The 117,500-nt window shown below is 41.7% G+C and overlaps 2 protein-coding genes across 4 annotated transcripts in view; one reads left to right on the top strand and one right to left on the bottom strand.

Moving 5' to 3' along the window:
• Positions 1–44,366: 44,366 nt before the first annotated feature.
• On the bottom strand, positions 44,367–110,532 carry NDUFAF6 (NADH:ubiquinone oxidoreductase complex assembly factor 6). 3 transcript variants are annotated; one of them, XM_075213827.1, is made up of 9 exons: positions 110,362–110,532; positions 107,561–107,660; positions 106,532–106,654; positions 105,273–105,329; positions 99,514–99,616; positions 89,432–89,565; positions 71,740–71,841; positions 64,184–64,240; positions 62,249–62,394 (listed from the first exon to the last, which is right to left on the bottom strand). In XM_075213827.1, the coding sequence occupies exons 1-9, from the start codon at positions 110,460–110,462 to the stop codon at positions 62,266–62,268; spliced, it is 906 nt and encodes a 301-aa protein (XP_075069928.1). In that variant the 5' UTR covers positions 110,463–110,532; the 3' UTR covers positions 62,249–62,265. The 3 variants fall into 3 exon arrangements, with proteins under 3 accessions (XP_075069929.1, XP_075069928.1, XP_075069930.1); XM_075213828.1 differs by lacking the exons at positions 62,249–62,394; positions 64,184–64,240 and adding an exon at positions 44,367–44,441 and having other exon boundaries at positions 110,362–110,531; XM_075213829.1 differs by lacking the exon at positions 110,362–110,532 and having other exon boundaries at positions 107,557–107,643.
• A 2,567-nt stretch (positions 110,533–113,099) lies between these two features.
• INTS8 (integrator complex subunit 8) overlaps positions 113,100–117,500 on the top strand; it is a 60,724-nt gene continuing 56,323 nt past the window's right edge. The window contains 2 exon segments of the mRNA XM_075213830.1: positions 113,100–113,286; positions 114,320–114,505. Of these exon segments, the coding sequence (XP_075069931.1) occupies positions 113,112–113,286; positions 114,320–114,505 (361 nt within the window). The 5' untranslated portion in view covers positions 113,100–113,111.

Below are 117,500 nucleotides of genomic sequence, written 5' to 3'. Positions count from 1 at the left end.
ACTCCTGATCTCCTCCCCTCTCATCCCCTGTCCCGTTAGTCACTCCTCTTTCCTCTGACTCCTCATTGTGGCTCCTGTCTGTTTACCCTCTTTTTAGGATCAAAGCTCTTCCCTACTGTCTCTCTACCTTTTCTTCTCCGCCAGCTATGTTTGGAGCTATTGAAGTACTGGTAGTTTTATTCACTGTTCTGTATGTATTACCCTGTATGGTCCACTGTCTGTTTTCTAAACGGCGCTGCGGAAGTTTTGTGGCGCCCTATAAATAAAGATTAATAATAACAATCATGTTTTGTTTGGTTTGAATATGCTTAATAAAACTGATTGCTCTTTCCTAGAAGCCCTTCTGCTGATTGGATATTAGAGGTCATGTGATCACAATCCAGTTATACTTTATGGTAATATACTGGTCACTCTGTAAACAGTCTATATGCTTATTGGAGGAAGGGCGTCACATGATCGCAATTCGCCCATATTAGTTTCTGTACGATAATATATTGACTACTTCTGAAAACAGTCTACTTGTTGATTGGTGGTAGGACGTCATGTGACTACCTGTGTGCTCTATAAACAGTGCTCTGAAGGAGTCTATGTTTTGTACCTCTGATAAAACAGCGCTTTACAGCTGAGAAACGCGTCAGGTGTTGCTGCAATTGGCTTGTCCTATTGGAATTACCTTTTTGGAAACCTATAACTCCGGGCTTTACAGATTACCTTTGGACTAAGGATTTATGCTACATCTTTGTTCCCTCCAATCTTAATTTCCTACCTTTTCTTCTGCCTCTTCCCCTCTTTCCCTTCCCTTATCCTTATCCTCCGTTCCTGCATCTCTCCCCGTGTCTCTCTGTCTGTCTACCCCACCGCTTAGATTGTACGCTCCTTTGAGCAGGGTATTCTCTCCTCCTGTCTTCACCACTGTTAACTCTGCTCTCTAGCTACTTAGCCCTCCTCCTTGAGGACCCTCTTCCCCCCGTCCCCTCTCGCTCCCTCCTCTCCCCTTGGGGGTCTCCCTGTCATGCTTGCCTTCCCTCTTGGACTCACTGAGTTACTGTGCTTATTGTTTACTCTACTGTTCTGTTTCACCTCGTATTGTAATCTCGTTTGTCCCTGTACGGCGCTACGGACACCTAGTGGCACCCTTTAAATAAAAATTATTAATAATAATAATAATAATAATAATAATCTCATATTAAGGACATCAGACTCCAGAGTTGGATAAGAATCATAAGCTGATGATCATTACTGCTATTATTCATTACTGCTATTATTCATATAATTCCTGAGGATTCTGTTCTGTCTCACCTAGTATTGTAATCTCGTTTGTCCCTGTACGGCGCTAAGGACACCTAGTGGCGCCCTATAAATAAAAATTAATAATATTAGTAATAATAATCTCATATTAAGGACATCAGACTCCAGAGTTGGATAAGAATCATAAGCTGATGATCATTACTGCTATTATTCATATAACTCCTGAGGATTCTGTTCAGACACAGCTCAATCTACCATTCAGCGGATTCACCGACTTGACAAATATTGAGGAGTCCTTTAATTTTACTATTACAATGACCCTATGGAGAAATTTAATAGAGGCTTACTGAATCTATGAACTTGACCTGTACTGGTACACTGAGTGTTGCTAACATTACAATATATACTCTTATGAGTTCTTATCATTGTACCTCTTTTTCTGCATAACATTATAGGTTCCAATGGAGTTAGTCATTTAGATTTTTACCGTTAGTCATTTAGATTCCGGGTGATATACTTTTGAGTGTAAGCCGATACAGCATATTTATATACATTTTATATTTTTTATTGCGTGTTATTATTACCAATAAAGTATTAAAACTTTTTAATGTCATAATATCTGGTATCAGCGCTCCGTGTTTTCTTTTCATGACAAAATAATAAAGCATTGTTCAATTTGCCTTAAAAGGGAAAAACTCATTCTTTAATCCATATCTGCAATTGAACAACTCCCTGGGTCACTATGCTATGGTGTGTATTTAAATGCCAGTACCTCTGTATTTTCTGTTTTGCTAAGCTTTCCATTACTTTCTTAAATATATCTACAGTGTCTGCCAATAGGAAGTATTTCAGGAGTGCATTCCATAGTTTCACTACTCTTACTACAAAGCACCCTATTCAGTGGTGCAGATTAAATACTTTTCCAACTATCAGGCATGTCCTTTTTTGTCCACTGTGGGAAACTTAGACTAAACATCTTGGGCCCGATTCATCAAGGAACGTAAATGCCGATGCCAATATATAATGAATTACCAGTTCGAAGCTTTTCTTTAATTTTTCATAGTCACATTTTGAATCATAGTCCACATTTCAAATACACGTATCCAACAATTACATTATTGTGTAACAGCTTATGCTCTAAATTTATGTTGTACTAACATACTAACATCTAAGAAGTTAACCAACTCTTCACTTTTTGAAAAGGTGAATACAATGTTCTGATCATTATTATTAATGTGAGTGCAAAATAAATCTAAAAATTGTGGATATCCCTTTCAGACGAAAAAGACATCGTTGATATATCAATGCCAGGACACCAGGTTTGCCCCAAAGGGGTTGTTCTCCCTTAAGAATAGTTGTTCCCCCCAACTGCCTCCCCTGCTTGCTGCGGGAATGTGGTCATAGAGGCACCCTCTTCCATATCTGGTGGTCTTGCCCTGTTATTTCCTCCTTCTGGGATAGGGTGACTACCCTCCTTTCCTCTCTTCTCCAATACCCCGTTTGGAAAGACCCTTGGTCCTTTCTCCTCTGTTACCCTATACAAAATGCTGATGTCCAATCTGCAAAACTGGGCTCTCATATTCTGGCGGCTGCCAGGTGCTCGATAGCCAAATCCTGGAAAAGCGCAGCACCTCCCCGCGTCTCCTCTCTAAAAACATACGTCTGGTTTATTGCTAGTATGGAAAAAAATCACCCTCCACCTGAAAGATAAAGATGATAAGTTCTACCAAATCTGGGCCCCTTGGTTGCACCAATAATACCCCCAACACTTGCCCTCCCATAAATGGCCTAGTCCACACCGGAAACTTCTGTTTATAATATCCCTGTAGGCTAAGTTATGCTCCCTGATATCTAAGATTCCTCCCGGCCTTGTCTTACTATGGCAGACAACCCCACCCCCTCCAGCCCCTCCCCCTCCCTCCCACTTTCCAACTACCTTTCTAATAATATGGATATTGCTTGTGCCAATTCAATTTTTCATTCATATATTATGTTTTGTTATGCATAGCAATTACTGATATGCTTTGTGCCAGTGCTTGTTTCTCTTTCCTGCTATCTTCTGGATTGTTTGCTGTCACCCATGTGAATTCAATAAACTTTTAGTTATAAAAGAATAGTTGTTCCCAAAAGGCCATAAAAATATTGGCATAATTTGGGGCAAACCTGGTGCCCATTGCAGTTCCGATCCTCTGGAGATAATATTCACCATTATAATAAAAATAATTGTTTTCCAATATAAAACCTATACCTTCCAAAATAAAATTAATCACTGGACATGGAAGATTGGCTTTTCTTAAGAAAAATTCTACTGCCTTTACACCTGCATCGTGCTGTATGATTGTATAATGCGTTCCATTATAATTGAAGGCATCAGATGTTCTTGTGAGTTAGAGAAACATAGGTCCCACTGATTAAAGTGAGTGTTGTATGGTTTTATTGTCCTCTTCGGTATCTGTTTACTTATTTACTCTGATTCCAAACCGGAAGCTACGATATAATCATCGTGACCCACAAACCGTAAGTTTGTGGTGGAACGCAAACAGCATTCAGGATGATTTAAATCTTTATATATAAAAAGGAAGAAAAATATATCTAGTCCCTTATTGGTGATCATTTAAGCACCCAATTGGAGAAACAATATTGAAACAAGTTGGACAATGTTTAACGGAGCATTGAGTAAGATGAATACATATATATATATATATATATATAGTATATAAATAATTGGAATTATGGTGTATGTATTGTATAATATTGTTTTTATGTCTTTCAAAGATGTTAAAATCGATTGATATTTTTGTTTTATATGTATTATTGGATATTTGTCTGTGACCTATGAACTTGGATGTAATGAATTTCCTGTATAAAAAGAGAGTCAGTATAGTGTAACCCTATCCTTGAAAAAGACCTGCTTTTGGATGGTCGAAACGCGTTGGTAGAAAGGGGGATTGAATACCATCAAGATCCCTCAGATACGATCTAGAGTTCCAGTGGAATGATGTGTGTGCTGAACCCTGGGGACTTATAACATACTAAGCCTACATTAATTTCCATCTGGTAGGGATTCAAACACACTGATGTTCCAGTGCTTTTTTAAATTTTATTTATTTATTTTTCTATGTACTAAGATGTGCAATAAAAATTTATTGTAGTAAACGGTAATACACTAGATCCGTTTTTTCTCTCTTGTATACTTCCACTGAGGAATTATCTGTGAAAAGCCATCATTATATCTATGGGGACTGAAAGAAATTTGATATCAAGGCCTCTATCAATTTATATGTCGTAAGTGTTCTCACAGAAGGATTGGTGTGGTGATGGATCCAACACTATAATACACCATTGTGTATAAGCACTACAGGCAAAATTTATTTATGTTCTCTAGTAAGTGTAATCACATAGGAGAGAAATTGTCTAGATTCAATTGGTTGAAAATATTTTAAGAAGAAAATTCAATTTCAAAGTCTATTTATTGTTTTGTTTAAACGGTATTACACAATGTTATATTTATTTGTTTTTCATGTAATACGTTATTTATCTTACAATATGGAGAAAAGAATCTGAAATATATCACTGAAGAACCTTATCATCAAAAAATTTAAGTATATTTTTGTTTATATTTATTGTTGTTTTTTGCACAAGGATTATAATTTTCTATGTGAATACTCCTAGCTGCGCTGTAATACTCTTATCCATCATATATCTATGAGTGAATTAGCCTAGGGCGGCCTGAACCCTTAATCAGTCCCTGGTAATATCATCACATTATTCCCATGCAGCTATAAAATAGAAAATGACACACTTCCTCCCCCTTTCATACTTTTTGGATGCAACTAAGACTTAACAGTCTATATTTGTTCCAGACAATCATGAAGGTTCTTGTCTGACTCCGCCTGGAGAGATTACACATCTTGAACTGATCTGAAATCAAACTTTATCATAGACCATTGTGTTTTAATAGATGCTCCAAAATTGAATACCTGTGAAGCATTGTTCTTTCTTTGATCTTTCATACTTCTTGTATAATCAGGAAAGCATTTCTTATTCGTTTGTTCATGCAGCTTTCTATAGAACTTCTCCAAACCTTGCTGCAAGGACAAATAGCACTATCAATTCTTATCAAACAAATCAGATTTTAATCAGTTTATATTAATATGTACAGTTTGTGGAGCTAATGTCTCCTATTTTTCACTCACTGTACGTACAATGCAGTGCTACTGCTACCTATAGTCTGTAGAATGACAAATGGTCTCTCTGAATTAGTATCCCATTTTCCTGGATCATATTTTGTAGTTCTGTTATTAAGTATCCAATTCATGCATGTCAGAGGCACACAAGGTTTGCAAATTCAAGTCAGTCAGTCTGATATAACACCATCTACAGTGAAGGTGAAGATTATAATGTGGTGCAAGTAGATATGGCCTTTGCTGCTAGTCACGGCCCTCCCTTCGGGTACTAGATGTGACTGACAGGTAAGTGTTACAAAAGTGTATATATAAGTGGAGACACTATCTGGAATAGCTGTGGAAGAGGCAAAGGATGATGCCAGGAATATACCCAGAAGCAGGTGATGGATCAGTACCATGAATACACGGATTACATGAAGATAACAAGAATATGCTGGGTGTATGATTATGCCAGGAATACACCAGATAGGTCATGATACCAGGAATACACCGGATAAACGGTGATACCAGGAATATACCGGATAGACGGTGATACCAGGAATACACTGGATAGACAGTGATACCAGGAATACACCGGATAGATGATGATACCAGGAATACACCAGTTAGATGATGATACCAGGAATACACCGGATAGACGATGATACCAGGAATACACCAGTTAGATGATGATACCAGGAATACACCGGATAGACGATGATACCAGGAATACACCAGTTAGATGATGATACCAGGAATACACCGGATAGACGATGATACCAGGAATACACCAGTTAGATGATGATACCAGGAATACACCGGATAGATGATGATACCAGGAATACACCGGATAGATGATGATACCAGGAATACACCAGATAGATGATGATATCAGGATTACACTGGATAGATGATGATACCAGGAATACACCGAATAGATGATAATATCAGGAATACATCGGATAGATGGTGATATCAGGATTACACTGGATAGATGATGATATCAGGATTACACTGGTTAGATGATGATACCAGGTATACACCGAATAGATGGTGATACCAGGAATACACCAGATAGACGATACCAGGAATACACCGGTTAGATGATGATACCAGGATTACACTGGATAGCTGATGATACCAGAAATACACTGGATAGATGATGATATTAGGAATACACCGGATAGATGATGATACCAGGAATGCATTAGATAGATGATGATACCAATAATACACTAGATGTGTGATAATATCAGGGGGCCCGGGAGATCAACCCGGATTTCAGTAGTCTCCCGGACATTCTGGGAGAGTTGGCAAGTATGTTCTTACTTATGTTTTGGTCCTGTATTTCTGTGAATTTAGGGGAAAAGAAAATGCAGTAAAAGTTTTTTGTCATATTCTGCAGTTTCTTGGGATTCAAACCATATAGTGAAGTGATAGTGATAGTGAAGTGAAGCACTTTGTGAATAGCTGTTACACTAATTGTCATTTTTGTATATTTTAATTTCGATGTGAGGGGTGATTACTTGTGTTGTGTTGTTTTTTAATAGTTTGTTAAGATGGTCAAGATTGAGTTATTTACAGGAGATTAATATTATTGTGGGTTTTATAATGTACAGGTTACTTTACACCTCATTTTTTAATTTAACATGTTATTACTTGTATATATACATTGTATTTTTTCTGATTTTATTATTCTGGCAGCGTGTTTTGTTTTGTACCCTGCAAGGGGTCACTTTTACTCCTCATTGCTATGCCTTGTTTCTCACGAGGAATTGGCAGTAGTCTGATGTAATTTTTACTCTGCTTTCCAGTTATGTATTATACCTATATTATTATTATGTTTTTTTGACAATGGATGTATACATTGTGTTGTTACACAGGGTGATGGTTTGCCAAAATCATCTTATGTAATGTTGGGCTTAGGAGATCATGTGTAAAACATCGCTCCTCAGCTGGGAGTAGGGGGAAGGAATCATCTTGATGACTGAATTCTTTCACACGAGGGGGCCTACTGTGTGTCTATTTTAAATACATGTTACAATGATGAAGTCCTTTGTTAATAACATAATTACAGATTATAGTGTATTTGTTATATTCTATTGTTATATATGGTTTGAATCCCAGTGCTGTCTGCCACCAAATGTGAGGATGCAAAGCTTATATGTTGCTCTCATCTTGACAGTTCTGACGAGGGACTACAATTTCTTGTTTGGCTTATCAGAGGTTCACGAATGCTGCTCTGTTTGTGGAAGTCTCCGTGGACCTTATTACTTTGTTTACCCTCAAAAAGCAAGGAGACACATTGGACTAAATTCCTGTCCTGCCAGAGGAGAAGTGGATACTGTGGCTCAGTGTTCAGGACAGCGCTAAGGGAACCAATGGATAATAGCCCCTTTATGGTAGTGTTAGGTAATAGATTATTCATGCAGTGACTTTTGTTACCTGTACTTATTGTTATCCCTGTGTGTTTGTATATAAATATTTTTTTCATAGAAAATAAATTACACTTGCACTTTTCCAGTTGTTTGCCTAAGTGATTCCAAAGACGTACAGGTACCAGGTACCCTCAGCCACAGATAAGGTTACCTTTGGGCTGACCAGTTTGCAATTAGTCTGCAAAGGAGCTACATATAAGCCAGTATGTTCACATATCTTCAACTAAGTTTACTTTCTTCTGAGACACAGCAACAGCAGAGTATGACAGGAAATTAAATCAGCATGAAGTCAGCATACAAGTTTGTTGATGGAATGAAAAGCAACAATATCATCCTATTAGCTTCTTATACTTTCTAAAATAAATGTGTGTTATGCACTGCTACAAATTATTTTGGTGTGATATTATTAATTAAGCTATCTGTACAATTTATGTTTTTCTATTTTTAAGCAAGAATCTTTCAAATTTATTGTGATATGAATTCAAAACACAAACAATTGGCGCTGACCCTCACACAATGTACATTCCTAAATTCCACATATCAGATGAGACTGCAACAATTCTTTCTAAGTTATAGATATGATGCCATAACATAGATAATCTCAATAAACAATGAACAATAATCTACATTGTGTACAATCAAAAAAAATTGTTTTTTTTGTTGAAACTCCAAAAAAACAAATATAGGCTACAGACCATAAAGGGACGTGGTAGACCTATAAAACATTTTAATATACAATCTTTCAAATGTATTCCTGTATAATTTATCTTCCTGGGTCTCTGTATCTATCAGCTGTCTCCCTTATCTATCTCAAACAATTCCTCAGTATGTCTGTCCCCTAACTTCCTCACATATACATTGTCCCTAAAACCTTCCCCTTAGGTCTTTTGCTGACTTAACATTAACTGACTTAAACATTAACATACTAAAGAGTGCAGGTTAAAGGGCTAATTGTGTAATATTTATTATAAATCTTCAGTTAAAAACATAATATCACAATAAAATAACATAAAAACGCTACGTGTGACCAGCTTTAATCAGAATCCCAGATGTATTATCCAATGCTCAAACACAATTCCTCTGTCGTTTGATGATAATGGTACTTATAATGGTCCTAAGAGGAAATAGTTTGCACAGAACAAACTTCATAAACTCTGAAGAAACCGCCCCCTAAGAGGCAGAGAAACTCATCAGTGATGCTAGTGTGTGCAGGCTCATCGAAACCATCTATGCTTGAATTTTGAACTCTCAGCAATTAATGCTTATCCAGAACCAGTGCCACTAGCGAAGTTCCAGCCTTCATTTTATTTGGCAATGTTTCATTAGGAATCAAAGGTACAGTGTTTATTATATATTTTTACTACCAAGTTTATGGACCTTCCAAATGGAAAGTTGTTGCGTAAAACTGACTGGATCAAGAGTGCCTGCATTATAATGGAGTTTGTTTTGTGCGGACATATGATTGCCGAGGATATATGACTGAACTGGTTGTTATTTATATACACAGGAAAAATTTGTTTGGAACATTTTGTAATGATTCACAGGTAGTAATTGTTAGGGCAATATCTGTCATCTGTGTAAACTTGGAGCTCCCACAAAACATGGGTGGAATACTTCTTCAAGTAGAATTTTTCAGTTTTTATTTTTTAAAAAATTCTGCAGACAAATAATGAATTATGAGTTTGAAAATTCACTTAAAGATCCTATTGGTTTGCAATAAAAAAATACTGTCTGGAGAACTTCGGGACTTCGCCTCACAGCTACTGCAGCTTGACATCCCGTTTTCTCCCAGGTTTTTCCTTCTCCCTCTCGGGATCCCATCGGCCACCAAACATCAAATGAAAATGTTTCGCCATGTAGTCTCTGCTGCCCTATGCCAGATTGCTACGGACTGGAAGCAGCCCAATGCTCCAACTCTACAGACGATTATCGGCAAGATTTGGTATGTTTATCAAATGGAATACATGACATGCATAATCCGTAATACCTCTAAATCATTCATTAAGGTTTGGGCGCCGTGGACCTCATACTTCCAAATCCAAACCCCTTTAGTCATTTGATTCTACAGCATCACTCCATCTGGATCCTTTTTTCCCTTCCCTATTCCATCCCTCCCATCTCTTCATTTTCTTTTTCTTTTTCCATATTCTACTACACTCCTTCCTCTTTCTTATACTTAGGCGGCCCGCCACGCCGCCCCCCCCCCCTCCTTACTCTCCTCAGTCTTACTTCTCTTTCTAAAATTATTGCTTCCCTTGAAAAATTGGGTCAACATCCTTACTAATGCTCTCTTCTAATAAGACGCTGTATATTTTATTACATATGTATTCTTCAGATGTTTATAACACAGTGCTGTACAGAATGTTACTTTTGGTTGACCCTTGCAAAAAATAAAATCTTTAAAAAATACTGTCTGGAACAATCTGTGCAAGTGTCATTTGTAATACAGACAAATCTGTTGACCTTATTATGGGGTTGAGTACGTTTGCAAGCCACTGTGTACATATAACCTGTATACTTAATTCATATTCATATACATCCCTTATAAGTATTACAAATACTGGTTCTATGCTTCTTTGAAATTTTATGAAATTATTCAGGTTAGTTGGGGGACTACCACCATTGTAGAGCATACAGAGGTTGTGGGGCCAGAAACTGAGAGGGGCCCAGTGATTCTTTTGCTGCTGAGGCCCTGCTCTGCTTTTCTGAGCCTGCAATGGGGTCAGTACAAGTGCCATGAAGACTTTATTCTGAAACTGTAGCCCAAACGGGGCTTCACTGCGCGTTTGCTAGCCACCTGGATATTTAGAAGCGCAGGCGCTTTTGGAGGATGGATCGACATCGCTGCACTCTTGCTGTGGAACCTATCAATGGAATGGTACACTCCTGGTTCAGGTTTTATATCACAGTTGGAATGGTGGAATTACTGTATAGTCCAATGCAATTCAGTTCTGAGTTCCAAAGCCAGAAAAAGTTTTGATTTTGACAAAAAAAAAAAACAGAAAAAAAATATTTTGTTTAGACTGATTGCTACAATCTGGTATTTTAATGTCTTGAACATAATTTTTAAAGCTGGACTTGGCTCAATGTGTGACAGAATAATCATCATAGATTTGGGAATCCTAGGTTTGAAAGTGAACTCTTAAATATGAAAAAAAAATAAAAAATCACAAAGCACAATTTGTGTTTGCAAATTTGACTGCAAATGTACTGCTTATTAGAGGCTATTATCATGCAGTTTACTCGACACTTTCATTTTGAAGGCACAAAGCATAGTGTGACAGACCCGGGCCTTATATTGAGAATATCGTGCCAACCCGGTCTGTCCTCAGTGGGCCAATTGAACAACCATGGCCCACTCTGTTATTAAATGCCGCCCGGTGGCCAGATCTGTTATTACTGTGGTGTCCAGAGAGGGAGGGGAGAGGCAGCTCACAGGAAGTGTGAATCAGCTGTGGACCCTGTGACATCAAAAAGTAGTGGAACGGGTTAAAAAAAGGAGGGTCAGGACCTTATCTAAAATCAGTAGGGGATCTCTCCCTGTTTGCTAACTATTGTTCTAGCAAGTCTGCAACACAGTCTGAATGGCACCATCACAGCAAGGGGTGACCACTGATGTCATGCACTATTTCCACCCCGGTTACCACCCAAACTCTTCACACCACCAATCACAAGAGGACAGTGAGTGGGGGGGGTGGTGAGAAGGGACCAAAAAGGAGCTGTCTGGGGGATGGGGGTTGTTGTTGGAGAATCTGGAGACAGCAAGGACCTGTTAGAGAGTAACCGTATTCTCGCAGGGCCTTAAAGGAATGCTTGAGGCAGGAGCTTCTTGACAGAGATCGGACAGTGTACCTCTAGGACTGATTCTGTTACCACTCCATCGGGAGACACTCGCAGATTCTGGGGAATTGGTGAGCCTACATCCGTAGGGAGACTGATACCCAGGGTCCCACCAAGCTGGTGGAGAGTTGGCCGAGCGGCTGGGATCAGCAAGATACACAGACCCACCTTAAGGATCAGAAACCCTGGCCCACTTGGATTGTCAGCTGTGGATTTTATTACCAGGAGTTTGGGCCTGCTAGGACTCTGTGCTTGGAGGTAACCTGCTGGGGATTTTGTTGGGGAGTTTTACTTGCACTGGTGATTTTCTGACACTTGATATATTTGGCGGGGGGAACAAGTTTCTCCTTGGGGAGCACTGTTGTATTTTACTAAGTGTGTGCACTTTGTTTAATAAAAGGGATTATTATTTCTTTCCTGTCTCCTTACCTGTGTGACCTGTGAACCTAGAGGACCGGGTATCTAGAGAGCTTTGGTAATAACCCCGGTGTCCTCACAATTTTGGTGGCAAGCAGTGGGGTCACACAGTCCCAACGTTTGGGTAGAGCGCAGGGACTCGTATCCAGATACGGTCAGGCTCTGTAAGGACACAAGGCAACAGTCTGTCAGCACCAGTGTTAGTAAAAAAAAAAAAAAAAAAACCCTAGCTAGGAAGTCAGCAGGAATGGCCACAGAAGCAGAGCAGATCAGCTTAAAAGCCACAGAGAGATTCTATATGAAAGCAAGGAAACAACACTTGCAGGGGTTCTGCAGAACCAAAGGGGTGGACTTTGATGACACAGACGTGCGTGAAGTTCTGGTGGCCAAACTAATGGAATGGGAAAAGGCCCACCCTGAGGAGATGGAAGAGTCAGAGGTGGAAGAGGAGGAGGCCAAAGACCAGCCACAGAGACCCCCTAGTGGGACACAACCCAGACCACCGTCCGGCACTCCAGCAGTGCTGCAAGATTGGCTGACAGCACTGGGGGAAAGGGCAACCCTGCATGAAAGGGCAGCCGTACTCCAAGCAATGTTGGGGGTAGCATATGAGGTACCCCAGATTCAGAGAGTAGAAGGTCGGGGAGAGGCCCGGTTGAGACCTCAGCTGGGATATAGTGGAGTCCCAATTTTTAAAGAGGCAGACACAGACATTGATACCCATCTCCAGGTTTTTGAAAACTTGATGGGAGTCCATGGGATTGAGGAGGAAGAGTGGTCCAAATATCTGGGACCCAGCCTGACTGGGAGAGCGCTGGAAGCTTACCAGGCTCTAAGCCCTCACGAATGTGGGGATTATGGTACAGTGAAAAAGGCACTGATGGTAAAATTCCAGTTAAATGCAGAGACCTACAGATACAAGTTCAGGACTTTGAATAAAGGAGGGTCACAGTCGCACCAGGAATTTGCCAGCCAGCTACAGAGGGCCTGCGAGAAATGGATGGAAGGGAAAGGGGCCCGCTCCGCTAAGCAAATTAAAGAGCTCATTATGCTGGAGCAGCTGACTCTAAAAATGGCCCCAGAGATCCGGGAATGGCTGGCGGACAGAAAACCTGAGACCCTGGAGGAGGCAGCAGGGCTAGCTGATGAGTATGTGGTGAGTCGACCAAGATGGAGAGCCCCTAGTATGCCTAGTCAAGCAGCTGCAGGGAGGGGGAGCCGAACAATTCCAGCAGGTCTAGTGACACCGGGAGCCCCCTTTATTAGAGAGAACTCTGCCCGGAATCCAAGAGATGAACCAGCCCGATCCAGACCCTGGGACCTGAATCCAAAGAGGTGCTTTCGGTGCAACCAGGTGGGGCACTTCCAGAGAGATTGCCCCCGTACCAGAAGTCCGATCCCAGGAGCCAGAGCTGCACCAGTGGCCACTGTACAGTATGCCCCAGGAGATTTTGAAATCGGCATTGAGGCCGAGCCACCCTGTCCTGATGTGCCAGAGGCAAGGGACGGGGTGTATGTGGTGAACCTGATTTTGGGGAAGGGGAGGCAGAGCCCTAGGAATATGCAGGGTCATCTACAGGACGTGTGGGTGGGGGACTGCAAGGTCCAGGGGTTGAGAGACTCAGGAGCATCCCTGACCCTGGTGGAGCCTGATATAATTAAAAGATCCCAAGTTATGGAGGGACAGCAGGTCCGGATTTCCACGGTGGGGGGCCATCTTGCAGATATTCAGGTGGCCCGGGTACATTTGGATTGGGGGGCGGGATTTGGAATGGTGGAGGTGGGCATTCTGGATGGACTACCAGCAAAAGTGATTTTGGGGAATGATTTGGGCCAGGGATTGGTCACTCACTTTGTGCAAGCTGTGACCCGCAGCCAGAGCCGAGCACAAGCCACAGCAGCACAAGAAGCCGCAACGCCAAGGAGACCACCAAGATTAACCCCGGCAACCAGAACCAAGGAGCCAGAGGCAGCACCGTTGGTGAGTAACCCAGAAATATCTGATGTTGTACCAGAAATTGATTTGGGGGAGGAGGACAGAAGGGAATTTAGGAAGGCCCAACAGACTGACCCATCCCTAGCCAAACTGAGGAGTGCAGCAGACGCTGGGGGAGGGGAAGTGGCAGGCAGTAAAGTAGTGTGGGACAAAGGACTGTTATATAGGGTAGTCACCCCCACCCTAGATCAAGACCCAGGGACAGAAGTGAAGCAGTTGGTAGTACCATGGGCTTACCGGACCCATTTATTAGCGCTGGCCCATGACATTCCAGCAGCGGGGCACTTTGGGACCAGAAAAACGTTGGCCCGGTTGTTGCGGACTTTTTTCTGGCCTCAAGTCACCCAGGATGTGAAACGTTACAAAGCCTTCTGTGACACCTGTCAGAGAATAGGGAGAGCCCCTAAGAAAGTTCCACTACAATCCCTGCCTATAATTGAGGAGCCCTTTGCCCGGGTGGCTATAGATATCGTAGGTCCATTAGCCATCCCCAGTTACACCGGAAAAAGATTCATCCTCACCCTGGTGGACTTTGCCACCAGATACCCAGAGGCAGTAGCCCTGTCGTCCATAGACGCAGAGCATGTGGCCCAGGCTCTGGTGGACATTTTCAGCCGGGTAGGATATCCCAGGGAAGTGGTTACTGACCAGGGGACCCAATTCCAAGGGGACCTAGTCCAGACCCTATGGGAAAAGTGGGGCATTAAGCCCCTACGAACCACCCCGTACCATCCCCAGACCAATGGGTTATGTGAGCGTTTCAATGGAACGCTGAAACACCTCCTGAAGGCATATGTACAGTCTGAAGGGAGAGACTGGGACAGGGCCCTGCAGCAGCTCCTGTTTGCATACAGGGAAGTACCCCAGGAGTCCACCGGATACTCTCCTTTCGAACTTCTGTATGGCCGGAGGGTACGAGGCCCCCTAGACCTGGTTAGAGAGAGCTGGGAAGGAACATTCCAGGCCAATGAGCAGCCTATCCTTAAATATGTAGAGAAGATGAGGGAGAGGATGAAGAGAGTAGCGCAGCTGGCGCAAGGCCATTTAAAAGGAGCCCAGGCAAGACAAAAAGAGTGGTACGATGCCCACGCTCAGGATAGGAAGCTGAACGCAGGACAGAAGGTGATGGTGCTAATCCCAATGAGACGGAATAAACTTCAAGCCACCTGGGATGGCCCATACAAAGTGGTGAGGCAGGTAGGGCCGGTTAACTATGTAGTAGCGCTGGATGATGAGGAAACCTGGCTGAAAACCTTCCACATCAATCGACTAAAAGGTTATGTGGAACGGCAAGTGGCAGCAATGGTGGTGTGTTGTCCCCCCATGGGTCCCACAGAGGTAGACCCCCTACTGGAGATGATAGGGGAGGTGAGAGAGGAAAAGGGGGTGGAGACAGTGACAGTGGGGACGCAGCTAGGAGAGGGACAGAGGCAGGAAATGAGGGAGGTACTGGAGAAGGAGCAGGCCCAATTTACCTGTAAGCCCGGTCGTACCCACCTAGCCACCCACCATGTAGACACGGGGGAGGAGAAGCCCATAAGGCAGGTAGCATACCGCATGACCCCCGCTGTACTGGCCCAAGTACGGAAGGAGATAGAGGAAATGCTGGCCTTAGGAGTAATTAAGAAGTCAAATAGTCCATGGGCTGCAGGGGTGGTATTGGTCCCGAAGAAGGATGGGACCACCCGCTTCTGCGTGGACTACCGTAAACTAAATGAGGTCACCACCACTGATGCTTATCCCATGGCCCGAATAGATGAGCTACTAGACAGGCTAGGGGCAGCCAAGTTTGTGTCAACTTTGGATCTGAGTAAGGGCTATTGGCAAATTCCCCTCACCCCCGAGGCTCAGGAGCGGTCAGCCTTTATAACCCCACTGGGATTGTTTGAATGTACGACAATGCCGTTTGGGATGAAAAATGCTCCAGCCACATTCCAACGGATGGTTGATGACCTGTTGGGGGGGTGTCAGGAATTTGCCCAGGCTTACTTAGATGACATTGCCATCTTCAGCCAGACGTGGGAGGATCACTTAGTGCAGGTGTCAGAGGTCCTGAGGAGAATCAGGCAGGCAGGGTTGACCATTCGCCCAGACAAATGCTTCATGGGCATGGCAGAAGTGCAATACTTGGGGCACCGTGTTGGTGGGGGAATCATACGACCTGAACCGGCAAAAGTAGAAGCCATTGTTCAGTGGCCCCGACCCACCAACCAAAAGCAAGTACGAGTGTTCCTCGGGATCGCAGGGTACTACAGAAAATTTGTGCCGCAGTATAGCACTGTTGCCAGGCCCCTGACTGACTTGACAAAGAAAAAATACTCTAGACGTATAGAATGGACCCCAGAGTGCGAGGGAGCCTTTGACGCTCTGAAGGCAGCATTGACCCAGTCCCCAGTGTTAGCAGCCCCAGACTTCAAGAAACGATTTCTGGTACAGACAGATGCTTCAGGGTGTGGACTCGGTGCTGTGCTCAGCCAAGTGGGGGAGGATGGGCATGAGCACCCAGTAGTTTATTTATCCCGAAAGCTGGTGGATAGAGAGGTAGCCTATGCCACCATTGAAAAAGAATGCCTGGCCATAGTGTGGGCCCTAAAGAAATTACAACCCTACATTTATGGGCAAGAGTTCACAGTAATTACAGACCACAACCCCCTTTACTGGTTACAAAGATCTGCTGGGGAAAATGGGAGGTTATTACGGTGGAGTTTAGCATTACAAGGTTATAACTTTACTATCTCGCACAAAAAGGGAAAAGACCACTCAAATGCGGACGGACTCTCCAGAAGAGAGGAGGAGAACCCTTCATTAAGGAACCCACCGTGCCAAGGAGAACATCTGGAGCCCGACCACCAGACTCCAACTGTCCCCTTGATTTAATAAGGGGGAGGTATGTGACAGACCCGGGCCTTATATTGAGAATATCGTGCCAACCCGGTCTGTCCTCAGTGGGCCAATTGAACAACCATGGCCCACTCTGTTATTAAATGCCGCCCGGTGGCCAGATCTGTTATTACTGTGGTGTCCAGAGAGGGAGGGGAGAGGCAGCTCACAGGAAGTGTGAATCAGCTGTGGACCCTGTGACATCAAAAAGTAGTGGAACGGGTTAAAAAAAGGAGGGTCAGGACCTTATCTAAAATCAGTAGGGGGTCTCTCCCTGTTTGCTAACTATTGTTCTAGCAAGTCTGCAACACAGTCTGAATGGCACCATCACAGCAAGGGGTGACCACTGATGTCATGCACTATTTCCACCCCGGTTACCACCCAAACTCTTCACACCACCAATCACAAGAGGACAGTGAGTGGGGGGGGTGGTGAGAAGGGACCAAAAAGGAGCTGTCTGGGGGATGGGGGTTGTTGTTGGAGAATCTGGAGACAGCAAGGACCTGTTAGAGAGTAACCGTATTCTCGCAGGGCCTTAAAGGAATGCTTGAGGCAGGAGCTTCTTGACAGAGATCGGACAGTGTACCTCTAGGACTGATTCTGTTACCACTCCATCGGGAGACACTCGCAGATTCTGGGGAATTGGTGAGCCTACATCCATAGGGAGACTGATACCCAGGGTCCCACCAAGCTGGTGGAGAGTTGGCCGAGCGGCTGGGATCAGCAAGATACACAGACCCACCTTAAGGATCAGAAACCCTGGCCCACTTGGATTGTCAGCTGTGGATTTTATTACCAGGAGTTTGGGCCTGCTAGGACTCTGTGCTTGGAGGTAACCTGCTGGGGATTTTGTTGGGGAGTTTTACTTGCACTGGTGATTTTCTGACACTTGATATATTTGGCGGGGGGAACAAGTTTCTCCTTGGGGAGCACTGTTGTATTTTACTAAGTGTGTGCACTTTGTTTAATAAAATGGATTATTATTTCTTTCCTGTCTCCTTACCTGTGTGACCTGTGAACCTAGAGGACCGGGTATCTAGAGAGCTTTGGTAATAACCCCGGTGTCCTCACACATAGGTACTATTTTGCTCTAAATTAAGAAGATTTCAAAAGACATTTCTGAGCATCACCAGCATCCCTTAATATGAAAGTTCTTAAAGGACTAACAGTAGCATTTCCTAGTGCAGTTTATCCATTATTTTCTGCCTTATATCTACAATATATAAATATAAGCGTTTCCTTCTCTGTATTCCAAGCATTCAACAGTTACAAGCCTGCATTATTAGATGAAATTAACATGCCTCATTTACATCAATTAACCAAACACCAGCTTCAGCCATATATGCAGGGCTATTCCATTAACCTTAATGGCAGAACTCTTCCCTTTTAATCCGATTCTGTCAGAAGAGGATTACAAGGAACTCTCTACATGTAATTGCACTTGAGAAGGAAAGATAACTATATCAATGATTAGACCTCTATTATATTTAATGCTGCTTCCTCCACAGCATTGTGGTCACAATACAACAGGTATTGTGCTTCAGTGTGCTGCTTCAGTGTTTTTAGACCTTTATTGTCAGATGTCACTATGGTATACTGAAGTAAAATTACAAGCATTTCATAAGTGTCAAAGGCTTTTATTGACAATTACATTAAGTTTATGCAAATAATCAATATTTGCAGAGCTGACCCTTCTTTTTGAAAACCTCTGCAATTCACCCCGGCATGCTGTTAATCAACTTCTGGGCCACATACTGACTGATGGCCGCCCATTCTTCCCTAATCAATGCTTGATGTTTGTCAGAATTTGTGGGTTTTTGTTTGTCCACCCTCCTCTTGAGGATTGACCACAAGTTCTCAATGGGATTAAGGTCTGGGGAGTTTCCTGGCCATAGACCCAAAATTTTGATGTTTTGATCCCCGAGCCACTTAGTTATCACTTTTTCCTCATGGCAAGGTGCTCCATCATGCTGGAAAAGGCATTGTTCATCACTAAACTGTTCTTGGCTGGTTGGGAGAAGTTGCTCATAGAGGATGTTTTGGTAACATTCTTTATTCATGGCTGTGTTCTTAGGCAAAATTGTGAGTGAGCCCACTCCCTTGGCTGAGAAGCAACCCCACACATGAATGGTCTCAAGATGCTTTACTGTTGGCATGACACAGGACTGATGGTAATGCTCACCTTTCCTTCTCCGGACAAATGTTTTCCCAGATGTCCGAAAAAATCTGAAAGGGGATTCATCAGAGAAAATGACTTTACCCCAGTCCTCAGCAGTCCAATCCATGTACCTTTTGCAGAATATCAGTCTGTCCCTGATGTTTTTCCTGGAGAGAAGTGGCTTCTTTGCTGGTCTTCTTGACACCAGGCCATTCTCCAAAAGTCTTCGCCTCACTGTGCGTACAGATGCACTCACACCTGCCTGCTGCCATTCTTGTGCAAGCTCTGCACTGGCGCAGCACCGATCCCGCAGCTGAATCAACTTTAGGAGACAGTCCTGGCGCTTGCTGGACGTTCTCTGGTGCCCTGATGCCTTCTTCCCAACTATTGAACCTCTCTCCTTGAAGTTCTTGATGATCCAATAAATGGTTGATTTAGGTGCAATCTTACTAGCAGCAATATCCTTGCCTGTGAAGCCCTTTTTGTGCAAAGCAATGATAACTGCACATGTTTCCTTTACATAAACTCTAGTGGGTATGAATTTAAGGGGGGGTTCACATATAATCAATTCGGCCCTGATCTTGAAATCAAACATCTTTTCACAGTACGTCATTACCAGATTCTCAAAAGGCCAGGGATATTGACCTACCAAAAAATGAAAGACATTTGTAAATACTTGCACTATATGTGCACACACATCATAAAGAGTGTAAGTTTGACAGATAAACTATTGTCATTTTAATAATTATAGTGTGAAATTCATTGTGATGTATAGTAATGTTGTTCCTGTCCAACTACACAGGTACAGTTCAGATTTTTTTATGCCCACTCAAATTCAAAGCCAAATTTAAGACTAAACATTTTTATCTGATGTCTGATGCTTCTGGACATAGGTCATAGGACATAGGCATCAGACTCTTGTAAGTTGATATATCTCTCTATGGAGGCAGGTAGCGGGCAGCTGCTGCGCCCCCTTGTCCTTGCGCCCTGGGCGACGGCACTGCCCACACCACCCTTGTTACGACCCTGGTGGGCAGAACACGCCCCCAAAAACGTTGAGGAAGTGGTAACAGGAAAAAGAGCCTTGCACACTGCTTTCCTTGCATTTCTTGTTGTCTTTAAATAAACTGTGTTTACGCCAACACCATCCTGTGCGTTTTTATTTCAGAAAAAGGATTTGTTTCGTCCTGCTGGATGCCAACAGGTAGGCATATCCTCCCTTATAGCACATGAGTTAGGCAAAATGGAAGATAGCATGAACTTGTATGCAGCTTCCCTCATACACATAGCCCCTTCCCCCCCCACACACATAACACACACAGACACACTTAAACACAATAAGTAACAGTGATTCTGATACTCACACATATACAATACATATATGTATTTATAAAACAGTCAATGAACATAATGTAATTTATTAACATTTATGTCAACATCTATGATACTGTCTATGCTAAGAGCAAATTAAACTTGATGTTGCATATTATACTTACTACACTGTTTTATATTATGTATACGAATGTTACAATTACAATGTTAATAAAAAATAAGTTAAATGAAGCTACATCTTACATGCAATTTTTCTTGATATAAGAATAAGTTTATTGTATTCCTTGGGTTAAACCAGAAACTGCCTTTGCAAGGAGTTTATTAATGATATCAGTCATGCTTCAGTTAATAAATTGTTATTAGCATATTTTCCACACTATTAGACCCTTAGTGCTATTAGAGACTATTTATGCATTCAAAATAATAAAAAGTACTTTGTTTGAATGACAAGATATATGCGGGGTATAAAAATACGCAGCTAGGACATAAATCCAGGATAAGCTGTAAATATTCCCCAATCAGGTACAGAAGTCGTTACTGGTTAACTGGGGCTACACTCTGTAGTGCAGGTAAGAACGGTTCAGTCCCCATTGTCGTGACAAAGGGTCATTTATTATTCAATTATTCGCCAGAGAATATTCAAATATTTATAATTATACACCAACGTCCTGTTTTGGGAAGGACACCCATGTAAAAGCTCTTAGCTCCCATTTGTGGGATTACTGAAAATGAGCAAGAGCAGATTTTCACCACAAAGCACTTGTGAATAAATCAGTTTGTTTTCTGAAAAAAAAAAAAACGGTCTGTGCCATCTCCTGCTTAGCCCAGGAAGGCCCTTATAAATGTACAACCTTAATCCTTTGAATCAAATTGACCCCGTAAACTGGGGACAGTTCCCAACTATTCCTAAAACCAGAAGGCCTCAAAGCGTATTTTTATATTGTGGCCTCTCAAGTCTTATTCCCATATAACCCAATAAGCTTCACACTCAGCAGTTCACGTTTCTTGGTAATGTATTTTTCACTTTGCAGAATGATGAATGTATACCTAGACTGTAATGGAAATATTAATTTACACTGTCATATATCTGAAGTGGAGATGTACAGTATATCTGTAGGAGAAGTTGGGGTCTAGTGACAGCCGGTCAGGATGGCTTAATATAAGGGTAACAGAAAAGTAGGACCGCACCAAAATAATGTTTTTAAATATGAGAGAGGCTGATTTTACCTGAAAGAAAAATGATTTATGTGAATCTCTGACAGGTTGGAAATTGATAGATGTAGAGAAAGCACAATGGAATCAACTAGAAATGCATCATTACATCTTACAGAGTGTTGTGCCAGTTTTGTTAGTAAAAGCAAAAGTAAGAGAAATACAATTATCCAAGAGAATGTTGTAAGTGCTAAGACTGCATTTAAGACATATATACAGTCCCTATCAGAGAAGGATAAAAAAAGGAATGAAAAGCTAATTTAAAAGAGGCTAAATACACAATAAATTGCAATAAAGTGCAAACAGAAGAAAAGATCACAATCAGTAGAAAATGGTAAAAAACATGATATACATTAGTGAAAATTAAAAACAAAGGAAATAATAGGTATGATTTATATAGCACCAATATATTGTGTAGACCTTCAAAGAGACATTTAATCATTCACATCAGTCCCTGCGGAACTTACAGCCTAAATTTTCTGCCAGACAAACATACACTAGTATTAACCTATCAGTATGTTTTTGTTGGACTGTGGGAGGAGACAAAACAGGAGGAGAATGGGCAACGTCGCAGAGTGCCCAGAAACCATCTTTGAGTCACAAAAGATGGCCATTATACCACCGTACCGCAACTAAGTAAGGCTAAAAACTGAAGGGGTGGAAATGTTGAAGGAGCCAGAGACTGTCTAAATAACTGTTCTTCCTGTATTTACTGTTGAAAATGCAAACCATTCAACTACACTAGAGGCAAAGATACATACTACTATACTGTAGACACAAATATAATTAAAATAAAATTAAAATGTTAATCGTTGTTAATATACATTAAAAATGCTAGATATATAATGCCCCTGTCTGGGTGTGCCTCTTTATAACAGAGAGTCTTTTAGTTTTTTTAGTTTTTTTAAATCTAATAGTGAAATAATAAAAATTGATAAGTGGAAATGAACTGAAAATATTGTTATCCCAATTAAAATGGCAGAAAAAATTGCCAACCACACCGCTGTTGATATATTCAATATCTTTCTCTCAAAATTATGATCCACAAGTCTGTGACTGAGAAATTGTCCCAAGTTACATGAAAGAGTGCGTGAATGTAGCTCTTCCATTTCTGTGTTTTATTTCTGTTTAATTTTAAGAAACCGTTTTGCATTTATTTATGTATGTCAATTTGTTCCATTTTATTCAATAAGCATTGTGAATTTTTAGCATACTAAATCTGTATTAATAACGTTCTGTCTTTGTGTACTTAATTAATTTACACATCAGATTGGCTTGGTTTTTATAGCATCAAACTGATGCAGGGAATTGTTTAGCATAGAGGTCTCGGTGCGTTCTGCTCTGACAAACAATACGTGATACATCCAATACTTGTGTAGACTATAGATTTCCAGCTGAACACAAAGAAAAAAAATAGTATTCAATTATTGTCACCTGTTAAGTGTTAATATTATAGTAATTAATGAAAAAACATAAAAAAGTTAATTTATCATGATGATATTTATGTCTATTGTACATAAAATGCATTTTTACAGTTGCTCCAGATCGCAAACACATGCTATAGCATGCATACACATCCGTCATCACCACCAATCAGCACTTACACCTGCCCTGTAGCTGGTGCAAGTGATATGTACCTTAGAGGCGGCCAAAGCTTGAATCAGACATTGGTGCGTGGGCTTCTGCTTGGCACGCCCCTACTGTACATTGCCTACGTGCATACGCCCCTTCCCCTCATCATTCAGCCCAAGAAATTGTAGGCTGTCGTCAGTGTCCATTGCGTTCACTGGTGGTTGATGTGTTTATGGGCATGTGCAGAGCGATTTTACATAAAATACGGCACATATCAGCATTTAAATTCCTTAATGTTTCAGGCCCATTATATACATATATTATATATGTACGAACACAGACACCTATAGATATATATATTGTACATGTATAAACTGTTATCTGGACTGAAAAGTTGTGTGACCACACCTATCTGGAGCTCAGAAGGCTCAACAAAGAGCAGAGTAGGGGGCCTAGTATGAGGCCATTGTGTGTCCTGCAAGAGGCATGAGGTATTAGAAGACAGCTGAGAGAGGAGCTGAGGAGACAGTTTGGTGGAGAACTTACAAGACAGACAAGTGAGGGGCTGTTGTGTGACCTGGAGGAGACAAGTGAGAGAAACTGCAGATGAGAGAAACTGCAGGTGAGAGACACTGCAGGCGAGAGACACTGCAGGCCAGAGACACTGCAGGTAAGAGACACTGCTGGTGAGAGACACTGCAGGCCAGAAACACTGCAGGTGAGAGAAACTGCAGGCGAGAGACACTGCAGACGAGAGACACTGCGGGTGAGAGAAGCTGCAGACGAGAGACACTGCAGGTGAGAGACACTGCGGGTGAGAGAAGCTGCAGACGAGAGACACTGCAGGTGAAAGACACTGCTGGTGAGAGACACTGCGGGTGAGAGACACTGCAGGTGTGAGAAACTGCAGGTGAGAGACACTGCAGGTGAGAGACACTGCGGGTGAGAGACACTGCAGGTGAGAGAAACTGCGGGTGAGAGAAACTGCGGGTGAGAGGAAATGCGGGTGAGAGAAACTGCAGACGAGAGACACTGCAGGTGACAGACACTGCAGGTGACAGACACTGCAGGCGAGAGACACTGCAGGCGAGAGACACTGCAGCTGAGAGACACTGCAGGAGAGAGACACTGCAGCTGAAATACACTGCAGGCCCAGACAAGCAGGTTCACCAAGAATGGTCTGTGCAAAGCAGGAGCTCAGAAGAGTTCTGTACTACAGACCACAGTGACTGGCTGAGGAGATAGACCAGCTATAAAGGGACAATGGTTCGGATGTGCTGATAACTGGCTTTCATATTTATATATATTCTTATTCAGCCTATTCTTATTTGCTGGTCCTGAGCTGCTTTTTAGATGAAGATGAAGCTTGGCCAATCACAAAAATATCCCTGCAATAACAATATTAGAAAATTTCATCTCGGTAATGACATATATCACAATAAATATCCATTTGGTAGAAGACAATGTATATATGTTTTGTAAGGACCCGATGTATTGCCCAAGGGGCTTTGTAAGGGTGGTCAGGGCTCACCCATCTGCGGGCATCATAACACTGAATAAGACTGAAGGGCCCACAGTTGAAATCAATGGTAGAAAAACATGAGTCATGAAAATGTAAACGGACTATAGAGATTAATTAGGTACTAAACAATAAGCAACCTTTATTTCAACAGATAATACACATGTGACTGAACACAAAAATACATTATATAACATATACAAATAATTATAAATACTTTAATTATAAAGAACAGTTTGAAATTGCAGCTCTTGAATAAAAGCATACAAGTTAGCAGTCACTTTGCTCATGGCTATAAGCATTTTTTAATTGACTTTAGTGCTGAGAACATTTGCTGTAAATGACATAAAATTAATAAATAAACAAAGTTTCTTGATTCTAAAATGCAGCTTTTCATTCTGTACACTCTGTGCATCCAGGGTTAAGCTGTCCTTGATAATTCTCCTTGTCAACTTTCTTTCAAAATAACCACATACATTACCTCCTTAATTTCCCGGAGAGGTATCGATATATATATATATATATATATATATGGGACAGCAGTGGCTCAGTGGTTAGCACTTCTGCCTCTAAGCACTGGGGTCATGAGTTCAATTCCCGACCATGTTCTTATCTGTGAGGAGTTTGTATGTTCTCCCTGTGTTTGCGACGGTCTCCTCCGGGTGCTCCGGTTTCCTCCCACACTCCAAAAACATACTAGTAGATTAATTGGCTGCTATCAAAATTGACCATAGTCTCTCTCTGTCTCTGTGTGTTTAGGGAATTTAGACTGTAAGTTCCAATGGGGCAGGGACTGATGTGAGTGAGTTCTCTATACAGCGCTGTGGAATCAGTGGCGCTATATAAATAGGTGGTGATGAGGATGATATATATATATATATATATATATATATATATATATATATATATAAAGGAAATGTTATACGTATACCAAGCGCTGTATCTGTGACACATCTGGTACTGTAAGGTTCTCATATGTGGCTCAAATGGGATTCATATACTTTACAGATGAATATTCCAATTTGATGAAAAAAACATATGACATATATAAAAAAAGGGAAGTTTATACATTCAGCACTGAATAATCTAAAAGTCCATATATAATCCAACACCAATGCAGGACCAGAGGCTTATTAAACCGTAATGATAATCCAACACCATGAAAACCTTCACTCCTGTTCTGTCCCTTAGGACCTATGCTTACAGTGTATTAGAGATGGTCCGGCCTTCTAATCACAATCTCCTGCTAGCTCCTGGGTCCTTTATACAGCCTTGGACTCCATAATGATATTAAAAGCAGGAAAAGAAATCTAGTGCATGCTAAATTTCATAAAACAAGGTATGTTAAAACAAACATTGAGACTTGTACGGACGAACAAAAAGCCAGGCACGGAAACAAGATGTTACTGCAATTGCCAACCAGAATGTCTATTCTTCAGTCGCAGAAACAACTTAAAGATCCGGTAAGTCCAACGATAGCCAATACCCAACGCGTTTCAACTCCTCCTAACCGAGTCTTTAGCAAGACTAATATCATACAAAATCAAACTAAGATATATAGTCCTTTTCCATGTAACTGAACCAATCATGTGATGCCACACTTTCAAAATGAGGCTTGATGCGCTCCTGATTCATGCTTCCAGTATGGCGCTCCAAAATACTTACTACTATCAGACCAAGGCTTGATTCATATGAAGGTGTGCATCATAATGGAACACTTCTGTCAGGTTGAGCACGAAGGATGAGTGAGATCCTGCTGTCTCAGCTGGTATTGACTAGACTTCACCCAGAGGCACGGAGTCTTAACAGAGCGGAACATATTCACCAGGGATCCCCATAAGGAGATTTGGGCTTAGCGGCTTCCACCCTGCAGGTCGCGGCCACCTAGGGAAGTTCCCTGTGCGACAGAACAGAGAGGTAATTTTGAAAGGCAACTTGACACAGAGGAATAGGTCCCAATGAAGGGCAGGTACATGAGTCTCTAGTACAGGGATAGGCAACCTGCAGCTCTCCAGGTGTTGTGAAACTACAAATCGCAGCATGACTTGCCACCTATCTGCTGGTTATCTACTGGCAAAGCATGCTGGGTCTTGTAGTTTCACAACACCTGGAGAGCCGCAGGTTGCCTACCCCTGCTCTAAAAGAGCATTGGAGAGGAAGAGATGATGACCCCGGACAGGGCAATCCACGGAGAGGTAGCAGGCAGAGGTCAGCTGTACTCAGGATATGCAGCACACGATGAACCACAGCTATTACCACTTGGGAGTGGAACGGATCAGCGGAGGTCAGCGGTGCGTGCAGGATGGGTAGCAGGCATTGATCACAGTGATTACCACTAACGAGTGGAACAGGTAAGCAGAGATCAGCGGTATACAGGATATGCAGCAGATGGTGAACCACGGTTCTTACCACTTGGAGGGGGAACGGATCAACGGAGGTCAACGGTGCATGCGGGGTAGGTAGCGGGCGTTGAACACAACAGGGAGAAGGGAGCTGCTTCAGGCCAGGTGAAGACTCGAAAAACCAGCAATGAAAGGCAGAGCCGTAACTAGGGTGGTGCGGGCGGTGCCATCGCCCAGGGCGCAAGCCCAAAGGGGCGCAGCAGCCGCCCGTTACCTAGCTCTATATGTACAGCCTTTGACTTCCGCAGTGGAACGCATGTGCGTTCCACAGACAGGAAGTTCGGCATTTGGAACGCACATGCGTTCCACTGCGGAAGTCAAAGGCACATTCTGTATTGACTGAAAGGCTCCGCTGCATCGTGTGTGCACTCTCCTCTCCTCTAACATTCCCAGAAGTGAGGTTTACTGGCTGTTACCAGCGAAGGCTTCCTCATATGTTTGGTAATGTGGCAAAAACTGTTTTAATTGAAACAACAAGCAGCAATAGTAAGTCAGAAGCACACGATGGAGCTATCGATAATAAACAGTGAGAGTATATACTATATATAGTACTAATAATCATTGTCTGTCACCCACACAGCACTGCCCAATATCTGCCCACGTGGGCTCCAGTAAGATGTCAGAGTATGAGGAATGTAACCCAGATATCTGTAGTCATATTGTTACTGTATTCTGAGTCACACACCCACTATATGTTATTGTCACCTTTCAGTATTTGTAGAACTAAATGTAATTATATGATTAGTGGTCGGATAACGTTCTGTGTTTTGTATGTCTGTCAGTTTGGACGTCAGGCAGGTGAATAATGTGTAGCTGTAGTTACACAAATGGCTGCTGTTCTGGTGATCACAGACTACATGGACAATGAATTACTGCAAAACAGGTCTCACTTTATCATAACTATTGACATGTTTGTAAGTGGTGAGTTTGTTTCACTATTGTGGTCTCTGTAATCTGACAATAATTGTACTCTCTTTACCTTCTATATTTTCATTCACATTTCCCTATTTCTCTTTCAGCTTTTGTTTACAACTGTGTAGTATCTCTATTCTCTCTCTCTCTCTCTCTCTCGCTGCCTCTGTCTCTCTCTCGCTGCCTCTGTCTCTCTCTCGCTGCCTCTGTCTCTCTCTCTCCCTCTCTCTCTTGCTGCCTCTCGCTCTTTCTCTCTCTCTCTCTCTCACTTTCTCTCTTGCTGCCTCTGTCTCTCTCTCTCTCTCTCTCGCTGCCTCTGTCTCTCTCTCGCTGCCTCTGTCTCTCTCTCTCACTTTCTCTCTCGCTGCCTCTGTCTCTCTCTCTCTCTCTCGCTGCCTCTGTCTCTCTCTCGCTGCCTCTGTCTCTCTCTCTCTCTCACTTTCTCTCTCGCTGCCTCTGTCTCTCTCTTTCTCTCTCGCTGCCTCTGTCTCTCTCTCTCTTGCTGCCTCTCTCTCTCTCGCTGCCTCTGTCTCTCTCTCGCTGCCTGTCTCTCTCTCGCTGCCTCTGTCTCTCTCTCTCTTTCTCTCTCGCTGCCTCTGTCTCTCTCCCTCTCTCTCTTGCTGCCTCTCGCTCTCTCTCTCGCTGCCTCTGTCTCTCTCTCTCTCACTTTCTCTCTCGCTGCCTCTGTCTCTCTCTCTCTCGCTGCCTCTGTCTCTCTCTCGCTGCCTCTGTCTCTCTCTCTCTCTCTCTCTACAAACTTGCACCCCATATGCACATGCAATTGCTGTTTTGTGTGTTATTTTTTTGTTTGAGATTTTTCACCGGACATGGGTGACCTTCAAAACGAACTGGTGTTTATTGGGACTTTGAGGCACTTCAGCCTGTTTTTAATAAAAAATTATTTGTTATTTAATCTTAATTATATCCTTTATAGGGGCCCTTGAACATAAGCTCTAACAAAGTGTTTTTGTTGTTGGGTTTTGTTTGTTATCCTATAGTAATGCTCCCTGCCCCATTGGGGCTTACAGTCTAAATTCCCTAACAGACAGACACATTTTTATTTGAGTATTAAGTGCATGAGATATTAGAATACCGTTCGTTATATATTTTCTGCATACTTTAAATGGTCATTAGGGCAGAGAGCCGGTTGTTACTTTATTTCAATCCCACCACTGTATATATATATATATATACAAGTTAACCCGTGCATGATACTCATGCATTTTTTTGTCAAATAATGTCAGTATACCAAATTTCAGGTCATTCGGATGAGCCCTTTCTGAGAAAATAGTTTTTTCCACAGACACACACACACACTAACACACGCCGCTACACATGCAGGGGCGGATCTAGAAAATTTTTGTTCCCCGAGGGGATGTTAGGGCGGGGCGATTTAGGTCCCGCCCCCTTTCCGACTTCTGAGGCTGCACAGTATGTGCAGGTCCGCTCGGCAGTGACAGGCAGGGACAGTGTGCTGCCCGGCCACTCTGAAAACACAATCAGAGCAGCCGGGCAGCACACTGTCACTGCCAAACGGACCTGCACATACTGTGCAGCCGTCAGCAGCAAACCCCGATTGCCCCGATCGCACCCCCCTGGATCCGCCACTGTACACATGTGTGTTCATGAGGTAAAATAACCTTACGAAAATGAGTTTGACCCCTCAATTCGTTAATAATGTCAGTATACCAAATTTCAGGCCTTTTTGAGGGTTTTTTTCCACACACACTAAGAATTTAGTAGGTCAGTTAACCCCGTGCATGATACTCATGCATTCTAGTCAAATCAAGCTACTTAAGGTGTTAAAAACTCCCCACTGTCACCCCCGGCAACCACCAACCACTCCCCACTGTCACCCCCGGCAACCACCAACCACTCCCAACTGTCACTTCTCCTTCAAGAAATATATAGGTCAGTGTATAACTCTGCCCAGCAGGTGGCGCTGCAGCTTGTTTTTTTTTTTTTTCACACACAGACAGACTAACACACGCCACTAGACATTTATATTATAGATATATATATATATATATATATATATATATATATGTGTGTGTGTGTGTGTATATACATATATGTGTATATTTGCATTTGCAAATATGTGTAACAGAATTCTTTCAGTAAAGTGCTAGCCACACCCACACATTAGGTTGGTCACACCCACTTGTAAGATGCCACTCCCACATAGATGGGGGGCGCCGGTGCCCTGTCTCGCCCAGGGCACTAAAATGTCTAGTTACGGCACTGCTGAAAGGTGAGGGGAGGAGCCTTATAAAGGAATACTGACCAATGGCCAGATAGGCCAGGTAACACAGGTGAGGCAGTAGCACAGGCGCAGACTGCTGCAGGCAGGACATCATGCACAATGCATAGAATTAAGATTAGGGCAGGTGTGCCGATCCTCGAGTGGAGATACCCGGAGACCTGTGTGGGACAACTTCCTGATATCGTAGCGAGGCTTGACTCCTAATCGAAAATCACTTCCACCCTTCAGTTACGGCTTAGATATTATATATATATATATATATATATATATACACACACACACACTTTTGGGCCCTTGAATGTAAAAAGCTGAGTGACTGTTAAATAGAAAAGTGTTTGTTATCGTTAAATCTTGATATTGCCTCCACCTGAATCTGAATTCTTTCTTCGAGCTGTGACACTCAAACAATATAATACTGTATTAAATTCCCGTTTGGCATAAGATTTATTTAATATAGACTGGTTAAACTAATAAACTATTACCATAGACAGACAATTATACACGCACAATGTGCTTGCATTAAAGATTAAATACACAATAACCTGTTTAATATCCATGTTATTTTCCTTCCTGGAACCTATTATCCTGAACAAAATAAATAACCTTTGTAACACGAATATTTCCATAATTGTTACTATTAAATCTCTACTCAAGGGAAAGATTAGGGCACTCATTTCACTTAACGTTCCGGTGATATTAAGAGTTACTTTAATGATACTTAATATCCAATAATACTAACTTATTACAACTGTCGACAGAAATGATCCCTAATCACTCTCTTCTATGTATGACATCGCCATCTTATTATATACTATTAGGTATCAATCACTGAGTGATATACAACAAGTAGGAAAGATATGGATGGTTACCCAGGATTGTTCCACTATAAATTAACTGTACAAAGCAGATTACTGTCTCTACTTCATCACAATACATATTCCTCAATAGAGCACATAAATATTTATTTATAACTCTCTAGGAATTATAGCAAAATCTACATTTCTAGCAACTAATAAATACATGAAAACTAAGTTTTAAAACATTATTATAAAATACTCATAAGTCATTAATTACACTGCATCGCAAAATCTATTTTTTTTTAATTAATTGTAAACCTATATATACATGGCCAATGACATTGTGCACATGAGAAGATAATGAATTATTTATAAAACATTGGCAGTTAGTAGAAACCACTGTTCCTGAATGGGAGGCAGCGGTAATAGTGACAGGTCAAAATGAGTTGTCATTTTGTCAGATTTTCAGGCAAGTGACGACTGTGTGAATATTGTATAATTTTGTTAGCCTGCTAGAAGATTTAAGCTGGGTACACACTACAAGTCTTTCCCCTGATTATCATGCCATTCACACGATAAACTACTGTTAGGTCTGATATTATTTCATACTTGCCAACTTTTCCTCGCTGGCTTCAGGTATATCCCGAGGGAGGGGTGGGGGGCGGGGCTTGATGAATCACATCATTTTTGGCCCCGCTGCCTAAACAATTGTCACAATTTTAGCCAATTACAGCAGGGGGCTAAGATGACGTGATATATGCGTCATTAACAGTTTCTGTTCTCACTGAAACTGTCCATCAAATATGAACTGACAACAACTGACTTCTGCATACTCAATAACTGTCCTGGCTCATGCCATCTCCTTCCTCCTCTTCTTCCCCAAATCATGTTGGGAAGTGTAGTTCTTCAGTGCCTGGCTGTGCCTTCACTGCCGTTGTGTCACACATACATATACTGTATATAGCGATAGATAGATAGATAGATAGATAGATAGATAGATAGATAGATAGATAGATAGATAGATAGATAAATAGATATAGATACAGATATATAAGAGGCGAATCTGGAGGGTGTATGTTAAGGGCCAATAAAATCTGCCCCTATTTGATAAAAGAATTGGGCATGCAGAAACATTCCATGATGGCATCCATTGGCGGGGCCTGGAGAACAAGAAAGAGCGCATTGGATCTCGGACAGCAAGGTAAGAAGTCCAGCGCGTGACACAGTATTTGGTCTCCACAATTCATTCTGTGTTAATATACAGAACCTTTCATTTTGATTCTGAATATAGTTCTGTATATCATTTTAAATTAGAAATTGAAAATCAATGTCAATGACAACATTATTGACACCCTCTGCTTCTTATTTGATAGTACAGCTTTTGGTCCTAATAACTGCAATCAACTGCTTCCTACAGCGATGGATGAGCTCCCTGCACCCCTCTCCTGGCAGGTTGGTCCACTCTTCTCGTGCAAACCGATCCAGTTCTCCCAGATTTGAAGGTTTCCTCTCCCAACTGCTGTTTCCAGAGCTCTCTACATGTTTCCTATGGGATTAAGATCTTGTCTCATTGCTGGACACTTCAGAACAGTCCAGTGTCTCGTGTTGTCCTTTTCTGGATGCTTTTTCAAGTGTGTTTGGGATCATTGTCCTGCTGGAAGATCCATCACCTTCGGCAGAGAACCAGCATTCACATACTGGGTTCAGCAATGTGCTCCAGCCTGGTAATCTCCAGATTTCATGATGCCATGAACACGTTCAAGTCACCCAGTGCCGGATGTAGCACAGCAACCCCAAAATATCAATGAACCTCCTCCATGTTTGACTGTAGGGAAGGTGATCTTTTCATTTTGCTTTCTGCAAACATAGGAATGATAAGCTTTACCAAAAATCTTGTATGTGGTCTAATATGTCCACAGGACATTCTCCCAGAAAGAATATGGGTTGTTCAGTTGTGTTTTGGCAAACTCCAGTTGGGTTTTCTTATGGCATTCTCAGCAGTGGGGCCTCCTACCATATAACCCCTATCATTGGAGATAAATGGTGCAAGAAACTGTCGTACCTTGTGTCCGAGTGTCAGCTTGACTCTGTTTGGCAGGTGATTGAGGTGCCTCCTCCACCTTTTGAACAATCCTGCAGTCTTTTATCAAATTTTCACTTTCCAGGGAGGTTGGCTAGATCAAAGCAAGTTGCTGTTAGCCTCCTTATGTTGAAGCATTATCTTTTGGTACCATAAAAGAATCAAGGATGAAACTGGGTTAACGGATCAGCTGAAGGCCTGACTAGTTTTGTGTCCTCAGCGATACCTAGTCGGTTAGTTTGGGAAGATTGTGGTGTTATAGGCACCTCTATAGAACACAAGGTTCACATACATAACTTGCTAGAGCAGCTGTGTATATGCAAATGTATCAGCACCTGCAGAAACAAGAGGTGGTACTGTGCAGATCTTCAATATTCCCAAACAGGGACAATATCAAGGGAAACAAATTCTAGGGATAGATATTTTAAATCTTGAGATCAACAAATCAACAGTAACTAGAGAGATAATATTTATATGCTTATTTTTTCATTCCAGATTGTCGTCTACTTTGAAGACAGCAGATTTTCTTCCTTTCGGCCTTGTTTAATGTTATGTGGCCTTATTACCAAGGTGACCTGTAAAAATCCATAAAGCTTGTCTGCAGGGTGTTCCTGTAGTAAGATAAAACGAATGGCCATGCATAGCCCAAGAAAAAGAGAAGTATGTCACATTGTAATCATACTTCAAAAACCTACAGGGAAGGTCACATGGGGACAGGTGGCAGAGACTACTTTTTGTACATTTATGTTTCTGTTTAACATTATATAATATTTTGAGTAATATTTTTTTAATTTAATATTAAGAGCCAGAAAAGTATAGGTGCTAGGACATCCTTATTAACACAGAAATGGAGTGATTCCAAAATTCCATAGCCCCATATAAAAGGTAGTTTTAGGACATACAATTTTCTTTCACTTACCCAGTGAGTTTCTTGCTTCTGTCTCCAAGCAGTCGGTGTGTGTATTTACAGTGTCCCCTGTGCAGGCTGTAATTGTTATACATTTTCACCAGTACTCAAGTTGTTGAAAAGACTGAACCTGATTGATGTGATACCTCTAAAAACATTCCCCAGCAGTGCACTTGGGACTGGAGGTCTTCTCTGATCGTGGCTGTAGTGAAAAGGGAGGAATTACAGTTCTAAGGATTAACCAGTAACATTACTGTGGGGAATAAAGCATGATCATATGGGACTATATTTTAAATACTGTATATCAAATCAATCTGTTTATAATTGTTTTTCTGTGTAAGCTAGGATGTAAGGCAAAGGACTTCAAAGCAAAGCTCTGCTCTCACAGGGTTAATGATCTAACCCAATGTGGCCCTGCAGACCACAGAACTACAAGATAACAATGTCACCTTTAGGGGGAAGTGCACAGACCTCATGTGGTGATCTATGTCCTGGTACTGGAACCGTTTTTGCACCTGAAGAGACTTTAAGGAACCGACCTAGCAGGGGGTCATACACCAGGAGACATGGGCTCTGTGACCACATGATGGCATGCTATATTTTATATAGGCAAATTTAATTCTATTTCCAAAATATCACTTACAGTCAGTATAATTAGTGATCACCACACATTCATAAAAAGAATGATAAAGAGCTGCCCATACATTGCATAAAGCTGTCTGTCACGTAGGGAATGAGAGGAAATTTGTATCAGCTCAACTAATACATTTGACCTATCTCTGTTTGGTATCTGTAGATTTGTAAATTCGTGACACTCCCCAGAAAAGATATGTTACATTTTATCATTGGGGATTAAACAAGGAAGATGTAAATTGTGGTTGCAAAACTGTCACAGACCTCCCCTGGAGATCAAGCCCTGTAGGTGGGGACAGGTGAAAAATTGTCTTTAAAAATGAGACCACTTACAAGATATTGTCAGACTTTTGAGAAATCAATCAACATTGATGAGCTGTCCATTTTCTAAGCCAATTTCGTTTGGTGTAGACTACACAACACGTATGTAAGTTTACACTCTGAAACTTTGTCCTTTTTATTTTTAGCTGTTTTGCTTATGTTATGTCATATTTTAGTAACTGTTTTTATAATCTAAAAGCATTGTACTTTTTGGTATATTAAACCTAACATTTAATAAGTGTTGTTCTTATTGCTCTAAACAAATACACTGCCTGTTTAGAAGAGTGACTGATTGCTTGGCCGTGTTAACCCTTTAAATACCAGTGTGGGAAGTGTTAACTCTTTTAGCTACCAGAAAGCAGAGTGTGCGCAATTGAGTAAATAAGTCATAGGTTTTCTACGTGCCTTATACGTACATGGTGGCAGATGAGGGGGATGGAAATGTGGGCCTGTGTTGAGGAAGGGACCAGTTAAATCTGTAACCTTAAGGATATGCACGTGCAAGATTGAGTTGCTGGAATCTTGTGTGTTCCCTTACTCAGGTTTGTGACAGGTAAAGGTAGTCAGGAGCGGTTTCCTAACGGGTGCTCCAGTTTCCTCCCACACTCCAAAAACATACTAGTAGGCTAATTGGCTATTATAAAAAAAAATGACCCTATTCTCTCTCTCTTTCTGTCTGTGTGTGTGTTAGGGAATTTAAACTGTAAGTTCCAATGTGGCAGGGACTGATGTGTACAGCGCTGCGGAATCAGTGGCGCTATGTAAATAAATTGTGGTGATGATGATGATGATGATGATGATATTGTTTGACTGTTTGATAAGTTATCAGATCAGGGAGCTGGCAGTGTCTGGTCTCCCTGACAATCACCAAGCGAGCAGAGCAGCCTGTGCAGAGAGAGGGTTAAGGTAACGATTTCTGTTCTGAGGATCTGAGCCGAAATGCTCAGTTGTTGTGGTCTACAGGGAATTGTGTGTACACATGGATTGCCTATGGCAACAATCCATATCTTTGGAGACTTTAGAGGTAGTTTGGTTAATGTAACTAGCGCTAATATAGTTTTTAGAGTACAGGGACTCATACATTGATTACTTTTTTGTACTTTCAGCCTTTGTTTATACACATTTGCACTGATATATGTTTTAGAATCATTATATTTCTGCACATAGGACTATTATCTTATTGGTACTTTATGAACTATTTAATGACTGAAGGTAATATTTTCTTCTGTGAAACAAAACAGTTTTTTAGCCTTGTGCCGGTTAAATGACATTAACTTTTTGATTTGTCAGAATATTCAAGTGCATTTTATATTGTTTTTATAGTGCCAGATAGCTTTCTTTCTGAAGTATTTATAATAAAGAGTTGTTTAAGGTCTAAAGGTTAAATTAGATAAAAATTGTAAAAGAAAATAACACATTTTCATGATTATACTCATTATTTTTAAGCAACTAGTATGCCCCCGGAAATCTGTCCTAAAATATGTCCCTCTTTTTTTAATATTTGTTTTGTTACCTAATATCTGTAGATTTCTTTAGCTCCGGGAATGTAATAGGGGCAGTGATGGCTAACCTGCGACGCTCCAGGTGTTGTGAAACTACAATCCCCAGCATGCTTTGCCAGTAGACAACTAGCTGATAGCTGGCAGGGCATGCTGGGGCTTGTAGTTTCACAACACCTGGAGTGTCACAGGTTAGCCATCACTGTTATAGGGGCTTGGAGAAACAGCGTGTTGTTGTTTTTTTTCTTTTACATTTTATTTTAGATTTACTTGTTATAACTTTAAAACTAAGTGAGTGTCCTTCAGTAGGACAGATTAGAATTTGAGTAAATTACAAATAAATATACATTTTTCAGCACTTTGTAGCTGAAACAAACAGGTACTTTTTATTATATTTCATTATTAAGTATTAATCACTATTATTATTATAATTATTATTATTATTATTATTATTATTATTATCATGCTAGATTTGTAGGACTTGATTTTGCAGGGATATCTAAACGGGTTAAACCCAGTAACTTTTTCTCCTGCAGGGAAATAATGCCATTTCCATCTGCCATAGAAAAATGGCTGGCAGGCATTAACAGGTCAATTATATCATCTTAATGTAAGGTAGGACCTATTTCAATATGAGGGGTACCCCACCTGTGGAGTATTTTTTTGTATGTGTTGTTTTTGTGTGTTTATGTTGCGTATGTGGTTTAATAGGTAATAATGTATAATTGTCACATTTATTTATTGTATTTATTTCTACTGGAGGCATAACTTATTGAATGTATTCATATGGGGGGGCATTAGTTATTGCATTTATTATGGGGGGGGGCTTGCTGTGCACATTTATAGCCCTACAGGTGATGATATGCACTTTTGCACATCTGCATGCTGGTGGTGCGGCTTGTAGTTCCACCCTGCCCTCAGTGTACATGAATGCCCCTCTCCAAGCTCAGGGGGCTTCAAGTGCAAGATATGAGCCACCCGAAACACAGATGCAAGTTGTGTGCATGTACAGCAAATTTTACCCATCACATTTTTATTTGCTGCAAATCAATTTGTGCTCAACTCTAAATCAGGCCCAATGTGTATAGTTCTTCTACTTCCAGCTGCTTCTCTTTGCCTCCTCCTCCTATGCACCTCTAACGACTTGATCCAGATACTGAGGAATAAGGATCTGTCCGTGTTTCCTCCTCTCATCCCACCAACTGTCCTCTTCATCTTCCCATCTTCCCATCTCCCTCTCTCAAACTCTAATCTTAAACTTCTTCTAATCCAGCTTTTTATTCTTCATCCTGCAGGTCTACAGTTATTACACCCATCCTAAAGAATCCATCTGTTCATCTTCCCAATGCTTCAAGCTACCACCCTGCCTGACCTCCGTACACTGCACCTCCTTGAATAACAGGTGTATACTCACCAGCTGCACCCCCGACTGGGCACTGGACGCCCTTCAGTCTGGATTCAGAGCACTGAATTCCACTGAACCTGCTCTTGCTAATGATTATAACGATCTGATGGTTAAATCCGAGACTAGTACTCACTTAACACTTCTGGATTCGAACCAGTGGACCACACTCTTCTTAGAGATCCTTTGGTCTAACACTGTCACCCCACATCTCAGATGCAGAGGGCCAGAGAGCATTGCACACATAAATAAATAGCTCATAAAATATATAGAATTACACTAAACAGACAAGGATTTTAGGGGTCGGCCAAAGAAGACAGATTCCACTTTCAAAAGTTAAGATTTCTCTGTTCTAATGTGTGTTCAGTTTCTACAGAACTGTATATAACAGGGGGCTCAGCTTCTTTCAGGGTGTCGACATAATCCAGAAACAAAAATTAACAGTTATTGCTAATTTTGGTCATTTATTTCATTTACATGTTTTAATATTTCACTGCTCTAAACGTGATGATACTATGTGATATTATTTTTAAAAATTTGGATTTATTTTATTTATTCCATTATCCTCTGAGTGCCCTGAAAACACAAACTTGTTCTCTGTTAATTCTTATATCTAGGAAATTGTGGGGGTGCACCACTTCTAGGCTTATGGATACATAATGGAAAGGATATTAATGAATATATTCCATTGCCTAGAAATTGTAGGATTGCCCTGGTGCGATATAGTTATTTCTTTCTAAATAATCCAGAAACTACATTTCTTTATTTATTTCAATTTTATAGATTTTTCTTAAAATACAGAAGACAAGAACTTAACAAGATCAATATGAAAGTTTTTTCTGCACAATATATTGTTTAATGAAGCATTTTTGCACACCCACACAATCTTGCCTCTACTGAAGTAAAGAAGTTTTCATTTTCTTCCTCACGTCAACAAGATTCAGAGTAAAAGATGTAAGTGGAAACGTACAGTCTGTACCATTCCAATAGTGCTGCTCTCGCAGTTTTCTGACACACCACTAGCTTCTGTAGTCATATCTATGATTTGTTGGGTAAAGCCACTCTGTTTATAATTGCATTGGTTGTACTCTGCTTATAGCTTTCATGACATTTTATAAAACTTTCATAAACGAGTCTCGGACTTACAGATCACATTTCTATATGTTAAATAAAACGATACTTTTACTTCTTTTGAAGAGTGTGCTTATATTCCTGAAATAAAAATATTTTTACTGTGTATGCTTTTATCCAAACAGAAGTAGATTTTGCAAAGACAAATTACTTTTTTACATACATATTTGCTGTAAGTGTCCATATTTTTACTTTAGTGTCACGGATACAACATTTTTTTCAAATAGAAATGCTTGCCTTTCTAAGCGAAATATACTCTATAAAACGCTGTAGAAAGTATCTGGACTATACTGACATATTTTTGTAAAGGCCTCTCTTAGATCCAAAGTCATTCATACCCCTTTCTCACCAAAATGCAGGATAATGAACATGGTTTCAACCCGTTACAACCCTTCACAACTGCACTTTTGTCCCGGGTATATCCCAGGTCGCGCCTTTCAAACTGAACCCGTGTCTGCCATGCATTATCCAGGTGAGTCATTAACAGAGGACAGCAGAGGCTCATATAGATGACGTAGCAGAGCCTGGGTAGAATAACCCCGGGAACACCTTTCATACTGCAGCGTATCTGGCTCCAACATGGGAATAACCCTGGTCGCGACACACTAACTGGAATATTACTGGGTCCATGTTTTGGTGTGAAAGGGGTATAAGGGCCATTTAGAACCTGCAAAAAGGTTGGTTGTCCAACATACTGTAATGTTCATCATGTCGCTACCAATAAATATTGTCCGATGCGATTAATGTGGTACCAAAGCTCAAAGAGATTTAATTGCAAAAGATAGCAGGATAGCAGCAAACCATGATGATGCATAAAAGGTATAACATAATTACAGGAAAGCATATCCAAATATATTGTGCCAGCACTCCCTGGGCCCAGGTCCAGGTTCAGTCTTGTAGTCTGCAGTCAGGAAGAGAGATCTAATACTGTCCAAGGGACTTGCTTATGTATAGTTTGAGTTAACATAAAACAGTGATAATGTCACAATGCACACAAAGATAAACTTAGGTCTTTCTTCATTGGTCCAGGGATCAGGTCAGTCCAGTACACTGCAGATCATAGGTCAGTTCAAAGGATTCCTCTCCAAAGGTGGGGGCAACTCACTCCAACAGCTGAGCACATGTTGTGCCTGAGGGAACGGACTAAATCCAGTTTAAACCAACCTATAAACACGCTGCCTTCAGTATTATAGAGTATGAATCTTATTTTATTCATAACTAGCGATCTCTAAGTGCGATCGCTACACTGATATCACCGTATTTCTACTGGTGAAATGAGGAATGACATAAGACCACCATACATTTCTTAGGACTTCCCAGCACTTGTAATTGCCCCATGAAAATTAATACGTACCTCACTTTGCAGGATTACAGACAAGGGTGTAACACGTAAGCCCTAGGCCACATAGTAAAATCTGGGAGGGGGTGCAGCAAAATGTTTCCTTGTTTTCTGTAGGCCATGTACAGGGTAGACATATGCTTAATGAAGCGCTTCTGTTCTGGAACTGGAAGCCCAAATTCAGCAGTGTGTGGCCGGCAAGTATGTATCATAAAGATTTTTATTTTTTTTGTCTTATATCCATACATCCCAATAGTCCTGATTTTGGTGGGACTATCCTGATTTTCGGATCACGGCAAGGCTATGTCATAACGGATAGTGTTCATGGGTATGTGGGTATATGTGATTAGCTGGATGAATCTAAGAATTCTCTTAGAAAGGATAATCATAGCAGTACCCAGCCAGCAAATACATTGTTTGTAGAACTGGAATAAGTCCCTATATTTTACCCAGCTATACTTTTATGTGTGAATAGATGTACAGTAGTCATTTATTATTTTTTAAATATTACATACTGTTTTCAAAGTAGGGTAAGCAGTCTTAACTATTACTGAGAAACAGGACATATAATTTCAATTTTCTGAAGGTCCAGCGCTTAGCAGGTCCCTGACCCATTGCACATGCCTAGCGCCGCTGTCAGATCCTGCTCGTTCCCGCAGATCCATTGATTTAATTCAGAGAGCCAATGTGTTATTCAACAAGCACAGCCAGCGGGAGTGAGAAGAACATCGGGAGACTTTCCAAACCTTATCCCCAAATAAGTAAACTTTTGAAATGGGGTATAACTTATTTCATCCTTTAAATGTTGTCCCTTTATAGAAACATTTACATGCTATATACCTGGCAAATGTTAAAAGGGCAGTATACAGAGCTATTGCAACACGCTACCATTCCAGGGAACAGATTGTACAATCCTAAAAACAAATCCTACAACTCTAATAGGTGTCAATCCCCAGGACGAGAAGCACTGGTGATTCTCCTGGCACCAATCTGCTGTGGGTACTGGGGTAAAATGGTGGGTAAAATTGGGACCCTGGAGTTGCCATGCCACTTATACCCCCCCACCCCCCACCACCCCCCAGTATACTAAAATAATAATACATTATAAATAAATCACTGAACCAAGGGGTTAAAAGCATTTCAAGTATTGAATGGAACATAATCATTCAGTAGATAAACACTTTTCAAGCATCTGTACAATGCAATCACATGTCTCCTTCTGACTGGTGACCAAGCTGGGTTTGTTTCTAAACAGTTCCTTAGGCACACACAGATATGAATAAAGTTTAGTAGTATGAACACAACTGTACGATTGCATTATTTTTATCGCCTGGCTTTAGCAATCCCGAGCAAAACCATTCGATGTATAGTTAATTGCAACGTTGCCCACCTAACCATTGTAGTTCACTATTTGATTCCAAGCCTTGTCTAATTCAAAAGGTACAAGTTCTTGGCATAATAACAGGACAACCGGTGTGGTTCATTATCAGCAGTTTGCTGGAGAAAATTAAGCTTTGTACAGTCCAGAATATAAAGTGGAATGTTACACTTTGGGGCCCCAACAGCAGGGAGATCTGTTCTGGCAGCTGGTCTTGTGTGTCAGTCTGGTATCATAGCTGTCTCCTGGGTCACTGCTGTGATTCTCAGATACCACCTTGGTGATGCTGGGTCCTAGCTCTGTGGTGCAGCGGGGGTTCATTAATGTTTGGGTGTTTCACATTGTAGTTGATGACTTGAACATCATGAACTGTATACAAGAAAGCACTTGTATGTTAACTGTGCAAAGTGCTTTTCCAACAGCATTTGCTACAATATTTTTGATGCTGCTGGTCAAGGTGGAAGTCATGTCCTTCATGCCTTTTATCTCCTATTTCAATTGTTTCCAAGTCTCTTTCATGCCCCACAGCTGCATGTGTTAAAGCAGCGTGATGGGTTCTGAGATGACCAGGCCATCAACAGAGGTGACAGGTTCTGAGATGACCAGGCCATCAACAGAGGTGACAGGTTCTGAGATGACCAGTCCATCAATAGAGGTGACAGGTTCTGAGATGACCAGTCCATCAACAGAGGTGAAAGGTTCTGAGATGACCAGTCCATCAACAGAGGTGACAGCTTCTGAGATGACCAGTCCATCAACAGAGGTGAAAGGTTCTGAGATGACCAGTCCATCAACAGAGGTGAAAGGTTCTGAGATGACCAGTCCATCAACAGAGGTGAAAGGTTCTGAGATGATCAGTCCATCAACAGAGGTGACAGCTTCTGAGTTGACCAGTCCATCAACAGAGGTGAAAGGTTCTGAGCTGACCAGTCCATCAAAAGAGATGAAATTGTTCTGAGTTGAAGAGTCTGTCTACAGTTGCAATAATAGCAATGTCTTAATTTAGCACTGTCAATGCATGTTAAATGAATTACTATGTTTTAGACTTTGCATGCACTTTCTTTGAGGCATTGGCCGCCTCTTATGTTTTTACCTTGGCCTTCAATTTAGTTATCTTGACAATGGGCACACAATCCAGTAGAGATGATGAACCTTTTCTTATCTTGTAGAATACAGTGGTGCAATTAAAAATTGATGGAAAAATTGCAATTCTGAAGGTAATAGCTTTGTACATAGCTGACACAGTTTTGTGTGAATACTGTGACTGTGGATATCATTTTAGAAGTTCAACAGTATCAAGGTGTTGACATTTTATTTATTTTGTATAATTGGCTTACCGACACTTGGAGGTCTATTTATTATTGGGAGATAACACTCAATTTTGCTGGAGTTAGGGCTTCATTCAATACTTCAATGGATTACCACTGGCTTTCTTTCAGATTCACAACCCAAATAATGATCCCTTAACTGTGGTTTGTTTATACTTACACAGTGTAAATTAAGAGTTTCCATAACACAGCGATTCCAAACTTCATTCAACCTTCTAACATTTTGGCATCAGATAAAGTTGGTTTTAAGCCAGTAAAAATGAGATGACAGGCAGATTAACAATTTGTAGAAAAACAATGCTTTATCTACCCTTTTATTTTATTACAAAAATAATTACAACTTTTATTTACAACCTTTATTAACATCGGTCCTATTTATCGAAATTCAGAAAAGACCATTGTTAGTCTATTGGGCAACACGGTGGCTTATGGGCAGCACAGTGGCTTAGTGGTTAGCACTTCTGCCTCACAAGGGTCATGAGCTCGATTCCCAACCATGCACCTATCTGTGTGGAGTTTGTATGTTCTCCCCATGTTTGCGAGCACCCGGTTTCTTCTGGGTGCTCCGGTTTCCTCCCACACTCCAAATATATACTAGTAGGTTAATTGGCTGCTATCAAATTGACCCTAGTCTGTGTGTGTGTGTGTGTGTGTGTGTGTGTGTGTGTGTGTGTGTCTGTGTTAGGGAATTTAGACTGTAAGCTCCAAGGGGGCAGGGACTGATGTGAGTGAGTTCTCTGTACAGCGGAATTAGTGGTGCTATATAAATAAATGATGATGATAATATTGTTGTTTGTTAATCTCATCCTTATAATTTCTGCAGACTTGTACAAGAATGTGAAGCAACAAAGGTTTTCTTAGCTCCCATTGCTTTAAAATTAATTGAAGAAACGCAGCTGCCAGAACGAACCACACAATAAAGCTACACCCAGGGGACTGTCTTTGCTATTAACCAATCATTTTTCCATGAACTGTGTCTAAAGACCTAATAGCATGTGAAACATTTCACTTGGTGGACATGCCTATTCATCAAATTTGGCTTCATCCTTCACAATTCTACAACCCATCGATTTCAGCTTCGTCTTCTCTCGAAGGGACAGCAAGGCTGGACAAGGTGTGCCTCTGATACCCTGCCCAGTGGTTCTCTCTTGGAGGTAAACAGAACAATGCCACTCAGGAGCCAGACCTTGGGTAGTGGAATCTCCCCCCTACTGACTGGTATTGACTTGCCAAGTTGATGCTCATAGGCACATCTGGGGGTTAATATTAGCCTATAAAAGATAGATAATATTATAAACAGTTTACCAAATTTAAATTTGTTGTTAAAAACTTGACAGAACATGAGTTTCAGTTATCCTTAATAATCCCACCTTGTATTTACAATAATTCTGCAAAATTATTATTCTTCGAGCAATGCTCACACTGTGCAATAATGACAATCATTAAAACCAATGTTTGAGACATCATACAAAGAAAAAACATTTTGTGCTAGAACAAAAGATGAACAATGCACCCACCAGCACTTTCAATTGTAACAGGCTATATTTGATTCTTGTATTCCTTTATTTATCTCACAGTTTAAAAAAGTAAAATACAATAGCATCTGTTTATTATCTATTTATTGTCTAGATATAGTTAATTGCTGTCCTGCGGAGATATTTGGTGCTACAAATCCATTTATGTTGGGTCTTTTATTGCTGAATTTGAGCTATGTGAAACATAATTAAGTTACTCAATTATATATTTCAATGCTTATTAGAGAAAGCACCACTCCAACATTTCAAGGTAAAAAAATATTTTTAGAGAAACATACAGTTTGCTGTGGGTGTGTCTTACAGTTTTTGCTTAAGACCAAAGCTGTCTTAACGCATGAGCACGCTGTGCAGTTGCCCAGGGGCCCCATGAGTTTAGGGGCCCCATAGGCTTGCCAACTTTTCAGTAAATTATGGCAGGAGATTTATTCAGAAACTTCAATCCTTCTTTAGTAAAATATTTAGGTGGACTGACCACCGCAGTAGCAGCTGTTATCTGTACATGCGATCTTGCTATTGCAAATACATATCTGGATCCTGATGAATACAGCCTACACGTATTAATTGTAGACAAGTGGGTGAGTGGTTGTGTAGGTAGAGCCCCAGTGCACTGCTTTGCCCAGGGGCCTATAATACTGAGGGCCTTGACCTTGCCCCTTGTCTGCCTACCTTGTCACCATCTGCCAGAGAAGTCGCACAGAGTCTGGCTCACACAGGAGGCAGCAGCAACTCTGGCAGTTTGTCCTTCAGGATGTCACACGGATGAAATGATCATGCTCTGACAAACATAATAAATAAGTCTGACAGACGTCCTGCAGGCTGCACATCTGTAACCTCTCATAGATGTTCATTCTATCTCACAGATATAAAGGTTATGCACATATACTTATGTAATACCCTGCAAATCACAGGTATATTATTGCATGCACTTACTCAGAAAATTAAAGTTCCCCAGAGTGCCTCTCTCCATTTTGGGATGGGCAAACTGCAGTGAAGGAACTAGGAGGCTCCAGGAGATTCTTGGGGAAAAGGGTAGGATGCAAAAACATATTGGCTAGTGAGAGAAGTGATGTGTGTGACTGCTGGCTGAGCTAATTAAGGATCTTTCAACAAAGACCCACTGAATGCTATAGCTGAATTGTTCTCCTGAGGGATGTCTGCAGCTAGCCCAGAAAGAAGCACCTTTGCAGCACAGGAACTTGCCACTGCCTGTGAAATGTCAGCAAGACTCATATGAAGACAGTAAGTTTCTTTTGCTTAGTTATGTTTAAGTTATTTAAGTGAGACATCAAACTCTCTTTTTAAAACCTCTGACCGGGACTGTAATATTACTATTGAGAGGTGTTATAGGATAATAAGGAGAATAAGGTAGAGTTTGTTCCAGCCAAATCTGCTGTATTTAAAGTATCTGCAAGCTGACTGGGACATAGAGAGCAATCATTTACCACAAGATGCCTATATTGCATCAAAAGTTTGATTCTACTGTGAAGCTGCCTACAATGGTTGCTGATAAGAGAATTGCAAGTTGTTTAACCCTACAGTTGCTGGGAAAGAGCTGCTTATTTTATTAGTAGGATTGCTAAGTGGACACTGTAATTTACACTTGAATTTGTTTATTGTGCAGAATTGCTGTTGTTTACGGAGCTCGGGAGTCACACATGCATCAAGTTGATTACTGACTTCACCTTATACAAGTAAATAAGCTTCATGTGTAAACTGAAACTTCGCTTAAACCTGTGGATTATAATTTACCTCCTTGGGTTTTGCATATTGTAAAGTGACCCTAGTCTACAGTCATTTATTATAAAGCATTTAACCGGATTCAGCTGGATTACTCCTTTTTGCATCTCTACTGATTTTTGTGTGATAAGTATGATCTGTATAATTGCACTAAAAGTATTGTGATTGATTGTTCTATATTATCTGCTGTCGCAGCATTTAGTGTAATGGTCTAATTAACTTGTAGCAACCGGTTGTCTCCTAAAGTATCTATCCAGTGAAATCCATTACACTGAAGACAGTGCCTACATTTAAAGTGGGTGTTAGGCTGACGGTCTGATCACCAACTCACAGAACCAGATGGCAGAAGTCTTCACCTATAGCAGCCGCCTTTCCCTTAGAGCTTTATACGCTCACCGGTACTTAGATGCCCCCAGAACCTAACTCCAGGCGTAGTGTGAGTTGGTAATACAGGCCCATAGCGGCAGGCCAGGAGGCTAAATAGAAGACAGCGGATAGTCAAATGATAGCCGAGGTCAAGGGTCACAAGCAAGCAGATTAGTCAGTAAATACGCCAAGGGTCAAGGTCACAGGCAAAGAAGCGGAGTCCAAGGTACAGGCCAAAGGGTCAGGGTCACGGGCAAACAGACAAGGTCCAAAGTACAGGCAGAAGGTCACAACAGGAGATCCAATAGCAAAGTATCCACAGGAACTGGGTCCAACAGACAAGACAGGAGCAGGTCAGCAAACTGATAAGTAAGGGCTATAACCGACAGGGAGGCTAAGCCCTCCCTGCCTTAAATACTTGAACCAACCAATCAGAGCTTGCCCTGAACCTACACTCAGGGGTAGGCTAATAAATAATATGCACTGCTTAATCAGCCCACAGGTTGTGAGGGGCCCTGCACATGCGCCCGGCTGCTCAGCTTGCCGGAGCACACAGAACTTATTTTCGGCATCCGGACGTTGCCCTGGCAACGGTCGACCCAAAGTATCAGAAGTGACGTCCTGGTCGTCATGGAGACGGCCGGGACGCCAGAGAGAGGGGTGTTGCCCGCGGCTCTCTAACAGTGGGATATATTTATTCAGTGACCTATGTGTTGTGTCGATTTATGCTTGCATATTGTTGAGCCAAGATTCCGAAAATGTAATTTATTTTGTGACATGTTGAATAACATTGCATGTTGATGGTATCGTGGTATTACTTCCGCTTATCTGCTGCTATGGTAAAGTCTTATGCCACAAACCCACGAGTTTATGCAGTTTTAACCCGGTGTTCTTTGTTTTATTACAACATTACTGGGGGAACCTTTTCCTCTTTACTATACCCATCGGGCCTGTAGAATCCTTCCTTACACTACTCTTGGGGTCCCAACCATCCACCCCGTTACACTTACCTAACTGGAAATGGATGTGGCAGTTCTTGCCTACAGCCAGGGATGGATTAGCTATAGCTATATTGGGGGTATGTGGGGCCAATTCAAAACACAACAGTAGGCAAAGTTGCAGCACTGGCAGGCGGAGCCTGTCACAGTAGGTGGCGCTAACCCATAAGTAGGTAGGCAGAGCAAACAAAAGTAGGCAAATTCAGCACACCAGCAGGTGGAGTAGCACTCAATGGTTAGGTCATTGATGCAGCATTAATCATACATGCCAAGTTCAGGAAGCGGGCGTCTGGGAGATGCCAGGAGAGCTGGGCGTGCAGGACTCGGTGAATCACGTAATTTTGGTCCTGCCCCTGCGACGTAGTGACACAAACGCGTCATTTTACAGCGGGGACAAAATGCTGAGATTCCCTGAGAATAGCGTCATTTTGCCTCTAATTCTGCCCATTTCCTAGATGCAGGAGAATGCCATACTCTCCCGGGAGTCCAGGAGACCTACCCAGAGTTTGTGAGTCTCCCGGACATTTCAGGATAGTTGGCAATTATGGAATTAATCCAGCAGCAGGAAGTTCACAGGTTTAGCGTTGAATGGATAGTAGTTCAGTAGTAGTAGTTGAATGACTCAGGGAGCCCTATGACTTTATGTGGGCCACTGGCCTGGCACGAAAACTCGTGTGGTCTGTGGCTTATCTGACTCTGCCTACAGCTCTGGTTCCCACAAGTAGGTGCCCCGACCGTTCTTAGTATAACCCACCACACACTCTTACTCTTGTACTCCAGCTGCAGCATTCCGAACTCCGTACGGTATGAAGTTCCTGTGTACATCTTCCGGAATTCAGAAATCTTTTCATCTAAAGTTATGATTTAGCAATCAGACAAACCACTTAATCTGTACATTTGTTAGGACTCCTTCCCCACTTCATTTATTTGCTCCCGAAGAGTGAGAGACATTTTTAGTGGGCCCAGTATGAGCAGAGTGGGGGGATCAGGTCACAGGGCTGTAGGAAGTGGCTCCTTATGTGAAAGAGATGACTATCCTGGTAAGAAGGTAAAAAGGTATCGGAGAAAAAAAGATAACCTGTACTAAGAAAGACGAACAATTCTACTGCTGGCTCTAAGCAATAGTCACAATTATAACCCTAAAATTAGCCCAAGGCTTACTACAGAAGAAACCTGTCCCAAGTTCAAACCCTGCAACTGGCAAACCCAATAATCAAAACTATACCTAGCCATCAACTCAGATTTTATTCGCAAACTATACAACAATGGGGACACACTTGCATTTAGGAGATCCATTTAAAAATATACCATTAATATTCAATAAAAATCTATGTATTCCTACTTGGAATAAAAAAAAAAAAGTCTTCTTTGCATGGATTTGATATTTTTAAATACCTTTGAAGGACTAGAATTTTAGAATGTTCCTAGAGCAAATGGTAAAATAACAAAATACCTCCAAGGCTATACATAATATTATTTTATGTCAAAACGAATTTTAAATAACTGAAGTGTCTTATTATTTTGCTAAAAGGGTTACATGTTAAAACACTATCTGGGGAAAACTTTTAAAATAAAAGGCCGTTCATGAAGCAGAGTTTCTAGTCTATTATGAATCACGCTAAATGATTAAATAGCAGACATAGAACTTTATAGGTCTCAAATAACATGTAGTGTCCTAGGCAACAGAAATGCTTTATATAACAGAGTATTCAAACACTGGGGTGTAGTTCAAACTTTGATGTAAATGATGGAACATGCAGTGCCTTGTTAGTTTAGCTTTTTGACCCTTCTCAATAGGTATTCATTCATTAACCTCAGGATGGCAATCTGGCATGAGGGGCTTGTGATGAGAGGAAATCATAAGCACACTTTACTTTTAAACAGAGCTATATTACAGTTACTAGGAATGAATATAGAGATCTCTCTTCATTATATATATATATATATATATATATATATATATATATATATATATATATATATATATATATATATATATTGTCAAAGTCAGCAAATTGGATAAAGTCATTTCAATTAATAGCTAGCAAACTTGGTTGTCTTTGTCTGAAATTATGCGTAGAGCACGCTACGGCGTGGATGGGCGTATCCAGCTGCAACACGTGGCAATAACTGGTTTTACACTTTTACACACAGTCACACAACCATACACATTTGTAATTAGTACACATTAATTGTAGTTGCAACACATAGTTATTTATGTCGAAATATAGCAGTATTTATGTTTAGTATTATAAGCTATATACATGTTAGTAAAATTAAAGGCTCAGGTTGCAGAAACTATGTTATGCTTAGTATCATTTTAATCCCCTATTCATCAGCAGTTGTCCAGTTCATTCTCCGAAGAGATCGCACATTGCATACTCTAGTTAGCGATGTTAGGGAATAAATGTTTAAAGTGATACTGACTGTATAATTATTATTATTAATTTTTATTTATAATGTGCCACAAGGCGTCCGCAGCACCGTACAGGGACAAACAAATTACAATACAATGGGAGACAGCACAGTACAGTAAACAGTAAGCACAGTAACTCAGTAAGCTCAATGCACAGCTAGAGAGGGCGGGGAAGGGGGAGGGAGGATCCGCAAACGACGGGGCCCAAGAAGGAGGGAGCGGAAGACAGGGAGACCCCCAGGGGGGAGGAGGGAGCGAGAGTGGATGTGGGGTGGAGGACCCTCGAGGAGGAGGGCTAAGTAGCTGGAGAGCAGAGTTAGAAGTGGTGGAAACAGGAGGAGAGATGGCCCTGCTCAGAGGAGCGTACAATCTTGTTATACACTTCTGGACCATTTCTGACAATCCAGACATTGGCCTGTATTATTAGGAAGTCTTAGGTAATTCCTCATTAGTCAGTATCTTGGGCTGTGACCTTTGGTTTCACCAAATAGACTAGTATAATGCAAATAGACTAGTTGGAACTGGATTCTTGGCGGGAAAATCGGAGAGCATCCCCTGGAGAGCTGACCTCCACCTTTGGATATTTTGCTTTGAACTGGCCTATGACCTGCAGTACACTGTACCTTCCTGAAGCCTGGACCAATAGAAGCAAGCCACATCATCTGCATTGTTTTACTGTATTCACTAACTGTATATAAGCAGGGGCTCTGGACCCAGTGGACAGTCTTCTTAACCACAGCCTTCAGACCTGAATGACTGTACACTGGATCCAGAGCACCTGCGATAAGTAACGACTGTACTTATTTTATTCTGATTTGTTATTCTGCTACTTTTGGCTATTAAATTACTTTGTGCTTTGGAACCACACATCGGCAATCGACAATAGTTATTGGATAGTGACTAGATGTGCATAACAATATATATATATATATATATATATGGCTAAACTAACACTCTGCCTATGCATTATTTGGAGCATTATTGAGGTACACATTTATAGTGAATTAATAGTCTTCATTCTCATAAATATTGGTTTGGACCACCAAACGACTGCCTCCACTGCATATAGAGGACAGGTACACTTTACATTTCTATATTGAGCAGTTTACGTGGTACAAGACGGCCAACCAACAGCCGCGTCCCCAAGTATACACCTATGCTTTTCCAAGACAGTTACTGGGTTCTGTTGGGGTATCGGGGTTCACCAATACTTCTATCAATCACCTGCAATGTCAGTCAGATTTTCATTAATTTCAGTCGACTGGTGAACAGAAAAATACTCAACACCTGTATGATATAATGCTGTGTAATTCTGATTCTGTTCCAACCAGAGCTAACTTCAGGATATTTATACATAAAGATTAGGGGTATAGATGCTTAACAACCAATTATAAGATAGTAGAATATTAGAGGTATAGAAGCTTAACAACCAATTATAAGACAGTAGAATATAAAAACAACATGAAAACAACAAGCTAATTATACATTATGTGTACTCTGTGACTTGTAAGTTAAAACAAATTTTATTTATGCTTTTATCTTCTCAGGCATTTTCCTACCAGTCTTGTTGTTACTTTACATTGAACATTACGTTTAGCTGTGCGTCCTTGGGTTGTTCTCCGAGAACATCCTGTTGTAACATTGTTTCAAGGCTTCAATCTGTTTCTCTTCTCATTCTGAGTAAAATATCCACTAATTTCTTTTTTAAGGTTATAGCGTATTATTTTCTAAAGCATATTAAATCAATAATCATACAATTTTACCCTTACAGTCCCATGTAGTTCTTTTTACTTTGCACAGAGAAAATAATATTGCACTTTCCTGTACTATTGTGTATCTCTCAGTTCTAACTGGGAATGTTTTTTTCTCCAGAAATTACATTCTTGATGATCATAAACATTAATAAGATTAGTGGTAATTTATTTTTGTTATTGTTGTTTTTAATGCAAATTGAACACTATTCCGGGCCCCAAAAGTCTGCTGGGTAGATGTGTGCTAAAGAGGATGACAGCGTAAGGTGTAAAAATGAATAGATAATTAAAAAAATAAAAATAAAAGCACACCCTGTTCCCCCACATACACCAGTATCTGAACTGGTTACCTCTAAAGCAGGGGGACAATGTGTGGGGCACACTCCTTGCAAAAGCAGCAACCAGCACGGTCTATGGCAGCTGGGCACATTATAGCGAGGATACCCGTCGCGTGGAGTCCTTCTGTCAAAATGTGAAACTAGCCTAATCCCAATCAACATGGGGATTAAACCTATAAGTAAATTGGCCTAGCAAAAAAATAAATGCTGCAGCCCTGTGCTGAATAACACCAGAGCAAGAACAGCAAAATCAGATGAAATACTATTGTAGAACTGCAAGACCCAGCATGGTCTGACAGCCATTGTCTGCTTGGACATGCTGGTGCACGTGGGACTACAAGCACAATAGTACCTCATTTTTAAAAGACACACAGAAAACTGATTTTAATTAAAATACAAACTCCCTCAAACCCCTTATCTGTTCTTCTTTCCTGCAGTAGTCTATAGGGTTATAAAATAAAAACTATAATAGAGCAATGCAACTTGCTCCCACTAAAATCTAAATAAGGCCCGATGGGTGCACTCATCATACGTCCAAACTAACTGTGCTCCACAAGATCCACACTTGAGTGTACAAATCGGATATAAATACGGCCATGTAGGTGAAAAGGACAGATTTAAAAAAAAAGTGCTGTAACTCAATAACAACCAATCAGATTCCAGCTGTCATTTTCCCTGTAATGTAGAAAATGAAAGCCATTGTCTGATTGGTTGCTATGGGTCACAGCACCCTTATTGCACAAATAACACAGTAGCAGTATATGTACATTTTCCATTGTATTTTTAGTGGCCACAAAGTTTACTTACAGGTGATGTTTGTCTCCTTACAATACAATTATTCTGGTAATGAAGCATTCAGCGCCTACTCTGTATTGATCATATTTGTCTATATTCCAAGTGGTTGACCAAAAGAATATGTTTAAAAAAATGTGTTGATAGAGTGCTGTGAGAGGCAGTCATTCATTTCATCATCATCATCATCTATTTATATAGCGCCACTAATTCCACAGCGCTGTACAGAGAACTCACTCACATCAGTCCCTGCCCCATTGGGGCTTACAGTCTAAATTCCCTAACACACACACACACACAGACTAGGGTCAATTTTGATAGCAGCCAATTAACCTACCAGTATGTTTTTGAAGTGTGGAAGGAAACCGGAGCACCCGGAGGAAAACCCACGCAAACACGGGGAGAACATACAAACTCCACACAGATAAGGCCATGGTCGGGAATTGAACTCATGACCCCAGTGCTGTGAGGCAGAATTGCTAACCACTTAGCCACCGTGCTGCCCCATTTCTTTATATCCTGTAACTAAAATGCCAATTCTGGCAGCTGAGCAGCTACAGGCTGACTTAGGACATCTAGTGAACAGACTACACCACAACTAGGCTAAAGAAGTAAATATCTGTGCACTACACTTTAAATGCAATTTGCAAAAGAAACCCATTCACTAAATGTGCTAAAAATATATAAAGTAGAAAGGGATGGAGATTATGCGCTCACCTCCTGGTGATTGCAGGAGCTGCAAACAGAGCTAGGGATCCCTCCCTAGTAATACAATAACATGCAGAGATTATCTTATGCGCTCACTGACTAAATAAAAACAATGATTCTATTATAAAATGTATAATGACCTCTATTATGAATCAATAAATACTTATTTTATTGTCCCTATGTAATCAGCTATAGGTAAAAATAGCATGTAATAACAACAGATTGAAACAATGAATATATATATACATTCAAGTATTCCCTTGGATAAGCCAAGGTAGATAAAACAGGCACTGAAATCTATTAACAGTGGATAGATCACAGAATCAAATATACATTTTCTTGAGTTTCTAAAAACAGAAAATCCAAATAATAGTAATATATTGGGTACTGCCGATATGAGGTAATGATAGTGTTCAAATAAGGTCCAATTCCAATAACGGAGGGTGTATTGAAGATAATGTACCTAATAGAGGATGGTATTGATTGATATATATCCCACAATTGGTGGGGCCAATACTTGCGATTGCGTGGCTGGGAGTGATAAAGTCAGTCTCTTGTAGCGGTCCTGCTGCTGGATTGCAGCGTGTAGCGTGCAGATTAGTGTTCCAGATAATCCAGACAGCAGTGGATGATCAGTTCCACTACTGTGAGGGTGAGTGAGAGGTCCACAGGACGTGTGTCGCTCGCTTCCGGTTCTGGCTTGCGCGTCCCTTTCTCAAGGGAGGCTTGAGAAAGTCTTCTAAGACGAAACGCGTTGGGACTCCGCCCACATTTCATCTATTGGCCAATAGTAACCAACCGGAAGTGACCTCAGACGCGCAAGCCAGAACCGGAAGCGTCCTGGGCCTTCAGCTTGCCTTCTGACAGTCCTTCTCTGAGGTCCGTGGAATCCTTTTTTGAAGCCCTAGGCCTTCTGTATGATGACCCGGATCGGGTAGCGTCTGCTGAGGGTCACCTCAGATCCCTAAAACTAGGCCGACGTTCTGCAGAGGAATATGCTGCTGAATTCCGGCGCTGGTCCACTGATAGCGAGTGGAATGACCCAGCTTTACGCAGCCAATTCCGTTTGGGGTTATCGGAACAAATAAAGGATTCCTTGGTACAGTATCCATCACCTACTTCCCTGGAGGGACTCATGCAGCTTACAATCAAAATTGACAGACGCCTCCAGGAAAGAAGAACCGAGAGGGAAACATTTATTCCCAGTACGTTCCTTTCTGCGCCTCCTCCTAACATGGAAGCTGCGGAACCGATGCAGTTAGGCGCCTATCGCCTCTCTCAGGAAGAGAGATCTAGGAGACGCACCTTAGGCCTCTGCCTATATTGTGGAACTAAAAGTCATCTCCTACGCTCTTGCCCCAACAAGTCGGGAAAAGATCAGGCCTAGAGAAGGTGGAAGAGATTCATCTAGGTCTGCAGTTCATTTCTTTCAAAAACGCATTAATAGTTCCCGCTAACCTTTCCTATGGATCACACTCTTCTGATACCTCAGCCTTTATTGATAGTGGTGCTGCAGGCAATTTTTTGGATACAAGTTTTGCCAAGTCCATTGGAATTCCATTCATCAAAATGGATTCCGCTATTACTGTCTGCGGTCTAGACGGGGGTCCTTTACCGGGTGGCAGGATATCCTTCACGACTCCGCCCCTACGTCTTACAGTTGGGTCTCTTCACTCTGAAACCTTGTCTCTTCTCCTCATTGATTGCCCTTCTGTTCCGCTAATTCTCGGTCATCCATGGCTTCACCTCCATAATCCTGTGATCGACTGGAATCTGGGAGAAATTACTCGTTGGAGTACTCACTGTTCTCAAAGTTGTTTGACTATGTCTCTGCGGCTCCTGCAGTCGCGCCCGGATCAACTGCCCTCTGCGTATAGCGAATTCCAGGATGTGTTTTCCAAGAAGGCGGCTGATTCGCTACCTCCACATAGAGACTTCGATTGTGCCATTGATCTGCTTCCAGGTTCCAAGTTGCCCAAGGGAAGGTTGTACTCTCTTTCTGGCCCTGAGACTAAGGCTATGCAAGATTATGTGGAGGAAAACTTGCAAAGAGGTTTCATCAGACCTTCAAAGTCTCCTGCAGGAGCAGGGTGTTTTTTCGCTTCCAAAAAGGATGGTAGTCTACATGTTTTCCGTCTTCATGGCTTACCCATTGATATTGTTTCCAACCGGGGTTCCCAATTTATCGCCCAGGTCTTTCTGCAGTCTCCTGGGAATTAACATAAGTCTCTCTTCAGCCTATCATCCTCAATCTAATGGGCAGACTGAGAGAGTGAACCAGTGTTTGGAGCAATATTTACGTCTCTACATCACAGAATTTCAAGACAATTGGTCATCATTGCTTTCGTGGGCTGAGTTTGCGTACAATAATGCATCTCACTCTTCCACCCAAGTCTCTCCATTTTTCTGTAATTTTGGCTTCCATCCAAGGTCCAATTCATTATCATCACTCAACTATTCCGATCTTCCAGAGATCCGTTCCACAGCTTCATACCTTAAATCTGTTTGGAAGAAGGTGCATTCTGCATTAACTCGGGCTTCTTTCCAGTCTAAAAAATTTGCAGACCATCACCGGAAGGACTGTTCATTTAAGGTGGGGCAAAAAGTCTGGTTGTCCACACGCAATATCAAGCTCAAACAGCCTTGTAAAAAACTAGGGCCTAGATTTATTGGCCCATTCCTGATCATCAAACAGGTCAATCCTGTCGCCTTCAGGCTAAAGCTTCCTCAGTCACTTAGGATGCCGAATACCTTCCACTGTTCTCTCCTGAAGCCGGCTATCCCTGCACGTAATTCTAGGCTTCGTTGCTTACGCAGATCTCAGTCTGTCATCCCAGAGGTCCACAGGGAACTCCTGGTGGAGAAGATTCTGGATTCCAAAAAGGTCCAGGGGCAAATCCACTTCTTAGTCCAGTGGAAAAATCGTGGCCCAGAGGAAAGATCTTGGATTCCGTGGAGACGCTTACATGCCCGCAAACTCATTGAGGATTTCTTCAAACAATTCCCTGGCAAACCTGGATGTCGGGGTGCTTTGACCCCTCCTCAAGGGGGGGGTACTGTTACGAGCCACGGCGGTGCCCAGCCGCCACGACTTTCCTACCTCCATCCCGGCCGTCGCTATGATGACCGGGACGTCACTTCCGGGGGCTCGCCGGCCGCTGCCATAGCAACGGCCAGACGCTCTTCTTTCCAGCGCCGCGTCCCAGCATTACAGGGCAGCCGGGCGCGTGCGCAACAGCGGGGCAAGTCTGCAGGCTGATTAATTCCATCAAGGAACAGCCTGTGGGCAATTAGAGTACTGGGCTCTCATTGGTCTGTTTCACTATTTAAGGCAGGGAGGGCTTAGCCTCCCTGACGGCTATAGCTTCCAGTTCCTGTGTTGCTGCCTGCTGCTGTACTTTGGTGTTAACTTTTGGATTGAATTCTGCCGTGTATGACCCCTGCCTGTTTTCTGGATTTGCCCGTTTGCCTGTGCCCTTGACCTTCTGGCTTGTACCACCGTTTCTGCTGATTTGCCCGTGACCTCGACCCTTGGCTTGTTTCCTGACTATTCTTCCTAGCAAGTGACCCCTGACCTCGGCCCCTCCTTTGGAACTACTGCCTGCCATTATCCTCTGCTCCTGGGTTCCCCGCAGCTGATACATGCCACACGACCCTCTGTAGTCTGCAGCCAAGTCTGTCCCCACCACTAGGGGCTCCAGCGAACACCTGACTATCAGAGTAGACTCCGGGTGGTGTTGTATTGGTTGGAGGGGTTCCTGACACTTATTGTCATAGCAGTTGTCCATCAAGCCTATTTAAGGCACGTTTTGGTGTGGCTCACAAGGCAGCCCTTGCTAGATGTAGACCCCTATACCTGGGAGGTGAGTGCATCTGATTTTACCTGCATTTTAATGGTGTTTAAAGCATATAGATAAGTGTAGGACCTGCATATAATGAGGTGCCTTGACGCTGGGATGCAGGCTTAAATGTTTTGATCAAAATATAAACCGATACCTCATGTTTTCATTTTGCTAGATACACACAGATATGCAAAGGATAAGCGCTGACAACTGTCTTTTTTGCTTAGCAATGTTACATTGCTGTAAGAGGAGTAGCGTTACCTTGGAAGAGCGGGGGGAGGTGCTGAATTGTGCTGCTTTACAAAACGAATAATGATAGAATAAAATGAAAAGTCCAAGATTGCATTTGCTCCTCCAAGTTCTTTTTCAAGCTATGTACACAAGAGCCATATATTGTCCATGGTTTTATAAGACTGAAGCACATTATTTACCTGAAAATAGATAACAGAGTCCTTCTCTGAGCTTTTGTTGTATTCTGTTTATTCAGAAATTGCTTCTAGGAGACATCTCACTCTACAATATAAGTTAATCTGATGAGCGATTCTTCACAATTAACATATTTGAAACTATTGTCCTTTGCAATGCACATATTTAGATTTCAGGAGCAGACCTGTAACTTAAAAATTTAGTGCCTGGGGCGAGAAGAAAACCTGCGACTCCCTAGCCCTCAATTTTAATCGAATGAACCTAAAATATTCATAAACTGGGCCCCCCTTCAGTGTTGCGCCCTGGGCAGTCACCCCTCTTTCACAGCCCTAGTTACGGCCCTGATCACGATGCCTGGACAATAAATATTTAATATTTTATTGAGCAATAATTAACTGTCATGGCAAAAACTATCGATATCCCTTCTCCTTCTGGAGCTCTACTGAGCATTCATGGTGGGCTCGGCGCACGCGTGGAAAGGGAAGCTTGGCTTCTGCAAAAAAAAGTTTAAATAACGCTGGCAAATCGACAAAAATCGGCAGCTTTAGATATACCCACCGATTGGTACATTTACCCCCAAGTCTCTTAATGCAGTTGTAAGTTCTTTAGTACACTTACAGACAGGAAGTCTGGTGTGCATAGAAAACAATGATTAAAGCCGTATCACAATCAAGGATACTAGGCAACTTCCAGAAACCTTTGTAAATCAACTTGGATTGTAGATTTAGTGGTTCTTAAGCCACAGATTAAACCCATTACTTGACAATGGTTCTTACTTTTAATTACTAAAAGTTTAAAGAACTTCTAGTTCTTTTTCATTATTGAATACATCTCAAGTAAATACGCCCCAAATGTTACGTTCTAATTAGTCTTATGGTTTAATTTTACTTTGTGTGAGCCTTGATTTGATGATTCTTTACTATCAATGTTATTTTATGTTTTGTTATACTTTTTCTAATTAATTTGAATGCTTCTAATGTTTTTCAAATTGAAAAGCCTGAGAACTTTGTTTCACTTGAAAACAAATCAGTTCTAAATATGGCAAAGCTGCTATGCAAACTCAATTGCCAGCTGAACAAGAAATGATGAATAAAGCGGATGGCTATTCAATCTAATTTCCAACTTTTAGGTGAGCGTACTGTAGTAGCTAAAGAATAATTTGGTCAGTCATGTGTAATCATGAAGTGTACAACCTTTTTCAAGATAGATTATAGTTAAATCATCAGTGGTCGTACATTCAGTTTAAGAACCTGCAATTATAATTTTGATTATTTAAGAGTTTATTTACCTTTATCTATTGCAAGTACAAGTTTTTTTTTATCAATGAGTTAATGGGCAAGGTCAAAATAAGGTTAACGATGCAACCAGCACCAATAAAAGCTCACTTGATACCTTGTCAGTAGCCTCGCACATCACTTTCCTGATGAACCAGGTGATGACCCTGCAAAACGCGTAGAAATATATATATGTATATATAGATAATATATAATAATAATAATAAAAAAGTATATCACATGGGAAATAATGGATCTTTCCGTTTGTTTCATATCTCACACACATTATTTCACTATGGTCATCCTCCTTTGGGGGCACTTCTTTTCAATGGTTATCATGGGCCAATGAATTGGGAAATTACCAAGTCACTTCACAAGTGAAGTCTGTAAAATTCCAGAGAATATTATTTTGTTTTCTTTATTTCATATACGGTACACTGAAAGAGAAACCTTTACATTTTTACATGTGATTTGAATAACTATCATAGTTGAGCTCTGTAAATTGAAGCAATTTTTGATTTAACCTTGATTGTTACAAATTATATTTCAATGTGGGGTCCACATGCGCTAAATATTTTTAAGCTGATGACTTTCACACTTGCTTTCTAATGGGAATAAATTCATCTTCATTGTTTGGCTCTGGTCTGACCCTGTTCTAGTAGATCACACAGCTTGGTGTTGTATTCTTAGCTTACATACAATTTTTAGGAAAGTTGCAGTGATATGAATATGCCTTTGCTTGCTCAAATTATTCTCTGGTGTCTGAGCAAGAAGTACTTATAGCATGTGTTGTGTGCACAGTCTGATCTCCTAATACTGAAACAGCTAGTAATTGAAACAGATTCGTTGCTTCTGTCCCTGACCTTGGCTTGTTATACGTTTCTGAACCATTTCTGCCTGTCCAGACCTTGGCCTGAGTAACAATTCCTACCCCAGCCCTCTAAAGTCAGTTGTTGGCTAGTGAAGCTAGTTCTAGGTGCCCTGACTATTGTTTCACCAGACCACAACCTCCGCCCCCTCACAGGGCCCATGGCAAAAAACAAAAATGGGGGCTTCCAGTGCCAACCACTAGCAACACACAGGGTTCCCAGCCTAGATAATTTGTTGCAATGTGGTTGTTTGGGGAGTGGCGTAAACTTGACAAAGTGGGGGAGGAATTGTTAAATTGTGCTACATTACTGGATATAAGCTTATCAGCTTTGCAATACTAATAATGATGCAATAAAATGTCCACGCTACATGTACATAAGAGCAAGATATTTTCCAGGATGGAGGCACATTACTGAAAAATAAAAAGTTAAAAATGAAAAATAGTGAAAACAGAGTACCTTTTTTTTGAAAATTTGTTGTAATTTGTTTGTTCAGAAAAGGCTGCCCAGAGATTTCTCACTCTAGAATATAAATTGTGCTGATGAGAGATTCTTGTGGTATTATTTGAAACTATTGTCCTCTGCAACGCTCCAATTTAGGCAACAGGAGGCCTAAAAAAATTACTTAACATTTATTTTTCAGTAAGTAAAAGTAAATTTTGGTGGCCATGACAAAAAGTATCCAGAGAGATAAGGGTTGCTTATATACATGGGGTTTGCCGCATGCGTGGAACTGGAAACTCGGTTAGTAAGTAAAATAAAACTAAAATTTATTTTAAAAAACAAAAAAAAGTTAACAAAAAACCCCAAGGGGCATATTTACTAAACTGTGGGTTTCAAAATGTGGAGATGTTGCTATAGCAACCAATCAGATTATAGTTTATAGTTATCATTTATTTAGTATTCTATAAAATGACGGATCTAGTGTCCATAGAATACAAGGCTTATCCCATGATCAAAAGGCATATCTCAACTATGGTTTCAACTTGAATTATAGATGAAGTGGTCCTTAAAGAAGAGATTGGTATCAACCATTGTCCGGTGGTGGGAGAAAAGAAAGAAAACTGTGCTGAATAGGACCTTAAACAGCTTGCTCTACTCTGGAATGGAGCAAGGAAGGAGGTGAATATACTAGACCATGACATGAACAGAGTAGTTTACTTGTGGTCTTTACAAATACTTTGTACAGATTGTATATTTAAACATAGGATTTAAAAAAACAGAAATATGAAAACAGCCTAGTAAATTTTTCTTTGTAATTTTGAGCTTTTTGATCCATTACTTTTTTTTTTAGTAATCAAAGACTGCAAGATGAAGATCTTTTTTTAAAAGAAAATCTAGCTATTATTATTATTATTATTAACCTTAGCTACATGATGTCCGTAGCATCGTACAGAGGGCAAACAACAAGACAGTACATTGTATAGTAAACAAAAAACACTACAACTCTCAACAAAGCTAATGACAGTCTAGATGGGTAATGGGGTGCAAGGGGTACATTCAGTACAAGCTGGAACCTGTGTCCATTAGCTTTAATGTATGGATAAGCTGGCCAGACATGCTACAATATCTGTAGCTATATGCGATAGGCCCAATATCGCAGCATGTATGATCCCAAAATTAGCTCGTTGCTCGAACATTATCGAATTTAAATCATTGGCATATATGGTTGGGACAGTTACCACTATCAGTCTGTGTATTTGGTAATCTAACAGGTGAAACAGATGCTACGTGTCATCCAAATTGATGTGTGACCATTAAACAACACACAAGGCCGTGTGAGTTATCCCTGGATACAGGCCCTGTAAAGCTCAGGGGATGTAATGCATTGCTGAACAGTATGGCTTATGTCAGACACAATTCCAGGCTGTTTAGTTCTGCAGTTTCACAGCTCAATCTGTGCTCTAATGCAGCAACTTGTAATCCTTTAAAGCAAGGGAGGAAAGCTGTTTCCTACAAATGTTTATCAGAGCATTTAGGCCACACGCACGAGAAAGAAAACAATAAATAGAAGAGGCATATTTTTTTTTTTAGAAAAATATTTTAATAGCTTTTTCTCCAGGATTGAATATATAAAGACCAGGGAAGCCAGGGATTTCGCCTTTGTAGGCTCGGATGAAAGATATTGAAGTCTGCTTTACGAAGCCTTTTTAGATAACTGTCCAAGGGAACCTGAAAAATAAATGTCGCAATTGTGAAGTTTTCATTCCGGAAGGCACGTATACTGTAATCATTTCTGAAAACTGTAGCCAAGGAAAATGCTGCTGTAACCCACTGCAGATAGACAACGGCTTTCACTTGTAAAACAGCCCTTAAAAGACGACAAATCAGAATCAGACAGGTCGCTGTTGGTTACATCACCTTTTTCTTTTGAACAGATTTGTTCCCCAATCAGCAGGTATTAAATAACAATAACATAAGGACTGCAGAGTAAAGAAGATTCATGTAAATTGATATTCTCCAATTGGTAAATGGATTATTTGCAAGCATTGTGTTCTGCTGTATTATTATTATTATTGATTAGTAAGGAGCCACAGTACTCTGTAGCACAGAGCAGTGACAAAAACAAAGCAAACATTAAACAGGGCGAAACGGGTAGGCAAAATAGATACGTAAGTGAAAACAAAGGCTAGGAAGGCCCTGCTTGTGGGGAGCTGTAATCTGTAGCAAAAGTAGGGCATCATGATCATCATCAGCTTTTTATATAGCGCCGTTAATTCTGCAGCGCTGTACAGAGAACTCACATCAGTCCCTGCCCCATTGGGGCTTACAGTCTAAATCCCTAACATACAAACACACACAGACAGGTCAATTTCATAGCAGCCAATTAACCTACCAGTATGTTTTTGGAGTGTGGGAGGAAACGGGAGCACCCGGAGGAAACCCACGCAAATACTGGGAGAACATACAAACTCTACACAGATAAGGCCTTAGTTGGGAATCAAACTCATGACCCCAGTGCTGCGAGGCAGAAGTGCTAACCACTGAACCATAAGAGTTATCAACATTTATGTTGGAACAAAATTAAAAAGGGAACATTCGTTATTGCTACCTGCCATGTTTTATTTCAGTGAATAGGGAAGACAGGGAGATGCTAGAGCCAGGACAGCAGCTAAAGAACGGCGATCCTTCTCTGCCATTCTTCTCTTTTTGCACAGTACAACTTTAAGTAGGCCGCCATTCATAGCTTTTCTCTCCTAATCCCCTTATCTCCTCCCAGAACGCTCTTATTTCTAGTCACTGTGAGAAATGCCACTAACAAATTTAATAAGAAGGGCAATATCAGAGGGATAATTATTAAACGTAATTTAGCATATTTTACGGCAAAACTCCTTCAGGCCACTTACCCACTGGCATTATAGGAATGTCTGTGCACTGCATGTCACACGTTGCTGTGTCACTATCAGCGCTTACACTTGTGGCTGGAAGGGTAATGGTTGATACTCCAACTCGACTGAACAGAGCAGAAGGAGTTGAAAAGGTGCAGATGAGCCACCTCTGCTGCTGACCGCAAGCACAAGGGTTTATAGAACCATTAAAACTAATAACTTCCATCCTCATAGCCATTTACATGCTTTTACTGGCATTATAAACACTAGTAAAACATGCATTTAGTGGCAACTGCCATACATTGTAGGTTTAAAGGGTTAGATATCCACATTCTATGAATGTGCTGCAAGTATATTATGTGAATGTACAGGAAAGAGGCTCTAGGGATGATCATGAACTTGGATTACATATTCTCCATAGACTGCTCTTGATAAAGTTAACCTCTAGTTAGTTTTAATGGTTACAGTGTAATTTCCCAAGTGAGAAAGAAGAAAATGCATCTGAAAACAGGAGAGCCGAGAGGTGATTTATAGGTAATGTGTGATGGATCGGAGATAGACGGGACGTTTTTTATCACTAGACGCTTCCTGACAACACCAGATAACAGACAAGTAGCGATTCAAACACTTACCGTGATATTAAAGGCAGGAAAAGCTTTGGCTTGAACTTTGTTCTGAAAAGATCGAGCCTGAATAACAGAAAGACAAGTGGCGATAGGTTAATTGTCTTCTATTGGGTGTGTTGCTGCGAAGATTACAAGATTATCTCAGGAAGATTATTTACATGGCTGTCATCATCATCACTAAGCACACGCAGATCACCCATACACTTTTATCCATCATAATAGCTGCGGGTTGCTGGTAACTCATTTTGTGTGTCCCCATCTATTGGACTGTGCTATAAAGGTACAGTCCAACATTTGGCTCACGATATATTATACATACAATGCACACATTATAATATTAAATATACACGCATGAAAATATACACAATTGTTTTTGGTTGAAAATTTTATTGACACAACTCAGGTCTGCAGATTGCATACAATTGTATAGGCAGAACACTTTGTGTTGTATCAAAATATACACAACGCCATTAGAGGCAATAAACGTCTTTGGCTAGAAGCTGGGTTGCTATGTAGCAATGTATTTTGAACGCTGGCTTCCAGGGTCATTCTGGATACTGGTTGCTGGGTTAAGCAAGGTAAAAAACAAAGTGAGAACTCAGCAACCAAGCACTATCCATTAAATAATTATTATTATTTTTTGCAAACTCAATTTTTACTTTAACCAGTAAGACAACTTTACAAACACAAGAACATTGTGGTAAATATTGTTAAATTATACAAATCTGCAGCAAATCACAATAATAGAGAAACAAAACAGTGAAAATTATGCACAGTAGATATAGAAATTTTTTTATTCTACCAGTGTAAATAAATTATAATAAAAACTGCGGAAGGGTTAAGGAGGGAGAGGGGAAAGAAAGGGAACAGGTAAGGTATAAGCGGGCAATCAGGAATTAGTGCCAAGAAGCTTAGTCCACAGAAGGTAGATATTGTGGATGTGTTGTGTTGGTAGGTTTATATAGGTATTACTACTTTTAGTTTCTGCTATAGAGTAACACATATTAACATATATTTATCAGAGCTTTTAAACTCTATCCAATCACATCATATTGTGCAGTATTCTTGAACTGTATCTACGGAGGACAGGATCGCCATATTGCACCTTTTATTTTGGGTGTTCTAGAGTACATTTTGGCCAGGAGGCTGAGATACCAGTACCACTTAGATATAATTTCATATTGAGTCTCCAGCACAGTGATGCTGACTAGCCAGTGTTATTCGGAAGATGTTAGAGCAGTTTTGTTCCCCAACTAAGTTCCTTAAGTCTAGCTCCCAGTTTTTTGTGACCGTCGGTAACGAACAGAAAATATTTTCAATTAGGAGTATAGAGATTCACAAGAGCGCGTGCTCAGGCTAGCGGGAGGCCGTGCACATTGTTTCAAATAAAGCGAGCTCCCTTTGTGCTGTCTTCCGCATGTCTGCTGTACTTAGGAAATGTTTCAGCTGTAGGTATGGCCAGATTTCTGAATTAGGCAGGCCCCATTTGACTTGAAAATCACTGAACAAGAGGACCCCGCCACACCCATCAGCTGGCCGGCAAGTAAAATCCCTGTTCAAGTCCAACACATGAACGCGCCCATAGGGGCTCCTGAAGGAAACGCTAGTTTGGTGACGCACTAAATAACTATTATTGTTTAACAATTGCTACTATTCTTTTATAAGCAGCAATAAGTAAATGATGTTCTTTAAAAGATGTAGCAATGAAGATCGTTCAGAAAGAATATTGTAGTGTTGGATTGTGTGGACTTGACTTAATGTCCACTCCAGCAGTCTCGGCAATAATGGGCCGGTATTTGAATGGAGATGGATAAACCTGGGTCCTGAATCCTGTTGAAAGCATTGAAACTCGGGCTGGGTGCACATGGCATTTGTGGACTGCCCAGCCGCATGGAGGAGAACGCAGTAATGAAAGCTGTAGGGACTTGCTAACTGCTGTAGTTCTATTGCAGTCACGGTCCATTAAGCATTCACTATGCATGATGTATTTACTTCCCCATAGAGATCAATGATCAGTATTTGATGTATTGTTAAAGGTGCATTCACCAAGCAGCTGACCAGACCATGACTATGGCTGCAGGTGGGAAGTGAAGAAATGACGTAAAAAACAAACAAACAAAACATAAATAACCTATAAAATAATATAATCTAAATTGGCATAGTTCGTAAATCAAAGGATTGGCTTAGATATAAAGCAACATTAATATTTTAATATTTAAAACAATATCAACTTGTGAGTTATAGAAATCATTAACTACAGGAGAAATAATAATTGAGGACTAATATTACAATTACAGAGGCACTACAGATGATAAACTACTTAATTTATACATGAGCGTGTATTATTTAGGAACTAAGTAGTCGCAGTAAGAGGCTGTAGACTCTATGAATACATATGCTGGTATAAAGTTGTATAAAGTTGTGTTAATTAAAATGAATACCTCCGTTACTCAACTTTGGAACCTTTGTAGTGGTTATCAGGGCTGAATACAAAGGCTCATAAGTGGGGCGAATGACCAGCTCCCCTTACCCATTAGGAGTACTGAATACCACACAGACTACAAAACAATAGTCTTCCGATAACCCACGTGTGAGCTCCAATTGTTAAATGTAAACTTAGAACAACAGTGATGTCCTCTTTCTTCCTGAGTGCAGTCAATACAGACGCGTTTCATCTGGTGTGAATTTATCAAAGGTATCCAATCATCTAAAGTACTCATTTATTTACCATCTGTGAACCCACAGCTTTCCAATGAAGTCTGGGAGCTCAGGATAGAAGCAATTAGCAATAGGGTTATATTTGATATATAAACTTACATAATGAGAGAAAAGAAGAAAACCCCAAATATACAAACCAAGCCTTTGCTAAAATGATTTGTATACAGATAAAAAAGAAGAAGAAAAAAAGAAAGAAAAGAAAAGAAAGAAGAAGGAAGAAAAAGAAGAAGAATATATTAAGTATGTATTGCTAAATGAAAGGATGCCATCAGCATGTACATATTCAGATAGTAATAGTTCACATACTATTTGGTTTATTAGTCTTTAGGAGGACTCAAAGAGATGTGGGGTTATCAAATTAGCCTTGCTGGCAGGCAGCAAGCACATAATGCTGATTAGCTAGATGGACCTCATACTAAGGTCCAAAGCAGTAACTTTAATGAAAGGAGAAGCGTACAAAACTAATGGTCCCAAAGCTGATTGATCCAGTCGGTTAGTCATATCTCACATAATTAATTCATGCAGGGTGGTAGAAAGTATCACATATAGTGCAATAGTATATTGTGTTTCGTCTTTGAGATTTCTTAAGGTGATTTAAAAAGATGTGAAAAGTAGTATGGAACTAGTGCTGCTAACAAGCACAATCCAATAATTATATCTGCCACCTACTAAGCACCTGATCCTGTCTGTGGTCAGAATCTCAAAGAGCATAAAAAGAATTTGTAATGCAGCGTGCAGCCTTTAGTTATAAAAAATAAAAAATAGCCAACTGTTAGTTCAACGATGTTCTTGAATGTGTAAATATCACAAGTCTTCAAATAGATACGTGTATCAAAAACAGATAGTTCTCATAGGCCACCATCAATAAACAATGCCGGACAGATGGTTTTGGTTGCAAAAAATCACCCAGACTCAGAAATAATGCTAGAATTTAAAGCATGTGGGATTATTTTTTTCTGAAAAGGGAAGATATGCAATGTGAATGTTTATATAATAATGGAGGGAACAATGTCCTAGACACCAAACTCCCTGTTGGCCGGCAGACAACCTTTAGCGGCCATTAGATGAGAAGGTTTCTAGAGGGCACAAACTACTTGACTAACATTTACATCTGCCTTCCCTTTCTCATTCTTTACAGAGCCAGTTAGTATCCTACAATGTCATGCATTACATCATTCTGCCAAAAAGGAACTTGCATGTATTACAAATTAAGAAATTACATTTAACAGTCATTCAACAGAGCAAAAGTATAGATGCTAACTAGGACTTTAATACAAATATAGAATAGCTGGCTCCACTACAAATACACAACAAGCAACCATGCTTACAATATAAGTCTATTTTCCTCAATGTAGCAAAAGTATTGGGTATTTTGTGTCAAACAGTAATAAAATCATGAGACAACGCTAAAGGCAACTGCTTCCAGACGCCAATATATTCAATAGTAAACATTTTCTTATTTGTTTAAAGAGCAGGAAAAGCCATTATTTGACCTCAATATATATCAAAGTTGGTATATTACCGATCCTAATAATATGCATGAAATATCTTTAGTTTATAGTGAACTAAATAAGTCCATCACATTCTCTCACCACTCCGCAGTAAGTTCATCATCATCATCAACATTTATTTATATAGCGCCAGCAAATTCCGTAGCGCTTTACAATTGGGAACAAACAAGGTTGCCACGTAAGGACGGAAGGGCACATATCAGGGTCCAGCACAATGTCCTGAGTCCACCCGCTGGTGCCACTGGGCGGATTTCTCTTTAACTTCGCCGGAGCAACTTGTTCCTTATGGGCTCCATGTTGGGTTGCAGGCGTACGTCTGCACTTTTAAGAACTCTGTTACATGGGCACATTGCAGTGGTCCCTGCACCCCAATAAACAGCAGGATATTTAAACCTGCTCAGTGCACCTGTTAGTTGCCAGATCTTTAGTCGGAGTACAGACTAGGCTACTCTGACCAACTGGCTGATGATACTTGGCTCATGATAGTTGTTCCAGCTCCAGAGTTCCCTTCATATTTATCTCTGTTCCAAAGTCACCTCTATACTTACCTTACCCAGCCACTCCGTGCCTTGTACTTACCTGCCGGTCACATCTTGTGCCTGCACAGGGCACCCCCACGCAGGCACAACATATACTAGGGCCCAGCAGCTAAGACGGTATCTCCTTGCGGGGTCACTGGTGAAAACCTACACCACGGTAGACTCCGTTGCGGGTAGCTCCAAACCAGACTGACCACGTCAGATCCACTAAACGCCTGTGTGCTTCTGACAATAACACAGTGTGGGTTGGTTGATTTGTACACAAGGGGAGGTCACAGCAACACAATCTCAACTTTTTAAATATTGTAGTCAGGTTGACACTTAATGTACTTTAATTTAATTGTGCATATCTGAAAATGTCGGTTTTGACCTACAATCAGTCATTCACCTCTAGGGCAGCAGGGTCTGAAGAAAACACATCTCTCCTGGTAGTTTGACACCCGTACAAGCTGCCGGGGGCACATTAAGCTGCACTAGCCCAGGGCTGGGCATTAGGGATCATCCTGCTGTTCACGGCCAGATAACAATACAAACTGTGTGCAGTTTGTTTTATGATAAGTTATTTCATACAACAAAGAAAACTTCAATTTTGCACAAGTTATCTTACCCTACGGCAGCTGCTATATAAACGTTCCAATGCACTTCATGAGCAGCTGAAGATGAGCTTCTAATGCATAAAATACACCGGGCTAGGGAGAAAGTTCAGGGGAAGGTGATGCCATAGAACTATATCACAAAGCAACAATGATTTATTATTGGATTTATTATTGTGTGAAGGATGAATGAGTCACTGAATCTCTCTTCAAATAGAAAATTGAAGAGCAGCCTTGAATATGTTATAGTATGCACAGTGTGTCACAGGTATGATCTCTGATAGTCTGCCCAAGTAGGACAATCTGCACATTGTAACCCATGACAAATTCTCCAAAACTAGGATTTATGCCTACTACGCTAATAGGACTCAAGATCCAGGACACAGACAGTGAGCTACAGGTGAGGAATTAATCATTAGAATCAATAACAATTATACACAATAAAATCATATTCCCAGTCATGACTGACAGCAAAGACTATGAATGGGCTTATTGACAGCAATCCCACCTAAATCTTTCTTAAACAATGAAATACTATTCCCAATCTATAGGTGGCCACACACCTGTCAATCATGCAGCTCTGCTGCACACATGGATAGACATATTGGACAATATATAAGCATTCATCATTCAGGCTGAGTGACAGAATCACTTAAGGAATACTATGACTTGTTACTATACAACTGTGATCTACGCTCATGTAAGATACTGTAGTAGTGGGTGTCTATAATATGACTTTTTATTCTTTATCAAACAATAGCCCTTCAGAACACGTTTTAAACAATGGCACGACCTAGAAATGTGTAGGCTATTGTCTGTGCAGTCACTCCAGTGCATACTGGTGAGAAATGTGATTTTGCTAAGCTTACGCCATCTTGTTGCCTTATAACCATTTTGTTCTCTTATAGCTTAAAGACAGATTAGATACTGCTAGCTTGTAGGAGTTATTCATTGTTTGCAAGAAACTATGCCCATGACCTTGGATGTGGCAGACAGGAGATAAAACAACTCCCCCCTGGGGAGTATTCCCATGTGAAAATGTGAGAATGTAGCAAGATCTGTGTAAATAAAGCATGAGTGGTTAAAGCCTTTTGGGGCGTAGTTTTCTGTAATACGTGATTTTGTGCTACATAGATATGGACTTGTAACTGATAAAGCAGAGGTAATTGTACACGCAGAACCTGCAGTGCCTCTTATTCTCTCCGGCTGATGAGCTCATAACTGATAAACTGACACTTACAGGTGAACAATCTGATTTAGATTCGACACTGGACATGTGGTTGTTTTATTTGCATTAGGGAGGTCCCCTGACCTCAATGCATTTGACATGTGTTAAATGCATTGAATGGAGCCGACAGCATTCTGAAACCCCACCACGTATGAGCTTAACATCGCAGGTGGGTATGAGGCCAATGAAACATTTGCTTCAGACAAATTTTTGCGAAAACAACATAATACAATGCGTAATATTGATGCCAATGGGCGTCACATTACAGTGAAACCTAGCACTTCCTAATGTATAAAGCTACAACATTAATATCCATTTCTAACGCAAGTTACGTGCACACAAAATAGAGAGGGGATTTGGAATTTAAAGAGTTGCGGAGTAGAATTTCCCATTGTTTTTCTTATAATATACGACAGTGAGTAATTTAAGACTTGGAACTGACTGGTGGTAATTTAAATAGCAAAGTCTATGAGACTCCACTATCCTTAAAACTATACACACTTACATATGTATTAAATCTGACCTTTGGCAAGGTAAAATAATCAATGGCTTGTATGCAAGCAAGACTTGCAGATGGTAATAAATTACTGGTGTGTAAAAGTGGACATCCATTATCACTTCTATACTGTCTGTCTATCTGTAGAGAGTTAATATATTTATGTAATATATGGCAAGAATTATCATGAGACGGGCAATCAGCTAGAAGACAAAGAGATTATCAATTCCAGCAGCCGTACAACACCTGTTCTTTACAGCTACTTAGATTACAACTCACTTACCCAACGCATTTGATAGGTATTTATGTACATCGTGAGTCATAAAACCAGTTCTGCTTTGAATGGAAAATGATATCTGTAAGATGTTAATGGTAAAGAGCTACAGTAAAAGGAAACTACTTAAAAAAACAAAATAAAAACCAGAGCAGACATACTAATAGAAACAGTTAATCTACTAGTAAGAAAAATAAACTTACATGTTCCAGGTGTACATGGGCCTGACTAGCAATATCAAATATAACATCTTTGACATTTCTCTCCTGGCTACCTCTGATGAAATCCTCTTGTGAAGCTCCGTGCTGAGGAAGAGTACAAAAAAATCTATATAAATAAAAAACAAACATCTCAATCCAATAGGGATTACAGAAAATACAGGATAACCTGACACATCTCACATAAGGATGGAAGAAAAAAAAATTGGAAAAGTTCCTGCCCATGGCAGCTGATACTACAGAAACTTCTTGCCTCACACAAATCATGTGGACACAAGGATTTCTTAAAAACACATAATAAAAAGAAATTAAATCTATTTATGATAAAGTACATTACAGTGTAGAATGCTTTCTGGTGTGTAGAAAACAAATGTTTTTTTTTTGTTTTTTTTTCAGGGCACGTTGTAGAGAATGGATTATTTCTATACGGTGACGTGTCTATATTCTGTGCATTATGTAGCTTTTAGCCACACAATAGAATGAATAGATAACCTGAATAGGAAAAAAAAAGCACAAACAGCATGTGGCAGATAGTACCAAAGCAGAATCCATCACAGACTCCATTATGTTTCACAATGTGTATGTAGGCACCTTTTCATTTACACCCTGAAAAAGTACAACCATAATATAGAATACGTACATTGCTGGCATCTCAAGGGAAACCAGCACGAAGGATACAGGCAGTGGGGGGGAGCGGAGTGTTTAGGTTTAATGTCAGACTAGGGATTGAGAGTCTATAAAAACACAAATCGGTGACCGTATTCCCATAAGATCATATCCCAAAGCCCATCCGCCCCTAACTTCATTACTTGAATGCAAAAATGAGGTGGTTGATAAAGAAAGGAAGACAAAAAAAGGCACTTAAAAAGGAAAAAGTAATATCCCCCACCCCATTTCTATGAGATCTCCAGGATACTGTTGTTCTAGCTTTTACTACAGCCCTACTACATTATAAATAGACAACTTGTAATAAACGCTACAAAAACAACATGGAAAGTTCATTCATTATGTCTGTTTTATTGATTTACAATCACTAGGTGTGCATTAACTCACGCACTCTATATGGGTCCCTCTGCACTAGGCTATTGACATTACCAATTAGTGATTATAGAACTAAATACTGTTATACTGTTTGCAGCACAATGACACAATCTGTGGTCATCTACAGACCGCATTTACTAAAATGTCCAAGAATGAGCCATTTAATTTTTTTTCTTGAATTTAAGAATTGTGTATGGGTGTACTTTGTAAGTAGACGCTAGTGCGATCCTTACCAGGACACAGCTGGGTACTGCAACTTGCTCTTCAATCCAAGGGTTGCAAATAGCTGACTACTGTGCCAGCTAGGCTCATTCCTTGCACAAACCAATAGCTTGATGTTCACTGCTGATCTATCCAAGCAGGTATTTCAGCTGGTATATCTAAGCACACTTGACCATTTGCCACCACTAGACTTCTTCATACTTGAAATCTGCAAGGTAAAAATGATGTAGTCCTCCCTAACTCACTTTACGTTCCCCTGATTTGGTGGCTCAACTTTGCATTGACATTGCAGTAGAGAGCTTTACTGCTGTTGTCATGGAATAGTCTGTTGGACAGGTGCATCCCAGAACTATACAAGTACTTGCAGTTGTAGTCCTATCAGTAAAATAGTCTTGGACAGAGCCCTCCAGAAAAAAAAAACCTTGATGATCTCTCCGAAGGCCAAAACAACACATTTTTCAACTGAAAAGGGAGATCATGATGACTGCGAAAATAGCCAACATCCCATACACTGAACATATGAGAAGGCTCAGACCATGGCCACTTATTACTAGTATTGGTCCTGCTACTGCTCATACCAGGACTGCCCAGGATATTACCAAGGTCATGAACCTTCTGAAAAATTTCATCCATGACCTTCTAGCATTTGATTCACCCTCAAAACAGGAACATCAAAGAATCAGAAGAATGCAGAGGCTGAATTACCAACTGGACCTCCACAGAGTCATCCATGGGTGTCTGCGTTGTATGTCTGACACTCCTGAGCCCGTCGCTGTAGAGCAGCTTGCACCCCACCCCCAATCTCTCAACACATTAGAAATGTGAGGATACGTAATGACTTATAAATTGTATAAATATATTCAGGTCCAATACAGAGATTTTCATATCAAGCATCCCTCCTGAATGGAAGGGACGAAGATATAAAATGGATTGGATGCCTCTATTCTTTTTTTTTTTTTAATTATACAAGAAATCATATATGTAGCTGTAATAAGTAGAGGGTATTATTAGGGTGATTGATTCAAGAAACTCATCCAAATGCTATTTTGAATCAGAAACAAATTTTCCTCCTGTGAAGCTAAAATGGTAACGTGTGTGTGTGTGTGTGTGTGTGTGTGTGTGTGTGTGTGTGTGTGTGTGTGTGTGTGTGTGTGTGTGTGTGTGTGTGTGTGTGTGTGTGTGTGTGTGTGTGTGTGTGTGTGTGTGTGTGTGTGTGTGTGTGTACACAATTTCTGAAACCCAGAACTTTATGGACCAATGCCTTTTTTTCAACTTTATTATATAAAATGACACTCTATGAAGTAGCCAGACACCAATAAATCAAGGGTTTTATTTTTAACAAGAGTACAATAGCCATTGTACTTCTATATGGCTGGATAATCAGGCACATTGGAAAATTTAACGGGCTATTCATTATCAGCAATCAGACAAGGTTAATCAGTTTAAAATCATATTCGTCTTCTTCAAATAGACTTGTTTAAAGCATTTTGATTAGGACACTTTCACTTGTCCGATGGTGAATCCTGGGAGGTTCTTTGTAGCATTCAACATGGAGGATGGTTACCGCTGTGCTGATTATAACTAAGAATGGATGGTTCCTGTTTATGAGTGACTTTTACATCTACATCCATATGTTAATACGTTGTTTGGGTTAGCACAAATATTTTATTCAATACAAAATTGTTTTCTAACCTTACTATATGGTGTACATTGGGATTACATTAACATTCAACGCTTTCCCAACTGGCATTTATTCAGTGCTTGATGGATTTTGTTTAAAGGCAGCGCACACTGGTGAATCAATAAGTGATGCCCTAAAACAATTCTGAGATTTAAAAAGTAAATGCCAGGCACACTACGTTGGGTACTTCATGGAAATTTTGATTGCAAACATACTGCCTCCTTTCACCAGGTGGTAGAGCAGCTTTAATAAAATTATTTATTCTGCCACAATGCTAGTAAATTGCACTTGTATAGTATATAAGGTGAACTATTATCACAAGTGTTTTCTTCACCACACACACATATATATATTATACACATTAGTGCAGTGGTTCCCAAACTCACACAGGGGTACAGCAGCCAAGGCCGGTGGTAAGCAAGGCAGGGCACTAGTTTGTAATTATTTTGGCTTGGAAATGCCTTGAAAAGATTATGGAAACCCTAAAGGAGGCTTGACTTGAGAAAGATTGGAATCCACTGCATTAGTGGAATCTCCACCATTTGTCCAATACAGAAGAATCATGTAATTCCTGTGACAAAGGAACTCTGTTAGTTGCTAGAATCCTGTATGAGAACTGAAAGACCAGAAACACAGGTAGAAATGCTTGTAATCCAATAAGGGTTCTGTTGTCATTATGGTTCTTATAAAAATAAAAATGCTACAGTGCTGAACGGTTGTAGATCCAGTATAAGGTTTATTTTACCCTAAAGCCCTAGAGCAGTCCAGTCCAACTTCTTCAGTATGAGGTACCCTATTTTTTTCGGATGCACATAGCGAAAGGTCCGAGATCTAACATGAAGCATTTCTTCATAACAGTAAGCCACAAATTGGACAGCATTTTCGTAGACCATCGTTTTTGCTAGCATTTTAGGGAGATGACATTACACACATAATTGCCTAGAAACTTATAGGGGTGTGTGGGTGAGTGTGTGTGTGTGTACTTGCATTCATATGCTTGTGGGGACCTGTTTACACACCAACACTGTGGGGACCTGAGCCGTAGTGAGGACAAAAAATGAAGTCCCCACAAAGCTTCTCAAGGCTAATCAATGCAGGGGACCTTGTCAGCATAAAAATCTGGTATGTCCCCGTGAGTCACATTTGTCGGCACAAAAGTGTGCTTGTGTCCAATGTAGAGGGGAGGGGAGAAAGTGTGTGTGCCTCCCACCGATAGAGGCAAGTATTCCATTGAAATGTAAAGCAGGAAAAGGAAATAGCTGCATCCTGCCGGCGCTTTGTACACCAAGCGCGTAAAGATACAGCCAAATCTGTCTGCTACTGAAGGTAAAGCGGGAAAATTAAAGCATGACAGAGCCCACTGGTAGCTCCGACTACAGCCCTGAGAGAAATGGAGATGAGTAAGCCCCTGACACTTCGGAGGAGAGCGGTTCAGACACCAGCGGAGATGCACCATTGCCCACCAGCGCAGCAGAGTGCAGGTACCCAGAGATGAGTTCTATGTATGACCATTCTCCACCTTCTGATAGCCGTGTTTTAAACACAGAGTCGGAGAGATGACGCGGTGTCTGTCCAAACGCTATCCAGAAACAGTGATGGCTCCATGGCGTATAACAAAAAGCAGTACTGCCTGTACTGTGAAAAGCCACTCCTAAAAATTGCCCGCCCCATGGAGCATGCTCACCACAATGAGACTGAAGTAGCCTGGGCCCTGTAATTCCCCAAACACTCAAAAGAAAGGTGCATGCAATTGGCACATCTTCGCAATAGGGACAACTTTGCACACAATGCTGAGGCAATGAGGGCAGGCCATGGCGTTCTGGTCCTCTGCAAACTTCCAAAGAGATGGATGCTGAAGGCTTCATGCACTGTGTAGCCTGCCAGGGCTTGTTTGCAAGGAAATACCTGTGGCGACACATGAAGAGATGCAAGCTAAACCGAAGGGGCAAAAAGTTCACACCTGGCAAGAACAGAGTCCAGTCACGTCACTGTGCACCTTTGCTCAGCCTGTTTCACCTGACATCAGTGATGGCTTTTGAAAGCTCTTGAGTGATATCACCCAGGATGCAGTCTTCCTCGCAGTCAAAAATGATCGATGCATCATGCAGATGGGACAGCATCTGTTCAACTGGAGGGATCAGATGTTGGCAGGCACGAGTACATAAGTCAGAAATGGGCAAGCTGCTGCTACAGACCAGAAGAGCTACCCTTTTGGAGAGGATCGAAGACTTTACGGCCCCATCAAACTTTCTGCACGTAGTAGTAGAAGCTATGAAGCTGGTAGATGGCTATGACGAGGAGACAGGTACATTTAAGACGCCCTCGCTGGCAGTCAAGGTCGCGCACGGACTGCAAAAGATAGCGAGCATTGTGGAGTGCCGAGCCATGAAGGTGGGCTGCACTGCTGCGGTTGAAAACACACAGAGTTTCAGGAAGCTATATGAGGCAAGATGTAACGAGTTGATCTCAGCGGCTGCCTTGAAAACTCTTAAGGAGTCCAAGTGGAACATGCATCAGCTCTTACCTTTCACGGAAGATGTGAAAATGATGCACTTGTACCTCGATGAGAAGCAGCAAGCCTACCGAAGTGGGCTATCCACTGAGCCTACGGTTAACCACTGGGCACTAATTGCAAAAGTCAACCTGGCAGAGGTGATCTTGTTCAATCGAAGAAAGGGAAGGGGAAGTTTAAAAAATGGTGCCGACTACCTTCTCGCTTTCCGAGGTTAAGAGGAAGCTCTGCCGGCACTTCACTCGCATTGAAGTTCGAGGAAAACGTGGGAGAAAAGTCCCCATCCTGCTGACACCAGCCATACAAGCTGCAATGGAACTTCTCACCGAAAAGCGTGACACATGTGGAGTGGATAGCCAAAATGTCTACATGTTCACCAGACTAGCTGCCTTGTCACACTTCAGAGGCTCCGATTGCATACGACTGTTTGCCTGAGAGTGTGGGGCCAAGCATCCCGACGCGCTGTCTTCCACGAAGCTTTGAAACCACATTGCCACTCTCTTGAAGGTCCTCAACCAAAATGACACAGAACTGGATCAGTTGGCAGACTCCCTTGGGCACGACATCAGGGTACTGGCAGTATTACCGCCTCCCAGAAGGTACTCTCCAACTTGCCAAGGTCAGCAAACTGTTAATGGCTCTCGAGAGTGGCAGACTGTCCGAATTCAAAGACAAGAATTTGGACGAGATGCACATTGACCCGGACGGTAAGTGGAAAATCTGGTATATGCTTTTGACTTCTACCTCGGTCATTTACATATCTGTCTCTTTTCAGAACCGGTCCAGCTACAGAGCTACATGTCAGATGATGAGCAATCCCCTGTGACAGAGGGACAAGTGGCCAAACCTTTAGTCGACACTTCCACGTCAGAAGAGAGGCGGTGTATGGACCTGCCAACACAGGGCCAGTGCCCAGCCATGGCTTCCACAGGTAGGTGTAGCACAGTTTTGCTAGGGAGAAGAACTTTGCCTTCTCTGTATTTTGCGGAGCCATAATAGACCACTCTACTTCCTTTCAGGTTGCAAAGAAGTGCGGAGGAAATCCTGGGACAGAGAGGAGGTCCAGGCTGTGGAGAAACAACTGATGAGGTTTATACAGACATTTGTCTACAGATCTTTAAGGTTATGGTACCATGCTTTTTAGTGATGTGAAAAACAGAATATAAATTGCACAAAATAGTAATAGAAAATACAGACTTCACACAGAATTGAACCCATGACCCCAGTGCACAGAAATGTATTCTAGTTAAGAATCTGACAGCTTTTCTCTCTTGTGCTGTCTCCGAGATCAGAACAACCCACTGACGGATTCAGTATTTTTCCAATATTTGGACAGCTCTGTACGTTCATGAAACACTATAAATAACACATAAACAGAGGAGCCAAATGTTGCATAGATAGAGCCAGATAAATTAATCCCCAGATTTATCATGTTATTGCAGACATCTGTGAGATGATTAAATTATATTCAGCAGTGTATCGCTTTATACAGTAACCCAACAAAAATGGTTTATGACAGTTTTTCTTTTAATCAAAATAATATTAAAAAGAGGTTTCATTATTGCTTCTCTATCCTCACCTCCATTATTAATCTTTAATCACGTGGACTAAATTAGGTGTTGTTCGGTTAACTGGCCTCCGTTACCTTTCCTCAAATAATAAGAATAAAATAAAATAAATGTATAATATCAATCTCGACTTTTTATCCAATTGATGCAAACCAAAACAAAATCTATATATTAAGACAATTTGGCAAAGTAGTAGAAAGAGGAGAGTGGCATGATGTGGGTATGAAAACAGTAAATCGAACAGTTACCAACTTCGACCTCCACCATAATGCGGCAAAGGCATCAAGACCTGCTCCCCAGATCCTTAAATCACAGCCCCTGGCAGCCAAATCCTCACCACTCTGCCCAGCCTACAAACTTGCATCTGAAAACAATTCCTCCCTTCTAGGATACCTCTGCCCTCTTCCGTACTACTCCCCATGGAAGGCATGAAAGACTTTAAAGCGTTCACTACTCATTATGACACTTTTTACATGCAAGGACTCTGCCCTTTTCACAGCTTGGTAAGGGTTCAGTGCTCTCAAATCTGCCTCTCTTTCAACATTAGGGTCGAAGGCACAAACACGGTTATGCCCCACCGACGTCACCAATAACATTACATTTTTCTCCTTCAGAGCACATCAGTCTTCCACATTGGTTAAATAGTTACCATGGACTCCCAAAAGCCTCTGATCGCTCAATGCTGCCTCCACCTATGACTAGGGCAGACTTTTACTACTCACAGTTGTAGATGTTATGTGGACGCATTGTAAGCAAACTCATTCTCTCATCTCTATCCCACACTAGGACACAGCCTTGGCTTAAGTTAACAGGCTTTATCGATAGACTTCATAAGACAGCCCATGACTATTACATATGACTCCTCCGCTATTGGTCATATTCTTCAGGAATACTACTCTTCTCGTTATAACCTACCTGCCCCTCCACCACGTGGGGACCTCCCTGAATGGAGCTCGAGTGCATATCTAACCAACACTGCCCTCTCCAAGCTTACTCCAGCTCAGCTTTCTCTCCTGAACTGCACTATCACACAAGACAAAGTCCTGGCAGCCATCAAATCCCTTAAATCCTCCTCAGCCCCAGGAGCTGACGGTTTTACAGCCCAATACTTTATAAAGTTTGCAGGGGTCCTTGAACCCCACTTGACCATTCTTTTTAACCAGATTCTAGAAGGAGCCTAGAAAGGCTGCATATAATACCAGGAGGACCATCGACTTCATACATTCTATCCACGCCAGAAAAATCTCCACCCTGATTATGGCATTAGACGCTGAAAAGGCATTCGACCGCATCTCTTGGTCATTTATGGGTGGGGTTCTCGAGTTGATGGGCTTCTCTGGTAGATTTCTGAGTGGTATATTAGCCATATATAGATCCCCATCGGCCACCGTCTCAGCTAATAGCATTACTTCAGCGCCGTTTAGGATTTCAAACTGCACGCAACTGGGGTACCTCTTCTCATCACTCATTTTTGCCCTTATGATAGAACCTTTGGCTGCCAGGATTAGTACCAACCAACATATTCCGGTATTCAACTAGGTTCTACAGAGCGCATTCTGGTGCTCTACGATGATGATGTTCTATTCACCTTGACCAACCAGACTACTTCTCTCTCCTCCCTTCTGCCTGAACTTGATTCATATAACTTTCTTTTTTCTGGCTATATGATCAACCCGGACAAAACGGAGGTCCTGGACTTTTACTTAACCGGACCAGATAAGTCGCACTTAGAACAAACCTTTCCCTTTAACTGACAACTCCAAAAATAAAATACCTTGGAATTTACATTACCAAATGATATCACTAACTTTTCCAAACCAATTTCCCCCGCCTACTTTCCAAAATTAAATCCACTCTAACAACATGGTCCCGCTGTCTCATCTGCTGGATAAGTCTGCTGGATAAGTCGTATTAACACATTCAAAATCAATATTCTCCCTACACTCCTCCATTTCAGACCCTGCTTGTCTTTGTCCCTTTCTATGTGTTTAAATTTCCCCTAAATCACAATCTCTATCTGGTCGGGTAAATAATCATCATCGCCTTTTATTTATATAGCGCCACTGATTCTACAGCGCTGTACAGAGAACTCATTCACATCAGTCCCTGCCCCATTGGAGCTTACAGTCTAAATTCCTTAACATACATACACACAGACAGAGAGACAAGGGTCAATTTGATAGCAGCCAATTAACCTACTAGTATGTTTTTGGAGTGTAGGAGGAAACCCACGTCCTCAAATCCACCTGAAGGTTTTACAGAGGTCCCCTCGGGGTGGAGGTCTAGGCATCCCCGACTTTAAACGCTACCTTTCCGCTCACCTTGCTCAATGTGTCCTGTGGTGTTGCTCTAATTCCCCTAGAATGTGTATCCACGTCGAGGCTGAAGCTTTGGGTTTATTGTCTCCTGCATCTCTCCTATGGTTCCCACGGACCCGCAGCCCAAAACAGGTTCTACTCCATCCTATCGTTTCCCATTCTTTGATAATTTGGTACTCTATTGGGGAGACAGGGCATATTTCTGAGAGACCCTCTCTGGGTAATTCCACTCTTCAATTCCCCAGACTTTCCCCCCAGGCCTCACGCCATTCTCGAGGTGTCAGATTTTTGAATGACCTCACCCGTACTGACCTCTTACCTCCATTCTCCAATATGCCATTTTGTTCCCTACCAAATCTTTCAACCAATATTCGCAACTTTCATAATATAACTGTCACGGGCACTAGGAGTCTTTGCCCAGGATATCACCAGATGATGTTCTTACCAGAGTAATATAGCTGGTACTATGGTCCTCTGGTGGCAGGGTGACAACGGAACAGGAGAATCAGCAGATGGTGAGAGAATGCTCAAGGAAAGTCTATGACTAGCAGCAACTGGTAATGACTTAGATGTATGTACACGAGGAACCAGATGGACAAGTAAACGTGAGGAGAGTCACTGGTCTGTGTACAGCAAGTTGTACCACTGCTATAGTGAGGAGGAATGTCCAGCAGTAGAGAGGAGGTAGTGAAAGTCAGTGGTCTGCGTATAGCAAGTTGTACCACTGTCTATAGTGAAGGAATGGATTCCAGGTGCAAGTAGGTAACGGGGAAGTCAGTGGTCTGCGTACAGCAAGTTGTACCACTGCTTATGTGAGAGGATACTTGAAACTGGTGTCAATGGGAAACAGGAGTCAGTGGTCTGCGTGCAGCAAGTTGTACCACTGCTATATATATGTGAGGAGGGACACAAGGAGATGAATGGAATGCAGAGGATACACGGGGCACACGGAACTTGATCCCACGATGATAACCACAAAGCAATAATAACTGACAAGCGCTGCTTTGAAGTATACAAAGTCACTATAGAGATCCAGGTAATAGGAAACAAAGTCAATAGTAACAATAGCTTCAGTAGATGGAAGACACCGGAGATGAACACAACACAGTCCAGACGGATATGCAATACAATAGCAAAGTCAATGGAAAGTATGCATACCGCGGTTCAGGAGAGCAGGCTGTCAAGGAGACATGCAGGGATACCTGAACGGCTGAACGCCGGCAGGAGGAGAGACCACTGGAGGATGGAAGCGGTAATCAGGTTGGTGCAGCGCACGGAAGGTAACCGGAAATCAACGGAGCAATACTCAGGAAGCAGTAGTAAGTAAAACTGGAAACATGATGAACACGGGAGAGTTGAGGCTGTCTGGTATCCGGCAGTAGTAGCGGAGGCAGCGGAGAGCAGACACGCTGAACACAGGAGAGTAGAGACGGTCTGGAATCCGGCAGAAGTAACGGAGGCAGCAGAGAGCAGACACGCTGAACACAGGAGAGTAGAGACGGTCTGGAATCCGGCAGTAGTAACGGAGGCAGCGGAGAGCAGACACGCTGAACACAGGAGAGTTGAGGCGGACAGGAATCCGGCAGTAGTAGCAGATAGGAATCAGCTGAGTGCAGGCACGATGAACACAGGAGAGTTGAAGTGGTCTGGAAACCACAAACGTAGTAAACAGGAATCAGCTGGAGCTGAATACACGAGGAAACACAGGAACACCTTCAGAGGCTCATGGGGAATGAGACTCCAAGATCAGGCAACCAGGTAATGATCACAGGTGGTTTAAATAGGGAGGGTTGCCTGATCATCCAATCAATTAAAAGCAACAGGTACTGAAGGTTTCATAAGGGCTGCACATGCGCAGACCCTCAGGATGGCGGACGGCCACGGTTCCTGAACACAGGAGAAATGGCACTCACAGTCCGGTGAGTGACAATAACTATACACCGACTATCTGCCCGTCCACTGACCTCTTTTGAATCCCTCTGTCTTCGTCAATCCTTCACGGCAGCTTTAATATCAACCCTCTATTTGGAACTCTCCCTGATCACACAGAACCAGAATGATCCCCATGAACCGACCTGGGAAAAGGACATTGGGGAGGCCCTTGCTGCTGACGATTGGTGCGAGATTCGTGAGAATGCTGCTTATAGTTCCACATGTGTGACAATTAAAGAAAATGTTTACAAAATGTTATATCAATGGTACTACGTGCCTACCCGTCTTAAAAAAAAATGCTGGAGAGACTGTACCCTGGAAGGGACGTTCCTCCACATATGGTGGAGCTGCTTTTTCTACTCCCGTTAGGAATACCTGGGGCTGCACGTCACCAAAATAAACTTGTTCGATATATCCTCGCGGCAGCCACATGCCAACTTGCTGCTGACTGGAAGCAGCAGAACCCTCCTTCCATCCAATCTATAATTAATAGGGTTTGGCACATTCAGAGTATGGAATTTAGAACTAGCAATCTTAACAACTCCTCTAAATCCTTCAATAAAATTTGGTCCCCGTGCTTATATTTCTCCAACTTTCACTCTCCCTTTATCTGACCAAGAGACGCTCCCTCTTCCCTCTTAATAGATACAGACATTCGGGTTGAAATCCTTCATCTCCTACTTCACTTCTCTCTCTCTTTCTCTCTCTCTCTCTATGGCTCTAGCGACGCCGTCCCTCTTCTTCCCTCTACCCTCCCTTTTTACAAAAAAAACGGAGCCATCCAAGTCTGCGAGTATAAGAAAATGTCATATCCAAAGAATGTTACAGCATGAACAGTAATCTTAAAATCTATTGTTCATGGTACAATAGGTCGACACTGAAGTATATGTATTAGAAGGCTTCCAGAAGTGGATCCATGTGGTGTGTGCTGCAGGAGTGAGGTCCTGACATATAATTGTGCAATCTGTCTAATAAGTGTTTGAAGGTTTGACTAGTAAAGTGAACATTTCGCCCGGACCAAGATCTCACAGCTTGTTGTATTGGTGGGGAATGTAATTACAATGCAAAACAAAACAGCAGAAATGGTTTATTATCGAGGACATCAATAACAGGAGAAAGTGATCTTAAATCTTACTCTAGCCAGAAAGATAGGAGACATAAAAACAAAAGTGAATTAAAGCTCCCTGACACTTGATATTACCCTCCAGTTCTAGCTTGGTGATGAGGGGCTCCTAGGACATAAAAAGTAGTGGGAACAGATGATAACATCTCCTACAGGTGCAGAGGAAGTCGAAGGCCTTTTCAAATGGGTCAGTCTCCATTTTGGGGAAATGGATTGGCACAGTGACGATAGGCACTCTTTCAAATTAGTGACAGATTCCAATATATCCTGTAAACAAAGGTTAATTACTCTAGCTCTTTTATCAGCATCTTCTTGACGATCATATGCAGAATGAGGTTTTGTGTATACTGTATCTCCACACCAGCTTCAGCAAATCCATCTAGTCATTCCTCTAAATGTTTTACACGGAACCGGAGCTTGTCTTTATATGTTTCTAATAAGACTTCTATAGACCCAACTCTGCCTCTTTGTGGGGCTGGGGAGAGGATCCTTTATGTGAAGATGCAGGTGTCGCGGGATAGCTGAAAAAGTCCACTGTGGAACGTCTAGAATGGCGTTTGTGAGCTTTGGTGACATTGTTGAATGGAGGCGAGTCTCCTTCGTCAGGAAAGTATAAAGAACTTTGTTTTAAGGTTTTCGTAGTCATGAACTTAACAGTATTAGTTCAGCGCAGGTCAGAGAGCTCTATTTAAGTTTTAGTGCTTCTCGGCTGAAGACACTGAATAAAAGCAAATAATATAGATTGTAAGCTTGCGAGCAGGGTTCTCTTACCTCTCTGTCTGTATGTATTACCCAGTATTGTCTTATTAATGTTTGTTCCCAATTGTAAAGCACTACGGAATTTTCTGGCGCTATATAAATAAATGTTGATGATGATGTTGAGAAGGTTCAAAAATGGACAATTGTATAATTCAACAACTTTCTTATAAACAAGGTGTCTCCTGGTTACTGGCACAGTATTGTTTGTCTGTATTTGTCCGTTTTGTGCATATGGAAATCTTAACAGTATATACAGAACCTAGTATGAGGGGAAACGTTTTTTGTTGTTTTGTTCAATCAACTTCATGGCAAAATACCTCCTCATCTGTCTTATGCCAGACCAGTGTCTGATAGGTAGTATTATGCTAAGTAATCAGCTGGGGAGTCTTCCATTTCTCTAGTGCCTCCCAGCCAGTACTGGACATCAGAGACCTCCGTGTTCTAGACCAGCGACGACTGCGGAGGATGCGGATATACAGCCAAGGGAAAGGGGGTTCTGCCCAACATAGCCTGAACATACCAGATGGGCTACTTGGTGTACCCGCTACCAGGAAGAAAATCTGGGGGAAAAATAAAGGGCTCCGAAAACCCCTTCACTTTAAACAGCCCACTAAACGTTTAAATCAGCCCTGCCCCAGTGGAGTTTACAGTCCAAATTCACTAGAACACCCCATACAGACATTATCTTACCAGTAGGATATTGCCTGTGGCCTTGATCAAACATAGTATGGCTGAAAGAGATGAATGAATCATTTACTAGATTGTTAGTTTTATTGCATTAAAACGTTTGTGTGTAGGCGTTTCAATGTATCACGGTTGAAGAAATCAGCACATCTCAAGCAAGTTAACACTAGAAAAGATTGATACCCCAGAAAGCATTTTATCTCTAAACCAGACTCTATCTCCCTGGAGGAAAGTGTATAAAGTGAGCCCAACACAACATTAAATGACAGGAATGAAAAGATAGGCTTGTAGGCTATTTCCCACAGGAGTTTATTATTGATGTTATAAAATAATATAAGTGTACTCGCGGACAAACTGTGCAATGTGATCACACAGCGCTGAAGCACTTTTCTTAAGACGCAGCTTAAAGAAAGTATTTGAGATTAATATCAAAACTCACATACTTTATACAATAAGTGTTTATTGTCACATCTGTTTATACACACTTGGCTTGCACTCGAGAAATCTTAAATGCAGAATATTCATCTAAGTGTATAAATGGCTTTATTAGGGGGCACGTGGATGGATAACCCTGCATCGAAAATAAAACTAGCTGACATCTGGGCACTTATTCTACACCAGATCAGACACTTTGAAGAGATAGAAGATGCTACTCAGAGGACATCAATAAAAAACGTCAGTGTAGTTTGTTTTTATTTTATTTTCATAATCATTAATTCTCTGCTGTACATTATTAGGACAGTTACAGTGTAATAATAATTTGGTATAGGTGTCCTCCCTTTCTCATTATTCCAATATATTAGTATTTGGGGCAGCACGGTGGCCTAGTGGTTAGCACTTCTGCCTCACAGCACTGGGGTCATGAGTTCAATTCCCGACCATGGCCTTATCTGTGAAGAGTTTGTATGTTTTCCCGTGTTTGCATGGGTTTCCTCCGGGTGCTCCGTTTTCCTCCCACACTCCAAAAACATACTGGTAGGTTAATTGGCTGTTAACAAATTGACCCTAGTCTGTGTGTTAGGGAATTTAGACTGTAAGCCCCAATGGGGCAGGGACTGATGTGAGTGAGTTCTCTGTACAGCGCTGCAGAATTAGTGGCACTATATAAATAAATGGTGATGATGATGATGATATTTGAAATGTAACAAGTGGGATACGCACATTTCTTGCTTATTATATGCAAAATCGATTTGAAGCCAAACCAGAGACAATGGAGAATCAAGAAATAAGAAACAATGGATGACACTAGCCACATGTGATTCTACACACACACTATAAATGACAGACCAAAGTCTCTCCAAAAGGTTCACCCACAAAATAATTCTATTTCTGTTCTCTGCAGCAGACTACCTGAGCACACAAAGTTGCCTCTCTGTCTAAATTCCCCACCACACTCACTCAGATAACTGCTTTATGCATCATTAAATAGATAAACAAAAATAAATTCAGAGGAATAAGTATTTTCTGCTTTTTTTTTTACTTGCATTTTTAATGGCTCTTTACAACGGTGTCATGTAATCACACTAATATACAAATATGGTTATACAAAGATAAAAAATTGCACAAAAGCATAATAAAAAAATCCACTATTAACTAGTAAAAGAAACAAGATGCTTGGCACGCACTTACAGACAGGACACCGATCTGCCCACACACAATAAGAGAAAACACATCCTTGCATACAAACACACAAGTCAGACACAGATCTTTACCTTGGTTTTAACAGTTAGTAATTATGACATTTCACATCAAGCAAACACACTGGTCATTTCTGTTACAATAAATCTAAAACAACCTGCAATGGAGAGACAGAAAAATATGACTAAAACACTGAAAAAATACTAAGGGGTTATATTTACTAAACTGTGGGTTTGAAAAAGTGGAGATGTTGCCTATAGTAACCAGATTCTAGCTGTCATTTTGTAGAATGTACTAAATAAATGACAGGTAGAATCTGATTGGTTGCTATAAAGGAACATCTCCCATTTTTCAAACCTGCAGCTTAGTAAATAAATCTCCAGGTTCGGATTGTATAAAACAATCCTAGAGCACCACATAAGAATAAGAAAACACACTAAATAGGACATATCTTGAACGCGGCTAAGTGCTTAATTACTGCACACTGGAAGAACATCTCTCCACCTTCACTGCCCGCTACAACAGAGAACATTTGGTCAACGTACCATATGGAAAGTATCACGGTCATCCTACATAACACACCCACCAACTTCCAGAACACATCGACCCTATGGAAGAGTTTTTATACAGCTGAACCTCCTTTGTCAACCGTATGACACCCTCAGGATTCTACAGAACTCTCTCCTCTCCCAACCAATCCTACACCCCAGCTTACCTCTTCACCACCCATTGCTGTTTTCATTTTAATGAATTGCCTTTTAATTCTGACGGTAATTCTCGCCACCTCTTTCCCTACTTATCTTTCCATATGCCGGTATTGGAACTATATATATTTCCCTCTTTCATTGTTATATATTTCTCTGTATTATTTGTATTTGTTTATAAGCAATTATTTACTCTGTTCCATTACCTGTGAAAATCAATAAACAAAAAAAAGTTTCTGTTCAAAAAAATAAAATAAAAAATTAAATGCGAAAATACATTAATAATCTACTTAAAAGTCCACTTGTCACCAGGAACAAAATGGGCTTTTTACCTTTACCTAATTGTTTGGGCCTTCAGACACCCGTCTTCTCATATGGTGGGGTCCTCGCCTATAACCGAGAGGTTTTACTGTCTATTCAAACATTCTGGCTGTGGTCTCTGGAATAATGGTTCAGCCCACAAAATGGCCGCCTGCGCTATGTGCAGGGGCCCTTAAAATTAAATTTGCATTTTACTCAATTAAGCTCTGTGTGTCACGCACAAGTAGGTTCCGTAGGTGATAATAATGCCAAGAAAAACAGAGAAGAGGTGAAATATACAGAGGCAACATCTCAAAACAGTTCCGCTATATTACATACTTCTTATAACTAAAACCACTTATTCTTCCCTCAGTTTATTATGTGTGCCGACACTCAGGATGTTATTAAAAAGGCAAATTAACCTAGTAAAATGTGGGTGGAGCCCGACTACTAAATATATAGGACAAGACCAGACTTAAAAAAAAATATGTGCACATCCCCAAAGTGAAAAATCCATACTTTATTTTAAAAAAAAAAACAAAAAAAAACAACACATCAATTATCTTTCCCGCTACTGCTCCCTAATTTCACATGCCTCTTCAAGCCTACTGCACTTAAGAATCTGAAGGCACAATTATGCATGAACACGAGATGGCCATTTTGCCTCGTGAATAAGAATTTTCAGATGCACAGATCATAACTGTAAGAACTTGAGACAGTTCCTGCCTATTAAAGCATTCAATGGATGGAGCGGTACATGTACAGCTGCTCAGCTACAGCCAAGCGTGGGTTAACAAATTAGTCCGTCCTGGCCTACCAGAGGATTACAAAATCCAGACGGAGCTTGCAGTAATGAACACAGAGTTGTCAGTCTTAAACCCATTTCACAAATTATGACATGTAAGCTTTTTCTTTTTTTTATTCCCCCCAATGAAATCTCAGGATGTAGCCATGACAACCACTTTATCAAAAGGACAAACTGATTGAGGAAAATGCGCAATTTTATTAAAGTAACGGAGGAAACAGGAAAAACACACAACAATAAACTGATGTTTGACAGAATGGAAATTGTATTTCAAGGAGACTATGTTTACTTGCATTTGAAGGCAAATAGAATGTCACGCTATGGTCATGACCATGTACCCAACCTTTAGAGTACGCGTACAGGGCTTGGCGAATGGATGTGTGTGCTTACCAGAATGCAGATGTCTACAGGAAGGAAGACCTGACGTCTACTGCTGTGGAAGGGAACACCTCTGAGACAGGTAATGATGCCTTGTGCTTTCCCGGTATGACTGGCCGCGTGGTCTACGTGAACATCTCGTACATCTGCAGAGTAGGGGAGATAGTCATCTAAAGGACCAGGGAGCAGACGTAAAGTCACTTTCTAATAATCACACATAAGCTTCAGGGTTACCTGGACAGAATAGGAAATGGTTTATAGAAATGATTCTTCAATATTGAAAATAAAAATGTACAAACGTTCAAAAACCACAAAACAATTTACAGTGGAACTAAAGCAATTACATGTAAACACTAATTTTACTTATTTCTTGTGGCTGCACCATGAGGATCCTGCGCACAGTACACAGCGCTGTATGTTCCGAGAACACAGTAAATTGTAGGATAATGGAAACAGTCTGCTCGGATGGTCCATAAGTGTGATATATAAACAGGTTACTTATGGAGTACACTGCTATGGAAGAACTGCTTGGGTGTTATAAGTTAGTGTTTTAGGATCAGAGATCATGAAAAATCTGCATATTAACCAATAGAGTTTATGTGTAATACATATGTATACAAGTAAAGAGTATTATGCTGACATCTGTTATTGTATGGGGCCCCCAAACATTCATATCTTACCTGTCTCCTGGAACACAGGACACTTCCAACTACAGGTTAAATGAAACTCAAGTATGCTTTTATTCACCAAATACACAGAGAGCATCAGCACTGTAATACCAGGCCCGCCGCAGACACAGAGTCACAGAAAAACAAAACAAGAAGGGCCTAACTTGTTCCCAGCCAATACCCCTGCGCTCTTCTTAGGGGAACTTGTGCTGCTCAGTCCATAGCACAACAGCATCTCTCCTCTCTCTCCCTCCCACTTCTGAATTAAGATCCAGATGTCTTTACTTTAACAAGCACCTGGGCTGCAGGTTTTCCTCTATTTTAAGATTATAGAACTAATGGTGAGTAGGATTATGTCCTTTAATATTAGTAAAAAAAAGAATATTAAAATGCAAATGTGTTTAATCCACATTTGATATACATTATGTATAACATGATTATGTTTCCAATTCATTTAAAACCCAGCAAGAACTAGAATGTGCTCTGAAATACGCTACTCTGCATTTCACAAGCATCTGCAGATTTTGTTGTCTGATGCCGATACTTGACACAATGTTGTTAGCTGCTGCCTAACTAACACTAACTTTCCTTAAACCAATATAAAAAAATAAAACAACTTGTCCACAACACAGACCATTTATTGCACTCTTATTTGTTCTGTTAATGGAGGGGTTTCTCCTACTTTTTTTGTACAGCTTCTTTAAATCTCACTCACCAGCCTCAATTTAAAACATTCATCATCCTGTTTTCTCTATACTCGTTCCCTCATCAACTCTCCCTAATTGTCATTTGCTCTCTCTCTCGTTTTTATTTTGAGCTAGTCTGTCACTGGCTCTTATTCTTACTCCTGACACTTACTCGCGTTTATCAATTTCCTCATTATGTTTCTTTCTCTTCCTCTATTATTGTTTCAATTATTGTCATTTGTTGTCCGTTTTTGATCCCCAATATGTGCGGTTTATTCTTCCCCTTATTGATCCTGTATCCTCCTTGTTACTCTTGATTTCCTCATCTTCTTCTCTCTCAATTCTCTGTGTCTCCCTTCTCAGTAGTCTCTCATGCTGTTCTGGGACCGATACTTCCCCTTATCTGACTCCCCTCACACCGCAATGATCCCCTTCTATAGGCTGGTGTCTGACCACAACATTTACCTTCTCAGTACTCTCGCAGACTGTTACCATCGTAGGATTTCCAATCTGCTCCTCCGCACAAGAGTGGATCAGATTATCTATCACCGACAGCTCAAACCCTCCAATCAGACACTTCAGGCTCAGGACCACAGGCGCGCACAGGCACAGGCACACCGGTCATCCACTTATCCATTCAGGAGCAACCATCTTGCATTAAAATTAGTTATTGGTCCTCTCAAGAGCACCCATTGCTCTTATACCGAAAGCACGAGTCCCTTTTCTTAGTTGTTATTACACTTTTCTTCTAAGGCTTTGAATTTTATTAAAAAAAAAAAAAAAAAAAAAAAAAAAAAGGTACAAACCCTTCGCATACACATCCAGGAAAACAGAAACAAAAATCATGTTAATATTTATTCAGAATTTGATTTCACCCCAAAAAAGCTTGTAAATATAATTGTAAAAGTACACAAATTATATCCCATATTCGATTGTATTTGCATATGTATGTGACTGTAAAGCAGGAATGTTTTGTTTACTAACGAAAACCTTATATTCTATGAAACATCTGTTGTATGTATTCACCGAACAAGTTTATTGCGTTACGTATAATCTTATTTTATACCAACTATGTTTTGGTTGCCTTTCACAATATTTAATAGACGTCATATAAAGTCATGTTCAACTGTGAAAGCGGTCAGAGTATGGCGAAGTGCGTGGAGTCCAGCTGATGTACTGACATCATAAGGACTTGGAGCATGGAGTAAAGGATCCAGATTGACTTTAGAAGAGAAAAAAAAAAAAACAAGTCTCAGGTGCCAAAATCCACTAAATAAACAATGCAAGTTTAGACTGCAGCTCTCATGAGCAGGAATCTGACACCTGTATAACAGAGATAAAACAAAAAAAGAGCCTTGTACATAAATAAGAGGATTTTTGTACTTCCGTTAAAGCCGTTTCTCTGATTCTATCTGGGAGACACTGCTACCATGGGTTGTGGAGGAGAGCACGGGAGTTGGCACCTAGCTAGTTAACTTTAGGAACTGCTAACAGACTCCTCCTTGCTACAATCCCACGTCACCTCCCAGTTAATTAAAAAGCCCAAAAGGAGAAAAGGCCAATCAACCAAGAGCACACAGAAGAAAAGCAGAAGGGAGGGATCGCAGTGTCCCCCAGACGGAATCAGAAAAAACGGATATAACGTAAGTACAAAAATCCTCTTTTCTCTTTCATCCAGTCTGGGGGACACTGTTTACCATGGGGACGTTCTAAAGCAGCCCCCTAAGGGTGGGACCGCTCTGAAAGCCCGGCCCGTAGAGGACTAAGGGCAAAATTTAATACATTAAACTGATAGAATTTAGTAAAGGTGTGGATAGAGGACCAAGTGGCTGCTCTGCAAAGCTGGTCCGCAGAAGCCCCATTTCTCGCTGCCCAAGACGCCCCTACCGACCTGGTGGAATGGGTAAGTCTCTCTGGCACATGACGGTTAGCCCTGATGTAAGCCTGTTTAATAGTTGCCTTACTCCATCTTGCAATAGACTGTTTTGAGGCTGGCCAGCCTATTTTATGAGAATCAAAAAGGACAAACAGAGAATCGGTACGGGAATCTGGGAAGTTCTCTTAATGTAAATACGGAGAGCCCTAACCACATCTAATTTCATATACTGCTGATCAGAATGAGAAGCCGTCCTAAAGACTGGAACCACAATTTTCTGGTTCAAATGGAAGACCGAAACAACCTTCGGAACAAAGGAAGGGAGAGTTCTTAATACCGTTCTGTCCTCGTGGAAAACCAAATATGGTTCTCGACAAAACAGAGCTCCCAACTCTGAAAATCTGTGTGCAGATGCAATAGCTAACAGAAAAACGACTTTACCGAAAATCTACCGCAAGCAATGGTTCAAAAGGGGACCCTGTAAGCATCTCCAGTACCAGGTTAAGATCCCATGGTGCTGTAGGCGGAAAGTAGGGAGGCTGAATATGTAAGACTCACTGAAGAAAAGTCCTGATGTCTGGTAAATCCGCTAACTTTAGGTGAAAGAAAACTGAAAGTGCCGATACCTGAACCCTTAAGGAACCTAAACGGAGACCTGCTTCCAGGCCATCCTGCATAAAAGCCAATAATCGAGGAAGACGAAAAGAGAACTTGTGACAAGAGCTATTTTCATATATCTGATATAGGCTCGCCAAATGCGATGATAGATGCGAGCCGAAACAGGCTTACGAGCTCGTTGCAGAGGGTTCACTACACTGGGGGAGAAACCCCTAGCCCTCCAGAGCCTGGCTTCAACAGTCATGCCGTTAAATTCAGCCGAGGTAAATCCTGGTGACGAAAAGGACCTTGAAGGAGAAGATCATCTCGCGATTGGAAGACGATGTTCTCGCCCTACCGCCATAGAGATTATGTCCGCGTACCACACTCAACGCGGCCATGCAGTATTATCGGCAGACCGCCCTGCCTCACTTGTCTGAGTACTTGAAGAATCATGGGAATTGGGGGGGAAACGACAGATATCCCAACCTGAAGTCCCATGACGTGGTCATTACGTCCGCTGCTACTGCCAAGGGGTCTCTTGCCCTTGCGCAAAACCTGGGAACCTTTCTATGGTGTCTGGAGGCCATGAGATCTATATCTGGTAGACCCCACCTCTGAACCAGAGACTGAAAGACTTCCGGATGGAGGGACCACTCCCCTGGCATCATCGCATTGTGACTGACATAATCGGCCTCCCAGTTCTTTATTCCTGGAATGAACACTGCCGAGATTGCTGGAACATATTGTTCCGCCCAATCGAATATGTCACTCACCGGACCGCGAGTGCCTCTGCGCTGGTGCGTGGTTCTCTAGCCTTCCTGCCGGCGCCTGTCCTGAGCCACGGCCGTCCGCCATCTTGATACACTGCGCATGCGCATCATCCAAGAACTTATGACCTTTGCTTTTAATCTAATTGGTGGATCAGGCACCTCTCCCTATTTAAGGCACCTGTGCTCATTACCTCGTTGCCTGATCTTGAGTCTCATTCCCTGTGAGTCTCTGAAGGTGTCTCCTGTATCCTGCTCGTGTCCTCAGCTGTCTGCTGGATTACCTGCTCTGCTCACCTGGGGTTCCCATACCCGCTACAGACTCCTGTATCCTGCTCGTGTCCTCAGCTGTCTGCTGGATTATCTGCTCTGCTCACCTGCGGTTCCCATACCCGCTACAGCCGTTCAGCGCTCCCGCTGTACCTGCATATCCTCGTGGACAAGCTTCTCTACTCATCAGCGGTATGCTTACTTGTTATTGACTATCAACTGTTACTTTGCATATCCGCCTAGGACAAGCTTCTCTACTCAGCAGCGGTATCCATACCCGCTATAGACTATTTGTTGTTACGCTGCATATCAGTTTGGAACAAGCTTCTCTACTCAGCCAAGATATGCATACTTGTGATTGACTATCAGTTATTATCTCGCATATCCGCTTTGTGCAAGCCTCTCTACTCAGCAGCGGTATACATACCGTTATAGACTATTAGCTGTAAACGTTGCATATCTGTTTGAAACAAGTTCCTCTGTGCTCTAGTGTCTTCATACCGTTATTGACTCTTTTCATGTCTCTATTCATCCGCACCTGAACTACTCCTCACTTACTAGCAGTGGTACAACTTGCTGTATGCAAACCACTGACTCTCCTGTTACCTTCCTTCACCTGCTCACGTCCATCCTGGTCTCCGTGGTTCTAACCTACCTTTCTACTATAGATGCAAGTCGCTGACTATCATCAATTCCATTGGCATCCTCTCTCCATCTGCTGTTATATTCGTTCCACTATTCACCCTGCTGCCAGAGGAGCGCTGTGCAAACTCCGCCTCTCTGGTAAGCATAGTCAACTGGTGAAATCCTGGGCAAGACTCCTAGTGCCTGTGACAGAATATCTGAGCCGATACCTGCATTGCAGCTGCGCTTCTCGTTCATCCTTGCCTGTTGACGTATGCCACAGTCGGACTGAACTCTGACTGGATGACCCTGAAGAAGGGTTTGGGCCCCCCAAACAGCCAAAAGGATTGCCTTCAACTCTAACGTGTTGATGAATAGGGAGGACTCCTGGGCTGACCAAAGACCCTGGAACCTGAGATGAAGGGCTACAGCCCCCCAACCTTTCAGGCTGCCGTCTGTGGTTACTATGCTCCATGACCATGGAGAAAAAGACCTGCTCACCGACATGTGATCCAGAATCAGCCACCACTGTAGCAAATTTTTTGCATCCGGATAGAGAGATCTTCTTGCAATCCAAATGTAGGTGGGATCCCGACCATTTTGTCAAGAGGTCCCACTGAAAGCACCAGGAATGAGCACGACCGAAGGGGATCATCTTGAAAGAGGCCACCATCTTCCCTAGGAGACGCATGCACAAGTGAATTGAAGGACTGGTAGAGGACAAGACCTGAGATGTTATCCTCTGAACCGACCTGATTTTCTGTTCTGGCAGAAACACCTTGTTTGGTGTCCATGAGGAGTCCCAGAAAGATCGTATGTTGGCTCTGAACCACCTGGGATTTCTTTAAGTATATTAACCACCCATGCTCTCGAGAAAAGCTATGTTGAGGGACAAATGCTGTTGCAAGCAAACCTCTGAGGCGGATTTTATGAGAAGATCGTCTAAGTAAGGCACGACCTGAACTCCCCTTGAGTGAAGACAAGCTGCCATTACCGACATGACCTTTGTGAAAACCCTTGGAGCCGTGGAGTTGCCGAAAGGAAGAGCCTGAAACTGACAGACTGACAGAGGCCCCCATTGTGAATCTCAGGAGAGACTGATGACCGTTCCAGATAGGAACGTGGAGGTATGCGTCTTTTATGTCTATGGAAGCCATAAACTGATTTCTTTCAAATCCGTTTATTACTGACCTCAGGGACTCCATCCGAAATTTGTCTACTCGTAAGTGCACATTTAGGTTCTTTAGATTTAGGAGGGGTCGAAAGGAACCGTCCGGCTTCCTGATAAGAAAAAGATTTGAATAAAAACCTTTCCCTTTCTGGGACTCTGCAAATAACTCTTGCTGAAAGAAGAGAGGCGACACAACTCTATCGTCTGTCTTCTCTGTGGATCTCGGGGTAGCGGGGTTACAGAGAAATGATGTGGAACAGGACCCAAAACATCTATCATGTACCCCCTTGTTATAATGCCCCGAATCCAAGGATCCTGAGAGGACGCTGTCCACTGTTCTAGAAAAAAAAAAAAAAAGGCGCCCCCCCCACACCTCCTAGTGGGTAGAATGGCAGTCAGGACGCAGGCTTCTCCTGAACCTTGGAGGCCTGACGTCTAGCTGAGAAAGAGGACCTACCTCTGACTGAAAAGCCTCTAGAATTTGGTTGTTTGCCCCTGGATGACTGGCCCCTAGGAAAGGAGGTCCCCCGAAAGGACTGCCTAAAGAAGCTAAAACTCGGGGGGCGGGCTCTGCCTACGTTCTTTGGCAAAAAGGTGCTTTTACCACCAGTTGCCTTAGAAATGATACTGTCTAATTCCGGCCCAAACAAACCTGATGCTGAAAAGGGAATGGTTTCTAGGGGATTTCTTAGAATTCCGAATCCGCCTTGCAGGATTTCAGCCATAAGGTTATCCTTGCTGAAATTGTCGAAGCCGGAATACAGGAAGACACAGACGCGGTGTTCTGCGCTGCCTCATAAAGATAACCCGATGCCTCTTTCAAATGTAAAGCTAGGGGAAGCAATTCTGAATTCTGTAAGGCCTCAGCCAGCTGCTCTGCCCATGCTTCCATGGCTCTAGCAACCCAAGCCGAAGCAAATGTGGGTGTAAAACAGTGATGGCTAACCTGTGACACTCCATGTGTTGTGAAACTACAAGCCCCAGCATGCTTTGCCAGCTATCAGCTAGTTATCTACTGGCAAAGCATGCTGGGGCTTGTAGTTTCACAACACCTGGAGTGTCACAGGTTAGCCATCACTGGTCTAAAAGGAAGAACCCGCTGCTACAAATATAGACTTTAGTTGAGATTCAATTCTGCGGTCAGTGGGGTCCTGCAGACTTGCAGTGCCTGGGACAGGCAAGGTAGTGTGGCGGGCTAAATGGGCTACAGAAGTATCCATCTAAGGGATACCTTCCCAGCGAGCCAGATCCTCTTCCTGTAATGGATATAAGAAGGAGATTTTTTTTTGGAATAGAAAACTTCTTATCAGGTTGTTTCCAAGCTCCCTCAGCAATATCTCTTAATTCCACCGAAGGAGGAAAACAAATAACCTTTCTTCTGGCTTTCTTAAAGAGACTTCTGTCTATAGGACTAGGATCCTCTGCCTCTGGGAGGTCCAAGGCCTGCCTCACCGCTAATACCAAATCATCAATGCCCTGATATCTGGCGGTTTCTTCCTGATCAGATACCTGAACCTGGTCAGTATCAAAATTTGTTTCTCTTTCTTCAGAAAAACCCTCTGAATCCGAGGGGGGACAGTAAAGGATTAGAGGATCTAAACCGCTTTCTTTTAGTAGGGCCCAAATCTGGTTATTCAAGTAACTGGTTTAGCCTGTCTAAACCCTTTATTAATGATGAGGACCATGCTGGTTCTGCTGAGACAGGGGCCTGATCCGCTGGGCTAAAGAGGAAACTGACTGTGTCAGAGAAGCTACCCAGGCCGTTCCTTCGACAGAGGGGTTAGAGTCTGCTGCAAAGCGCCAACGGGTCCTTCTGCCCACGGGGTAATTTAACCTTACATCTAGAACAGGTAAAATATTTTGCCATAGGACCTTTTCCCTATCTGACATTTTACAAAGAAAAGAATTACCAAGCACACCAGACTTGAGAGAGACGGAGACAGAAACAGAGAAAACAACAAGTAATCAACTAATGTACAATAAAAGTTGCACTTGTACTTTAAATAACAATGCGATTTTGGCAAGTAAAGAGTACTATAATATTACCCCTACTAGCCCCACTCTGTTAGCAACCAAATACAGATTTAGAAATACTTAATAAAAAAACGGCAATACTTAGCCAAAGGCCAAACACAGGAGAGAAGTCCAGCAGCAGTGTCCTGATGCTTGCTCCCACAAACCTGTCTCTCTTCCCGGGCTTCTTCTTGGCACCAGAAGACCGGAATGTTCCAAGTGAATTGAAGAGTAGGGGAGCTCTATCTAGCTTTAGCTCCCCCTTGAAAAGATTGAGGTCTCCTGCAGCGGTTGGACCCCGATGCCCCCTCCTATTTCCGATAACCGGCGCTCTATGCCTGCAGTGGCAGCGCCGGTTATCGGGGAGGCTGCGAGAGTGACAGCGGTCCGTAGAGACCGCTTGTCACTCTGATTCGGACAGCCTAAAACTCTGCCAGTGAGAGCCCTCGGCTCTCATCTGACAGAGCAGTGTCCGTGCTGCAGTTCTGGGAGTGTGCTCTCTATGGTAGAACACACTCCCAGGTCTGCTTCAAAATAAAAGTACCTAAAAGAATTAAAAGTTTAACAAAAGTAAAATAAATTAATATTAAATAAATTACAGTAACAGAAAAAAAAGCAGCCCAACTCCTTGGGCACCTAGAAAATACTAGGAGGTGACAGTGGGATTGTAGAGGGGAGGGGTCTGTCTGCAGTTCCTAAAGTTAACTAGCTAGGTGCCAACTCCCGTGCTCCTCTCCACAGCCCCATGGTAGCAGTGTCCCTCAGACTGGATGAAAAAGAAAAATGAATTTACATACACACACACACACATATATATATATATATATATATATATATATATATATAATTAAAAACAATAAACACGATGGGTCAAATTTCGTCATGGAGTTAGTAACCACATAAATGGTAGTCCACAATAATTAACCATTACAATAGGCTTTAGCCTCTGAAGAAATAGCCAGTTTGTGGGCAGAAAAACGCGTCAGGCGAGACCTGGCACAATGATCTGTTAGAATACTCTTTGGGACATACATGTTTAACAGCTGTCTGAATTTCACAGGGAACACTATGGAGGATAAGTACTGTGATTATTTTGAAGCATTTCATTACTGCTACTGTAAGCAGTGATTGTTCCCACGTACAAGGAGGGTTCTCTACACACCTCATAAGCAAACCCCCCTACAGAAAACAACAGATGATTAACTGCCGGTTCTAGGTCTCATCTGGCTATTTAGTGTGTGTGTTTATGTGGGGGAGACAACAACCCCCCCCCCCCTCCCCCAAAAAGAAAAACAAACAACAAAAACGTTTATTGGACCACATATGCCCATTGATCACCAATTGAACAGCGTTTAATACATAGACAGGGGTGAGGCATTGGTTTAGCTTAAATTTACTAGGGACACTTTCAATACCTACCAAGAATTTCCAAGGTTAGATACAGCAATGAGCTCTGGGTGTTTTCTGCATAGGTTTCCAGCTCTTTTATGTTGCGATACGCTCGATCTTCCAGATTCTTTTCCTAGCAGCAAAACAAAACAATATATACATTGCAGCAGACTGAACAAGGTTATTAGAAATTGGAATATGTAATGTCCTAGAACTGCAGCTATCGTGGGGTGCACAACAAAGCTCTGGGGGGCCGCACGGAAATATAAAGACTGCGCATATAATATATAAGAAATGCACCAAGCTTTGTAGCCCACTTCCGTTGCTTCATATACCCTGGGCCACAATATAAACACTGGCTAAGCCATATACAATGCAGTATCCATTTGACTAGTAGACAGTCACCCAATTTAAAAAAATATATAATACAGCAGCTAATGGATTAGTAAGCTCAGCGGGCCGGGATGCAATGCAGCAACCGTGTGTCGCAGTTCATGTCTCTATAGTTTCACTATGGTGCTCAAACAGGACATACGTAAAGCAAGAACAGACAAGGCAGACAAAATTAATGCAGACATGAAAACAAAGGGTACGGAGGACCCTGCTCATTAGAGAGCTTACATTCTATGTGGAAGAGGGCACAGCTGAAACAAGAGGAGCGAGTGCGGCTTAGAGTGGAGATTGGGATAGTTACCCTCCGACTTAGCCCTGTTCTTTCATACCCATCTCACCTAGTAGTATTAATAAAATAGTAATGTTGGCTAGAATGTGAACAAGATATCCACTTACAATTATTTGTTTCCCGCAAACCCCCACCCCCCTCCCAAATCAGCTATTATACGTACAGTGGTTCCCACCCATCCGGATAAGATATACAGTATATCTGCTAAAGTCACTTAATAACACATTCTCCGACAAGCTCCTAGGAGGATATTGTCATGCCTGAGGGCTTGTGTTTTACATGTTCTCATTAAACACTGTAATTGAAGTGTGAGACTATGGCGATTGCTTGATTGTTTGTGACTGGATTGTTCCAGTCCGGCTAACATCTCATTACCAAAAAGAGCAGCCAATACATAATTATGCTCCACGTTTTATCGTCCCCAGTTATATAAATCAATCAGTAAATGTGTGTGTTAAAAAGACCATTTTATAAAAGTACTAAAATGTATCCCTGCGACCGAATGTGAATTGTAGGATTTATCCACCTGTCGTACAGAGATGCCGGCCCCAGCTCACTGCTGGATGTAGGTCCACCTGCTCTGAGGTGGAAGCAGCCACACAACTGACAGCAAAGAACACCCAATCTATAGTGTAGTGTTGTTCTCCTTTATATAATGACAGCATTTCACACAGTGGTTAACAAGCAGGAAAGGTCGCTCTCATTCACCTCAGTCCCGAACACCAAATTAGTCAGCTGCCAACTAACCTAGAACAGAGGTATGAACACTGCAATTTCCAGGGACTCTGCTGAAGAGATGGTGCTGCCCATAATAAACAGTACGAGAAAATAGCAGATAGTAACAAGTGGTCACCAGTTGGGAGGTAGGGTCAGAATAGACAGTGAGACAGTGCCTATAGGAAATACCCTGTCAAAATCATTACACTGTGGAAATTTTAATAAATGAAAATTAAACTTTTTCCAGCTTTATTTACACATTTTGGAAAAAAAAAAAAAAAAAAAAAAAAAAAAAAAAAAAAAAAAAAGAGAGAACATTTCTTAGGTTAACAGTTAATACAAAATGAAAAACTAAAACAGGTTTGGAAATGTGATCAGTCCTGTGATTTAATACTTTGTAGCGCCATCTTGCTCAGTCCCTGCTGAAGAGAAACACTCCCGCAACATAATATTTCCACCACCATGCTTCACATTAAGAATGGTGGAAAGGTTTTGGCTTGTGTGATGCGTTTGGTTTGCACTAAACATAGTGCTTGGAGATCAAACCAAAAAGTTCTATCTTGGTCTCATCGGACCATAAACCCTTTTCCACATGGCATCAGAATCATCCAAGTGTTGTTTTTTGTAAAGTGCAAACAGGACAGAGTGCGGCACTTTTTCAGAAGAGGCTTTTTTCTGACCACCCTGCTACACAGGGCAGTATTGTGAGATGTTGTCACATGCACAGACCGACCAATCTCAGCCATAAACACTGGTAAGTTCTTCAAAGTTGCCATTGGCCTCTTGGTAGCTTTCCTGATCAATACCCTCCAGGCTCTGTCATCCAGTTTGGAGGGATGGGTCGATCTAGGCACGGTGCTGGTGGTTCCATACACTTTACACTTCTTAATAAGGCTTTGAACGGTAGTCAGAGGGAGAGTAAAAACCTTTGAAATCTTTTTGCATCCTTCCCCTGACTTGTGCCTTTCCCATTCCTTCATCCCAGAGCGCTTTTGACAGCACCTTTCCAACCATGGTGAATTATTTGCCTTGTCATGCACTACTAGTAGTGGTATCCAGGAACAGCCGGATTTATTCTAAGGAAATCAAAACCACTACAACGGATGTCAGGTGGCGGCCAATTACCCTGTTGTGTGATCTGGAAGGTCATTGGTTGCACCTGAGCAAGTTTATAATAGTTACAACTTAGGGTTCTGATCATTAATCCAAAGCAGATATTTCAGTAAAGAAATTATATTAATTGTTAAGAATTTTTGTAAATGTTATTCTCACTTTGATGCTCGGAGTAATAATGTGCAAATACAGCTGGAAAAGTTTGATTTCATTTATTTCAATTTCCATGATGTAATACGATAATACACATTATGATTTTTACTGCATGTAGTGGTTTATAAAAGAACAAAAATACACACAAGCCCCCCCCCCCCCCCCCCCTAATCAAAACCACACAGTGCATTTGCCATCTTGTGATCTCATCTATTTTTGCCAAGACACACCTATTATAAATGGAGCATATGGATCTATGCTTGAAGATGCTGATGTGTTTGGGGACTGAGAGGAGGGGAGGGGAGGGGAGGGGAGGGGAGGGGAGGGGGGGGGGGGGGTTACAAGATCTTTAAATGAGAATAAAGGGGTTGGACTGGACAATATACCAGTGGCTACTGTGTCTGTCCCTCTGCAATGTAATCGTTCAAGATTATGATTTTGAAACTATTACTTAGTAAGTGAATGCTGAACTGAAAGGGATAATAGGGCTGTGAGTAAAAGCTGTGTTTTTTAAATTGATATTTACTTGATCACTTTTTTTTTTTATTTTAAACTTGGGGAGACTCTGGTTTCTTTGGTGGTTCTCCCCGTTTATTAGCACTAAAGAATTCAATGTATACTGATTCCAATGGAGCAGATTCAATTAGATCCTATTGACACGGATCCAAGAGTGCTAAAGCTTTTACGCTGTTCAGGTGAGGAAGCAGCACATAGCATTCAAGGTGAATAACGCTATGTGTTGTAATCAGATATCAGACACCCTATAAGAGGTGGAATGCAGCGTTTTCCAAGACAGAACACATATCATTTGATAAAATAAAAGACTAAGTCAAATGAAATAGTGTTTTCAATGGAAAAACAAGTATGTTGATATAATGCCCACTGGGTGGCAGTGTTGTCCACTCCTTTTTTATCCGTATTATTATTATTATTATTGAACTGAGTTTTTCTGGGACAAGTACTCTGACCTGGTTTAGCTACTGTGTACCCACCCCCACCATATAAGATGGTGCGCTTTATTAATAATTTAATACAGAATCATCAGATAAAACACCCTCTTAAGGGGCAAGGGAGGGGGGGGGGGGGGTGGTTGTCTGTGGGAAGATGCACCCCCTCCCACTAGATGACCTACAGAATTCATCTAGTGGGAGGGGGCGCATTAAGAAAATATTTTACTATGTGGTCGCGCCCCTTGAAGCACATTTTCACATTTAATGAGGAGATGCTTTTGCGATATGGGGAATTATCCCACATCATAGGCAGAATCTTCAAACAAAAAAAAAACCAACTTGTTTTACACTTACGGGTCTATTTAACATACTGTGAAAGCACAAATTGGAATAACGATCACAGCACTCCGTTCAGTTTATCGGAGGGCAAACACAGGAGAAATCAGAGGTTAATGCAGTCCCCATAGAGGTCTGAAATGACACATTTTATCGAGCATCACAAAGCTTTGCTGGATCCCTTGCAGGTCCCACCATTATAGTCACAGACGATGTTAGCTGCGAATGTGCAATAGCTGCACAGGGAAGTGAGCGATAGGAGAGGGGCTCCTGAGCAGCCCTGGCAAATTAAAGAGCGGCCGTACTACATTATGCAGAGGCACAGAATGATTTTACCGCCACACACTATCACCATTGATAAATAGACCCCTCATTATCTTACCTATATTTCCTGACACATCACAGCCAGTTACTGACAGAGCTGCTTATGAACTACCAAAGGAACAGTTCCTGGCCTGTGCCACAGTCGTACACTCAGTGTGGAAGCAGCGGCAGTGCCGGAGAGCACCGGACTAAGGGGCTTTACAGATGTGCTATAACAGAGGTCATGGCCACAGTTGGTATTGGCTGATGTTGTGTCAGACTGATCACAACCTATGTACCAACGTGTGGGAATGTGGAGCCGCACAACTTTATATAGAATAAAAATAAAACACGTCTGAAACAAACTTAATTTGCTTTTTCAAGGAGATTCGGTCTAACAGTTTACCTGTACATCTATTGTTAAGTACAGAGATGAGATCATTTACAGAATGATAAGAAACTGGAATGGTAATAAGTATCAAGCATGAAATATACATCTCACAATGCAGCCCCTACTGTGAACATAACCAGATTGCAAGTAGTCACCAAGTACTTTGGTGCCAATACAAAACTATATGGCTGCAGGCCACGTGACACTGGTCATGGAACACAGAGGAGTTGTTATACACTGCTATCTAACAGCAGGCAGTGCTTTATTCCTAGTAATAAATGTATACTAGTTTTTAACAAAATTTAAAATGTCTCAGTATTTTATTATCATTTATTAAATGTTTTTGTAGATCTCCCCTTTTTGTTTACACTTCAAATCATTTTTTAATGAGGAGAATGAAGGATGTCACACAGTTTGTTTTGTGATAAAGATTCTGTCTGTGACCGGAAGCTGCGGAATAAGGCGGAGGTGAACAGGAAGAGGGACCAGTGTAACGTCTGATGGAGGAAGCAGGAATAAAGAGGAGTAATAGGAATGGTTTAAGTAAAGTGTATGAGCAACTGAAGTATTTTATCTTAGTCACTCTCTGACATGGATAAAGCATGTCCTAAAATAGGCACCAGTGGGAAAAGATACTTTGTGTGACGATTGTTGGTGTCAATGACAAAGATAAGGATATTTCTGACAGCTGTTTATACAAGTTGTCACACTACTCTTGATTGAGGCACTAGTAACTACAAACCAACTTGTAATTATATAAACCTAATATAATGGAAAAGACTGATCTAGCTAAGGTGATGATAAATACATGCTTTTAAAATGTTTTTCAGGAGACATCAAATACTATGTAATGGAGATTTACCACATAGCTGAGCCTCACTGGATGGGAGACAGAGAATGTCAAACGTTTCCAAACACGTGTCACACTCCTTAATTTAGAGGGGGCAGGGGTGACAGCTCACGAGGAGTACGACCAATGAGAAGTCATTCTGCAGCCATCCATAAGTGTTGACTAACATGTACATCAAGTTAGATGATAGTGGAGCTTTCAATGTTACTAACTGATATTAGAGCAGGGTTCACATTTGCAGTCATTCTATAATCAACATTGGAAACGTAAAGAAACAGAAAACAGACAACTCACTCGTTCATCAATAATTCTTGTTAGCCATCGCCTGGTCAGTTTGTGCCTCTGGACAGTCTGTACAAGAGACACACATCATAAATCAAGATGGTTTTATGAATAAATTAATGGTCTTTAGAGTCATATTCACATATTGATTTGTGTAGCAGTGCTCCTCACAGTGACTGGAGGAGGAGGGGCTCAGTGACCATGTCTGTGTGTATGACATTCTCCTCCTCATTGCCCTGTGTAGCAGTGCTTCTCACAGTGACAGGAAGAGGAGGGGCTCAGTGACCATGTCTGTGTGTATGACATTCTCCTCCTCATTGCCCTGTGTAGCAGTGCTTCTCACAGTGACAGGAGGAGGGGCTCAGTGACCATGTCTGTGTGTATGACATTCTCCTCCTCAATGCCCTGTGTAGCAGTGCTTCTCACAGTGACAGGAGGAGGGGCTCAGTGACCATGTCTGTGTGTATGACATTCTCCTCCTCATTGCCCTGTGTAGCAGTGCTTCTCACAGTGACAGGAGGAGGGGCTCAGTGACCATGTCTGTGTGTATGACATTCTTCTCCTCATTGCCCTGTGTAGCAGTGCTTCTCACAGTGACAGGAGGAGGGGCTCAGTGACCATGTCTGTGTGTATGACATTCTCCTCCTCATTGCCCTGTGTAGCAGTGCTTCTCACAGTGACAGGAGGAGGGGCTCAGTGACCATGTCTGTGTGTATGACATTCTTCTCCTCATTGCCCTGTGTAGCAGTGCTTCTCACAGTGACAGGAGGGGCTCAGTGACCATGTCTGTGTGTATGACATTCTCCTCCTCATTGCCCTGTGTAGCAGTGCTTCTCACAGTACGAAACACTGCTACACAGGGCATTGAGCAGCAGCGTTTCTCACAGTGACTGTAAAATGAAGTACCCAGTGATCACCTCTGTGCAAATGACATCAACTAGCACCAACAAATCTTTTTTTCTTTCGGAATACAGGGACACTGGATAGAGTATTCCCCACCGTATACAGGTGGAGCAGTTCGCTGCACTGGATGCTGCCACATAGCTAAGGAAGTAGAGACTCCATGTGATGTGGTCACTGATCTGTCATTAGTTCGGCTGTGTTTACAATGGGATATTTATGTTAATGTAAAATAGTGTCGGTGCGCCACTCACTGCAATAAGCGCTACTCCTTCCGCATGTGTTACTGTCACAGGCTATAATGTAATATATAGATTGTACTGTAGCTGCAATTGTTGAACACAATAATAAACGTTTATAGATAATTATACCTTGGACAGTTCAAGTGCAACAGGATGATGTGGAGGGTTCCCGCTGTAAATCTCCTGGACGGCGTCTCTCCAGAACTGCATCCTCATCAGACCTAGGTGCTTCTGAGATACGGAGTCTTTTACCTTCCAGATGGAGAAATGTGGTATATGAGATTTACGCAGTGAGACAAATGCCACTTACGAAAGTACAAAATACACACCTCCCATTGTACATATAGTATTGGTTTTTTTTTGGGCAAATGAGCCAAATCTTAAGCAACATTCTTTGACTTTGCACATGAAAATGGGGGTTCAACATTTAGCGTCTTCTGATGGGAGGAGCTGGGCAGTTACACCTAGTCATGTATCCACATGCAAAAACTATTTCATTGTGGAGAACAGAAGTATTTAGATGAGATTCAAGAAGCATAGAAGCTGCACTTAGGTTAGTGATCCTTGTTTAGCAGATGGCTGTATAGCATTTTATCCAAGCAGAAGGACTTGAATTTTCCATGTACTAGAACAGTTTCCCAAATCATGTCCTCAGGGAGCCCTAACAGAGCATGTTTTCTAGGTCTCATAAGTGAAACAATGAGTATCACCTATGGACTTTTAGCAATATTTCAATATACTCCAGCAAGGAGATATGGAAAACATGCACTGTTAGGGGTCCCAGAGGACCGAATTTGTGAAACATTTTCTACAAGATAGTATAAATCAGGCTTCTGCCTATTCTTTTAATAGGACAATATTTGCACCTCCCAGGAGCACATTATACACTAGAGCCCCCACTTTTACATATAAAGCAGCAACAAAAAGAATCCGGGACATGCTGCAGGTCAGTTCGATATCTGCTGGGTTATTATTGGTCTGTGTTAGCCATGACAGGGTCACCTGGGTGTACAGAGGCAGATGCTATGAGACATGGGTCCCACACTAGTAAATCATACATTGGGACTGGAGATCCCCTTTAACTGGGCACTCCAATTATATAAGATGTTGACAAACCAAACTATAGGTCATAACCAATAAGAATATCAGAATACCTGCCTGTGACAGCTCTACATTAAATGCCCGTAGTGCAAAAACAGAACTCTGGGACTCAGGGGGCAGCAGCAATGTACATAGAAATCCTTCATAGTCACGATTCCTGTGTAAAGAGAAACAAGAGAAGTTTAGTATTAGTATTAAATGTATATATGCTTCTCCGATAGGTTAGCAAGATACATGCAGAAGACTTGTCCTTATGGATTTGTGAAGTGCTATTGAGCCATGCAGCACTTTACAGAGTAAGCAGCACATTCAATTTAGTTTACACAACTATGGACCAATAGGAATGAGAACCCTCAAATGAGCTTACAGTCTAGAGAGGGGGGGTGAAGAGGCAAATAGAATCAAGAAACAAGGTAATGTGCAAGGTGCTTCCCCTTATCATATGAGTAAGTAACCTGTTTACCCCCCCTTGAAAAATAATTATCCTATATAAATCACCGATTTTAAGAAACACTTTTGCAACTTAAACTGTCCAAGTACAATTCCTAGAGCACCAATATGGCCACTTCTCCCGCTGGTTTGATAGTATGGCCAAAATTACGGATTTCCTCTTCCCCTAACACAGTCTCCATCCCCTTCACTGTGTACCGCACAGTGATTACAGTGTAGAGTGTTGACAGCCACAGGTGGCAACGTTAGGGTGGAATACTGTTCTTCGCCTGACACTATATTATTATTATCCTTTATTTATATGGCGCCACAAGGTGTCCGCAGCGCCGTACAAAATACAGTACAGACAGTATACAAGGGTATGATAGTACAGAGTAGAACAAGTATAGCCAAGACTTCAATATCTCCAAGCAAAGCAATTAGAGCGGTGTAGGAGAAGAAGAAATGGTATTGAGAAAGAAGGGAAGAGGGCCCTGCTCAAAAGAGCTTACATACTAAGGGGAGGGGGGACGGACAGCAGGCACATGGGGAGTCAGAGGGGTTCAAATACAAGAGTAGACAGGAAAGTGGGAGGTGATGAGAACGATAATGTTAAGTGGAAGGTTGGAAGGCCTTAAGGAACAGATGGTTTTTAAGAGCCCGCTTGAAGGAGCCAAGATTAGGGGACAGACGAATAGAGGGAGGGAGGTTGTTCCAGTGGAGGGGGGCAGCATGGGAGAAGTCTTGAACTCTGGCATGGGATGAGGTGATCAGTGCTGAGGAAAGGCGACGGTCATTGGCCGAACGCAGGGAACGGGCAGGAGTGTGGATGGAGAGGAGATTGGAGATATAAGGGGCAGTGGAGTGGGAGAGGGCCTTGTAGGTGACAGTGAGCAGTTTAAAGAGGATTCTAAAGGGGAAAGGGAGCCAGTGGAGGGCAAGGAGGAGGGGGGAGGCAGAGGAAGAGCGGTGTGAGAGAAAGATAAGTCTTGCAGCCGCGTTAAGTACAGAGCATAGGAGGGCGAGATGGGAGTGGGGGAGGCCGGTGAGGAGAAGGTTGCAGTAATCGAGATGGGAAATAATGAGAGCATGGATGATGGTTTTAGCAGCCTCCTGAGAGAGGGCCGAATGTGGGCAATGTTCCGTAGTTGGAAGCGACAGGAGTGGGCAAGAGATTGAATGTGGGGGGTAAAGGAGAGGGAGGAGTCCAGGGTGACACCCAGGCAGCGGAGTTAGGGAACAGCAGAGATGGTAGTGTTGTTACGGTGATGAAAAGTTTACGGTGGGTAGAAGATTTAGAAGGAGGGAAAACAATGAGTTCAGTTTTCGCAATGTTGATTTTGAGAAAACGTGTGAACATCCAGGAGGAGATAGCGGAGAGGCAGTCAAAAATACGAGAGAGGAGGGTGGGGGGAGGTCAGGAGAGGAGATGTAGAGTTGAATGTCATCAGCATAGAGGTGATACTGGAGACCAAAGGAGGAGATGAGATCACCCAGGGAGGTGGTGTAGATTGAGAAAAGAAGAGGGCCGAGAACAGAGCCCAGTGTAGTCACATCCTCCTGTCCCAACCCCTCTTCTACCTGTCACATCACCACTGCTCATCCTTTGCAGTAAATATAAAGGGGATGAGCGACAGATCGGATATGGTGCTGCTGGTGCAGTCCCTCTTGGTCCCAGGAATGCTGATCATAGGTGGTAACATGTCAGCTCAGCCAGGCACAGTGAAGCTGAGACATAAACCTCTCTCCTGGATGTCTCAGCCAACCCACCCACCCGGTGTGCCTGACAACATGGAGTTTCTCCACCAGCCGCTACAATTATTATTGTTACCTTATGTATCAAGCGCACCTCTTCCATTGTAAGCTCATTGAGACAGAACCATCTTTACTGCCTGTTCAATGTCTCAATGTACAGTGTTGCATTGTATATTACCAGGGTTTACAGTGAATGTAAATAGATGTATGGCTCTTACATTATTTTCCTCTTTTTACACCCCACAACACTGTTTTTTTATCCACCAGTCCACGTGTAGAAGTCTTACAAACATTACTGCCCCCAGAAGTACACAGCATCCCTTCCACAAATAAACATTCAACAGTCATGCTTTCTCAATGCCCATGTTCTAATTCCCTTTCTCACCAGATGCACTATGACATGTAACACTCATGAGACTTTCAAAAATCCATTTGCACATGCGTCGCTCTAGATGACAGCTGATAAAAAAAAACCTATTAAAATAAATCACCATAGATAAAAGCTCTCTCACCCAACCAACCCCCTGTAATCTACACAGTCCAAATAAACACCCCAACACACCCCCATGTAATCTGCACAGCCCACAACACCCCCCTTGTAATCTACAGTCCACAAGTTCCCCTATAATCCCTTGCACCTAGCCTGTACTGTACTGTACTGTACTGTACTGTACCTGACCAGCTCCACACAGTAGGCAGAGGCCTGTGCACTTCTCCCCCGGGTGTTGCACCGGATCAGGGGGGGACAGGAGCGCAGCATTGCCCTCACCGCCATGACAATGTCACCCACAGAGGCGGGGGCGTGACCTGAACTCAGCTGTCCATTGGCGAGGACACATCTGATAACGTCATAGCACCGCGCAGTGTTGTTGTCACGTGACTGCCAGTGACGTGTGTACGGTGCGCCGCCTGGTTGTCTTTATAGTCCTGCTGGCAGCCGAGTATCAGTGGTGGTGCAGGTGAGTGGGCACAGTGTGGTATCATCACCCAGTGCTGGGGAGCAGTGGCTGATCTGCCTCATATGTGAGGGGTTGGCCACTGCTGGGTGCTCCATGTGTTCTACAGTGAGCCTGTGACATCCATGTGACATAGGGAGCCTGGGCATGTTACACTTGTGTAGAGAGTGAACCATAATCAAAATACGTTGTATGAAATATGGGTGATGGGTTATTACCTTTTATATGACTTAATGTCGTTTCTCTGCTGTGGTTTCCTTTATTGCTGCTTCTGTATTGACTACTTGGACAATCACAATTACACTGGAAACGGAATTCAATTAATTTAGGAGCAACCAATAAATCCAACAATTTTGAAATTTGAAAATGTGCCCAATTGGAAGAATGTTGTGGGTATTTTTTTATTTTTATTATAAACGTAACAACTTAATGGCTATTCAGATGGAATAAATGGCTGTGTACCCTCTGTTCTTTTTGCTTTATGTGAGATGGTTGGTTTGTTTGTGTTCAATTAAGGCTGCATTCACATAAATGTTTCTATACCTCAGCAGTAAGGGAACTCTGATAGTGGATAATTCCACCACTAGGGGGGCAGGGTAGTGGGAAACAGAACATATTCGTTTTTGTTTTCATATCTCTTTAAGGGGCCTATTTATTAAACTAAAAAGTGTGTTTAATCCCTGAAAACGTTAACCGCAAAATTGTTATTTACTATGACTGCATCCGAGCAGATATCGTAGATTGCATATCTCTTCATTTTACTGAGCAGTCCCCATAACAGTGTATGGGCACTGCTCAGTAACGCTATTTGCCAAGAGCCAAATTGGAAAAAACAAAACCATGTTAATGTACGCCAACTGGAGCTAGTGTACATTAACATAATTGAAACATTTCACTGAAAACAGCTCAGCACCAAAGAGCAGAGCTGCACAGTGCATGTGTGGAGGGATCATGTGATCCCTTCCTGTCACATGCCCGTGTGTCTTTTTTCTTTAAACATTCTGCTTTCCTGTGCACATGCGCGAGTTTTGCGGTCGCATATGCGCATAAGGATTACTAAGAAGCCGAAGATCACCACTTGAGGATCGCAGAAGAAGACTTTGTGTAAAGTGAGTGTTGCACTTCACAGGAACAGACGTTTTTGGAAACGGCTGTTCCTGTGTTGATTTTTTAATATTCTTATTTTGCGGTGCTTTGTAAATAGACCCCAAACTCCCTTGTTCATCTACTGCATCTCTCTCTGTCCCTTTTCCAGTGCCCTGCATAGGAGGTGGGTTATGGGGCTGGGATACTCGAATGGGACCTGTGCACGTGTTAGTTTCCAGGACTCTTCCCCTGAAGACTCTTGTTTTGAGGGTCCAGGACCAATCAAGTCCTGCAAAAAGGTCAGGGAACAGCCAAAATGAAGGACATGGTCCTTGATTCCACCAGAGTAGCAGCCAAGTCCTTTGCCAATTCAGTGGTGCACAGAGTCCTATAACTCAAATTTTGGTCAGCGGTCACTGCTTCCAGAAGATCCATTTCTATAATGCCTTTTTTCAGATAAGGCCAAAACTGGTAAAGATAAAACTTTTTCCGTCCTCAGAATAAACCCAAATGCGTTAACCATCACAATGCTTCAATTTGCTTCACAGACCCTAAATAATGATGCAATCATTTTCCAGGCCCCAAAAGATTATTGGCTAGGATCCATGGGCACAGAAGTGGTAGGGTCCTGGATCCTTTTCATTGGCAACTCCTGGGGGTATATTTGCTAAACTGCAGGGTTGAAAAAGTAGAGATGTTGCCTATAGCAACCAATCAGATTCTAGTTGTCATTTTGTAGAATACACTAAATAAATGAAAGCTAAAATCTGATTGGTTGCTACAGGCAACATCTCTACTTTTTTCAAACCCACCGTTTAGTAAATATACCCCCTGGAGTTTATATACCTGGATTTTCATCAGTCTGGGAAATTGGGTATCTTTTTTCGTGAGCTCTCTCTGAACCCTTTCTGCATCTCAACTTCTGAGACTTGGAGCTCAGCGTTGGTCAGTGATTCAGGCTGAATGGAAGCCTGTTTTTCTGGCACATCTGGATTTCAAGTATGATTACCTTCATTTATCCATGCGGGAAGACAAAACCGTATCTCCCCCACTTTGCTTTCCAGGAACCTCAATTTCAGTTTCAAGTCTCCCCTTTCAGCCCGTCAGTCTGCTCAGATCATGGCTTCTGTGGTGGTGCCATACTTGCACCTTGTGTATCCATTCATCTATTCTAGGTGGTTTGCAGGAGTCTGTGTACTCCCCCCCCCCCCCCCCCCCCCCCCCCCCCATTCCTGATGAAAAGAAATTGCCCTGTCCTGCGTGTACATTGCAGTGTCTGTATCTGTAGTCTGATTAAGAAAGAAAAAGTAAATGTTTTAGTTACAGAATTACACTTTGTGCTTTAAACTTGCTGCTTTTCTTTTCTAGATATAACCGGTCCAATGAAAAAGAAAAACACAGGAAACGATAAGGTGCAGGCGAAGAAGATGAGTGCAGAAGCTGCAGATAGAGAGGCTGCAACTTCCAGCCGGCCCTGCACTCCTCCCCAGACGTCCTGGTTTGAATTCTTGTTGGATGATTCTTTGCTAGAGATTCACCTACAGAAGTCTTCTCCAGGTACCAACACTTGATCTAGTTTTAGATGTAATTGGCTGAGTAGCACGTACGGTTTTGTTTTTGTGTGTGTTTGAGTGCAGTCTGAGCACCTTACTGTATTCAGTCTTCATCTCCTACTTGTCTGGGACGTTGTTGGTCTTGGATGAGATAGAACAGCCTGTAGCCAATCAGATGATTGAAGTGTTCACAGCAGTAGAAGATGCGTGAGCTGATCTTGTTGGAGCCAGTGACCTGTCCATCTTTGTGATTGTTACTGTATGTGATGGGGCAGTGTCATGTTGTTAGGAGTGGAGTAGAGACAGATGGGAAGCTACGGACTAAGAGATAGTGGAAGGAATAAGACTCATGTCAAACCGGTACCTGCAAACTGTGGTGCTAAATGTACAGTTATATTAAACAAAGTTCATACATCACCTTTCTTCTTCTTTTGAACCCACATAATATTGGAGCTGCCAATGTTTCCTGCAGCAGTGACAACAATGTGAGTTTCCTAATAGGTTCCAGCAGATCAACTCCTAAATATTTCAGAATTTAAATACAATAATGAGCTCTTGTTGGTGGGGAGATGGACTGATTTTTTTGTTGTGTTCCCAGTTTGTCATATATGCTCTAATGCACTGGGTACATTATGCAGTGTATATATAAGTATATTTTTGTTTGCATGCAGTTGGTTTTTTTTATGCATTTTCTTTTTTAGGGTTTTATATAGTAGTATAATGGAGAGGTCCAACCCCTGATATCTTTGCTGTTAGTTCAATGCAGATTAGTGATGACAGCTGCTGAAAGGCATTTTAATGATATGTAGACACTGGTGGAGAAGATAGTCAATATATGGTTATATGACTACCTGCTCCTGTTATACGGGTGCAGAAGCAGGGAGAGTACCTATGAATGGAACCAATGATAAGAAATAGTTTTATATATTTTCACAAATTAGTTGTTTTTACTTCCACATCAGTTTTATATGGTATATTATAAAAACCTGTTTGATATGTTGTTCAGTTGGTGATTAAAATGTTTCATGTCCTCTTAGATCCACATCCTGTTCAGCTGATAATCCAGTTTCTAGAACAGGCCTCCAAACCCACTGTGAATGAGCAGAATCAAGTACAGCCCCCGACCGACAACAAGAGAAATCGCACTCTGAAGCTGCTGGCTCTGAAAGTGGCAGCTCATTTAAAATGGGATCTTGGTGTGCTTGAAAGAAGGTATAAATGCCGTGCTCGTTGGGCACTTTTATCAAAACTTACCACAGCTGACGTATCTCTGCACCGAATCTATTGGTTACTATTAAAGTCCACTCTCTTTCCTTCCTACACTTTCCCTGATATTGCAGCACTGCACAACTAGATGAGTTACCCGGGTTTTGTAAATGTTACTCGATGACTTGGGAGTCAGCTTATATTATGGCAGACAAACTGGAATGGATCAAGGAGGCTGTAGTCAGGGGAGGGCTGGCAAACTTCTGCCCGGGGGCCAAGACTCGACTCGGCATTCTATTTAAATGGGGAAAAATGCAGATGGCCCAGTGACCCAGCCCAAGGTAGCCAACTATGTGACCGACTTGGGGCAGATGCCCCCCTGCCTCCCAGCCTGCCCCTGGCTGTAGGATGGTAACTTTGAAAACATTTAGGCCACAGGAGGTGTTATCGCAAATATCTCAGTTGCTTGTAGAAGTGTATGCAAGGTGGATGAATAGTTCTCTGTCTATACCACTATTATTGTTTATTTTTGTGGTGTCGCCAAATTGCGGAGCCCATAAGAGGACATCTAATCATTCACAGTAGTCCCTGTCTGGAGTCTAATTTCCCTTCCACACAAACACAAGATACACAACTAGTGTCCTTTTTTTTGTTAGCAGTCAATTAAAAAACCTACTAGTAAGGTTTTTGGACTGGGAGGTAATCAGAGCACTTGTAGGAAACCCACGCAAACACGGGGAGAACATACCAACTCCACACAGTGTCGGAAATTGAATCCATGGCCCGGGTGCTGTGAGATCACAATGCTAACCACTGTGCCACTGCGCTGCATATCATTTCCAGGTTCAGGTGGAAGAGGGGAATATTTCAAGAACAAAGTCTCTTCTAATTTTACATTGTTCTAAAAAAAATTTGGAAGATCTTTATTTAACACTGAGCATATGAATCATCTTGTTATAGCAGTCCATGGTACAACCGATAAAATAAATATTAAAGGGACAAGAAAAAGGATAGTTTTTCGAGAGTATGTAAGAACACCAAAGGTCTTCCAAGTACCTGACATGATATCTGAAATTATTCAGGAACAGTGTAAGGTACAAGGGGAAAAAACATAATAAAAAACATGGTAACAAACTATATGCATATAATAAAGATGATGGTAATTGCTTCCACCCATCCCCCCTCAGGGTGGTCACCTCCGTGGCTAAACTGGTAAATAGTTCTACCATCCCTTTAGTAGAGGATCAATCAGTGTTTACAGAGAAAGTAAAACCACCATTTGACATTGATATATTTTAAAGGTTGTATATTATTGACCTAAATACTATAGATGAAATAACTAGAGTTTATAATAAACTACATATTGTAAACTCTCGCTCTGCAACAGGTTGCCATGTTAGGAGGAGTGACTGACAGCCAGGCAGACTTGATTTGCAGAAAATCACAGTGTGGATTGGTTGATTCATAGTGATGTCACAGCAACTCAGTGTTCTCTTTCACACTGTAGATCCCACTGTCCTAAAGATGTGGGACAGGTCTGGTCATCCTGAGGCTCTCTAGGTGTTATGAAACTACAAGCCCCAGCATGCTTTGCCTGTAGAAAGGCAGCCAATAGCTGGCAGGGCATTCTGGGACTTCACAAAACCTGTAGAGCCAACGGTTGGCCAGGGCTTGCACAGAACAGTGTCTTTTACTTTTTCGAGTTCATATCTGAAAAGTTTAATTTTGGGGATTCGTGGACCTTTAAGGATACTGTGGAAAAGCAGGCCTAATAAAAAGGGTATGCAAATCATTTAAGCCCATTATATCTGGGGCTTGTGTTGCAAGGTCATCACACACTTAGCTACTGCAAGAAACCCCTTATGAGAAGCTGGTTGATCAGGTCAGACAACTAACATTTTAAGCTAATCTATAGTAGAATCTTAGACTACCAGAAGCCCAACATGTGGGCTCCCAAGAATAGAAGTACAATGCCATTTGAAGGTGTCTGCCTCATTGGTCCTGAAATGGATAAGTAGTGTAACAGATGACAAGAAATATCTTCCTCAATATAATAAACACTTCAGGCCTAAGAAAAATGTTTTTTGCAGTTTTAAACAAGAAAGAAGCCAAACAGTTCTCCTGATGCCAGAAGTTCACTAAACAAGGAGTTGGTTGAGAGGAGGCTAAAATACTTATGAGTAGGAATAGTTTATTTCCGGATTGTGGGTTCTAAATATTATTACACAGGATACAAAATAGAATGTGTATACCTTCTAAATGAGGAAATAAGCATGACTCATGGGAGAGCACAACAAAAGTGGGGCAGCACGGTGGCTAAGTGGTTAGCCTTTCTGCCTCACAGCGCTGGGGTCATGAGTTCAATTCCCGATCATGGCCTTATCTGTGTGGAGTTTGTATGTTCTCCCCATATTTGCGTGGGTTTATTCCGGGTGCTCCAGTTTCCTCCCACACTCCAAAAACATACTGGTAGGTTAATTGGCTGCTATCAAAATTGACCCTAGTCTCTCTCTATGTCTGTGTGTGTGTGTGTGTATGTTAGGGAATTTAGACTGTAAGCTCCAATGGGGCAGGGACCGAGGTGAATGAGTTCTCTGTACAGCGCTGCAGAATCAATGGTGCTATGTAAATAAATGATGATGATGATGAAGAAGTGACACACTCAGATTTGTTTCTAACCTACAAGTAACAATACTAAACTAAGCACTTTTATGGTCTCAGCTGTTCCCTTTTCCAACTAGATTTTAAACTCTCTTATGAGCAGGGACCTCCTACCATCTGCTTTCACATACACAATTATTTTGTCTACCTTGTCCTGTTTTGTCTCCCCACTCTGGTGCAGAATCTTACAAATCAATATTAGTAAAAGCTGTGAGTTGTACCGAACATGGGGTCCCTGTTCTGTCACCAGGAGGTGATCCCTAAAGTAAACGTAAAACAGCCAATTTAAAAATAAATTATATATATATATATTTGCTTCAATGGGTAGTTTTTTGTTAGAAGAATTTCCGA

The sequence above is a fragment of the Mixophyes fleayi genome, chromosome 5 (assembly GCF_038048845.1).
Source record: "Mixophyes fleayi isolate aMixFle1 chromosome 5, aMixFle1.hap1, whole genome shotgun sequence".
Lineage (NCBI taxonomy): Eukaryota > Metazoa > Chordata > Amphibia > Anura > Limnodynastidae > Mixophyes > Mixophyes fleayi.
Note: the sequence above shows the minus strand (reverse complement) of the source record. Positions and strands in the feature narration are given on the sequence as shown.

What these genes read in the sequence shown, in the direction of transcription:
- NDUFAF6 (XM_075213827.1), bottom strand. Translation starts at nt 110,462, where the DNA reads ATGGCGGTGAGGGCAATGCTGCGCTCCTGTCCCCCCCTGATCCGGTGC. An exon ending in CAAGAATTATTGATGAACGA is followed by an intron (nt 99,617 to 105,272) that starts GTGAGTTGTCTG and finishes TTTTGCTGCTAG; the next exon opens with GAAAAGAATCTGGAAGATCG. An exon ending in CCCATGTACACCTGGAACAT is followed by an intron (nt 64,241 to 71,739) that starts GTAAGTTTATTT and finishes TCTGTTATTCAG; the next exon opens with GCTCGATCTTTTCAGAACAA.